The following is a 144,179-nucleotide window of genomic DNA, read 5'->3' as shown; positions in this document are numbered from 1 at the left end:
AGGTTCGAGTTGCCGAACGTCAGCCTCGAAACCTTAATGACTTGGAGAAGATCTGCAAAGAGGAGTGGGACAAAATCCCTCCTGAAATGTGTGCAAACCTGGTGGCCAACTACAAAAAATGTCTGACCTCTGTGATTGCCAACAATGGTTTTGCCACCAAGTACTAAGTCATGTTTTGCAGAGGGGTCAAATACTTATTTCCCTCGTTAAAATGCAAATCATGTTATAACATTTTTGACATGTGTTTTTCTGGATTTTGTTGTTGTTATTCTGTCTCTCACTGTTCAAATAAACCTACCATTAAAATGATAGACTGATCATTTCTTTGTCAGTGGGCAAACGTACAAAATCAGCAGGGGATCAAATACTTTTTTCCCTCACTGTAGTTGGCACATGTTCAATTATAAAGTAATTAATCTTCAACATGTTGTCCCCTGGGATTTGATGGTTCACAGCATTTAGATCTTCCTCTTACGCCAACATATGTGTCAGTTATTACTTAGTTTGACGATTCTCTCATCATTGATTTGATTGACGTTTCAACAACTTAAGGGCTTTCTGTATAGTTGTCTAATGTTGGTGGGGAATATTAACCTGTTTTAATGATACTCCTGAATCACTAATATCAATAAAAGTATTTCTTGAGTGTACTTTTAACAGAGCTGAGATTTACTTCAAAGTGCATTCACCCTATTGCTTACACATATCAAGTTGTTTCAGATCTACACAAGTGCCTAGAGAGGAGGGATTAGGGTTTATTCTGTACATGGACTAACTGTACTGGCCCATTAAGCACATGCCTTACAGATATCCCTTATAGGGGCTGTGGTTAGGGTGTTCGTCATTGGTGCTGGTGGCCTGGGTTTGAGACCTGCTAGGGTAATCTCACATTCTTAGCAATATAAGTTAATTTCCTTATTTGGCAACAGTTACAACACCCCAATTTCATCTAATTAAAATGTATTTCTCATTGAAACATGGAGATCAGTAGAATTCTAGATAGCTGAGCATCTCAAAGAGAACTCTATCATCTTCTTGAAATCGACACCACATACCATGTAGAACAAACGTGTCTTTGATAAGGAATCACATCAACTCCCGTCATTGGATTTCTATCTCTAACATTCCTAAGTTGTTTTCCCAGGTGGTAGTGTTACTTCTGATGGAGAGCATACCCAGAACATAGTTTCCAGATTCTCAGAATATCAGAAATGTGCATATTTACAGTAGCATGTCTGTACTTTCTCACATTTGCCATTTAAGCAATGATGATGCCAGTCATACCAAAACAATACACAACCAGGGGCGGACTTAGGGCCCGATTCCGACCCGATCACCTTTGGCAGCGATTACAGCTGTGAGACTTCCTGGGTAAGTCTTTAAGAGCTTTGTACACCTGGATTGTACAATATTTGCTCGTTATTCTTTTTTTCATTCTTCAAGCTCTGTCAAATTGGTTGTTGTTCATTGCTATGCAGCCATTTTCAAGTCTTAGACCTTCAAGCCGATTTAAGTCAAAACTGTAACTAGGCCACTCAGGAACATTCAATGTCATTCCGGTAAGCAACTCCAGTGTATATTTGGCCTTGTGTTTTAGCTTATTGTCCTGCTGAAAGGTGAATTTGTCTCCCAGTGTTGGAAAGCAGACCGAACCAGGTTTTCCAAAAGGGTTTTGCCTGTGCTTAGCTATATTTCATTTATTTCTGTGATGACCTTTGATCACTGTTTTACAGCGTGTGTTCGTAATGGCTGCTCAGTGAAACGACCTGTCCTGATTTTTCATAGACGCTTGCTAAAACACTTTCATGAGCAAGCCTTCCTTCATAACCTGGCCTCTGTAAAATGGTATAGAATCAACTTGATCCCCTTTGTCGAAGACGCTTGGACCTTCTTTTTTGATATTTTCAGTGGTATTGTTAACAAACACGCCCCCATAAAGAAAATGACAATTAAAAACAAGTTCAGCCCCTGGTTCGACCGTGATCTGGCAGAGGTACTCCACCTCAAGAATTCCATTTGGCGTAAGGCTCGGCACACGCATACTCAGGCTGACTGGCTCTCATGCACTCAGGCTATCCGGAAGGCCAAAGTTAGTTACTTTAAGGAGCAGTTCTCTCTCTCTGGGTCTAACCCCAAGAAGTTCTGGAAAATGGTTAAAGGCCTGGAGAATAATCTAGAGGTCGACCGATTATGATTTTTCAACGCCGATACCGATTATTGGAGGACCAAAAAACCGATACCGATTAAATCGGACATTTTTTATTTATATATATAAATATATATATATATATTTGTAATAACCCCAAGAAGTTCTGGAAAATGGTTAAAGACCTGGAGAATAATCTAGAGGTCGACCGATTATGATTTTTCAACGCCTGAATCTAGTTATATATATATATTTGTAATAATGACAATTACAACAATACTGAATGAACATTTATTTTAACTTAATATAATACATCAATAAAATCCATTTAGTCTCAAATAAATAATGAAACATGTTCAATTTGGTTTAAATAATGCAAAAACAAAGTGTTGGAGAAGAAAGTAAAAGTGCAATATAAGCTAACGTTTAAGTTCCTTGCTCAGAACATATGAAAGCTGGTGGTTCCTTTTAACATGAGTCTTCAATATTCCCAGGTAAGAAGTTTTAGGTTGACTATTGGATGTTCTAATAGGTACTTTAGTATTGCCAGCCTAATCTCGGGAGTTAATAGGCTTGAAGTCATAAACAGTGCAATGCTTGAAGCACAGCGAAGAGCTGCTGGCAAATGCTGGAAAGTGCTGTTTGAATGAATGCTTATGAGCCTGCTGCTGCCTACAACCACTCAGTCAGACTGCTCTATCAAATCATAGACTTAATTATAATATAATAAACACACAGAAATACGAGCCTTAGGTCATTAATATGGTCAAATCCGGAAACTATCATTTCGAAAACAAAACGTTTATTCTTTCAGTGAAATACAGAACCGTTCCGTATTTTATCTAACGGGTGGCATCCCTAAGTCTAAATATTGCTGTTACATTGCACAACCTTCAATGTTATGTCATAATTCTGTACAATTCTGGCAAATTAATTACGGTCTTTGTTAGGAAGAAATGGTCTTCACATAGTTCGCTACGAGCCATGTGGCCCAAACTGCTGCATATACCCTGACTCTGCTTGCACAGAACGCAAGAGAAGTGACACAATTTCCCTAGTTAAAAGAAATTCATGTTAGCAGGCAATATTAACTAAATATGCAGGTTTAAAAATATATACTTGTGTATTGATTTTAAGAAAGGCATTGATGTTTATGGTTAGGTACATTGGTGCAACGACAGTGCTTTTTTCGCGAATGCGCTTGTTAAATCACCCGTTTGGCGAAGTAAGCTGTGATTCAATGATAAATTAACAGGCACCGCATCGATTATATGCAACGCAGGACAAGCTAGATAAAGTAGTAATATCATCAACCATGTGTAGTTAACTACTGATTATGTTAAGATTGTATGTTTTTTATAAGATAAGTTTAATGCTAGCTAGCACCTTACCTTGGCTCCTTGCTGCACTCGCATAACAGGTAGTCAGCCTGCCACGCAGTCTCCTCGTGGAGTGCAATGTAATCGGCCATAATCGGTGTCCCAAAAATGCCGATTACCGATTGTTATGAAAACTTGAAATCGGCCCTAATTAATCAGCCATTCCAATTACTCGGTCGACCTCTAGAATAAACCCTCCTCCTCAAAGCTGCCCATGTCCCTTAATGTTGATGATGTGGTTGTTACTGACAAGGAGCACATGGCTGATCTCTTTAATCACCACTTCATTAAGTCAGGATTTCTATTTGTCTCAGCCATGCTATCAGACCTCAGGATAAGACCCAAATACAGACAGTTCGAAATAACAAATGTTTATTTACAAAACAGGGGGCAGGCAAACGACAGGTCAAGGGCATGCAGAGGTCAGTAATCCAGGGCAGAGTCCGTAAGGTACAGAATGGCAGGCAGGGTCAGGGCAGGCAGAATGGTCAAAAACCGTGAGAACTAGAAAACAGGAACTAACGAGAAACAGGAGTACAGGAAAAAACGCTGGTAGGCTTGAAGAGACAAGACAAACTGGCAACAGACAACCAGAAACCACAGGTATTAATGCACAGGGGGAAATGGGGGAAATGGGCGACACCTGGAGGGGGTGGAGATAAGCACAAGACAGGTGAAACAGATCAGGGTGTGACCCATGTGTCCTTGCCCGTCCAACATCTCCCACCCCTTATAATGCGACTAGCCATGATGATCCTCCCTCTTTTTCCCCTGCTGCGCTACAAAGTTTCTCCCTGCAGGCGGTCACTGAGTCTGAAGTTATAAAGGAGCTCCTTAAACTTGACCCCCAAAAAACATTTGTGTCAGATAGTTTAGACCCTTTCTTCTTTAAGGTTGCAGCCCCTATTAGTGCCAAGCCTATCGCTGACCTTTTTGACCTGTCTTTCCTCTCTGGGGGGGTTCCCATTGCTTAGAAGGCAGCCACAGTTCATCCTTTATTTAAAGGGGGAGATCAAGCTGATCCTAACTGTTATAGGCATATTTCTATTTTGCCCTGTTTATCAAAAGTGTTGGAAAAACTTGTCAATAATCAATTGACTGGCTTTCTTGATGTTTTTCGTATTATCTCTGGTATGCAATCTGGTTTCTGCTCAGGTTATGGATGTGTCACTGAACAAGGGCGGCAGGTAGCCTAGTGGTTAGAGCGTTGGGCCTGTAACTGAAAGGTTGCTGGATCGCATCCCAGAGCTGACAAGGTAAAAATCTGTTGTTCTGCCCCTGAACAATGACAGTAGACTGTCATTGTAAATAAGAATTTGTTCATAATTCACTTGCCTTGTTAAATAAACCTTAAAAGTCCTAAATTATGTCACCATTGCCCTTGATTCTAAGCAATGTTGTGATGCTATTTTTATTGACTTCTTGTGGGCAGGCTAAGGAGTTTTGGTGTCTCTTAGGGGTCTTTGGCCTGGTTTGCTAACTACCTCTCTCAAAGTGCAGTGTATAAAGTCAGAACATCTGAGTGAGAATACATTTTGAGTGAGAATAAAGACGACTTTCGAGTAGTAAGACATGTATAAAAGCAACAGATACCATTACTAAGAAGGGGCTAGAAGCGTCTTATAGGGTGAGCTACCGAAGCAAGCCCCATACTATTGTGGAGGACTTAATTCTTCCTGCTGCTGCGGATATGGCTAGGACAATGCTGTGGGAAAAGGACAAAAAAAACTATACAGACAATGACTTCATCAATCAACACTGTTTCACGATGCATCAGTGACATGGCAGGAGATGTTTTGAAACAATTACTGCCTTGCATACAAGCCAGTGAATTCTATGCGTTACAGCTGGATGAGTCAACAGACGTGGCGGGCCTGGCACAGCTCCTGGTATATGTCCGTTACATTTATGAGGGGTCAATTAAGGAAGACATCCTCTTCTGCAAACCACTGGAAACCAGGACAACTGGAGAGGATATTTTTAAAGTACTGGACAGCTTTGGACTTTGGTGGTCAAGATGTGTTGGTATCTATACTAATGGTGCAAAAGCCATGACAGGGAGACATAGTGGAGTGGTAACGCGCGTGCAAGCAGTTGCTCCCGACGCCACTTGGGTACACTACAGCATCCACCGAGAGGCTCTTGCTGCCAAGGGAATGCCTGACAGCTTGAAAGACGTTTGGACACTACAGTGAAAATGGTAGTGTCCAAAAATGCCCCTGAACTCTTGTGTATTTTCTGCATTATGCAATGATATGGGCAGCGACCATGTAACACTTTTACAACATACAGAAGTGGGATGGTTATCAAGGGGAAAATATTGAAACGTTTTTTTTAATTGAGAGACAAGCTTAAAGTTTTCTTTAATGACGATAATTTTCACTTCTCTGACCGCTTGCATGATGACGAGTTTCTCACACGACTGGCCTATCTGGGTGATGTTTTTTCTCACCTGAATGATCTAAATCTAGGATTACAGGGACCCTCCGCAACTATATTCAATTTGCGGGACAAAATTGAGGCTATGACTAAGAAGTCAGGGCTCTTTTCTGTCTGCATTAACAAGGACTACACACAGGTCTTTCCATCATTGTATGATTTTTTGTGTGCAAATTAACTCAAGCTTACGGTCAATGTCAAATGTGATATAGCGAAGCACCTGAGTGAGCTGGGTGCACAATTACGCAAGTACTTTCCCAAAACGAACGACACAAACCACTAGATTCGTTATCCCTTTCATGCACTGCCTCCAGTCCACTTATCGATATCTGAACAAGAGAGCCTCATCGAAATTGCAACAAGCGGTTCTGTGAAAATGGAATTTAATCAGAAGCCACTGCCAGATTTCAGGATAGGGCTGCGCTCAGAGTTTCTTGCCTTGGCAAATTGCTCTGTAAAGACACTGATGCCCTTTGCAACCACGTACCTATGTGAGAGTGGATTTTCGGCCCTCACTAGCATGAAAGCTAAATACAGGCACAGACTGTGTGGAAAAGGATTTAAGACTGACACGGAACCCAATCCGGCTGCGCGCGTGCGCCATCATGCGCTATCGTGCATAAATGTATTTTGTCTCCCTACACCAAAAGCAATCACGACACGCAGGTTAAAATATCAAAACAAACTCTGAAACAATGACATTAATTTGGGGACAGGTCGAAAAGCATTAAACATGTATGGCAATTTAGCTAGTTATCTTGCACTTGCTAGCTAATTTGTCCTATTTAGCTAGCTTGCTGTTGCTAGCTAATTTGTCCTGGGATATAAACATTGAGTTGTTATTTTACCTGAAATGCACAAGGTCCTCTACTCCGACAATTAATCCACACATAAAACGGCCAAACAGATCGTTTCCAGTCATCTCTCCTCCTTCTAGGCTTTTTCATCGTTGAACTTACATGGTGATCGGCATCTACACTTTCATAGTATTACCACGACAACCGGCAAAACAGTTCGTCTTTCAATCACCCACGAGGGTATAACCAATGAGGAGATGGCACGTGGGTACCTGCTTCTATAAACCAATAAGGAGATGGGAGAGGCAGGACTTTCAACGTGATCTGCGTCAGAAATAGGAAGGACTTCTATTTTAGCCCTTGGCATCGCAGACGCTCGTTGACGCGCGAGCTGTGTGGGTGCAATAATTAAATAACATTGATTTCTAAATGTATTTTGCGACGCTCGCGCACGCGACGTGTCCGGTCTGGTCAGCATGGGAGGCTCTCCAATACAACCCAACATTGCAGAGTTATGTGCATCCTTTCAAGTGCACCCTTCTCATTAACCTGTGGTCAGTTATTCACAATTTTTGATGAACAAATAAAGTTTTGTATGTATGATGGCTAAATAAAGAGCAAAATTATTGATTATTATTATTTGTACCCTGGTCCTATAAGAGCTCTTTGACACTTCCCACGAGCCTGGTTGTGACAAAAACTCACACTCATTCTTATGTTTAATAAATGTATTGTATAGTGTGTGTGGCAGGCTTACAATGATGGCAAAAAACAACATTTGAGAGTGCGCTGACCTTGGTGCTAGAGGTGGTACACAGCTGGAGGATGAATGTTTGAAGGGGTACGGGACCATAAAAAGTTTGGGAACCACTGTAACGATTGTCGTGTGTGGAGGACCAAGACGCAACAGGGAAGTGTATACTCATCTTCTTTTTTTTTTATATTGAAGAAGGTGAAACAAAATGAAACACGGATACAATTACGAAAACGACACTAACAGTTCTGTCAGGTGAAGAACACAAAACAGAATACAACTACCCACAATACAAACACACCCCTAATTATAGGACCTTCAATCAGAGGCAACGATAGACAGCTGCCTCCAACTGAAGGCCCCAACACCAATTAACTAAACATAGAAATACAAATGACTAGACAGAACATAGTTTATTTCTAACATAGAACAATAACCAAAACCCTGGTCTAATAAATCAAATACCCCTCTCTACATGGACACATACACACAACCACACTGAACCACATAAAACAAATATCCCCTGCCACGGCCTGACCAAACTAAACACTAACAAATAACACCTTTACAGGTCAGAACGTGACAACCACTGCTCTATCGTAATCGCTTTCTCCCAATCAAACAATGAACGTAACAGACTTCCATCTCAAAAAGTTATTTGAATAGCCTAAAAACGTAAGGTAGCCAAGAGGACTAATAATGAGAGAGAACAAACAATATCAATAGCTTATAGAAAACTCTAATGACAAGTTTAATCAAGTTTAAGCTTATTAAGAAATAAATGATCCATGCAGGCCGAAATGGCCAATAACCTATCCTCCTACTAGGCCTATCATAAAAGCTTTAAGACAAATTTAAAGTTATAAACAGCAGCTTATTTACCAAATATTTTAGCCTATGAAGGTGTTGTCCTAAAGTTGTGGCTTTCGAAAATAACAAGAATAGAAGTCTATAGTTTAAGCCTAAGCATAGACTATTCTCAATCATAGCTTTATGAGAGATGGAACGATATTATTTATTTTCTATTATTTTATAAGGCAAATAAAGCAATTATTATCCAGTTCTGAAGACAGTAGACTGCTTCTATCCAGCCCATGATGTAGGCCTATAAGCTCGCTTACTACTTTAAGATAGCCCATTCTTCATCAGACAATTAATTCTCCATCATGTGCACGCCACACAGACAGACACAGACGCACACACAAATCTGTTTTGTTTTTCCACCAGAAAGGAATATTAGAATAGATTTGCCATTGCCTGCACTTAGCCTTTGCGCGGCTTTTAACAACATTATCTGTCGTCATCATTCGTCCAATTGCATTTGATTATTGGGGTGGCCAATAGGGCGATAGCATGGTATATCTGCCCTTAACCTTGTTCTGAACATCTCCAAAACAAAGGTCATGTGGTTTGGTAAGAAGAATGCCCCTCTCCCCACAGGTGTGGTTACTACCTCTGATGGTTTAGAGCTTGGGGTAGTCACCTCATACAAGTACTTGGGAGTATGGTTAGACAGTACACTGTCCTTCTCTCAGCACATATCAAAGCTGCAGGCTAAAGTGAAATCTAGACTTGGTTTCCTCTATCGTAATCGCTCCTCTTTCACCCCAGCTGCCAAACTAACCCTGACTCAGATGACCATCCTACCCATGCTAGATTACGGAGACGTAATTTATAGATCGGCAGGTAAAGGTGCTCTCGAGCGGCTAGATGTTCTTTACCATTCGGCCATCAGATTTGCCACCAATGCTCCTTATAGGACACATCACTGCACTCTATACTCCTCTGTAAACTGGTCATCTCTGTATACCCGTCGCAAGACCCACACGTTGATGCTTATTTATAAAAACCCTCTTAGGCCTCACCTCCCCCCTATCTGAGATACCTACTGCAGCCCTCATCCTCCACATACCACACCCGTTCTGCCAGTCACGTTCTGTTAAAGGTCCCCAAAGCACACACATCCCTGGGTCGCTCCTCTTTTCAGTTCGCTGCAGCTAGCGACTAGAACGAGCTCCAAAAAACACTCAAACTGGACAGTGTTATCTCCATCTCTTCATTCAAAGACTTGATCATGAACACTCTAGCTGACAGCTGTGGCTGCTTCGCGTGATGTATTGTTGTCTCTACATTCTTGCCCTTTGTGCTGTTGTCTGTGCCAATAATGTTTGTACCATGTTTTGTGCTGCTACCATGTTGTGCTGCTGCCATGATGTGTTGCTAAAATGCTGTGTTGTCATGTGTCGCTGCAATGCTATGTTGTTGTCTTAGATCTCTCTTTATGTAGTGTTGTGGTGTCTATATTGTCGTGATGTGTGTTTTGTCCTATATATATATATATATATATATTTATATATATTTATATATATATATATATTTATATATATATATATATATATATTTATATATATATGTATATATATTAAAAATCCCAGCCCCCATCCCCGCAATGACGGCTTACCTTTTGGTAGGCTGTCATTGTAAATAATAATATGTTCTTTACTGACTTCCCTGGTTAAATAACGGTGAAATAAAATAAAAAAATTAAAAAGTCTGCCAACACAGAGTTCCATCTCCAAGTTTTAATGTGGAAAAATAGACAAATCACAACAGAATAACTTGGGAGCAGTGTTGGAGGTAATATATTACATACAGGCTCCCGAGTGGCGCAGTGGTCTAAGGCACTGCATCTCAGTGCTAGAGGAGTCACTACAGACCCTGGTTTAATTTCAGGCTGTATCACAACCGGCCGTGATTGGGAGTCCCATAGGACGGTGCACAATTGCCCCAGTGTCATCCGAGTTACGGTTTTGCCGGGGTAGGCTGCCATTGTAAATAAGAATTTGTTCTTAACTGACTTGCCTAGTTAAATAAAAACAGTAATATATTATTTGATGAGTAACAGAGTAATATATCTTTACTGTTTGCAAATATTGTAATATTATTACTGTTACTTTTTCAGGTAATCCATATATTACTTTCAAAAGCATATTAATACCGGCGTGTTATATATATTTTTTACAGCCTTGTATCATGTAACAGAATTTATGCTGTAGGTTAACTCGTTTCCAATAGGCTATCATAAAGTTGAAAATATAAGAACGATGGCAGCTGTGTTGTTACCCCGCTTAACCTTTTCCTTGTGGAAATGCTACTATTATTTTGAGTTAATCAAGAAGAAAGAGAACAACATTTTAGTCAACACATGAAACCTGAAAAAGCATCTCGAGGCATAGCCAAGTAGAGGTGCTGAGGGGTGCTGCAGGCCCCCTGAAAAATCTGAATTTAAATAATTTACAATTTGCTGATTTTTTTTTCTTCTCACAAAGTGGTGCACTGGGCCTTTACTAGTCCTGTGTTAGTGGACCAATATATCCAGCCGTCTGTAACCCAGGCAACCCCACCCCCAAACATCTCCCCGTGGTTATGGAGGTCGTGCACAAGGCACAAAGGTAGCCATAGTTCCAGAAATGTGTGAAAGAGGAGAAATCTATACACTTTATGATAATAAACAAAGATGCCTAAATAATTACATTTCCATATAAACAATCGAAATGTCTGATAAATGCAATTCAAAACAGCAATAATGACATTTACATACACTACTGGTCAAAAGTTTTAGAACACCTACTCATTCAAGGGTTTTTCTTTATTTTTACTATTTTCTACATTGTAGAATAATAGTGAAGACATCAAAACTATGAAATAGCACATATGGAATCATGTAGTAACCAAAAAAGCCACCCTTTGCCTTATGACAGCTTTGCACACTCTTGGCATTCTCTCAAATGCTTTTCCAACAGTCTTGAAGGAGTTCCCACATATACTGAGCACTTGTTGGCTGCTTTTTCTTCATTCTGCGGTCCGACTCATCCCAAACCATCTCAATTTGGTAGAGGTCGGGGGATTGTGGATGCCAGGTAATCTGATACAGCACTCCATCACTCTCCTTCTTGGTAAAATAGCCCTTACACAGCCTGGAGGTGTGTTGAGTCATTGTCCTGTTGAAAAACAAATTATAGTCCCGCTAAACCCAAACCAGATGGGATGGCGTATCGCTACAGAATGCTGTGATAGCCATGCTGTTTAAGTGTGCTTACCAGTGTCATGATAAGGGATAGCTTTAGGGCATGTGCTTATTGGGTTAGTATAGTTAGGCCCTGTCTAGAATAAACCCCAAACCCTCCTCCCTTGACACTGAAACAACTTGATTGGTATAAGCAATAGAGGCGGCAGGTAGCCTAGTGGTTAGAGCGTTGGGCCAGTAACCGAAAAGTTGCTGGATTGAATCCACAAACTGACAAAGTAAAAATCTGTCATTCTGCCCCTGAGCAAGGCAGTTAATCCACTGTTCCCCGGCCGCCGAAGATGTCGATGAAGGCAGCCCCCCGCACCTCTCTGATTCAGAGAGGTTGGGTTAAATGCGGAAGAAACATTTCAGGTGAAGGCATTCAGTAATTGCACTTTGAAGTAAATCTCAGCTCTGTTAAAAGTACACTCAAGAAAATATTTTATTGATCATAATGATTCAGGAGTAAATGCCCCACCAACCTTAAACAACTTTTCAGAAACCCCATTAATTGCTGAAATAAGTCAATAAAATCAATGATGAGAGAATAGTCAGATTATAATATAATAATTACTGTATAAATGAACATGCACAATGTGATCGTGTGTCAAATACAGTGCCTTCAGAAAGTATTCAAACCTCTTGGCTTCTTACACATGCCTTCTTACACAGCCTGAATTTAAAAAGTATTTTAAAAATGTGATTTTGTCACACACAATACCCCATAACGTCAAAGTGGAATTATGTTTTAATTTTTTTTTACAAATTAATAAAACATTGTGGTCTAAGGCACTGCATAGCATTGCAGTGCTAGCTGTGCCACTAGAAATTCTGTGTTTGAGTGGATACCAAATGGATACCACAAAATTGGGAAGAAAAGGGGTAAAAAGTTTTTAAAAAGAAAAGAAAAAAAGAACAAGACAAAAAAAATGAAAGGTTGAAATGTCTTGAGTCAATAAGTATTCAACTCCGTTGTTATGGCAAGCCTAAATACATTCAGGAGTAAAAATGTGCTTAACAAGTCACATCATAAGTTTCATGGACTCTCTGTGTGTAATAAGTGTTTTGATGATTTTTTAATGACTACCTCATGTCTGTAACCCACACACACAATTATCTGTAAGGTCCCTCAGTCAAGCAAGGTCCCACAAAGACCATGGAGGTTTTCCAATGCCTTGGAAAGAGGGGCACCTATTGGTAGATGGATAAAAAAGCAGACATTGGCTTTGATTCAAACTCATAAAAGACACACCCTCGTCCACTTACCCTCGCCTTATGCCCTTGGGGGAATCTCTGTCACCATCTTGGACGTCGGTCGAAACGATTAGCCAAACAAGGGAAGTTCGCAACATAAGTCCCTCAGCCCTCGAGTTTGCGAGTGTACAATTATGTTCACTTCAGGGCCAGAAACGCCCCATAATTCAATTTGCGATGATTGTACATCCGCTAAGAAGAGTCAGCCGAAACTTAAAACCTCAACATCAATATGGATAAGTCAATATACAAGTATAAGTAAAAACTCATGTAAAAAGGTTAGAAATTGTGCTACTAATGCACATGACAGCACAAACGCGTCTCGTAAAAGTAATGATGTTTTTGTTTGGTTAGCTTTTGGAAATTGTAGAAATAAAACAATTTCCTCCCTCAGAAGTTCCAGCTAGGCAGGCTAACATTTGTTAGCTAATTCATTTGCTAGCTATCATACAGTAGGCGTATATATTAATAATTATATAGTTAATATAAGTAGACATGCAATCATAATTGACTGTAGCGCATATAAAGCACCCACAAGCTACCGGTGGCTGAAAACACAATCATCGCGAGATGAACGAGTGACGAATTTCCAGGCAAAGGCGCTCCATTTAAAAATAATTTCTTCCTCCCTCACCCCTTGCCCTGCAAGTGAATACTCGTCAGACGTCATGATACGTCATCAGAAGTGTCCACTTAATTTGAGGGCTGAGGGGATAGGGTGTGTCTTTTAAGTGTTTGGAATGCAGCCCGTGAATATCCCTTCGAGCATGGTGAAGTTATTAATTACACTTTGGATGGTGTATCAATACACCCAGTCACTACAAAGATACAGGCATCCTTCCTAACTCAGTTGCCGGAGTGGAAGAAAACAGCTCAGTGATTTCACCATGAGACCAATGGTGACTTTAACATAGTTACAGAGTTTAATCGCTATGATAGGAGAAAACTGAGGATGGATCAACAACCTTGTAGTTACTCCACAATGCTAACCTAATTTGCAGAGTGTCATGTCTTCTTCCGCTCTTCCCCTCCGGTGTTTGACATGGCCAGTTTACTAACCACCGGTCCTGGCAACCATCATTACGTGCACCTGGCATCAATCATTACGCGCACCTGCTCTTCATGATTAGGCTCATCTGGACTCAATTTCCTCTCTCATTACCTCCCCTATATCTGCCACTCCCTTAGGTCTACTCCCCTGGCAGTATTGACTATGTGGTTCATGTCTGTATACTACTCATTCAGGCTGCTTTTCACCAGACACTGGGAGATAAATTCACCTTTCACCAGGACAATAACCTTAAACACAAGGCCAAATCTACACTGGAGTTGCTTACCAAGAAGACAGTGAATGTTCCTGGGTGGCCGATTTATGTTGACTTAAATCTACTTGACAATCTATATCGAGACCTGAAAATGGTTGTTTAGCAATGATTAACAACCTATTTGACAGAGCTTGAAGAATGTTGAAAAGAATAATGGGCAAATGTTGCACAAACCAGGTGTGGAAAGCTCTTAGACTTACCCAGAAGGACTAACAGCTGTAATCACTGCCTAAGGTATTTCTACAAAGTATTGACTTAGGGGTGTGAATACTTACAGTACCAGTCAAAAGTTTGGACACCTACTCATTCAAGGGTTTTACCTTATTTTTACTATTTTCTACATTGTAGTATAATAGTGAAGACATCAAAACTATGAAATAACACAAATAGAATCATGTAGGAATCAAGTAGCCACACTTTGCCTTGATGACAGCTTTCCACATGCTTGGCATTCTCTCAAGCAGCTTCACCTGGAATGCTTTTACAACAGTCTTGAAGGAGTTCCCACATATGCTGAGCACTTGTTGGCTGCTTTTCCTTTACTCTGTGGCCCAACTAATCCCAAACCTTGTCAATTGGGTTGAGGTCAGGTGATCTGATGCATCACTCTCCTTCTCGGTCAAATAGCCCTTACACAGCCTGGAGGTGTGTTGGGTCATTGCCCTGTTGATAAACAAATGATAGTCCCAAGCGCAAACCAGATGGGATGGTGTATCGCTGCAGAATACTGTGGTAGACATGCTGGTTAAGTGTGCCTTGAATTCTAAAGAAATATCTGACAGTGTCACCAGCAAAGCACCATCACACCTCCTCCTCCATGTTTCATGGTGGGAACCACACATGCGAAGATCATCTGTTCACCTATTCTCCATTCACCAAAAATCTCAAATTTTGACTCATCAGACCAAATGACAGATTTCCACCAGTCTAATGTCCATTGCTTGTGTTTCTCTGCCCAATAAAGTCTCTTGTTATTGGTGTCCTTTAGTGGTGGTTTCTTTGCAGCAATTCAACCAGGAAGGCCTGATTCATGCAGTCTCCTCTGAACAGTTGATGTTGAGATGTGTCTGTTACTTGAACTCTGAAGCATTTATTTGGCTGTAATTTCTGAGGCTGGTAACTCTAATGAACTTATCCTCTGCAGCAGAGGTAACTCCGGGTCTTCCTTTCTGTGGCGGTCCTCATGAGAGACAGTTTCATCATAGCCCTTGATGGTTTTTGCGACTGCACTTGAAGAAACTTGCAAAGTTCTTGAAAAATTCTGGATTGATTGACCTTCATGTGTTAAAGGAATGATGGACTGTTGTTTCTCTTTGCTTATTTGAGCTGTTCTTGCCATAATATGGACTTGGTCTTTTACCAAATAGGGCTATCTTCTGTATACCACTCCTACCTTGTCACAACACAACTGATTGGCTCAAATACATTAAATTAAAGGAATGATGGACTGTTGTTTCTCTTTGCTTATTTGAGCTGTTCTTGCCATAATATGGACTTGGTCTTTTACCAAATAGGGCTATCTTCTGTATACCACTCCTACCTTGTCACAACACAACTGATTGGCTCAAATACATTAAGAAGGAAAGAAATTCCACACCTGTTTATTGAAATGTATTCCAGGTGACTACCTCATGAAGCTGTTTGAGAGAATGCCAAGAGTGTGCAAAGCTGTCATCAAGGCAAAGGGTGGCTACATTGAAGAATCTCAAATATAAAATGTTTTGATTTCTTTAACACTTTTTTGGTTACTACATGATTCCATATATGTTACTTCATAGTTTGGATGTCTTCACTATTATTCTACAGTGTAGAAAAAAGTTAAAAATAAATAAAAACCCTTGAATGAGTAGGTGTGTCCAAACTTTTCACTGGTACTGTATGTAAATTAAATATTTCTTTATTTCATTTTCAAAAACATTTGGAACATTTCTAATAACATGTTTTCATTTTGTCATTATGGAGCATTATGTGTAGATGGGTGAGAGTATTTAATGTAATCCATTTTGAATTCAGGCTTTAACACAACAAAATGTGGAATAAGTTAAGGGGTATGAATACTTTCTGAAGGCATTGTATGTAGGTTGAAATCATTGTATGTTAAAAGCACTATGTGTGTGAGTATCCCTAACCTTGCCAACAGACAGAGCTATGAATGAATTAGTGGTTAACCAAATAGGGCCTTGATGGGCTCGGCAACATTACTGTGATGTGTAATACATTTTTTGGGGACACATAAATGTTTTTGCAACGTTCCATGAAATGTGTCTCGAAAATTCATATCTTATGTTACGAGAACATGCCAACCATGTTCTGTGACTTTTGGTGGGATGTTGATGGAACATTCTCCTAAACCGCAGATAACTAGGCACATTAATGTCTTTTGTGGTTGTGATGGTCAAACCCTACCTTTTAAAAGCGTTTTATATGCCCGTCACAGGCATGATGGAAGAGGGGGACAATAAATCTGAGGAGTCGCCTGCTGTTAAATTGCACTGGGGTCGCTTTGGGACATTCAGGCTCAATAAGGGAGGATGTGCTGGTAATTGTGAAATGTCCTTGTCCCCTTTAGGAAAGCAATGCCTCGACACAGGAGCCAAATTCAGAGCAGGCTTCAGCACGTGTCGTTTTCCTCAGATGACAATTTAATCAGACATTTCAGACAAGCATGAAAACCGGACTCTGCTATAAATGGATTCTGGGGAAATAAGTCACTCTCAAGGCAATGACTCTCCTTTTAAAAACTGGACGGAGGCAACTGAGCAAACACTGGTTGAATCAACGTTGTTTCCACATGACGCTGAACCAACGTGGAATGGACATTGAATTGACATCTGTGCCCAATATCTGGAAACATGCAAAATTCAGATGCCTTGATCTTCTTCTTCTCAGGGAGTGTGGGTTGATATAAAGAAGAAGTAAGTCTTTAACTTGTGCACTGAATGTTATTACAATAATGATTTTTAATGTGTTCAAAGGATGTCACTCACTCAGCTGTATGGTACAGCCACAGCAGTCAGCTTTCATTTCATTAGGTTCCTGACAGATCTTTGTAATTTCAACTGATTATTGCTTTTGGCAAAGGCACAGTGCAATTTGACTGACATTTTGGGGGACTTTTTTGAAAGACTTGCAATTTTACAAAGTTTGTCATTCCATGGGACATCATAAATGCATTTTAAAGTGCAGAAATAGAAAATGACAGAGATTGTATTGGAACCAAATTGACCGCAGCTCAGTAAGTCATTCTACTGTATATATCATAATGTACCCACAATGTTTCAATAGAGACATTTCATTTAAAAAGAGTGAGAATTTTAAGGAGAGAACATTTGCAATTGAGTTGTGGATATTGGGGTGTGAGCTTCATGAGCTCTCTGACAACCAAGCAATACATTTAATGATGCTTTTACAGTATATATGTCCCCTTATTTGAGTTCGAAGGTCATTGTAAGATCTTAAGATATACTTGAAACTGACAGTGAAACACAACGGAGGAGGCTAAAATCCTTTTCTGTCCTTCAAGAGTCAGACGGTTTCTGTATAAATACTGTGCAATGCATATTTAGTACTTTTCCTGGTTACTCCACTGTGTTAACGGTAGCATAGCTAGGACATCCCAGATGTCAACAGCAGCCCATTCAAATGATGGCAGTTTCAATTCATTCCCTGATGTTATGAGTGGCAATGCATTGAGGGAGCCTTTTGCTTGACTCATCCCTGACCAGCAGTCTGTCGGTGTCATCAATGCTGGTTGATTATGTGATAAGATTCCTGAGCAGGACCAGGCTGATGCGTCACTCTGAGTAAACACTTATCAAGACAGAAGGCTTTCAATTGGTTCACCCAGCGCTTGATTTAATTAAGGCCTCGCAACAGCAGAGCATGACCTAACATAATAATCTGTTATTGTCTGATGGCGGTTAAACCCCTGCAGGTTGGAGATATTCAATCCATTGGGGTGAAATGAGACAACCTTGTCTCCCCAGAGATTATTTTAAATTACAGGGCTTTGTTGGTTCCACCTCATCATATGACACAGGGTAATGGCTGACACAGTGCTAGAGAGGGCACATCTATTGCTACTCTGGCTGTTGTCAAGGGTGAAGCAAGCTACACCTCAGACGGGTGTACATCTAGCCAGTTACTAGTCATGATATGATGTCTACACTAAAACATAATCAGATCTAATATTATAGATCACATCAGGTTCAAGTGTAAGTTCCTTCAATGATGCTGTCGTGTGACTTGTTGTTTGGTTAAACCATCTCTTTCTGCCAAGAGAGAAACCATTGACTTTGTATTGCATTAGACATAATGTTGCCTCTTCAAAAGAGATTAGAATGTTCCGTCATTTCAACATCTGTAATATTTGCTTGAGAGGTTGATCACTGAGATTTCAACCTTTATTCACTTGTTCAAAATTATAGCCAGAAGTTTTTTGAATTCTCAATGTGTTATCACTATACTTTCAACCATCTAAAGGGCACAACCAAATTCCAATGGAAAAACAATGTCTGATGTTTGGTTTAGTTGTCTTCTAAATGTGTTTTCACTGATTTCAATCATTTAAAACCACAACAAGGTTAAATCGGGAATATGTCTGATATTCTGTATATACAACAATTTAAAGAGATTCTCCGGTACTTTTGTATACTTTTTAGCCAGTAGTTCTAAAGGTAGTACACCGAAAATTGCAGTACTATGTCAGATACATTATGTGCAGGTATGTGCACCACATCATTGCTCTCTCTCTCACTCTGCTGTGTGTGCATCTGGCTAGCTGTCACTCAAATGGCAAGGGGCTGAAGCTCATTGGCTAGAACTTGAATTGCTAGGGGCCAGCCCAGGTGGGGGGAAATGTAAGGAAAATGGCGCAGCACAGCTTTCAGAAAAACTGTTGCTTTCAAACTAGAGATTTCGTGGCAAGTTGAGGTAATACAGTAATTCTGCTCATAAAGTCAACAAAAAAAGAAACGTCCTCTCACTGTCAACTGCGTTTATTTTCAGCAAACTTAACATGTGTAAATATTTGTGTGAACATAACAAGATTCAACAACTGAGACATAAACTGAACACGTTCCACAGACATGTGACTAACAGAAATGGAATGTGTCCATGAACAAAGGGAGGGGTCAAAATCAAAAGTAACAGTCAGTATCTGGTGTGGCCACCAGCTGCATTAAATACTGCAGTGCATCTTCTCCTCATGGACTGCACCAGATTTGCCAGTTCTTGCTGTGAGATGTTACCCCACTCTTCCACCAAGGCACCTGCAAGTTCCTGGACATTTCTGGGGGGAATGGCCCTCACCCTCACCCTCCGATCCAACAGGTCCCAGATGTGCTCAATGGGATTGAGAACCGGGCTCTTCGCTGGCCATGGCAGAACAATGACATTCCTGTTTTGCAGGAAATCACACACAGAACGAGCAGTATGGCTGGTGGCATTGTCATTGTCATTGGGAGGGTCATGTCAGGATGAGCCTGCAGGAAGGGTACCACATGAGGGAGGAGGATGTCTTCCCTGTAGTAACGCACAGCGTTGAGATTGCCTGCAATGACAACATGATGCTGTGACACACCACCCCAGACCATGACGGACCCTCCACCTCCAAATCGATCCCGCTCCAGAGTACAGGCCTCGGTGTAACGGTCATTACTTCGACGATAAACGCAAATCCGACCATCACCCATGGTGAGACAAAACCGTGACTCGTCAGTAAAGAGCACTTTTTGCCAGTCCTGTCTGGTCCAGCGACGGTGGGTTTGTGCCCATAGGCGACGTTGTTGGCAGTGATGTCTGGTAAAGACCTGCCTTACAACAGGCCTACAAGCCCTCAGTCTAGCCTCTCTCAGCCTATTGCGGACAGTCTGAGCACTGATGGAGGGATTGTGCATTCCTGGTGTAACTCGGGCAGTTGTTGCCATCCTGTACCTGTCCCGCAGGTGTGATGTTCGGATGTACCGATCCTGTGCAGGTGTTGTTACACGTGGTCTGCCACTGCGAGGACGATCAGCTGTCCATCTTGTAGCGCTGTCTTAGGCGTCTCACAGTACGGACATTGCAATTTATTGCCCTGGCCACACCTTGCAGCATGCCTAAGGCACGTTCACGCAGATGAGCAGGGCATCTTTCTTTTGGTGAAGTTATTTGGATTTTTAGGAATTATCTTTGAAAGACAGGGTCCTGAAAATGGATGTTTCTTTTTTTGCTGAGTTTAGATTATGCATATATGAACTACACATTGACACATTCAGCTCAAAGCAGGAGGTTTAAAAAATATTAGTAGTCGCCAAAGTTCTGGAGCATTCTTTTTATGTGTTATTACTGTGCCTCAACTAATAGCACAACCAAATGACCTGAGTGGTATACTACGAAGCAAGCTAGATCTACTCAGGCTTTTAAAAGATAGCCGGCTTCAGTTAGCTTCACATGGTTCCAGATCAGACTTGATCTGTACTATTACGGTGGATATTGCTCGTCCGCCTGCCACTAACTTTAGCAGGATTGTAACTGTGTGTGCATGCCGCACATGGCTAGTTTAACACCAAACTCTTCATTCAGACAATGCTGAAACATCAATCCATGGGCAAGTCAGTGCCACATTTTCCTTTATGCTGAAATCAATATAAATAAAAAGTTGTCTTCCAAATTCAACAGGCTATGGCGTGAAATTGGCTTTTAGAAGTGCCGTCATTTATTTTATTAGGGTACTTATCATTTAAGCCGTCTTTTGGTGTGTTTTGTGATAATACACAAGCAGCTTCTCCCCCTCCTATCACTCCTTCTATCTGTGGAACAGCTGCATTGTAGACATAGACATATAATCCATAGAAGGGTTTTGAAACCCTGGCAATTTGACTGTTAAACTCATGGGTACACTAACAATGGCTGTCAGTCTTGACTAAAGTGTAAACTGCCATCTGTCAATTACCCTTTTGCAAATTTCAAAATACAATCGTGCAAAAAAACGTACAGTTTGGAAAGCAAATACTGTCATTACTAGATGTGTAACGTGATAGGTATTTTAACATTTTAAAACAATTACACAAAGAAAAACATTTGACTACTAAAATATTTAATCAGTGCTCTTCCTCAAATGATGGGGATGATGACACATTCTTTGCAAGAGGGGGCGGAAACTGATTTCATTGGTCCTCAACTCGTGGCTCAGACACTTAATTCAGTATAAATGGAGTTAGTAATGAGTTAGCCTGCCCCTGAGCAGGTTAGTTTTGAAGGATTCATTGCCTTAGAAATTGATCTGGCTAAAAGGTGAGCCACTTTCATAGTACCGGTTATCCTGAGTTGAACTCAGAGTTAACCAAAGTTACCTCGCTAACTCCTCAAACCTGATTCGTAGTCTAGGGCTCAGGATTGCAGTTGAGATTATATTAGAAGTACATACAGTGCAAGTGATCAATGCTGTTCGAGATTCTGCACAGATTATTATAGCAATTGTGAAGATCTCCACAGACCCAGGGCCGGATTAGGAAATCATAGGCTTTGGCGTTTTTAATAAGTCAAATTGCCAGGGTAAGAGGTTACAAAACCCTTCTATGAATTATGTCTATGGCCACAATGCAGCAAGCTGCAGCCAATATTTGTCACGCATGCTGCCAAAACTGCGGCCTTCCTGTAGGCATACCGGTAAATGCAAAAATAAAGGAAACACTTGAGTAAACAAGGAATACAAATGATATCTTACATTGTGGGGTGCATTTTCCTGGCATGGTTTAGGTCCACTTGTAGAATCTATGACAAGGCACATTGAAGCTGTTCTGTCAGCTTGTGGTGGTGCAAGCTGACATCCTTTGCAACATCCTTTGTGTTTCCTTAATTTAGGCAGATAACTGTATGTGCTTGTGATAAAACTTAATCCACAGTTATTTTTTATTAACTATTTATCCTCTGTGGCTAAATTATGCTCTCTGATGTATTTTGAACATTGAGAGCAGGCTCCTGTGTTGGGATAAAAGTTTTTTTTTTGGTGGTTCTTTTTGCCTATTGTGACCAGCCCCTAATTCACACAATTGACCAGTCACATTTATTTATTATGCAGTTTATTTATTTTTTTAATTAATCACTCACCCAATCATGGCAGGGCCCCCCAGTTAACCATGTGGGCCCCTTACCTCATCTCATCTGATGATTAGCAGAGCAGCAGCAGGCAGTCCACACTCATTGAGAGCGAGCTCCTGAGTCTTGCTGTGGTTGGCGGTTGCAGTGAAAACATATAAAATAATAATATTTTAATAAAAATATTTATTTATTGCTGCCTCTTGGGCCCCCCACGGGCCTGGGGCTTTAGCACCGGTAAGCCCCTGCATTAATCCGCTGTTGCACCTTCTTCACCACGCTGTCTGTGTGGGTGGACCATTTCAGTTTGTCCATGATGTGTATGCCGAGGAACTTAAATTTCCACCTTCTCCACTACTGTCCCATCAATGTGGATAGCGGGGTGCTCCCTCTGCTGTTTCCTGAAGTCCACGATCATCTCCTTTGTTTTGTTGGCGTTGAGTGTGAGGTTATTTTCCTGACACCACACTCCGAGGGCCCTCACCTCCTCCCTGTTGGCCGTCTCGTCTTGGTTGGTAATCAAGCCTACCACTGTAGTGTCGTCTGCAAACTTGATGATTGAGTTGGAGGCGTGCATGGTCACGCAGTCATGGGTGAACAGGGAGTACAGGAGAGGGCTGAGAACGCACCCTTGTGGGGCCCCAGTGGTGAGGATCAGCAGGGTGGAGATGTTGTTTCCTACCCTCACCACCAGGACCCAGTTGCACAGGGCGGGGTCGAGACCCAGGGTCTCGAGCTTAATGACGCGTTTGGAGGGTACTATGATGTTAAATGCTGAGCTGTAATCGATGAACAGCATTCTTACATAGGTATTCCTATGTGCAGATGGGTTAGGGCAGTGTGATTGCGATTGCTTCGTCTGTGGACCTATTGGGGCGATAAGAAAATTGGAGTCTAGGGTGTCAGGTAGGGTGGAGGTGATATGATCCTTGACTAGTCTCTCAAAGCACTTCATGATAACAGAAGTGAGTGCTACGGGGCGATAGTTGTTTAGCTCAGTTACCTTAGCTTTCTTGGGAACAGGAACAATGGTGGCCCTCTTGAAGCATGAGGGAACAATACATAAGATGTTTAGAGTTACAGTAACCTCAAAACATGGCCATGGAACTGTTACTAATTTTAAGGTTGAATAAATACTGTTACATTAGTTTGTAAAATAGCCTTAACTTTATGTTAGTACTGGTAGTTGTATTACAAAAGTAATATTTATTGTGTTTGCTTGACAATGCAACCAAATATCAACATTTACAGGAGATGTATCTAATGCTTGGATAGTTTCATCTGAGCCACTGGCTTAATCCAATACTTAAAAATCGATTTTTGGTTTAGTTGGAGACTAAACATAATTTGTTAACTTGTCAACAAGTTTATAGGCTATTTACTGTATTGCAAAAGTGATTTTGAATTGTGTTTGGTTGTCAACACAACCAAATATCAACATTTGAAAGAAATGTATCTTTTGTGCTACTGACTTAGTCTGACAACTCCAGTTTGTCTAGAAACTAATAATTGATATGTTGGATTCACATCTCCATATCAACCAAAAATCTAAGTTAAAGAATAGGACTAAATCTAATCAAACATTATTTAAAGTGCATTTCACATTTGATTTGATTTAGTCCTATTCTTTAACTTAGATTTTTGGTTGATATGGAGATGTGAATCCAACATATCAATTATTAGTTTGTAGACAAACTGGAGTTTTGTCAGACTAATTCAGTGACATAGATGGAACTATCCAAGCAGAATATACATTTCCTTCAAGTGTTGGAAATCAAACACAATTCAATATCCAGATTGTCTACAAATGACTAATTGATATGTTGGATTCACATCTCCATCTCAACCAAATATCTAAGTTAAAGACTAAATCAAACTTGAAATGCACTTTAAGTAGATTTTGATTTGATATAGTCCTATTCTTTAACTTTGACTTTTGGTTGAGATGGAGATGTGACTCCAACATAATAATGATTACCTTGTAGATTATATTTTAAATCAACCAAAGATTGAAACCCTAGGCGTATAGATGGATTGGTTGTTTAGCCACAAAAACTGACGTGTGTGCAACTACAGTGGGGGAAAAAAGTATTTGATCCCCTGCTGATTTTGTACGTTTGCCCACTGACAAAGAAATGATCAGTCTATAATATTTATGTTAGGTTTATTTGAACAGTGAGAGACAGAATAACAACAAAAATATCGAGAAAAACGCATGTCAAAAATGTTATAAATTGATTTGCATTTTAATGAGGGAAATTAGTATTTGACCCCTCTCAATCAGAAAGATTTCTGGCTCCCAGGTGTCTTTTATACAGGTAACGAGCTGAGATTAGGAGCACACTCTTAAAGGGAGTGCTCCTAATCTCATCTTCTTACCTGTATAAAAGACACCTGTCCACAGAAGCAATCAATCAATCAGATTCCAAACTCTCCACCATGGCCAAGACCAAAGAGCTCTCCAAGGATGTCAGGGACAAGATTGTAGACCTACACAAGGCTGGAATGGGCTACAAGACCATCGCCAAGCAGCTTGGTGAGAAGGTGACAACAGTTGGTGCGATTATTCGCAAATGGAAGAAACACAAAAGAACTGTCAATCTCCGTCGGCCTGGGGCTCCATGCAAGATCTCACCTCGTGGAGTTGCAATGATCATGAGAACGGTGAAAGGAATCAGCCAAGAACTACACGGGTCAATGATCTCAAGGCAGCTGGGACCATAGTCACCAAGAAAACAATTGGTAACACACTACGCCGTGAAGGACTGAAATCCTGCAGCGCCCGCAAGGTCCCCCTGCTCAAGAATACATATACATGCCCGTCTGAAGTTTGCCAATGAACATCTGAATGAGACCAAAATGGAGCTCTTTGGCATCAACTCAACTCGCCGTGTTTGGAGGAGGAGGAATGCTGCCTATGACCCCAAGAACACCATCTCCACCATCAAACATGGAGGTGGAAACATTATGCTTTGGGGGTGTTTTTCTGCTAAGGGGACAGGACAACTTCACCGCATCATTTGATGGGGCCATGTACTGTCAAATCTTGGGTGAGAACCTCCTTCCCTCAGCCAGGGCATTGAAAATGGGTCGTGGATGGGTATTCCAGCATGACAATGACCCAAAACACACGGCCAAGGCAACAAAGGAGTAGCTCAAGAAGAAGCACATTAAGGTCCTGGAGTGGCCTAGTCAGTCTCCAGACCTTAATCCCATGGGAAATCTGTGGAGGGAGCTGAAGGTTCGAGTTGCAAAACGTCAGCCTCGAAACCTTAATGACTTGGAGAAGATCTCCAAAGAGGAGTGGGACAAAATCCCTCCTGAGATGTGTGCAAACCTGGTGGCCAACTACAAGAAACGTCTGACCTCTGTGATTGCCAACAAGGGTTTTGCCACCAGGTACTAAGTCATGTTTTACAGAGGGGTCAAATACTTATTTCCCTCATTAAAATGAAAATCAATTTATACAATTTTTGACATGCGTTTTTCTGGATTTTGTTGTTGTTATTCTGTCTCTCACTGTTCATATAAACCTACCATTAAAATTATAGACTGATCATTTCTTTGTAAGTGGGAAAACGTACAAAATCAGCAGGGGATCAAATACTTTACCCCCCCCCCCCCCCCCCTCACTGTATGGGACAAAACAAACAAGGTTGGCTTAGACTGTTGACAATATGTGAACTATATTTTGTCTCCAAATGTTTATTAAAAACATAAATACATCGTTACAGTTGTTGGTTAGCTAGCTAGTGAACTGTTGCCATATTAGCATAGACATGACATCAGTCATGCCATTATTGAAAGAGATCGTGATATCTCACATCTTAAAATAGGGCTACTTAATGTTAGATCCCTCACTTCAAAGGCAGTTATAGTCAATGAACTAATCATTGATCATAATCTTGATGTGATTGGCCTGACTGAAACATGGCTTAAGCCTGATGAATTTACTGTGTTAAATGAGGCCTCACCTCCTGGTTACACTAGTGACCATATCCCCCGTGCATCCCGCAAAGGCGGAGGTGTTGCTCACATTTACGATAGCAAATTTCAATTTACCCAACAAAAAATATGTTTTCGTCTTTTGAGCTTCTAGTCATGAAATCTAAGCAGCCTACTCACTCACTTTTTATAGCTACTGTTTACAGGCCTCCTGGGCCATATACAGCGTTCCTCACTGAGTTCCCATTGGACATTGTAGTCATAGCAGATAATATTCAAATTTTTGGTGACTTTAATATTCACATGGAAAAGTCCACAGACCCACTCCAAAAGGCTTTCGGAGCCATCATCGACTCAGTGGGTTTTGTCCAACATGTCTCCGGACCTACTCACTGCCACAGTCGTACTCTGGACCTAGTTTTGTCCCATGGAATAAATGTTGTGGATCTTAATGTTTTTCCTCATAATCCTGGACTATCGGACCACCATTTTATTACGTTTGCAATTGCAAGAAATAATCTGTTCAGACACCAACCAAGGAGCATCAAAAGTCGTGCTATAAATTCTCAGACAACCCAAAGATTCCTTCATGCCCTTCCAGACTCCCTCTGCCTACCCAAGGACGTCAGAGGACAAAAATCAGTTAACCACCTAACTGAGGAATTCAATTTAACCTTGCGCAATACCCTAGATGCAGTTGCACCCCTAAAAACTAAAAACATTTGTCATAAGAAATTAGCTCCCTGGTATACAGAAAATACACGAGCTCTGAAGCAAGCGTCCAGAAAATTGGAACGTAAATGTCGCCACACCAAACTGGAAGTCTTCCGACTAGCTTGGAAAGACAGTACCATGCAGTATCGAAGAGCCCTCACTGCTGCTCGATCATCCTATTTTTCCAACTTAATTGAGGAAAATAAGAACAATCCAAAATGTCTTTTTGATACTGTCGCAAAGCTAACTAAAAAGCAGCATCCCCAAGAGAGGATGGCTTTCACTTCAGCAGTAATAAATTCATGAACTTCTTTGAGGAAAAGATCATGATCATTAGAAAGCAAATTACAGACTCCTCTTTAAATCTGCGTATTCCTCCAAAGCTCAGTTGTCCTGAGTCTGCACAACTCTGCCAGGACCTATATCTCTTGACACAAAGATGAAAATAATTATGGCCTCTAAACCTTCAAGCTGCATACTGGACCCTATTCCAACTAAACTACTGAAAGAGCTGCTTCCTGTGCTTGGCCCTCCTATGTTGAACATAATAAACGGCTTTCTATCCACCGGATGTGTACCAAACTCACTAAAAGTGGCAGTAATAAAGCCTCTCTTGAAAAAGCCAAACCTTGACCCAGAAAATATAAAAAACTATCGGCCTATATCGAATCTTCCATTCCTCTCCAAAAATTTAGAGATGTAAGGGCTGTCTGAAGAGAGAGTGGACCAAAACGCAGCGGAGTTAGTGTTCATCATATTTAATTATAAAATGGAACACTATACAAATACAAAATAAGAAACTGACAGCCAACAGTCCTGTCAGGTGAAACACTGAACAGAAACAATTACCCACGAAACCCCAACGGAAAAACATGCACTTATGTGTGACTCCCAATCAACCACAACGAACTTCAGCTGTGCCTGATTGGGAGCCACACACTGCCCAAAACAAAGAAATACAAAACATAGAAAAAGAACATAGAACGCCCACCCAATGTAACACCCTGGCCTAACCAAAATAAACAAAACAAAAAACCCCTCTCTATGTCCAGGGCGTTACACCTGAAGACAAACAATGTATATGAAACGCTTCAGTCTGGTTTTAGACCCCATCATAGCACTGAGACTGCACTTGTGAAGGTGGTAAATTACCTTTTAATGGCGTCAGACCGAGGCTCTGCATCTGTCCTCGTGCTCCTAGACCTTAGTGCTGCTTTTGATACCATCGATCACCACATTCTTTTGGAGAGATTGGAAACCAAAATTGGTCTACACAGGCAAGTTCTGGCCTGGTTTAGATCTTATCTGTCGGAAAGATATCAGTTTGTCTCTGTGAATGGTTTGTCCTATGACAAATCAACTGTACATTTCGGTGTTCCTCAAGGTTCCGTTTTAGGACCACTATTGTTTTCACTATATATTTTATCTCTTGGGGATGTCATTCGAAACATAATGTTACATTTCACTGCTATGCGGATGACACACAGCTGTACATTTCAATGAAACCTGGTGAAGCCCCAAAATTGCCCTCGCTAGAAGCCTGTGTTTCAGACATAAGGAAGTGGATGGCTGCAAACTTTCTACTTTTAAACTCGAACAAAACAGAGATGCTTGTTCTAGGTCCCAAGAAACAAAGAGATCTTCTGTTGAATCTGACAATTAATCTTGATGGTTGTACAGTCATCTCAAATAAAACTGTGAAGGACCTCGGCGTTACTCTGGACCCTGATCTCTCTTCTGAAGAACATATCAAGACTGTTTCAAGGACAGCTTTTTTCCATCTGCGTAACATTGCAAAAATCTGAAACTTTCTGTCCAAAAATGATGCAGAAAAATGTATCCATGCTTTTGTCACTTCTAGGTTGGACTACTGCAATGCTCTACTTTCCGGCTACCCGGATAAAGCACTAAATAAACTTCAGTTAGTGCTAAATACAGCTGCTAGAATCCTGACTAGAACCAAAAAATGTGATCATATTACTCCAGTGCTAGCCTCCCTACACTGGCTTCCTGTTAAGGCAAGGGCTGATTTCAAGGTTTTACTGCTAACCTACAAAGCATTACATGGACTTGCTCCTACCTATCTTTCCGATTTGGTCCTGCCGTACATACCTACACGTACGCTACGGTCACAAGACGCAGGCCTCCTAATTGTCCCTAGAATTTCTACGCAAACAGCTCCCATAGAGCTCCATTTTTATGGAATGGTCTGCCTACCCATGTGAGAGACGCAGACTCGGTCTCAACCTTTAAGTCTTTACTGAAGACTCATCTCTTCAGTAGGTCCTATGATTGAGTTTAGTCTGGCCCAGGAGTGTGAAGGTGAATGGAAAGGCTAGAGCAACGAACCGCCCTTGCTGTCTCTGCCTGGCCGCTTCCCCTCTCTCCACTGGGATTCTCTGCCTCTAACCCTATTACAGGGGCTGAGTCACTGGCTTACTGGTGCTCTTCCATGCCGTCCCAAGGAGGGGTGCGTCACTTGAGTGGTTTGAGTCACTGAAGTGGTCTTCCTGTCTGGGTTGGCGCCCCCCCTTGGGTTATGCCGTGGCGGAGATCTTTGTGGGCTATACTCGGCCTTGTCTCAGGATGGTAAGTTGGTGGTTGAAGGTATCCCTCTACTGGTGTGGGGGGTGTGCTTTGGCAAAGTGGGTGGGGATATATCCTGCCTGTTTGGCCCTGTCCGGGGGTATCATCGGATGGGGCCACAGTGTCTCCTGACCCCTCCTGTCTCAGCCTCCAGTATTTATGCTTCAGTAGTTTATGTGTCGGGGGGCTAGGGTCAGTCTGTTATATCTGGAGTATTTCTCTTGTCTTATCTGGTGTCCTGTGTGAATTTAAGGATGCTCCATCTAATTCTCTCTTTCTCTTTCTTTCTTTCTCTCGGAGGACCTGAGCCCTAGGACCATGCCTCAGGTCTACCTGGCATGGTGACTCCTTGCTGTCCCCAGTCCACCTGGCCGTGCTGCTGCTCCAGTTTCAATTGTTCTGCCTGCGGCTATGGAACCCTGACCTGTTCACCGGACGTGCTACCTGTCCCAGACCTGCTGTTTTCAACTCTCTAGAGACAGCAGGAGCGGTAGAGATACTCTCAATGATCGGCTATGAAAAGCCAACTGACATTTACTCCTGAGGTGCTGACCTGTTGCACCCTCGACAACTACTGTGATTATTATTATTTGACCATGCTGGTCATTTATGAACATTTGAACATCTTGGCCATGTTCTGTTATAATCTCCACCCGGCACAGCCAGAAGAGGACTGGCCACCCCTCATAGCCTGGTTCCTCTGTAGGTTTCTTCCTCGGTTTTGGCCTTTCTAGGGAGTTTTTCCTAGCCACCGTGCTTCTACACCTGCATTGCTTGCTGTTAGGGGTTTTAGGCTGGGTTTCTGTACAGCACTTTGAGATATCAGCTGATGTAAGAAGGGCTATATAAATACATTTGATTTGATTTGATCAGTCAAAACACCTCAAAACAAGACATGCTTTCTATAACAACAAGCTGAAATGAGCCACCTACGATTCCCCACTTGGCAGCTATCTTGTCATTGTTGCTAGCTATCTGACCATTCAGAATCATAACGCACACCTTCCATCCACATCGATGCACGCACATCATTTTCGTGACGTTGTTAGCCAACCGGTCTATATGTATTGTCTATTTTTAGTTGAACCCTGGGTTGAATTGAAACAATAGCTGTTGATGACTTTGCAAATGCGATATATGCCTAAATAATATCTTTGATTATACAGTATATGACTTATGGTTACATTATTTGCTCTGTTAAACCTACACTTTGGAATTACTTCGATAGCAAAAGTGAATCTGTTTAGTTATTAAGTGGAGATCTCTCAATAATCATTTTTACAATAGCACATTGGTAGTAATCAGTGACAAATATCAAAGCTAAGCTGGGCTTGGTGCTGCCCAGCCTATTGGATTTTTTTCTGATAGTGGATCTAACGTTGAAAATCTGACGTTCTTTCAAAGGTAAAAATTCCACATTTTACACAAGGATTGTCTGTTGAAAATGTGTCATCATGATGACATAATCCTGTGGTTAATGGCTTATTGCAAATCCAATGTATTTCCCACATAGATTCCATGTCACAATACGTTGACAAATGACTTGGAAACAAGTTGATGGGCCTTCAGTAGACTTAGCCAACTGCTCCTTTAACACTTTATTATCACAAGGTAATTTATTTTTAACCTTGAAATAAAATACAAAATATCATTGGCAGTATCTTTGCTGTTTCGTACGAAGACATGCTATTCCAATGGTAACTCTTTCCTACTTTTGCAGCAGGAGAAAGTCATGTGAAAGTTTCAGTTGGATGAATTTAATATTTCAGTGCTCATATGCATATTTCATCCATCAGCTGCGTCCTTCCAGGCGCTCATCTTGGTGAATGAGGTTTATGGTGGGGCTGTAAAGGTGAAGAAGTAATTTAGTGAACCATTGCATGAAAGACAAAGATCAAAGCTGCTGCCTCAAGGCACTATCTGTGGAATCCATCTGTTGGTGCTCTGATGTTATTTTAGCGCTCCAGCTCTCATACAGCAGGTCTGTATCAGGGAGATAGAAGGGTGATGGGGAGGCTCCTGTAACTTCTGTCTCTCATCAGCCATCATAGAAATGATTTGAACCGCTCCTCTCTCACCTGTCTCTGCTGTTGGCAAATGGTCTCAGCTAGCTGTATAGTGGTGGTAGGCTACTCGGGACAAGCCTGCATTATTCAGAATCATGTATGATCCTATGGATGTGTTTTACAATTATTGTTATAGAAATCATTTCAATATACATTTTAAATGTGTAACTTTACATGGGATTTGAAAGTCTCAATAATCGGTGAAGTCTTAAGCAATATGTGATGTTGGATCATGAATAACTGCTTGGGTAGCCTAACAATAAAGTCTATAAAAGGCGGCCCCCTGTGGGCTCATTGAGTACTGCATCATAATTTCCCATTTTATCGATAAGTAGATCCGGTTTCCTGATACCGATGGAATTTAGGCTTACGAGTGTTTTAACGATGCATCTTTCCTACAACTGCCAAAGATGTGACGTTAATTTCTCAAAACACTGCGTAGAGAACGTTCGTTAAGCTCGTCGTTGAGGCAGATAGGATCGAATGAAAGGCAGCGCTGCTCTCGGGTCAGCTTTCTCCATTCAAATCTTACCTTAACATTAGAATTATTCCACAATACTGACGACGGATCAGCTCCTATATAGCTACCTATGGCTGCAAATATTGAGGTATTTTATTCTAATGCTTAACCTATAACAATGCACTAAATCAAGATTAGGCACATCTGTCACACCCTGATCTGTTTCACCTGTCTTTGTGTTTGTCTCCACCCCCCTCCAGGTGTCGCCCATCTTCCCCATTATCCCCTGTGTATTTATACCTGTGTTCTCTGTTTGTCTGTTGCCAGTTCATTTTGTTTCATCAGGCCTACCAGCGGTTTTCCCCTCTGCTCCTGTCTCTCGATTTGTTCCTGTTTCCTAGTGTTCCCGGTGTTGACCATTCTGCCTGCCCTGACCCTGACCCTGAGCCTGCCTGCCATCCCCATCCTGTACCTTTGCCCCACTACTCTGGATTACTGACCTCTGCCTGACCTGACCCTGACCCCTGCCTGCCTTGACCTGTCGTTTGCCTGCCCCTGTTGTAATAAACATTGTTACTTCGACAGTCTGCATTTGGGTCTTACCTTAAACATGATAGTACGAACTGGCCATGACTGACCCAGCAGACTTGGACCAGCTCCGCAACGCCATCTCCTCCCAAGGAGCCACCATTGGTAGGCACGAGGAGTTGATTCGCAGCCTGATGGAAGGGTTCCAGGCCATGGCCGAACATCACAACCTAGCATTGGATACATTGCGGGAGCGATTGCATTGGTTGTCTACTAGGCAGCCTACCGTGACAGTAACCTCCCAGCCCCTCATTAACCGGGATGGTAGCAGTGCCGTCACCCCAGTTTCCCGGGAACCCCGCTTACCTCCCCCGGAGCGCTTTCGATGGAGAGTCGGGCACCTGTCGGGCACTTCTCGCTCAGTGCTCCCTGGTCATGGAGCTGCAGCCTTCCTCCTTCCCCTCGGAACGCTCTAAGATAGCGTACCTCATCACGCTGATGTCCGGGAGGGCCCTCGCCTGGGCTACAGACATTTGGGAACAACAATCGGCCGTATGCTTCAGTCTGGAGGGATTCGTGGTGGAGGTGAAATAAGTTTGAGGCTCCGGTGTCCGGGAGAGGGGCTGCCCGGAAGTTACTCCAGCTGCGGCAGGACTCCCTCAGTGTGGCAGACTACGCAGTGGAATTCCACACGCTAGCAGCGGAGGGTGCCTGGAACCCGGAAGCGCTGTTCGACACGTTCCTGCACGGATTATGGGAGGAAGTAAAGGACGAGCTAGCAGCCCGGGAACTACAGAGGGACCTCGACTCACTCATTGCTTTAACCATCCGGAGCCTATGTGAACGTAGGAGGGAGAAGAGGTCTGATTGTGGTTCCAATCGCTCACTCAAGGATCCCACCTTGCATCTGATGAACTCTGGAAGTCCCCGGTGTCTACGTCCCTGAGAGAATCCGAGTTCCTCCAACAGCCTACGAAGACTGCCGATTCACCTCTTCCCGAGCCGATGCAGCTCGGTGGATCTAGGCTGTCTCCAGCCGAACGCATACGCAGACTTGACACCTAGAGTTGTCTGTATTGCAGTACTGCCGGTCATTATGTGTCTACCTGTCCCTTCAAGAGACCTAGATCACTCGTTGGAGGGAGTACTCTGGTGGGTCTTAATGATAATGTTTCTTCTCCCCCTACTCGTCCTGCTGTGGGGCGACCAGTCCAAGTCTCTCCAGGTACTCATCGACTCGGGGATCGATGTGAGTCTTTTATGGATGTTACCCTGGCATCCGAGCTAGGCATCCCAACACAACCCTACTCCAATCCCATGGATATTAGAGCGCTGGACGTGCGCTCTATAGGCCAGGTCACCCACCATACCACCCCCATCAATCTATGAGTGTCAGGGAACCACAGCGAGATGATCCAATTCCTGCTAGTTGAGTCTCCACAGGTCCCCTTGGTATTGGGATTCTATTAACTGGGCTACTGGTGCCATCGTGGGCTGGAGCCTGTCCTGCCACACTCATTGCCTGAAGTCAGTTCTGCTAAAATGTAAATGGTTAAATGCCTGTCCCTGGACGTCTTCCTGGGGGCTTGGCAATTGCCCCGGACCTCCGCCAGCCCCGCGGAGTACCAGGACCTCCGGGAGGGGTTCAGTAAGACCCGGGTCACTTTGCTTCCGCAGCACCGACCGGTATCCAAGAAGGTCAAGCCAGATGTGCTGGCACGCCGCTATAGCCCTGCGGCTACACCGAAGATCATTTGCCCCTCTGCTGTTTGTCCTCTGTTGCCCCGTACCCTCCGTATACTTCCTACCTTTCCTGTGTCTAGAATTAAAACCTTGTCTCACAGCCCTTTGTCTCCTGTTTCCAGGAGTTACTTCGACTGTCTGCATTTGGGTCCTACCTTAAACGTGATAATATCATTGCTTACATGTTAAGCTACACATCATTAAATATATTGAGGGCAAAATTTTGACGACAGTAGCCAAATGGCTAAATAAAACTAAATTGAATGAACATGACATTTATTTGAATATTGTTTAAATATATAGGCCCATACTGTAGGTAGGCTATTTGAATGCAGAAATCTCCGTTTTCATTTGAAGGATTGTTTTATCCTTGGCTTGATTGTAACAATTGCAAAGAATTTAGTAACTTTGTATTTGTAGTCAACTTTGTTGTGAAGTTATTGGCGGTCACAGAGAGACTGAAAAACACTGTGATTCGATGTTTAGCGGAGTTCTTCTGTGTATAAAGTGACGCGGGATGGGGAAAAAAAAGCATAAACGATGCATTTAGCTGTTCTATGAGTGGTCTGAGGAAGGCGTTAGATTATTAGCGTTTTTAAGTGCACCGTTAATAACGATGGTTTTGGGAAACAGCTCGGAGATTTAATGATGGTTCTAACGATGAATTTAGCCTTATAGATGCTTTTGGGAAAATGAGGTTAAGGGTGGGAGAATGAGGTTAGGGTTAGCAAAATGCTCCCCTAACCAATGTGAAAATTCTGTCCCATTTGAAGGACGAGAGAATTGTGGAGAACACGCCTCCCATGCTACAATTGGATAGTGTAATGATCGGATATGCACTGTACATTTCCGGAGGATTTCATTGGCCGCCAGCTCTATGATTACTTTGTAGCAGCGGATTTCAGCTGGTGCCCGATACGGTATAGTATAGTGCATCTACGAATTTACGTTGCTGTCAATCTCAGCAGCTGGAAGGCTATAATCCTGGATTATCTGAAACTACGGTGTTGTGATTTAGTTTTGTGAGCTTTTTATATTGCGTTTGTATACGCATTGGACCGTATGGAGGGATGTCGCGATGATGGTCTGCTCTAGGAGAACCAAAACTTTGGTGTCGACATGCGTAATTTTGAGTGGCATGACCAATATTGTCTGTCTTCTCTACGTCGGCTGGATCACTAATTATGTGGCCAATGTGAACACAAAAGTCTCAGAGACAGAACCGGAGAGAAAGTTTGAAGATGACAACAAGGGAGAAACTCTGAAGATTATAGAGAGACTGGACCGACTGGAAAATGTGGTCAACCAACACATCCAAGGTAGGCTACATGCTAATTTACCGTTCTATGGATAATGCATAGGATATGTCCAGAGTTCTGTTTTAGCAAGTAACGTTACTTATTTAGAATATTATATTAAATAAATGCCAAGTAAATTGGAAAATAATGTAGGCCTAATGTAAAATAAAATGTAACCAAAACTCTTCCTTGTAATGTGGTTATCAATCTTAACCACATTGTGTAGTACAAGTACCGTAAGACGAACTAAGCAGTGGTTTAAACATCATGCTGATAGAGGCTTAATATTTTTTTCAATAATAGGTTACAACAGGGGTAGGTAACTAGATTCAGCCGCAGGCAGATTTTTGTCGGGGGGGATGGTTGGGGCCGGAACATAATTAAAATAATGTGTACACTGCAAATTGACAACAACGAAGCCTAAAAATAGATTGTTATTTTCCAATACAATCATTTCATACCTTGTATTTGTTGGAATACTTGGGAACATATTTCCTAAATTAAACTAATTTTAGATGAATTCTTTGTGGTTTTATTGTAAATATGTTGTATCAAAAACCAAAATCCTGTGGCAAAAAAAAATTAAAAAAAAATCACTTGCTACAATAAGATGGACAAATAGGAAATATGAATTAGTGCAGTGCACTTCACACTGGCGGTCAGAATGCAGAGTAGTGCCGATGCTGGAGTGAACTGATGAGTAAATTTAGCACTTGGAGCATGCATTTGGCCAAGTACTCAGTCTCACATAGATGCACTCCTGTAGCTGGTGCCATATTACATTACTGTGGATCTGTTTATGTTGTCAATGATATCTGTTAGCATGGAGGGAGCTGAGGAGATCACTTGACAAACTGTCAGACCTCAAAATACCTTTAACACCTAGCCTAATTCTTTCCAAAATGTCTGTCTGTCCAATTTAGCCCTTTATGATGAAATGAGGGATAGCATGGAGTTTCACATCTTTGCAGTGGATGATAGGGTGTCAGATTCTCATGTGTGAGTACTGCTTCTTGAAATATAGAATACATGGCAGCAGTTTGTGCTGTACAGTAGAAGACATGTCAGGTCATGTTTCCCACTAGTTACCACCCAGCCCTGCTACCATCAAATACAATTTTATTTGTCACATGCTTCGTGAATAACAGGTGTAGAATAACAGTGCATTTATTACTGACTGGCCTTTCCCAGAATTTCAGAGAGAAATGATAACACAATGAGTAATGATAACTTGTCTATATACACGGGTCACAGAACAGAGTCGATGTGCAGGGGTATGAGAATGGAGGTAGATACACTATATATATATATATATATATATATATATATATATATATATATATATATATATATATATATATATATACAATAGTATGTGGACACCCCTTCAAATTAGTGGATTTGGCTATTTCAGCCACACCCGTTGTTGACAGGTGTATAAAATTGAGCACACAGCCATGCAATCTCCATAGACAAACATTGCCAGGAGAATGGCCTTACTGAAGAGCTAAGTGACTTTCAAAGTGGCACTGTCATACGATGCCACCTTTCCAACAAGTCAGTTCGTCAAATATCTGCCCTGCTAGACCTGCCCCGGTCAACTGTAAGTGCTGTTATTTTGAAGTGCAAACGTCTAGGAGCAACAACGGCTCAGCCACAAGGTGGTATGCCACACAAGCTCACAGAACAGGACCGCTGAAGTGCATAACAAATGTCTGTCCTCAGTTGCAACACTCACTACCAAGTTCCAAACTGCCTCTGGAAGCAACATCAGCACAAGAACTGTTCATCGGGAGCTTTGTGAAATGGGTTTCCATAGCCGAGCACAAGCCTAAGGTCACCATGCGCAATGCCAAGCGTCGGCTGGAGTGGTGTAAAGCTTGCCGACATTGGACTCTGGAGCAGTGGAAACGCGTTCCCTGGAGTGATGAATCACGCTTCACCGTCTGGCAGTCCGACAGACGAATCTGGGTTTGGCGGATGCCAGGAGAACAGTACCTGCCCCAATGCGTAGTGACAACTGAAAAGTTTGGTGGAGGAGGAATAATGGTCTGTGGCTGTTTTTTCATGGTTCGGGATAGGCCCTTCAGTTCCAGTGAAGGGAAATCTTAATGCTATACCGTACAATGACATTCTAGACTATTCTGTGCATCCAACTTTGTGGCAACAGTTTGAGGAAGGCTGTTTCCTGTTTCAGCATGGCGACGCCCCCATGCACAAAGCGAGGTCCATACACAAATGCTTTGTCGAGATTGGTGTGGAAGAACTTGACTGGCCTGCATAGAGCCCTGACCTCAACCCCATTGAACACCTTTGGGATGAATTGTAATGCCGACTGCGAGCCAGGCGTAATCACCCAACATCCGTGCCCGACCTCACTAATGCTCTTGTGGCTGAATGGAAGCAAATCCCTGCAGCAATGTTCTAGCAACTAGTAGAAAGCCTTCCCAGAAGAGTGGAGGTTGTAATAGCAGCAAAGGTGGGACCAACTCCATATTAATCCCCATGATTTTGGAATGAGATGTTCGACGAGCACGTGTCCACATACTTTTGTTCATGTAGTGTATGTACATATAAGTAGGGGTATAGTGACTAGGCAATAGGCTAGATAATAAACAGAAGCAGCAGCATGTGATGAGTCAAAATGTTGCAAATAGAGTGAATGCAGATAGTCCAGGTAGATGTTTGGATAACTATTTAGCAGTCTTATAGCTTGGGGGTAGGAGCTGTTCAGGGTCCTGTTGGCTCCAGACTTGGTACATCGGTACCGCTTGCTGTGTGCGGTGGTAGCAGAGAGTCTATGACTTGGGTGACTGGAGTCTTTGACCATTTTTAGGGCCTTCCTCTGACACTGTCTGCTATAGAGGTCCTGAATGGCAGGGATCTCGGGCCCCATTGATATACTGGCCAATACGCACTACCCTCCATAGTGCCTTGAGTTGGATGCCAAGCAGTTGCCATACCAAGTGGTGATGCAACCAGTCAATATGCTCTCAATGGTGCAGCTGGAGAACTTTTTGAGGATCTGAAGGCCCATGCCAAACCTTTTCAGCCTCCTGAAGGGGAAGAGGCGTTGTCATGCCTTATTCACGACTATGTTGGTGTGTGTGGACCAGTGACAGTCAATGCCGTTTTAAGATGAGGGAGTACGATTATATTTTTTATGAGCATGGCCTTATTTTTATTACAGCATTGGATGACTGTCATTCATATTCCATTCAACCAGCTCAATGTAACATCAATAGGTTTAGGCTGATACATGATACTCAACATTTCCTCCCTCTGAGGTACCCCCCATCATGAGGTTACTAAAACCTAACCCTCATGAGGACTCCCCGAAGAGCTTACAACAGGTGCACAGGTCAATAATTATTTTTTTTTTTGTAATCAAGGTGACAGACATTGACACATTCAACACCACCTTGCACACTCTTGCCTGTATCTAGCTTATCTAGGGTGTACTCATTAGTCCAACAGTTGTAAACCAGTTTGTATTGAACAAATTCAGGTATTTTTATCCCTGTTCTGTTTGCTTCCGTTTTAAGAAATGTTTTTCAACAGAATCGGAGGAATGAATACACCCCTGATCACACACAAACACAGTTCATTTTCATAGCAGCCACATACAAACAGCATGATCCATTTGATTGTTGTATAATTACTTATTGCATCTATGCACTCTCCTCTCACGTTTTCCCATCGCTTGTGGACTTCAGTGCACAACACGTCAGCTTTCTGTGTCCTGGTAAAAAAAATGTATTCCAAGCCAAACCTTCATATCATGACTGCTAACCACTACACACAGAGGAGGATGGAAACTAGCTGTCCTCCGGCTACACCATGGTGCTACCCTACAGAGTGCTGCTGAGGTTACTGTAGACCTTTGTTGCAAAACAGTTGTTTTTAATCAATTAATTGGAGACATGACTATATTTAGTATCGTTTTATCTAAAAAGGATAACTTTTTTCTTTTAATGTTTGACTTTTTATTTTTATGAAATTCACTGAGGAGGATGTCCTCCCCTTCCTCTGAGGAGCCTCAACCTGTGTGGACCATGTTAATTCCTTAGTGATGTCGACACTAATGAACTTGAAGCTCTCGACCCGCTCCAATACAGCCCTGTGGATGGGGGCGTGCTCGGCCTTCCATTTTCTGTAGTCCACGATCAGCTCCTTTGTCTTGCTGACATTGAGGGAGAGGTTGTCCTGGCAGTCACTGACCACCTCTCTATAGGCGGTCTCGTCGTAGGTGATCAGGCCTACCACCGTTGTTGTCAGCAAACTTAATGATGGTGTTGGAGTCGTGCGCGGCCACACATTCGTGGGTGAACCGTTGGTACAGGAGGGGACTAAGCACGCACCACTGAGGGGCCCCCGTGTTGAGGGTCAGCGTGGCGGATGTATTGTTCTCACGTAGGGGGTCCTCTTGTCCAGGTGGGAGAGGGCAGTGTGGAGTGCAATATAGATTGCGTCATCTGTTGGGGCGGTATGAGAATTGGAGTGGGTCTGGGATGATGGCGTTGATGTGAGCCATGACCAGCCTTTCAAAGCATTTCATGGCTACAGATGTGAATGCTATAGTAATTTAGACCTGTTACCTTGGTGTTCTTGGGCACAGGGACTATGGTGGTCTGCTTGAAACATGAAGGTATTACAGACTGACAGTTAACACAAGCTGACACCCTCTCTCACACAATTAAAATGCAGAAGGGTGCTCTCTCAGCAGCTCGATCGGCCCTCGCTAGGCCTATAACGCTGATCTTTAATTAAACATAAGAGGGACTGCCACACTGCAGTCGATCCAAAACCCTCCTCGGGAGGTTCATAATGGACTTAACCTCTATAGGGGACAGTCAGGAGCAGTTTGGAGCTATGACCCGCTCCACACCCACCTCCTCTAGAGCAGGGGAAGGGGGGGGGGGGTAGTCATGCATAAAGTACACCTGTCTCACTCTTACCTAAGCAGTGTGTCACCAAGTTTGTCAAATAAAAAAATACACTTTGCCGTGATGGGTTGCTCTGAGGATCCGGTGACATTTCACACATGATCTGTTTGACTTGGAATCCAATACTGGATGACTCTGTCACTGTCATTCACTATCATTTGGGACTTTGTCACTACCCTTTTTGGTGCTCCCCATAGCAGCGGAGGAAAGGTGTCTGTGCTCCTGCCCTGCGGCTATTTATGTGACTGACAGCCCTTTGGCAAGATAAGAAAAATTATTCTTCCCACTTTCTCTCAGGTCATCCAACCTGCCTCACAGTTAACACGCTTTCTATCATACAGACTACTCTGTAGAATATACAGCTGTGCAGAGTGTACATATTTTTGTCTGGTGTTAGTATCTAACCACTAGTTGTTTTTTTGACAAAATTGCTAGTGAAATGAGATATACACCGCGGCCAGTTTATTAGGTACACCACCCCATTCACAAAAATGAAAAATGCTGATGTGTTTTGTGTCTTCAGGAAGAATAGTGCTGCATCGAGCAGAAATAAGATATTCATTTTCATGCCATATCCTCACTCTGACTCCTCGAAGGGATCAGCAGGGTGTCGAAATAGTGTAACAATTTTATCTGGGATTTTTACATTCACCACTTTCAAGTGCACAGCAGTGGCAGTAATTTATTTTTGGTCAGCTCATTATGTTTTTGCTTGACAATGAATTGCTCCCTATTTTGCCTGAGGAAGATTTGTGCTACTTTGCCCATGTTTTTGTACGGTTGCTTTATGATGACCCACAGCATCCTTTCACAAACATCACAAAGGAGATTTAATATGTCGAAAGAGAAAGCTGTGGGACTTTAAATAGTAGGCCGCCTTCGTTTGAATTGACAATGTTATTTTCTTCAATCAGATGTTTTGAAAGGTCTTTATTGGCTGTACAGAAGGTACTTCTTAAAGCTTTGAAAAAATCTCTATTTAGATCAATGCTGCAAAATCATAATTTGTCATTTTTCATCTGGCTAATCAAAACCCTTGTCTGATGTCGCGCTTCACACGTTTGCTGATGTCTGAATCAATATATCTGTAATCACTATTGAGCTAGGACTCTGACCTCATTCACAGCTGTTGATGAGGAAACGGGGTTTGTCAGAGTATCATCTTATCTTACATTCGATGATATAAAATAGATTATGATGTGAATGCATCCTTCCACAAGTTAGACCGACACCGATCCCACTGAAACCAGTGATTACAAACGGCTAGCTGAAATGTTTTTCAAGGTTATATTGGGAATGTTCATTTCCTCCATTGATGTGTACGTTACAGTACCTTTCTCCTTGAGGTCAGTGCTCAAACTAGGATTTCTCGCGTCTGGATATCCTGCTAAATATGCAGAATCAAAGGCTCTTAACACAAGTCTCCTTTTTGACTAGATGGTTTTCACAGTAGAGTATGTTGGTGTAATCTGGCCATACGATGTAGATGAGCACAGCAGGGGGGGCTTTGCTATAGTTGCCCCCAGCCTGTCAACGGTGAAGTTGTTGCTTGAATGAAAGAACACCGCACAGCTTTTGACAGAGCACGCCGTTGAACGTTTTTGAGGTTCAGAAGCCGATTTCAGTTTTTAGTGTAAATAACTCCCCAGTTTTATTATATACTAATTATAAATGGCAAATGAACCAGAATTTGGTTTTTATTGGGTGTTGTCTAGTTATGCTTCTGCTGTAAGCTCTCACAAGAATATTTTGGAGATAAATACACAATGGAGAGTTTGAAAGGATGAGAGTACTAAACTAAATATAGTGCTAATGGTCAATAGTGAATTGTAAAAAGGAGTTGGGTTTCAGTTCAACCGCTGTTTAGAATCTGTGGAATGTCACTCCTGAACTCTGACCTCTGAACTGCTACGTTCTGTACATTGAGTCGGGAGCAGGATACTTGTTATATGGCCAGTTGTACTGCAAGGACTTCTGATTGGTCAACCCCAGGCTAGTGTGGGGGGGTTTAATCAATGGCATCCTGTTCCTTTGTTCAGTGGAGAAAAGCTGAGGACAGGGGAGACTGAACATCTACCTACCAGCATAACCTCTTGATTTATTCCTTCTCAAATAAACCTATTTTTCTCCCCCTGATATGCTTTGGAGTTTGTGTTATTGAAGAATAACATCAATTGCTAACACTCTCTCTCTCTGTAGCTGCTGAGGCTTTTCTCTGCTGGGTAGTGGATAAATCTGCCCGTCCACCCATCTGTGCTGTAGTGTACTGATTATTGACCTTAATCTCCCCTGTAGAAAAGGAAAAACATTTCTGGGCCCCAGCCTTCACTTGATATTGATGTTTCACATCCAGAGACAGTAGGTGCTTGTTTTGTCCCAAGTTTCCAGTTCAACAGACCATGTTTATAGCGGTCTTTCTCTCCGCTTAATGAAATAGTTTGTCGTTTTCCATTGGCAATGAGGAAGTAATTGTCTCCGCCCACAAACTACCCAGGGACACCAGAGAGGAAGTATTCACTTACTTTGCAAGGCAACACATACAATGCAGAGCAAAGTTCTGTAACTTAGATTCTCTGACCTTTTTTTAACGAAAGCAGAGGATCGCTTATTTTTATACTGTACGCCAAATACATATTTAACAAGAAACTTGTTTATACAGAAAGGTAATGGCAGGTAAGCATTTACTGTCTAGAACTGGCGACGAGGTTGTCTCATTATCTATTGACCCATGACCGCTCCTTGACGATAACCTTGTTCTGAACCTCATCTCTGGGGTTCCGGTCCTCTCAGGCTGCTGTGGCTGACTGTGCTATGTGATAGTAACATTCCTGCCCTTTCACCACTTGTGGAATTAGAAGATTATGATGATGGTAGGACTGTACATCCAAAGATCTGCTACACAAACTGAAATGTGTATAGTTCATGGTTCCGTTGTATGTGTTTTAGGTGTGAATATACCTCTTTAAATATGTAACTTTTTATTGATCGTAGGTGGTCAGTTGTGCCTTCCATATGACACGAGCAATGTTGAATGGTGCTTGCCACTTATTCCTGTTTGTCAGGTCTCTACTGACCTGTGACAAACCAGCCTGTGACTGTCAGGCTGTGACGGTGACCACACAGGAGGTGGAGAGATCTGTTTTGGCTCACTCAGCATCCCACCATAAGTGAAGTTGTGTGTGGTAGGGGAAAAAAATGGATATTTCATGTCTGTGTAAGAAAAGAAAAAGCCAATTATTCTGAGACCGCCAGATGAATCATCTCACGAACAGACAGTTCTCCTCCTGCTGTCATGAGTACTACCACAGACTGAGGGTGATACTGCTCCAGATGAAGCCCAAGCGGCACAGGGCAATAATAATTACCATCTTCTCTCCTGGATTATGGGATGAATGTTGTAATTAGAGGAAATGGGATGTAACTCCAGATTAATTAGGCAAACAGAAAACCTGCGTAGAGTGCTGGGTAAACCAGAGCGAGCGAGAGTGTTCTCATCTCTAAAACTCATCAGAGATAAGTAGCAGCGTACAGACTGGGATAAAGTTAAGAGGATGAGAAACAAAGCAAACAACTACACCCACACACAGTCTCTCTCTCTCTCTCTCTCTCTCTCTCTCTCTCCAAACACTCGCACTCACACACTCTTGTAGGCCAAATCAAACGAACCGCGAACGAGCATTGCTTCGCGTAGATGTGAGAAATGGACTTGCTTTCTAATTTGAAGCGCATGACGCTTTTGACGGCCCGTCTGTTTTCAGTCATTCGCTACCGTGCATTCTAATTCCAGCGTGTACATGCCCTTTGCTCGTTCGCATTTCGTTTCGTTTGGCCGTGTCACACACACACACACCTCTCTCTCTCACACAAGCCTACCAACTCTCTCCCACCATCTTGCTTTGTGACTCCCAAGCATTGCCTGCATACATAAACATGCTCACAGTGCATCATGTCCTATGCTATTTTACCAGAAATGCATCACTATATGCTTGAACCCACTTACATTCTCTTTCCGCCATACTTACCTTTGTTCATGCCCACAATTACCATGGTAACCCATGATTGGCCGATTGCATGAGGCTGCCAGGACAGGAAGAAGACAGTTCAGTGCCACTCCTGCACAATTCCTTTTCAACCTCGAGTCGTGCAGAAATCCAGCTGCCTGTGTGTGGATAGTTCTTATTTTCCGAACCGAAATACAATCAATATATTATGAGGCAGCTTTTGAAACATGTAACAGTTTTTTAAGCATGTCGGCGAATGTTTCCGTAACAGATGGAAATGGACCCGGGTTAGTCGAGCAGTCGATCAATAGTCAGAGAGCTACTCTGTTCAACACAGGATATAGCACAGAGAGAGATGTCCTTGGTCAAGTAGGATGACCTGTACTATAGTCTAGATAGCCTGAGAAGTATTCTTTTGCTTTTTACCATTTCGATTTTCAGCAGTGCATCACAAGATTGTGCCGTTTGATTTGTGGAGCGTTGTGCTACAGAGAGAATCCCAAAGGGGAGAGATGTATAGAATAGTGATAGCACTTCATAGAAGCAACATGCAGAATACTGTATTCTATACTGCTCCCATGAAAGCATGCAGTGTATTGGAAGTCATTTGAGCTCAAAATAATTCATTGGAAGTTAATTTAGTTTGTCTTACTCAAATTCAAATCAAATTCCGGAGATGCCTTCAAGACACCCTAGTTGCCCAAATTTAAGAAATCATTTCCTTTTGACATGTTTTGAATTGCAATTTGTCCCCGGAGTGGCTTGAGTCTGCCTTTTACCATGTCAAGGAAAAGATCCCTTTAACCACAAGAAATTGAATGCTATCTAATTAGCTTTACATTATGCACATGCGAAATATGCTGTATCAACACGAGGTTTATTCTCATTTATGAGACTTTCGATTCAATGTGCATAAAAGCACTTGTGGCTTCTCTGTAAAGTGTTCAGTAGAAACATGTAGCACCTGCATCCTCCTCCGTCCTCCTCAGGGGTTTGTGAGCTGCCATCTGGCCAGCGCAGGCTGCTCTCCAGTGGGCTTATTATAACTCCGGGGCCCCTCCACGGAGCCATGCGATGGAGGTTAATTGGGCATCCGTTCTGCGAGCGCACTTCTCATCGTCATCTGAATGTCGCTGCTTTTTTATCCTGCCTCACTAACGCCGTTGTGTGAACGAAGCGGTGGATTAATCAACGTTATGAATTGCCTGTTTAAAGTGAGTACACTGCTTTGAAACAGCTGTTGTAGGCTAGAATGTAGCATAAATCAACCACAGACAACACCACCGTATACACCCTCCTATGTAAACCACCAGGGTTGTGATTGATTATATTCCAGTAACCTACTGATGCAGACATATGCACTAATCTGATGAATCACCCTAAACCCCCACGTTGACCTACTGATCCACCCACATACTGGCCTACCTGTGCCAACTGACCTGGGGCATGACTGTGCAATGGGCATAGGAGCAGCGGTGGGCATCTGAGTGTCTGTTTTTCTGAGAGGGTGTGTAGAGTTGGAGTGCCCTTGCCAGTTTTGCCAGATGACTCTCGCTGCGTGCTGGGTTTAGTGAGCTAATGGTTGCGATTTGGCGAGCGAGACCGTACATCTTTGACGCCAACAGATGATTGATGGAATGGGAGCTTTTGGGGATCTTACGCCTCTTGTTATTTTTCGGGTTGTCACTGAGAGGAGTGGAGCACGCTCACAAGTGTGAAGTTCAGATGCATATCCAGTCCTCTTTGACGTGTGGGGGCGTTGCATTTTGATTTCATCAGTGACTCGGTGACACCCGCAGATCAGATCTTCCTGGGTTTCAGGCACCTCTTGAATATTCCACTCTAGTTGATGGATCTCAAACAGCCTACAAAACAGTATGGAGGACTAAAGGCCAAGAAGTCCGCTGCACTATAGGCTTCTCTGCTCTGATCTTCACATGATGTCTATCTATAACCCTCACCTTACACAATGACTTACCTGCATTATTTATTGGCTTTTTTCTTGTATTTTCTTCCGAACACTTAAAGTTAAAGCGGGCCCTAAACAGTAGGTAATGGCGCAAGAGATTGCCACCAGCCTCTGTCAGCTGTCCCGACTCTCTCTTTAAATGAGGTGGCTGGGATGTGTTCTTGCCTGCTGCTGTGGGTGGCGCCACCCGGAGGTCAGGGACATCAGGCAGATACTTAACACCTCTGACTGAGCTGATTTGGATGTGGCTTTCTCTAATCTGTCAGATTTAGAATCCGACCCATCGAGCCAGGCTGATACTGAAGGCTGTGCATACACTCCAGGGTGACACGCATCTGTGACAGGGATGAGGAGGACACTCTGGGTGTATTAGCACATAAAGGCTTTAATAGTCGACTCGCGATGACATAGATGCTCGAAGTAAACAACAGTAGTGGGTCAATTTCCTCAACAACCTTTTTAAATAGGTTAATTACCTCTTGCTGTGTGTTTTTTGAAGTCCTGGGCTCCGTTTACATAAATGCATGGTAAACAGATTGGTTATTGTAGTGCTTAGAGGGGTACTCTGCCATGCCTCCCCTGGCTGGTCAGGCAGATGGTCAGCAAGAATCGCATTCAGCCCTACGTCTGAATCTCCCGCGCATAGTCCCCCCCCCCCCACCCAGCATACCACAGCACCGCCCCGCCCCGCCCTGTCCAACCCATCCCAGCATCTCAGTGAAAGCTTGTAAAAGCTTCAGTAGATTTGTGTCTGCAAGAAATTAATAAATGTATATTTCCCAGGATATGTGAGTGGGCTGTCTGTTCCTTTTAGCCTCTCTGGCGGGGACGTGGCAGGGCGTATACGTGCAAATGTTGTATTTAGTCTGTCAGGTCATGTTTTCCTCAATGGCCTCGGCAGAACACAGGTTGCCGCCGGCTGTCCGTTTGGCATATTATTGAATGATTTAATATCATTGCAGTTGTCTTGACCTTAGTGCCGTTACATTGCAAGGGTAACCGTGCACCCGAACTGTGCCGCACGTTCAAAACTCAACATGGAGCTTGTGTAGCCCTTGATTTCACTCACATTAGCTCTTACTATTCCCTCAGTCAACCACTGTCCCTGATGTGACGGGTAGGACTTGAGAGCGAGGCCTTTTTCTTCTTTCAAACCTTTTTCGTTTCCCTTCAGGCCCACGGGGCCTCGAGAGACCCTGTCTGTTTTAGTTTGAGGAAGCACACTTAGCATTTTGATCCATTTCATTCACACTTTCTGAGATGTGGGGATGTGGACCTGCAGAGGAGGGGAAATTATACGAACTCGACATCAACACAACCACTTTGTTGCAAAATGGGACAGGAAATTATTCAAAGCATATGCTAAATGTAATGCATATATAGTAATAATTACCTGCATTTCAAAATAGCCATTCAAAATGACTGTTACCTTGAAAGTAAGCTAAAACAGTAATTAGCTGTTATTTAGCTGTTTCTTTGATAAGCAGTCTCATTGGCATTTGCTAAGACACTCCACTGCCAGCAACAACAAATGAATTCAGATCACATATTAGGCCTTATCGATCATCGCAGTTCACTATCTGCTTTGTGCTTGTTGGAATAGTGCCGTACTCCGTACAGCAGTGGTGAATCACCTACTCGCAGCTAAAAGTACAAATCAGTTTCGCCAGTGTCCGTACAAATCCTGAAGGCAAGACTGCCACTGTTGGAAAAACTATTGGTTCCTTACATTTACAAGGCCATTTGCAAGCTCAGTGTGGCGGAGGGAAATCCGAGTTGGAGTGACGCAGTTATGAACTTTCATCACGTTAATTAGTGGGCTTTGAAAGCTATAATGAAGGAAAAGCTACAGGCTTAGCTATGGTTAGTTTGATCTTTTGAAAATCTGGAGGCTGCAATTTAAGTCTAAAGAAAAACATCTTCATTTAGGCATTCTGGTTGTGTTATGTAATGAATATTAATTTCATTTGAAAGAAAGAAATGTAGACGCTACCTTGCTTTCAAACTAAGTCCATGATTTTTATTATAGTAGATATTTTTTTGTGATTTGGTTTCTAGCTCATTTGGCTGTGTTAAATGCAGTGGTGGCAATTGTACAGTAGGAGATGCGATCAGGTGCAGATTTGACTGGGAGTGGTTTGAACAAAGGCGTCAGCATTGGCCTCCAGCTGTGGAGTAATTGGTCTTTTGAAGACTTAGTTTTCCTCTTACTCGGGGGACCGAATGCTTCCTAAACTTGGGCCCTGTTTTCCTGATTGGGAGCATAAGTCTAGCATATTGTGGGTAGGAGTGTGGTGCAACTGTCTTGTTCTCAGGAAAACATTTTAAAATCTGTATCACTGAATATTTAAACTCCACATCACTAAGATGAATGTTTCATTTTGAAGGATATAGGTTTGATCCTGACAAGTGAATACCATTTCCATAGACGCTGCATTTCTATCAGAATGACTTTTTTCGGAACTTTTCGCAATTCTCCATGCTCCCGTCTGGCAGGCGGCACCAGTGCATCAATGCTCAGACCGACATTCTCCTAAACAGCTTCTATCCCCTGGCCATAAGACTGTTAAATGGCTAACAACTACTGCTCTCCCACAGACTATCCTCGGTCACGCTTACACACACACACACACACACACACACACACACTCATTACTGATGCCACACACTTACACCCCCTCACACCTATGCTGCTGCTAAATGATTATTGATTAGATTCATTACTACCACTATGCTGCTGCTAAATGATTATTGATTAGATTTGACTACCACTATGCTGCTGCTAAATGATTATTGATTAGATTCATTACTACCACTATGCTGCTGTTAAATGATTATTGATTAGATTTGACTACCACTATGCTGCTGCTAAATGATTATTGATTAGATTTGACTACCACTATGCTGCTGCTAAATGATTATTGATTAGATTTATGACTACCACTATGCTGCTGCTAAATTATTATTGATTCCCATTACCATTAGTATCTATTTATCCTGCTTCTGGTCACTTACTGCTGTTTACATGTTTAGTGCCTTCAGAAAGTATTCACACACCTTGACTTTTTCACATTTTGTTGTTAGAGCCTGAATTGAAAATGTATTAAATATAGATTTTTGTCACTGGCCTACACACAATACCCCATAATGTAAAATGGGAATTAAAATTGGTCCAAGTGTAAAATATAAAATGTCTTTAGTAAATAAGTATTCAACCCCTTTTTGTTATGGCAAGCTTAAAAACATTCAGGAATAAAAGTGTGCCACATTTAAGTTGAATGGACTCACTCTGTGCAATAATAGTTTAAATGACTACCTCATCTCTGTACCCAACACATACAATTATCTGGAAGGTCTCTCAGTCAAGCAGTGAATTTCAAACAGATTCAAGTATTCAGACCCTTTGCTATGAGACTTGAAATTGAGCATCCTGTTTCCATTGATCATCTTTGAGCTGTTTCTACTTGATTGTAGTCCACCTGTGGTAAATTCAATTCATTGGACATGATTTGAAAAGGTACACACCTGTCTATATAAGGTCCCACAGTTTACAGTGCATGTAGGAGTAAAAACCAAATCTGGGGAAAGGTACCAAAATATTCTGCAGCATTCAAGGTCCGAAAGAACACATTGGCCTCCATCATTCTTAAATGAAAGAAGTTTGGAACCACCAAGACTCTTCCTAGAGCTGGCCGCCTGACCCAACTTAGCAATCGGGGGAGAAGGGCCTTGGTCAGGGAGGTGACCAAGAACCCGATGGTCACTCTGACAGAGTTCCTCTGTGGAGATGGGAGAACCTCCCAGGAGGACAACCATCTCTGCAGCACTCCACCCATCAGGCCTTTGTGGTAGAGTGGCCAGATGGAAGCCACTCCTCAGTAAAAGGCACATGACCGCCCACTTGGAGTTTGCCAAAGGCTCCTAAGAGTCTCAGACCACGAGAAACAAGATTCTCTGGACTGATGAAACCAAGATTGAACTCTTTGGCCTGAATGCTAAGCGTAACGTCTGGAGGAAACCTGGCACTATCCCTACGGTAAAGCATGGTGGTGGCAGCATGCAGTGGGGATGTTTTTCAGTGGCAAGGACTGGGAGACTAGTCAGAATCGAGGGAAGATGAACGGAGCAAAGTACAGAGAGGTCTGTGATGAAAACCTGCTGCAGAGCGCTCAGAACCTCATACTGGTGCGAAGGTTCACCTCCCAACAGGACAACGACCCTAAGCACGCCGCAAAGGTAATGCAGGAAAGTAAATGTCCTTGAGTGGCCCAGAAAGAGCCCAGACTTGAACCCGATCGAACATCTCTGGAGAGGACTGAAAATGGCTGTGCAGCGACACTTCCCATCCAACCTGACAGAGCTTTAGAGAATCTGCGGAGAAGAATGGGAGAAACTCCCCAAATACAGGTGTGCCAAGCTTGTAGCGTCATACCCAAGAAGACTCGAGGCTGTAATCGCTGCCAAAGGTGCTTCAACAAAGTACTGAGTAAAGGTTCTGAAATATGAATTGACATGTAATTTTTATTTTTATACATTTTTTTTTTTTACATTGGATAAAAGTAGAGAGATCTACAAAATGGTCTATCATACAACTGCATTTGAGGAACAATGGGAAAGTAATTTTGCTTTGACAGTTGAAAATCACCTTTTGAATGTTTTGGTATCTAGTGAAAGAGCTCTTTGTCCACACCCATTCAGCATCGTTCACACCCTCTTAAGCTTTAGCCCCACCCATCTCGTTTCGCTCTCGGAGCGCACACTTGACGTTCTGACCGATTAGTTTACCTCTGGATAACATGAAAACAGCCTAACCAGCCCTGCTGGCAAAGATTTATTATGCTTTTTTGCAGACACCGGCCATATTTAACGGGTGTTGTACACACGTCACGTAATGTTAGCTAATGAGCCAGCCAGCTAACGTTAGCTAGTTAAACAACAATAAACAAAGTCAACAATGCCACAGTGCTGGGAGATAACCAACCAGGCTCTATTTAGAAAAGAAAATGGATTTGGGAAACAATAACGTTAGCTAGCTAGCTAACAGTACAGTTGAGCTTGAAATGAAACCACTTTGTCAAAATTAAAAACATGTAATATCTAAAAATGTAGTTAACTAATGTTACTCTCTGAGCAATTACATTCTCCTGATATCTTGTGTAGGAGAAATTAAATGCTAAGTTACAATGCTGTAACTTGAAACTTTATTTATTTAGAAGTTTTTGTTATACATTTGAATATTTGTAGCCACTTAAGGTAACACCTGCAGTCAACTTGTACAATATGTTAGGAGATAAAGAAGAGCTCGGTCTTCATTTCACCTGTCACACAATTTCACTTGTCACATAAATGACGACAGACCGGAGCCTTGTGAGCAATGTTCCCTCCAAAAAAATTCTGGCACTGAGCAAATTTCAGGACTGCTGAGTTCAAACTTGAATGTTGTGAAAATTCTGTGCAACTTCCCACATGCGTTTACTGTGAACACTGAGGCTGTACCCACTTTAAGTTACCATTTTAACAATGGCCAAGAAGGCTACTGTGGCTATTTTATCATAATGTAGGCCTACCAGAGTGGTCTATATCAAAAACAATGGAGAAAATGTGTCCCATAACATTTTAACATGGGAATAGCTGTTCTGCCATTCAGTCTACAGTAGCAGCCTGTGTGTGGTGATCAATGTAGGCCTAAATTCCATGAGACGTTTGAAAAAAAAATTAACCATTAACCTGTTTATCCACTTGTCCTTCAGACAAGGAGGTGACTGAAAATGTGTTGTTTGATGCAAGAAACCACTTTACACATTTTTAAATGCATTATTATTCCCATACCATTATTACAGAGACTCAAACAAAATTATGGTACCCTCTACATATTGGCTACTTAGCTTATTCAAGCCGGTCTCAAAATACAACACTGCCCCTTTTTAAGACAAAAAAAGCTCTTTACCTGATTTGCTTTTCAAAGATGTCTAGAAATGTACACGTCTTGTATGAAGTAATCACTCCCCTATTAAGTGCAAATGATCTATAACTGGGCTAATAACTCACTAACTAGCAATGGATATTAACAAAATGTGCACACGTGGCTACATGCAGCTCTTGTTTTGATCTCAAACCAAGTGCATCTACTCATGACCACTCGTGCTGTAAACAGTCCAGTTCAAAGTAAATGGCACATCCATATATGGCAATGTTTTATTTGCATATAGGCCTACTATAGGCCTACTGCAGCTCTGATTAGTTATGCCGCACCGGTCTGTGTAGAGTACTGGCTGAGTAGTGCTATTCCTACACCGATGTGTTCTACCCAGGGGCGGAAATCCCGGGGGGGACGGGGGGGACACTGATTTGTCCCCCCCAATATATCACTGAAACATAACTATGTAATTTAAATAATATTAATAATACGCAATGAAAGCAATTGTGCTGCTTATAGACACTTAATAGCGCGTTTTTAAGTTTCAAAAGATTGCAACCCCCCCCACCCTTTGCCTCACAATGGTTTGATCCACTGCCAGTTCCTTAGCTTGCTAGGTAACAGAGAGGTCGTATCTACTGTCTGAAAGGCACTCAATACACGTAACTGACGTGAGGTTAATCCAGTCAATCGCGCACACACACTAGCTGAATATGCAGAGCTAGCGCGCAAATATTAACTATTAAGCTAGCTAGTACCTATTCCATTTATGTGGCGTCGTCAAAGATGGAATCAGCATGCAGATGATGTGAGTTAGTGCTTCAAAGTCCCTGTGATAAGGTTAGCGATAAACTGAAATCCAAACTGAACAGAACTACACTCTCTTCTACCATTGTCTTAAATATATTTAATGGTCTTGTTGCAAAAGCTAAATTGTCACAAGTGAACCTTTATTTATTTATTTTAGTTCACCTTTATTTAACCCGGGTAGCAAACACCACTGAAGATGAATTGGTGCTCGCTAGCTTTGCAAATTCAGCTATTGTTGGAAGCCAGCCAATATGAAACAAACTATTAAAATTACAAAAGGTTGCAGCATATGTTGTGTAAATGGTGAACTCATACAGCTGTCAACTCTTGTCATTTTAATCCGTTTCACATTTGCTAGCTACCTTTTAGATCGAAGCCCAAATAGAATGATTGAAGATGATAGAAGCCCATCTCCTACTGTAAATAACCTACACACTGTGTGTGTAGCCAGCCAGCCAGCCAGGTAGAAAAATGGCAGAAAAAAAAAAGACGGACATCAGAGTATTTTTCAATACACCAAAACGCATAGTAAGAACCCTAGTAGCCTAATATCTCAAAGACTAGTTGATAAAATGTTCATAAGAAAGAAATGAAATTCTAATGGAAATGTTTCACAATGATGTCATTAGGCAGAGCAGGCAACAGATGGCACACAGACAGCAGAGTTGGGGACAGATATGCAGGGACAGACTGGCAGAGACAGGGAGTCTCAGGTAACTTTGTTGAGTCTTTGTTTGGCAACATTATGAAAGGTTCTCAATTTTTTTTTACTTGTAAAATAGGAACATAATTGGAAAATGCCACGGATACCCCCACTCTCAACTTAAACTGGTGACTGAACTAAGATTTGTTAAAGGCAATGGTATTGCTGTTGTGATTAGTTGTGTAGTTTTGGGTACCGGTAGTTAGGAGTACGGCAAACACCTTATTTCTTTGGTTCCTCAATATACATTTACCATATTACAATGTAGGCTATGTTTTACAGCACTACTTTTGGTGTCCCCCTCAGGAATTGCTCTTGAGAAAATGTCATGTAATTGTCCCCTCCAAAGTTGATATCAGATTTTCGCCAATGATTCTACCTACAACAAAATCTCTTGCTTAGTTAGTTTTGCATACTAAATTATGCATAGTTCGTTTTGTTTCGGTATGTTGCATTGAAAGTGGCTAATATTGCATTGATTCGATCACAAATGCCACAGTAAAAAGGAAACATTGATAGGGTTAACTAACAGGGAAAACTCTAGAATGTTGAGTGAAGTTCAATCTCGTGCTTCTCGCAGTGGGCTGATACTGTATTTCTTCCGTGCCGGAGTCCAGGGGTAGCTGCGTGACGTTTAGAGGGAAAATTGCTTGTGAGTCACTCACTGTTGTGCAGCACATGCCAGGTGATCTAGTTACAGTATGGAATTCACAACTTCATGTTTGCCAGCTTATAACATCTTATAACCTATTAAGACAACTGTCTAAAATGTGCTAAATGCTCTGCGGTTGTGCATTTACTAACTAGTTAGCTAAGTGGTTAGCTTTTTGCAAAATCAAGTTTTGTTTGGTAACAGCAGAGAATCCCCTCCTGGATCAAGAGCGTTGCTGTTTAATATTTTGTTTTGTGTGTGTGCAGCAAACTGTGATTACCATTTTTTTGTTGTTTTTTTTGTTACTACTATAACTTTTGAGTTGGGATGTCTGTCCTGCAAATGCTTTAGGTCAGACTGTGTAAAATGTTCAATGAGCTTGTTGGCATTTTAGTTACATTTTCTATGGGATTTTACATGAACTTGTTAGCATTGCTAACCTTGGATTTACAAAGGCTCAGTGGAGTTTAAAAATGGCGCCCCTTATGTTCAGTTCCGGTATTACCGAATATTCCAGTATGGCACAATGTCATACCTTCGTCTCGACCATCTGGATACCGCCCAAGCCTAGTGTGCGCACGTGCAAGCGATGTGTGTGCATGTAAGAGCCTCCCGACAGGCCTTGTGGGTAATCCTCAGACATGATGGATACTGATAGTGCCCTGACTGCAGAGGGAGGTGATCCAAAGCCCACAGAGAGGGATTTAGGACAGATGAACAGAGTGAAATACGATGCCCATTTGGACAGATTCAGTAGGCCGTCACACTATGTAAGCACATCAGGATGTGCTACAAATGTTGACTGATAGTTGAAAAGAACAGTTTGGCAAACAAAACTAAAGCTCTTGAAAGAGATGCATTGCAAATGGCTGATCATTATTCACGGTTGAGGAAATAGGTGGGAAGACCATCTGTTTAAATGATGATGAAATTAATCATTTTAGAGTTGAGGCACAGCGCTGCAGGCACAGCAGCACTTCAGCACCACTGTTCCACAAGCCTTAGTGTAAAAGGGGGAACTTTCTCTGTGTGATTTATTCAAGTTCTGTAAACAAACAGATAAAACAAAGGCTTTGGCAAGAGAGAATTTCAATAGCTTTGAGAGCAAATGAGATTCTCTTTCAAAACCAAATTCCATTATTTTAGGTGGAGTGTGTTTGCTTTAGTGCAAAGCCTGCTGGGATACGCTCTACGAAGCCTTAAAGCCACAATCAGTAGTTAAAACAATAACAAAGCGTTTTCACCGCCACTTTCGTTAAAAAGCTGAGGAATGGCGTGGTACTTTCTTTTCTTTTTTTTACCACTTTCAAATTCATAGATGGAGCTATTGACCATCCATGATATCAAAATTATAGTTTTTACAGTTTTTGGAGGCTATAGTGTTTACTTTTTAGAAACATTGGCGTAAAATAAGCTTATATTTTGGGTTCTGTTGCTATACGACAGTTGAATTAAGGCCATGAGGCATTTGTAAGTTATATTTTTCAAGGATCAATGGGTACCAAAAATGGATGTAGCAACTGCAGATTGTCCCTTTAACAGCAGGAGGCTGTTGAACTGATGTTGTCAAGGGGAATGTAACTTTACCTCTTAGCCAGTAGGATCTCCCGTTACAATGTTGGAGAGAAGTACAAATCAGGAAAATAACTGCAACAGGAAATGGTCATGTACAGTGCATTCGGAAAGTATTCAGACCCCTTGACTTTTTCCACATTTTGTTTCGTTACAGCATTAATTCATTTTAAAATGTTTTTTCCCCTCATCAATCTACACACAATACCCCATAATGACAAAGCAAATTTATAACAAAATAATACCAGGAAGTAACACATTTACATAAGTATTCAGACCCTTTAATCAGTAATTTGTTGAAGCACCTTTGGCAGTGATTACAGCATCAAGTCTTCTTGGGTATGACGCTACAAGCTTGGCACACCTGTATTTGGGGAGTTTCTCCCATTCTTCTCTGCAGATCCTCTCGAGCTCTGTCTGGTTGGATGGAGAGTGTCACTGCACAGCTATTTGTAGGTCTCTCCAGAGATGTTCAAGTCTGGCTGGGTCACTCATGGACATTCAGAGACTTGTCCCGAAGCCACTCCTGCGTTGTCTTGTCTGTGTGCTTAGGGTCGTTGTCCTGTTGGAAGGTGGGCACCCCAGTATGAGGTCCTGAGCAGGTTACAAGTATCTCGCTGTACTTTGCTCTGTTCATCTTTCCCTCGATCCTGACTAGTCTTCCCGTCCCTGCCGCTGAAAAACATCCCCACAACATGATACTTCACCGTAGGGATGGTGCCAGGTTTCCTTCAGAAGTGACACTTGGCATTCAGGCCAAAGCGTTTGATCTTGGTTTCATCAGACCAGAGAATCTTGTTTCTCATGCTCTGAGAGTCTTTAGGTGCCTTTTGGCAAACTCCAGGCGGGCTGTTATGTGCCTTTTTACTGAGGAGTGGCTTCAATCTGCCCACTCTACTAGAAAGGCCTGATTGGTGTAGTGCTGCAGAGATGGTTGTTCTTCTGGAAGGTTCTCCCATCTCAACAGAGGAGCTCTGTCAGTGATCATCGGGTTCTTGGTCACCTCCCTGACCAAAGCACTTCTCCCCCGATTGCTCAGTTTGGCCAGGCGGACAGCTCTAGGAAGAGTCTTGGTGGTTCCAAACTTCTTTCATTTAAGAATGATGGAGGCCAATGTGTTCTTTGGGACCTTAAATGCTGCAGAAATGTTTTGGTACTCTTTCCCCAGATTTTGTGTCTCGACACAATCCTGTCTCGGAGCTCTACGGACAATTCCTTCAACCTCATGGCTTGGGTTTTTGCTCTGACATGCACTGTCAGCTGTGGGACCTTTTTTATAGAGACGGGTATGTGCCTTTCCAAATCATGTGCAATCAATTGAATTTACCACAGGTAGACTCCAATGAAGTTTAGAAACAAATCCAAGGATGATCAATGGAAACAGGATGCACCTGAGCTCAATTTCCAGTCTCAGCAGAAAGGGTTTGAATAGTTATGTAAATAAGTATTTTGTTTAGAATGTTTTGCAAATTTATAAAAAACCAGTTTTCACTTTGTCATTATGGGGTGTGTAGATTGATTCATTTTAGAATAAGGCTGTTACAAAATGTGGAAAAAGTCAAGGGGTTTGAATACTTTCCGAATGCACTGCAGATGATTGCAGGGTGCATTTCCATAGAAAAGGACCCATGAGCACCAACGTGTGAGGTTCATAGGCGCTTATCAAATTAAAGGTACGACTCTATATTTTTTGGAAATGAAGGCATAGGTAAAACATTTGAACCATTTTCATCTTAAAACTGAGGCATAAGTAAAGGCTTTGATTTCTGGATAAACAGATGGAAAAGGAGTCTTAGAAAACATCTACCAGAAAAAGTCTTAAGGTATCAGAAATGCATCAAAACACAGTGTTGACATAAAGACCCCTGCCAACTAATATCAACACTTACAGTACACACTGTGTACAAAACATTAGGAACACCAGCACTTTCCATGAGACTGACCAGGTGAACGCCATGATCACTTATTGATGTCACTTGTTAAATCCACTTCAATCAGTGTAGCTGAAGGGCAGAAGACGGGTTAAAGAAGGATTGTTAAGCCTTGAGACAATTGAGACATGGATTGTGTATGTGTGCCATTCAGAGGGTGAATGGGCAAGACAAAAGATTTGTCTTTGAACGGGGGATGGTAGTAGGTGTCAGGCGCGCCTGTTTCAGTGTGTCTCGAACTGCAACCCTGCTGGGTTTTGCACGCTCAACAGTTTCCCTTGTGTATCAAGAATGGTCCACCACCCAAAGGACAACCAGGCAAAGAGAAGGGGGAGGGGAATGCAACTCATTATTAGGAAGGTGTTTTTAATGTTTTGTACACAGTGTATTTACATACAGTACACTTATTACTGCAACTGAATTGGCTACAATAGGAAATCATAGTAGTCACAAACCACAGTTGGGTCACCTGCTACAATCCTCCATTCCACTGGTATACTGTTATGTTCAGTACTACAGTCCTCCATTCCACTGGTATACTGTTATGTTCACTACTATAGTCCTCCATTCCACTGGTATAATGTTATGTTCAGTACTACAGTCCTCCATTCCACTGGTATACTGTTATGTTCAGTACTACAGTCCTCCATTCCACTGGTATACTGTTATGTTCAGTACTACAGTCCTCCATTCCACTGGTATACTGTTATGTTCAGTACTACAGTCCTCCATTCCACTGGTATAATGTTATGTTCAGTACTACAGTCCTCCATTCCACTGGTATACTGTTATGTTCAGCTCATAACTGATTTCTTTCTCTTTTTGAGTTCTGGACAACCCCTGCCTCTCTCTCCCAGCTCTTACTGACACTTACCCATAAGCCCCCGTTCTTTCCATTTACTGTAACCAGCATCCTCACCCACTGAACACCTGTGGAATTGCCCTAGGCCCATTGACTTGGAAACATATAGTTATCCCCCCCAAAATTTGACTTTTTAAAAAAATCATTAAACTCAAATCTGACAGTGTAAGCCTCCAATAAACGTTAACATAAAAGTTGTACTACAATCTGTAACTTTCATCAAACCCAGAAGTGATGTATTTGCTCTGATGTAATGCAGCATGAATACAACTGTTTTTAATTCATAGGGGTCATGTAGATTCATACACACACACACACACACACACACACACACAAAGACAGACAGACAGACATGCCCTCCAGACTGCTCTGTCGGTCTGTCAGCCAGTGTTTGTGTTCTAATGAGAGAGTGACCTCGTAAAATGACCAACCTGGAACTCGCCTCCTACATTTCTCTGGCAACTCAGTTGTCCAAGACCATCTGCATAATGTAGTTCTTGTGCTGGATCAAGACATTGCCATTTGGTTATGGTAACAAAAGGATGGTAAAAATACTCCCTCCCTGCTTGCCATTGCAAGCGGCACAAAGTTTGATCTGATGATAACCTAAGTCCTTGTGACATGCTGTGTTCTCATGAATAGATAAAAACATAAATGCTTTTAAATTTTTTCCGAGTTTCATCATGATGTAGCTATAAATTCTACCTACACTGATAATATTCATGTTCATCCTCGCTGCTCTCTGTGGGAGGAAGCTCTACAGACTGAGTGTTTTCTATATTGTGTTACTCCAGCTGAGTAAACCATTGAAAACAAGCCAGTGTTTTCTCAGCAAGGTCACTTCAGCCTGCTGTTTGCCATGATGACATCAGTGTGGCAGTAGCTCGTTGGGCTGTACCCCGGAGCTCACAAACCCCCACCACCTCCCAACCCTAAACAAATGGCACTATATATGAAAGACTCTAGCCTCTGTGATCTAAAGGGGTAAGGGTACTGTACAAGGTTCAGAGGAAGGATACATACCCCCAAAACTTTAAGGCAGTACGGTAATCCGACTCCTACATAGTAGGCCTCCGAGACAAGCTATAATCCCATTACTGTATTTGTACTTCATTACTAAATTACTTAAGACTCACGCAAAGTGGCTACTTTTCCCAGTCCAAAACGTTCCTGTCTATTGAAACCTTCACACGTGCCTAGACGGCTCCTCTTTTCCACATGATTAACCAGAGGTCCACTATGGCCCAGAGGTGTGTTGTGTTGTGGGGGCCTAGGCCAGGCCAGAGCACAGGGTAAATATTTACCCTGCTATTATGGCTGCTAATGAATTTGAGGTGAAAAAAGACACTGAACTGTGTTTAGTTTTTTTTTCCTTCCAAGTACACAGTGAATGCCATTACCAAAGTGGAGAGGCAATTACTTTTTCTGAGATTTACATTATTACACGAATTTACTGGAAATAGGATTGCGTCAAATTATTTCATCTCGTAGATTGAGAAGATTGTATATTTTAATACTGAAACTCATCATGCGGAAATCACACATCTCCTTTACCTTCATTAAGCATTGAAAAGCTACGGAATCTAGTCCATTTCCAATAGACGTACTGCTGTTGACAGTATGGAGAAAAAGATTTGAATGCATGCCATAGAAATATTCAGTTTTTTGATTTCTTGTGGTATTTGTGTTATACACAAGACTAGATGCACAAACTATTTCACAAAACTACAATCATGTTTTCTGTTGTGGGCAAACATTGTTCTCTGTGCCGCAAGGACTTTACTACACTCATCAGTTTTCTGTTTTCAAGATTCCGGGGGAAACTGCTTATTGCACAAATGGAAAGTAGGAAATAATTACTATAGGTGCCTAAAGATTTTATTTTACCTCAGCTTAAATGTTATAGTGTAATTTCCACAGCATGCTATCGGTAATAATAGGCTGAAAAATGTTCTCAATTTGAGACTATGTCCCAATCTTTTACTGACAATATTCAATAAAAAATATGGAGGATTGGAAATGATGCAGACGACAATTACATTGATGGAAGCAACAATCCAGCTGCGGTATTAAAGCTGATCTACCCCCTAAAATGTGTGTGTGTGTGTGCGCACACCTATATATCTGTACACTACCTTTCAAAAGTTTGGGGTCACTTAGAAATGTCCTTGTTTTTGAAAGAAAAGCATTTTTTTATGTCCATTAAAATAACATCAAATCGATCAGAATTACAGTGTAGACATTGTTGTAAATGACTATTGTAGCTGGAAACAGCAGATTTCTTTTTTTTTATGATACAGTGGGGGGGGAAAGTATTTGATCCCCTGCTGATTTTGTACGTTTGCCCACTGACAAAGAAATTATCAGTCTATAATTTTAATGGTAGGTTTATTTGAACAGTTAGAGACAGAATAACAACAAAAAAATCCAGAAAAACGCATGTCAAAAATGTTATAAAATGATTAGCATTTTAATGAGGGAAATAAGTATTTGACCCCCTCTGCAAAACATGACTTAGTACTTGGTGGCAAAACCCTTGTTGGCAATCACAGAGGTCAGACGTTTCTTGTAGTTGGCCACCAGGTTTGCACACATCTCAGGAGGGATTTTGTCCCACTCCTCTTTGGAGATCTTCTCCAAGTCATTAAGGTTTCGAGGCTGACGTTTGGCAACTCGAACCTTCAGCTCCCTCCACAGATTTTCTATGGGATTAAGGTCTGGAGACTGGCTAGGTCACTCCAGGACCTTATTGTCCTTCTTCTTGAGCCACTCCTCTGTTGCCTTGGCTGTGTGTTTTGGGTCATTGTCATGCTGGAATACCCATCCACGACCCATTTTCAATGCCCTGGCTGAGGGAAGGAGGTTCTCACCCAAGATTTGACGGTATATGGCCCCGTCCATCGTCCCTTTGATGCGTTGAAGTTGTCCTGTCCCCTTAGCAGAAAAACACCCCCAAAGCATAATGTTTCCACCTCCATGTTTGACGGTGGGGATGGTGTTCTTGGGGTCATAGGCAGCATTCCTCCTCCTCCAAACACGGCGAGTTGAGTTGATGCCAAAGAGCTCCATTTTGGTCTCATCTGACCACAACACTTTCACTAGTTGTCCTCTGAATCATTCAGATGTTCATTGGCAAACTTCAGACGGGCATGTATATGTGCTTTCTTGAGCAGGGGGACCTTGCGGGCACTGCAGGATTTCAGTCCTTCACGGCGTAGTGTGTTACCAATTGTTTTCTTGGTGACTATGGTCCCAGCTGCCTTGAGATCATTGACAAGATCCTCCCGTGTAGTTCTGGGCTGATTCCTCACCGTTCTCATGATCATTGCAACTCCACGAAGTGAGATCTTGCATGGAGCCCCAGGCCGAGGGAGATTGACAGTTCTTTTGTGTTTTTTCCATTTGCGAATAATCGCACCAACTGTTGTCACCTTCTCACCAAGCTGCTTGGCGATGGTCTTGTAGCCCATTCCAGCCTTGTGTAGGTCTACAATCTTGTCCCTGACATCCTTGGAGAGCACTTTGTTCTTGGCCATGGTGGAGAGTTTGGAATCTGATTGCTTCTGTGGACAGGTGTCTTTTTATACAGGTAACAAGCTGAGATTAGGAGCACTCCCTTTAAGAGTGCGCTCCTAATCTCAGCTCGTTACCTGTATAAAAGACACCTGGGAGCCAGAAATCTTTCTGATTGAGAGGGGGTCAAATACTTATTTTCCTCACTGTATATCTACAGTTGAAGTCAGAAGTTTACATACACTTAGGTTGGAGTCATTAAAACTCAATTTTCAACCACTCCGCAAATTTCTTGTTAACAAACTATAGTTTTGGCAAATCGGTTAGGACATCTACTTCGTGCATGACACAAGTAATTTTTCCAACAATTGTTTACCGACAGATTATTTCACTGTATCACAATTCCAGTGGGTCAGAAGTTTACATACGCAAAATACAGCTTGGAAAATTCCAGAAAATGAGGTCATGGCTTTAGAAGCTTCTGATTGGCTAATTAACATCATTTGAGTCAATTGGAGGTGTACCTGTGGATGTATTTCAAGGCCTACCTTCAAACTCAGTGCCTCTTTGCTTGACATCAAGACGAAATCAGCCAAGACTTCACAAAAAAATGATAGACTTCCAGAAGTCTGGTTCATCCTTGGGCACAATTTCCAAACGCCTGAAGGTACCACGTTCATCTGTACAAACAATAGTACGCAAGAATAAACACCATGGGACCACGCAGCCATCATATCGCTCAGGAAGGAGACGCGTTCTGTCTCTTAGAGATGAACATACTTTGCGAAAAGTGAAAATCCATCCCAGAAGAACAGCAAAGGAGCTTGTGAAGATGCTGGAGGAAACGGGTACAAAAGTATCTATATCCACAGTATATCAACATAACCTGAGAGGCCGCTCAGCAAGGAAGAAGCCACTGCTCAAAAACCGCCATAAAAAAAGCCAGACTATGGTTTGCAACTGCACATGGGGACAAATATCGTACTTTTTGGAGAAATGTCTTCTGGTCTGATGAAACAAAAATAGAACTGTTTGGCCATAATGACCATTGTTATGTTTGGAGGAAAAAGGGGGAGGCTTGCAAGCCAAAGAACACCATCCCAACCGTGAAGCACGGGGGTGGCAGCATCATGTTGTGGGGGTTCGTTGCTACAGGAGGGACTGGTGCACTTTACAAAATAGATAGCACCATGAGGATGGAAAAGTGTGGATATATTGAAGCAACATCTCAAGACGTCAGTCAGGAAGTTAAAACTTGGTCGCAAATGGGCCTTCCAAATGGACAATGACCCCAAGCATGCTTCCAAAGTTGTGGCAAAATGGCTTAAGGACAAAGTCAAGTAATTGGAGTGGCCATCACAAAGCCCTGACCTCAATCCTATAGAAAATGTGTGGGCAGAACTGAGAAAGCGTGTGCGAGCAAGGAGGCCCACGAACCTGACTCAGTTACACCAGCTCTGTCGGAAGGAATGGGCCAAAATTCACCCAACTTATTGTGGGAAGTTTGTGGAAGGCTACCTAAAACATTTGACCCAAGTTAAACAATTTAAAGGCAATGCTACCAAATACTAATTGAGTGCATGTAAACTTCCGACCCACTGGGAATGTGATAAAATAAATAAAAGCTGAAATAAATCATTCTCTCTACTATTATTCTGACATTTCACATTCTTAAAATAAAGTGGTGATCCTAACTGACCTAAAACAGGGAATGTTTACCAGGATTAAATGTCAGGAATTGTGAAACTGAGTTTAAATGTATTTGGCTAAGGTGTATGTAAACTTCCGACTTTAACTGTACATTGGCGTACAGAGTCCCATTATCAGCAACCATCACTCCTGTGTTCCAATGACACGTTGTTAGCCCTTTAAAATGATACACTTGGCTTAGCTAATTGATTATTAGAAAACCCTTTTACAATTATGTTAGCACAGCACAAATTGTGCTGATTTTAAAGAAGCAATACAACTGGCCTTCTTTAGACTAGTTGAGTATCTGGAGCATCAACATTTGTGGGTTCAATTACAGGCTCAAAATGGCCAGAAACAAAGAACTTTCTTCTGAAACTCATCAGTCTGTTCTTGTTCTCAGAAATGAAGGCTATTCCATGCGAGAAATGGCCAAGAAACTGAAGATCTCGTACAACGCTGTGTACTACTCCCTTCACAGAACGGCGCAAACTAGCTCGAACCAGAATAGAATGAGGAGTGGGTGGCCCCGGTGCACAACCTGAGCAAAAGGACAAGTACATTAGTGTCTAGTTTTGAGAAACAGAAGCCCCACAAGTCCTCAACTGGCAGCTTCATTAAATAGTACCCGCAAAACACCAGTCTCAACAGTAAAGAGGCGACTCCAGGACGCTGGCCTTCTAGGGAGAGTTCCTCTGTCCAGTGTATGTGTTCTTTTTTGTCCATCTTTTTCTTTTTTTTTGGCCAGTCTGATATATGGCTTTTTCTTTGCAACTCTTGATTTTATGTTATCCGTAAAGCCTCTATGTAAATATTGATTATCTGACTCCATTTAAATTAATTTAACACTGTGTGCAAAAGATTGTTGATTCAGGCTCCAATTCTATCAAAGAGACATTGTCATTGGATATTAACCCAAAACCACACCTATCCATAGAAATATACATTTGATCAGGATCTGAGTGTTATGGTGCTGTGAGGAGCCCCTGTGTGGCCGAGCCCTCATGTCAACATCCTCCTCAGATGAAGTTGTAGCAAATGTTGGGATCCCAGTCGTGGCCGAGATAGTTAGTGCTGAGAGAGAGTGCAATGCAGGGGTTATAATTAAATAACCTTGGCTGACAATTAGCATTCAGTAATTACCTGCACCGAGTCCTTCATCACTCGCTGTGGTTTGTGAGGACATTTCCCGGCATCATAAATAACTTAGGAACATTCCGTTGCGTTCTTTCAAGCTCGCAATACTGGTGTTGAGTGAAGAAGAATTGATTGTCTTGTCCAGACAATGTGATCTTGTAGGACTAACCTGTTTTTGTTTTGCTGCTTTCACTAAACCACAGGAAAAGTAGGAATATGCAAGACTGGTATCAGTAGTCCAAGGCTGCAGTAACACATTGCAGCGTTTTAGATGGATCAATTCAAATGCTAATGCATTCCAGGAAGTGTGCCTGCTACAGTATGTGATCATGCTGAATACAGTGACTTTTTCCCCACTGGTATAAATCTTTTTCATGTAAGCTGCAGTATGCGGCATGAATGTAAACATTATTATTTCTATAGCCCAGGCACACACCATTTCACCACTCTCCTTTCTTTCACTCTCGCCTACAGAGGTGCCCCAGAAGGGTAGTGATGAAAAAGTAGGGGAGTCCCTCTCAGACTCCTCCCTGTTTGTCCGCTGGGGTCATGACCTAGGTCCTGAGAGTCGTCGTGTGGCGCTGAAGAAGTTCCAGTACTATGGCTACAACGGTTACCTCAGTGACCGCCTCTCTCTGGCCAGACCCATCCCAGACCTCAGACCTGATGGGTACATGACCTTTGACTCTTTTGTTGGTTCCTTTTCATTGTCCATAAAAAAACAAAAGTTTCTTGTTCATATCTTCTCTGTTTGCTGTTTCTCCTCAGGTGCAGAAACATGTCGTACCCCACCAATCTCCCACAAGTAAGTATCATATTTATCTTTGTGAATGAGGCCCTGTCGGTCATCCTGCGCTCCATCCACACAGCCATGAACAGGACTCCCTCCCACCTCCTCAAGGAGATCATCCTGGTCGACGACAACAGCAATAATGGTAACTCCTATATTTTTTTTATTTAACCTTTATTTAACTAGGCAAGTCAGCTAACTCCTATATTCCTACTAAATGTAGCCTACAAAGTATACACACTGCATTGTATACAGGAATCCATTCAGACTGCTTACTATCTTAAATTAAATCACTTCTAAATCCAGGAAGTAACACAAAATGTGGAAAAAGTCAAGGGGTGTGAATACTTTCTGAAAGCACTGTATATCCATTCACACTTGACATTCTTGAGGACCGACAGTGCATCAGGAGTTTCTCTATAATCTTATTACTGGTAATAAACTCATGAAATGTATCTTACTCCATACACATTCACAATATCTTTAAAAAATGCGCTGGTGTTGCCTGCCAATTTAATGGATTACTTTCACACGGCTCCGAATTAAGTTATTTGTTAGCCTAGTTATTTCAGCATGACAGACCTGCATGTTGATCAGCTATAGAGCCAGAGGGAAGTGAGAAGATTTTAAAGGCTCTATTTTACCTAGACTGATCATTTCATATGAAGGTGTTTTTAGCTGCATACTTTACTAAACATATCTGTTGATGACAAATGGTCAAAAGAGTCCGGCAGAGGGATTTAAAAAAAAGACTGCTTCTTTTGAATGTATATTTTTATTGAGGACTCCTATTTCAGGATGTAAATGTTGAATCATTACATTAAAAAGAGAGGCGCTTCTGTAATGTAAATTGTCTGAATACGGAGCTGAATAGCTGAGATGCAGGGTATTGTCGAGAGTGGAAATGAAGCTGTAAAAGTTTCCTTTGTGGCCATTGGTATTCTAATTAATTCCTTGGCAGTTGGCTCACTTTGAATAATGTGACTCTTCCCGTTCTGTACAGTTTCAGGAGTCTGGCTAACGGCTCTCCATCCTGTGTGGGGTGTCTCATAGTGTCAGCTGGGATTACTTCCCATGACAATCCCAGTAACCAAATCGACCTTAGTCCTTTTATTTGTCCTTTTCATTTCTTAAGAAGTTAAATGACTGTGGGCCTCCCGAGTGGCGCAGTGGTCTAAGGTACTGCATCGCAGTGCTAGCTGTGCCACTAGACATTCTGGGTTCGAGTCCAGGTTCTGTTGCAGCCGGCCCAGCGTCGTCCGGGTTAGGGGAGGGTTCGGCTGGCAGGGATGTCCTTGTCCCATCGTGCACTAGCGACTCCTGTGGCGGGCCGGGCACAGTGCACGCTGACACGGTTGTGGTTGCGGCTGGCTTCTGGGTTAAGTGGGCATTGTCAAGAAGCAGTGCGGCTTGGTTGGGTTGTGTTTCGGAGGACGCACGGCTCTTGACCTTCGCCTCTCCCGAGTCTCATTGCTGCTACTCCCGTACGGACAAGACTGTAACTACCAATTGGATACCACGAAATTGGGGAGAACCTTTTCTTCTTCCTTAACATGTCTCAAAGCCATTTTCCCATGAACTCCAACACCACTGTAATGAAAACAGACATTGATGTCCGGTCCTCGCCCTTCATGTCCCAATCACTCCATCTGGTTGCCATGGTGAGACACTGCCACGACCACCTAGCAAATGAAAACAAACAGGTGGCAGATGGAGCTTGTGGGAAAGCAGAATTGACTTCCTTCAACCAGGCGATGCTGATAGACATCAATAATCCCAACCGCAATATTATTTGAAATCCCCTTTACAAATAGAATTTGGGACCGTAAAGCACTTTTCAATTGTGTGGTTAAAGTCGATAGTCCAAGGTACATGCCTTCAGCAGATTTCACTGGTGCAGGATATTATAAGACATTCTATTCTACTGTATCTTTGTCTGACTCTCTGACATTGCTCATCCAAATATTTATATATTCTTAATTCCATTCCTTTACTTAGATTTGTGTGTATTGTGTTTATTGTTGTGAAATTGTTAGATATTACTGCACTGTTGGAGCTAGAAACACAAGCATTTCGCTACACTCGCAATAACATCTGCTAAACACATGTATGTGACCAATAAAATTTGATTTGACATAATGAGAAATACCTGCACGCTGTTTCAAGGCTCCCTTTGTTGTATTCAACAATGTTTCAGCCACTGTGGTTCTTTGTTAAGGTCAGACAGACAGACTCTATAAAATGTCTCTCCATTTTCTCTTTCTGTACTGTCTATGAATGTTTCTATAGCTGAGCTGAAGGAGAACCTGCAGAACTTTGTGAAGGAAACCAACTCCCAGCGGCCAGACTTCATCAAGGTGGTCCGCCACGACAAGCAGGAGGGGCTGATCCGCTCCAGAGTCAGTGGGTGGAGGGCCGCCAGCGCCCCCATCGTTGCCCTGTTCGATGCCCACGTGGAGTTTAACATTGGATGGTAAGGGACTGGAATTCCACGTGTATGTTCCAATCTATCCAACAGCTTAAAACATTTCATGTCTAGTTATGATCTTTGCTGTATGTGCGGTATAATTGATATGTGCTGCATTTTCTCAGTAATTACTTAATAGAGCTATTACATAACTGTGATTAGATGAGAGGGTTGTCAGAATAATATATGTGACTGCCCTCAGTGCTGGAGTGCTCAAAGGGTTGACGTACTGCTGACTGGAGTCGAGATGTGTTGTTCATGGCAATGTAGTGAAACGGGGCTTTCTGTCATCTGACAGAGTGTATGTGTCTGTTAATCATTCTCTCCACAGCTTGACAGGTCGACCGACCGACACGTATATCTCTGAAGAGCCTGGGCTCAATCCCAAAAAACTCCTGAGGTGCTTTGGCACAGCTCTCAGAACAGACATTTCAGAGGCCTTCTCAGTCTTCTGAGCTACCAGATTTTTGTGTCTTCGACTAATGAAATAATTTGGCTCAATGTGGCGGCAGTGCCTGAAAAGGAGAGCTCATGAGGCTCTCAGCCTGTCTTTTATGCACACAAACATGTTGGCTATTCATTTTAACATTGATCTGAGGCCTTTTATATAGAACAAGGCTGACGCTATTTGTGATGACTGCTGATGACCTGTCATTCCATACAATTTTGTGGAGCTCTAACGTTTTTATTTTGAATGATTGATTGAAAAATGGCTGTTGTTAAACAAGAGGGTGACTGACTGCTATATTTATTTATCACATCACTCTATTCTACATTAAATTATCAGAAACGATGCACATTTTGTCTAATACCAGTTAAGTGCCAGTCAGCAACAGATTTTCTGTCTATCTAGTCTATAATGGAAAACTCAAAACACCCATGTAGAAGACTTCAAATGACTTTTTAGTGAGTAGAACGACACTGAACAAAAATATAAACGCAACAATTTCCAAGATTTTACAGAGTTACAGTTCATATAAGGAAATCAGTCAAATTAATGAAATAAATTAGGCCCGACACTATTGATTTCACATGACTGGGAATAGATATATGCATCTGTTGTTCACAGATTAAATTAGATTTTCAAACTAATAAACATTTTATAGAACATTTTACAAATGAATAAAAAACCAAATATGTATTGATTGCATTTGTCGTAACATCCTAGAGTCTCCAGAGTTAATTGGTGAAGCATCTTTGGCAGCCATGACCACAACTGTGAATCATTTTGAATACAATTTTACCAACCTTGCACAACTCTTATTAGGGTAACATATATCCATAAATTTTTATTAACATTGCTCAAGCTCAGTAAATTTGATTGGGAATCATTGATTGGTTCCGTGTGGCTCAGTTGGTTGATTATATTGTGCTTGCAACGCCAGGGTTGTGTGTTTTGATTCCCATTTCATATTTCTTTTGATCCTGACAAACTCCCCAGTCCCTCCCGGTGACAAGCATACCCATAACATGATGCTGCCACCACAATAGATTCCCAACCAAATTTACTGAGCTTGAGCAATTTTGCCAAAAACTATGGATAATACAGTATGTTGCCATAAGTGTTGTGCAAAGTTGGTAGAATCTTATATACTGAACAAAAATATAAACTCAATGTAAAGTGTTGGTTTCCTGAGCTGAAATAAGATCCCAGAAATATTCTTAATGCACAAAAAGCTTATTTCTCTCAAATTTAGTTCACAAATATGTTTACATCCCTGTTAGTGAGCATTTCTCCTTTGCCAAGATAATCCATCCACCTGACAGTTGTGGAATATCAAGGAACTGATTAAACAGCATGATCATTACACAGGTGCATCTTGTGCTGGGGACAATGAAAGGCCACTGAAATGTGCAGTTTTGTAAGACAACACAATGCCACAGTTGTCTCAAGTTTTGAGGGAGCGTGCAATTGGCATGCTGACTGCAGGAATGTCCACCAGAGCTGTTTTTCAGAACTTGAATGTTCCTTTCTCTACCATAAGCCGTTTGTCGTTTTAGAGAATTTGGCAGTACGTCCAAACGGCCTCACACACAGACCATGTGTAACCATGCCAGCCCAGGACCTCCACTTCCGGCTTCTTTACCGGCGGGATTGTCTGAAGCCAGCCACCCAGACAGCTGATGAAACTGAGGAGTATTTCTGTCTTTAATAAAGGCTTTTGTGTAGAAAAACTTATTATGATTAGCTGGGCCTGGCTCCCCAGTGGGTGGGCCTATGCCCTCCCAGGCCCACCCATGGCTGTGCCCCTGCCCAGTCATGTGAAATCCATAGATTATGTCCTAATGAATTTATTTCAATTGACTGATTTCCTTTATATGAACTGTAACTCAGTAAAATCGTTGAAATTGTTGCATGTGGCGTTTTATTTTTATTCAGTATAAATTATTCACAGCTGTAATGGCTGCCAAAAGTGCCAAAAGACATATGCAATCAGGACATGGTGGGGTGTTGTACAATTTTCTTTCACTTTGAAAATATGGAGTAGGTTGTGTGGATCTGTAGGGATAAAATCTAATTGAATCCCTTTTTTCTTTATTTTTTTTATTTTTTATTAAAGGCAGCCCAAACTTTCACCAGGCACTCAATGTTGTGTTAAGAAGTGTATTTCCTTAGCTGTGGCTTTTACTCATGTCTGGATTGTGATCTGACATACAATACATGGCCATATTTATCCAACCTCATTTGTTTCCCTCACCAAATCAACGCATCTCAAACTCCGAATCGGCTTAGTATTCTGGGTGTGGCCCGGGATACTGGACCGGGATACTGGACGCTATAGCCATAGGCCGAGATTCCGTAATGAGCCATTAACAATTAGTGGTCAGGATGAAAGACCCTCATTCCCACTGTTTCCCCATATCTTCTGTGATGTTAAGGAAGTGCTTGTGTTCCCCCTCCATATTGTTTTCATTGAAAAAGACACAAATTTATCTCACAGCAACACAATGTCCCACTATGCCTTGTCTTCCCTACAGGGCCGAGCCCATTCTTCTCAGGATCAAGGAAGACAGAACGCGCATCGTCTCGCCGTCGTTTGACAACATCAAGTATGACACGTTTGAGATCGAGGAGTATCCGCTGTCTGCTCAGGGCTTCGACTGGGAGCTGTGGTGTCGCTACCTGAACCCGCCCAAAGCCTGGTGGACCCAGTACAACCACACCGCCCCTATCAGGTCACTGTCAGCAAAGACTTAGGAATCAACAGTTGTCTTGTGCTATTTCACAGGCACTGTGTTGCATTGAGAAATCCACACAATGTTGTGTCTGTGGCTTATTTTATTTTAATAACAGAAAAGCTCTGACGAAGGCCGTGAGGCCCATACGTAAAGCTTATTAAAGAGCATTGATACTATCGAGCAGTATGCGGGTACCTTCTTTTTTCTCATTTTCATAACAGAACCAGTAAGAACGTGTGCAATCCTGTTGCATCAGTTTGATGTAGATCAAAGCTCTTGTTTTCTTTCTCCTGGTTGTTTTTAGACAGCCGTTAATCCTCATTCTTGACGACAAAAAAAATAGGCAAACAACCTTGCAGGTTTATTATTGAAAACATATCAAGAAATCAAATGTGGAAAGTCTCCAGCTGAGCTCAGAGGTGTTACAAATACGCTAGAAAGTACTAGGAAGTAGTTCATACAACCACAGTGCATAATTGACTGTTTCTCTCTTTTGACTTCTTTGTACCAGGAGCCCAGCTCTTATTGGCTGTTTTGTGGTGGACAGGAAGTACTTTGAGGAGATTGGCCTATTGGATGAGGGAATGGAGGTCTATGGTGGAGAGAATGTGGAGCTTGGCATCAGGGTGAGTGGAGTGCAAAATAATTATAATCAGCTCAGTAATATGCCAAGTCCTAACTTGAGATCGGTCCCCCATTGACATCTATGCTAAGAGTCAATAACAGCAACCAAAACTTAAAAACAGGAAGCAAACCAAAAAGTTGAGCAAAACAAAAACGGGGAAGAAAATATAAATGATTGTTTTTTTTAGAAATCAAAATAGAGCGAGCCAATTAAAGGTGTTAACCCTCTACATCTCTCAAGCCAACTGGAGCCATGTGCTCTTAAATATCCCCTGTGCCAGCACAGGTGAAATGCCTTCTGACTAACGAGATGACAAGCCCGCACAGGTGTAACACATACTAATGAGGTGACGCCAATCGGTGCACCCAACGTCCTGAGGTCCAACCTCGAAATATAAATGGAAAAACCAAAACCTGTAACAATAATTTACACAAAAACCTGAGTTGCGTACAAACCCGGAATATCAATTTAGGATTTGGCCTATATTGAGGACTCTTGGACTCATTAGTGTGTGTAACGATCCACTGCTGCTGCTGTGTGAGTCCCTGCTGCACTGCTGTCTGTTGCTGGATGATACAGCCAGTCAGCTCAGCCCTCCTCCAGATGGGCCATGAGAGGAGCTGCAGTGTGCTAGGGAACCCCCCCCCCCATAGCAAGCTTGAAACTCAACCAGCTCAGCAACTTGCACACTTCCAAAGAGCTAAAAGTACATCAAACGAACCCTTAGAGTTTACTATGGGACATACATGCACACTCCACATTAGTGAGACCTACACAGTGTGTCTTGTGTGGGTATTTGTGCCTCCTTCCCCTTGCAGCTTTGTGGTCCTGTGGCATCAGGAGGGAAGGGAGCAGCCTACTCTTTGGTAGGTGTCAAAAATCCCTTCAAGACTGGGTGTTAATATACTGATAATGGGTCAGATCAGACTGTATCTTCCAGTAGCTTTTCTGATTGGCTAACTTCATCTTGCCAGAGGGAGAAATGTGCTCTCTAGCAACTGTATTGCATTAGGGACCTGGCTGAATGGGAAATACTTATTGTGTGGAAATATGGCAAAGGTTTGAGGACTGTCTATATAATCCTATTGACTGAAATGATGGTATAGAAATCCATTGAATCGGTGGAGCATAAAGATAAGTATGCTGGAGTGACTTTTCAATACAGTACGGCAAAAGTTCAGGGACCGACGATTTTAGTGTTGAGTTGAGTGTGTGGCCAACTTGAAATCCTCTGGAATGGCTTATCTGCGCTCTCTTAACAGGACCTATGTGCGCGAGCGCTTTCGTAATCACCTCTGTTGCAGTTAACAGACATCCAGTCATGGATCATCAGTGTTGTTGTCAGTCATTATGTAAATTAGGCATTTTCTTGACAGAATCAGGAACTGTGATCTCTCCACTGGGCATTACATCCCCCTTAATGAATAGTTGTATTTAGGCCCGCCAAAACAAGGGATGGGCTTTTTCTGTTTTTCTACAGATTCTTCCTCCCTGGTACCCAATAACCACATGCTGTGCTTTTAATAAATACTTTATTTATAGATCTATCTTCATTATGTTTGTGTTTTATTTACTACCACTTGATTATTTTAGCATTTTATCTCAGCAGGCAGACTTTTTGCAATTTACAACGCATTTGTTAGTTAGCCCCCACTCAACATCTCAATTAGCACATTTTTCCTTTGAGCTCCTGACCAAGTTGTGTGTTTAGTTTGACAATGAACGTCCGTTAAAAACTATTCAGCACTCAGAACTGATATATTTCTAGTCTCAGCCACTATTCGTCATACCTTCCACAGCCAGGTGTAATGTTGTCTGCAGATAGTTGTCTCCAGTCCAAAATAGTAGGCATGTGCCCCATTTATAATCCCCATAAGATGGATTTTCCTCTGAGAGAAGAAAAAGGAGAGTTCTTGAGGGCTCTAGTCAGCAAGAGTACAGTGGGTGGGTGAAATAAACATACAAACACACAAAGGCTGATATTACACAGTATACATTGTATGCTAAATAAAAGCTCCTCATAACTCTGTACAGTAAGTCGCTTTACAAAATATGGTGATTTTGTAAAAGCCATTTGGAGACTGTTGTGCACTTAAAAGCGTTCATACTATGAGTGTGGTAGCACTACAGTTGTTTGATTTGAGTGAGACGTGGCAGACAATATGTCACAGGTAATTTACTGACACTAGCTAGGTTTCTATCCATTTGGCGACAAATTTTCAAGTGAATATTCTGAAATCCGCATGAAAACAATATGCGCATTTTCCCACCCTGTGAAGTTTATCATAACGTATTTCATCTGTAGCCTAATGAACTGCATGCTTTCCCGAGTCGTAGTGGGAGGACCACACAACATATCATCGCGTAACTCCAAGTTTACTTTGCTATGATGGTTATTATATCAATATTTGTGCATAAAGGCATTTACATAGTACATTTTAATGACACAAAAAATTTACCGACAGATTTGCTGTTTCCTTCAGGCCTGTCGTAACATATTTTTATCCGACATGTACTTTACTTGCATAAAAAGGATGGAAATCTGGTTACTGACTTCCTCCTTGTATCTAACCCTATGTGTACTACTGAGCTCTGAACACTTCCAGGGCTAGAACTCGGCTTCCTACCTATTTTTTGTAAATATTTTATTTGGACCATTTTTGTGTGTGTAACTTCAGGTATGGCAGTGTGGGGGCAGTGTGGAGGTCCTGCCCTGTTCTCGGATAGCCCATATCGAGCGTGCTCACAAGCCCTACACTCAAGATCTGACTGCTCATGTGCGGCGGAATGCGCTGAGGGTGGCCGAGGTGTGGATGGACGAATACAAGAACCACGTTTATATGGCATGGAACATTCCGCCACAGGTAAAGACCATAGCCTCCTGAGTTATTCCTGAAAATGCGACCCGACCAGGAAAACTCCAGGCCCGAGTCATTTCAGTCTAAATGTGTATTCCATAAATGTTCTATGTTTAAAAAAAACATTTTTTTTTAAATGGTCATGTGGGTATCCATGTGTCTCTTTCTAGGACTCAGGGATTGACATAGGGGACCTCACAGAGAGGAAGGCTTTGAGGAACAGACTGCAGTGTAAATCTTTCAGGTGGTTCTTGGCCAACATCTACTCTGAGATGAGAACCTACAGTGACACTGTTGCTTATGGAGTGGTGAGTGTGTTATATCTATGCTCAGCGTTGGTTCATGGATTAAAGTCCCTTTTCGTCTTGCGAAATCTCGAGGCGTTTTTGTAATAAAAAATTTAAAAAGTCATCTGAGGACTAGTTTATCATCAGTACACTGACAATGTCAGTCATAAAACGTAATGCTATAGTGTGCATGTAATGTGAGGCGTGCATACTGTACATGCTGAAACAGTCTTTTGCAATATCTTAACGAGAACATAAAACATGACTATCCTAGGAGTCCATTTCAAGCCACAGCTTGTGGACAATACCTCCACTGAAGCAAAGAAAGTTTGAAGATGCCTGAAATAAAAAATAAAAAAAATAGGTCCGTTTTATTGAAATATGAGTAATGACACGGTCCAAAAATAAGCTGTCCGCCCTTCTAACGCTTTGCTTGGTCGTTTGATGAGCACTTCACATCACAACTGTGTTTGAATTATTTGATGCCAAATCATGACACTACTGAGCGTGTATGGGAGTCAAGCTGTGCATGTGATTATGTTGGCAGCTATCAAAACAACTTGGTGAAATGCATATGAATACATATTTGACAAGGATGTGATCACTAAATCTCACATGATTGTTTTCTGAAAAGTGAACATGATAATCTGAAGTGCACTGTTGAGAATGATATTAACATAACAAGGACATTATTCCACAATAATTTATTGAAAAATGACAGAATATAGAAACATAAATAAGGCGGAGTTGGAAAAGTGCATTTGTTATTTCTTTTTGTAGCTGGAGCTCTAAACCCTGCTGCAAACTGCAAATTTCTCCTGACTCAATTTGTGGTCAAACAGATGCTGCACGACTATTTTTGTCACAATTATTTAATGGAAAAACATATTTCTTCTCCTTTGTTGATGTGAGGATAATGGAAACCAATTGTTTACACTATTGTGTTTTGTCTTTCGAGGCAAACAGTAATTAGCCTAAAGTGCTTCCATTTGTCAAACTGTTCGTCACACAAACCAGTTTTGTGCTGTATCATTCTATTGTTAAAGGACTAATTATCCATTGTCGTTTGCCAGATGGAAGAAGGCCGAGCTTGACGTCTTTTCCAGAAACAGATTGTCCATTAACGAGCTTCTGCCTTCTTAATCCGTCTCAGTCCCTCCTTCCTGGTTATTGCATTATTTTCCTCCTCTCTGTCTGTCTCTTCCAGTTAAAGAACATGCTGAGGAATGACCTGTGTCTAGACCAGGGGCCTGACTCAGACAACATCCCCATCCTGTACCTCTGTCATGGGATGACACCACAGGTGAGTGCCCTCTAACCCCTCTATCTGTAAGGTCACTCCCAACTCTGTCCTGGTCCTAACGCAAACCCCACAGCAATTATTACTGTCTTTTCCCCACTTACAAAATAAGATCCTTGCTCTAACTATGACTCAAGCTATTCATCCTTGTTTCCTTGTCTGTGGAATGTAAAAGCTCTTGGAAAAGGTATTAGTGTTTCTCAATGCCTTGTGCTTTTATACTACTTGTCCCTTTTACCTCTTGGTAATGTGCTGGATTTTAACGCATCATAAACAATGAACGTCTGACCGTCTACATGTTCACATTGCATAATTCATAATTGCAACAAGACAGTCTAGTACTGCATCTTGAATTTTTTTGAGGACGCTATGTTCCACTATTGTCAGAGATGTCAATATAATCGACTGGTGCCTGAAATGTTAAACCATGGATGGAAATCAATCTACTCAGCTACTGTAGCTCTCCAAACTGCTGCACTTTCACTATTCTGTCTCTCTGTCGTTATACATTTTCATTTTTCCCTGCGACGTACATTTGGCTCATGATAGATAATTGAATTATTATGCATAACACTTTCACATTATTTTTTGTTGCTGAAACCCAAGATATGAGATTAGTCCAAAATGCAGTTTAGTTCTAGACAGTAACTCTACAGGAATGACTGTAGAATACAAACAGAGATGTTTTACATTGGGTATTCAGGTTGAATCCTGCCTCTGTACTATGATGGAGTGTTAGGGGTTAGGATAAGATACCGTTGCACTCCATCAGTGTGTAAGCCTATACAAACTCTATCAGAGCATTATCTGGGTATTTGATGGAGGTGAAAGGTGGTGTTGTAGCGTTGACTATCATTAAATGTGAAGACTGTTCAATTATCAAACCAATTCTCTGTGTAATTATTCCGTAATTAAACAAATCACCAAATAGTAATTAACTAGGAAGTTGTGGCACCTTGGGAAAATGTTTGTCTAAATTTCCCGACTATAACTTTTCAGATATTTTATCTTATCGATTACAGTCTTCTATTAATGTATTATTACGTCATCATTCTCATTCCTGAACGTCGCAAACCCTTTATCTGCAATAACCATAGCATCAAATCAGGAATCAGCGATATACAAATTGGCTTAGTTACAAGCTAACTAATCAATCGCAGAATGACATACATACACACACAATAGGTCATACATTGGTTACTAACATGACACAAATTCAAGTCCCTAGTGGACGAAACCGATATGACGGCTTGGTAGAAAAAGGAAAGGGGTGGGGACAGCTCAAGAGCGGGAAACTCGGAGTGGACCCACTGTAATACAGTTGATAGCTACACTCATGAAATGCTAATACTTTTAACATGAACAGCCACTCATTCAAAAAGATATTACAATTTACATATTTAAAAGTGTATGCCTTTGTTGTCCGTCTCTGTGATTGCCAAGCTGTCTGCTGGATAGTCAGTCGACAGAAAACCTCTGGTTTGTCCACCAGAGATCAAAGTCTGTCATAGTTGTTGGTTGTTATAATGGGTACTTCAGAGTATCATTCGGAAATGTTCTTAGGACAGATGCGTTTACCAGAATAAACAGCTGAAGCCTGAATAATTGGTTTTTAGTTTGTAGATTTCTTCACCATTTCAGCGTGGGGATAATCTCCACCTTTTCTGGTCTTGTCCTTTGGTAGAGTTGCCAACCATTTCAACATGTAGCGACAGCTTCCATGTTTTCTGGTCTCTAGAGTAGTTTGAACCACTTCACACACCAGCGTCACCGGGCACAGTAGTTAGAGCGTTGGGCCAGTAACCGAAAGGTTGCTGGATCGAATCCCCGAGCTGACAAGGTAAAAATCTGTCATTCTGCCCCTGAACAAGGCTGTTAACCCACTGTTCCCCAGTAGGCCATCATTGAAAGTAAGAATTTGTTCTTAACTGACTTGCGTAGTTACATACATTTTTGTACCTTTATTTATGTGTCTCCAGAGAGTGGTAGCCATTTCAACGTGGGGACCTCGTCCCGGCGTTATCTTGACTAAATGTACATTTTGTCGCACGTCCTTTTATTCTGGAGTAGAAAAGGGGGCGTTCCATGACACCGATGTAAATGTCTGTGGTCACTGACTAGTTAACTTTATATGAAAACCCATACTCTCATTTAGATGTGAATGTCTGTGGTCACTGACTAGTTCAAACTTTATATGAAAACCCATACTCTCATTTAGAAGGTTAACATCACATTTCATCTTTTCAAAAGTATTCCTATACTCAATCATTTATTTTATACAACATCCAGATGCAAACCCCATAATTGAGAAGTGTATACAAACAACGGAACAGTAATGTGTGTCTCCTGTCCTCATGAGGTCACCAAATGAAACAAACTCAACATGATTGTCCCTTAAGTGTCCACGGACCACTCCGACTGCTTGGAATACAGAAATACTGTTCAATCATTCAACCTTTTGACGTCCAAGTGTCTCTCTGTGTTCCACAGTTACATTCCAATCTTCAATACTACTGAGCCCAGAGGCAGTGTATTTTACGACCGCCATAAAGCGGGAGAGAGAGAGAGGGCACTGTAGAGCGGACCCACTGCAACCTGATCCTTCAGATCTTCACAGGAGAGTTATGACGGTGGTGAATGTCATTGACCATGAACCAGCAACCAATCAGAGTGATGGCGTGTCTACTATGGAGGAGGTAGAAGAGTATTTCCTGTGGGAACGGATGGTCTGCCATGCCACCAGGAAATTCCTCGCCTCCAGTAGCGATGTGTGGGTAAAATCTCTGGGGAAGCCAAGCCAGAAAAAAAGCCATATTACAACCTATGTGTTGTGAAAATTGCGTTGTTTGCTCTGTAACCTGTTAGTTCATATGCCTTGCCACCGTGATATAGGCCTAAGGCCCAGACAATAAGACGACACAGTGGCAGAATAAATTCGACCACACCTTTTTGTTTCATCACAAAACCAGAGGGCAACCTATGTTCGGTGAAGTCCACAAGCAATTAGCTTTTAACAAAGTTACTTGACCTTCTGCATGGTCAAGCAAGTTAATGTTACCCCCTAAAATACACCTTTTGATTTTGTTCATTTTAAGACCTATTGTTTGGAACAACGTACTCTACAAGTACATTACATTTCCAGAATGGGCTCTGTGCTAATTCTGAAGTTCTGATGCATTTTATTAGCACTACCAACACAGTGAATGGTAAATATATTCAAAGGGAAGTCTCTCTGCTGGTGATTTGCTGAATGTGCAATCCCAAAGGAGGCTTGTGATTGGTTAATTACCTATTATGTACATTTCTATGTATAAAATGGCTTATATCAATAAAAGTACCAGAGAGCTCCCCCAGGAAATGTGGTGTTTGAAGAGTATATTGTTCCAAATATAATTTCTTTGTAAGAAATATCAAAAAGGGTCATTTTATATTGAATATATTAATGTGAATGTTTTTATTTCAGAATCTAGACATAATCCATATTTGAGAGAACATTATAAGGAGTATAATGACACCAAGATGTCTGTATAATATACGGTTCACAGATCATAGGGTCTTATAGGAGGCATGTAAATAGGAGGCGTGTATATAGGAGGTCTAAAAAATACCTAAAATGGCCACTTAAAAAAAAATCTAATAATGTATGGTTTGGGATGCAAATGTAAAAAGCATGTCTAACATCCTTCCACCCAATTAAGTTTCTATGTGAGAATTGCTAAAACTACATTCTAAGATACCAAAAATATTTTTCGCATGGAATCACCCCATTAGAACTGGTGTTACCTAGGAGACCAGACCCTAGACTGTGTGGAGATATGGAGAAAATCCCAATTGGCACTGCACTGGGTAGGAGAAACCTTTTAGAGATCCATATTTCTTATCAAAGGATCTTATCAAAGAGCACTCTACAGGTTACTGCAGAGTGAAGGGGAGACCTAACTACAGAAAAAACACTGAAAGAAATGTGTAATTCTGTCTTGACTGGTTTGATCTATACTGTGGTACTACCAAAGGTGGTATCAAGGCACAAGGCGAGACCCAAATGCAGACACAGGAGGCAGATGGTTGGAGTCTTACAATGTTTATTAATCCAAAGGGGTGGTTGTTTTCAGTCGTCTGTTACACTTGTTGAAAGTTACTTTGGCATCTTTGCTAATTAACGTTAGATGCATTGATATGATATATCTGTGTGAAATTAGTTCCATAATGAAGGATTGAGAGTTGGCTTGGATAATTGACAGCACCATCTCTTCCTTGCCTAGCATATGCACAGAAAAGTGACTGTCAGGAGTTTATTTATTTGCAATGAAGTCCTTGCTGAGTTAATTGAAGAGGGATTAGTACATGTTGGCTGTGTAATGTACAAATCCTGACAGTTACTGGAGTGCTACAAACACATGTTTTGTTCTTCTATCCTTGTGGGGACCTAAAATTGATTTCCATTCAAAATAATTTTTTTCTTTACCCTAACCTTAACCTGAACCATACTTTGGGGTTTTGGCAATTGGACCCTTTGATCTACTTTCCCAGAGTCAGATGAACTCGTGGATACCATTTTTATGTCTCTGTGTCCAGTAAGAAGGAAGTTAAAGATAGTAGTGGCTGGCAAACTAACTAGCGTTAGCATAATGACTTCCAGTCATTGAGCTTACGCTAGTTAGCAATTGCGCTAGCAACTTCCTTCAAACTGCACGCAGAGACATACAAATGGTATCCACGAGTTCATCTGACTCTGAGGAAGTAGATTTCCAAAATCCCTTTAACCCAAACCGTAAACCTAACCCCTAAGTTTAAAATAGCCTTTGTCCTTATTGGGATGTGGGAAATGTCCCCATGAGGAATAATTTTACTTGTTTTACTATCCTTATGGGGACGTTTGGGGGATTTTCGGTCCCCACAAGGATATAAGAACCGACACACACACAATTCTTGACATTTAACCTAATGAAGCATCATATGTACAGTAGCTCAGTAATAGAAAGCAGGAGCTCCTATGTCATCAACTTCAGCCTGCTGAAAAACAAAGAGGAACATTAATAAAGAGCTCTCTGCTAACACAAGGGCCTTTTGTTCTAGCCCATCGCTCTGAATTACTTTCTGTCTGTTATTTCACAATTGTTACATTTAACAGAAATGTTCCATTGGGATTGAGGCTTTTCTCGCAATGAATACGCTATGAGATTTTTATATGTTAGGGATTGACACGCTCCCTTTGTATTCTTCGTACAGAGAGGCCATTGTTCCACACGGCTCAGTATAAAAAACGTTATTAAGTTATTTTCAATGAATCTTAGAGACTGAAATGCTGTGGAATCGGTAACAATATGAGTGTTGGCCAGAATAAGTGTATTGAAATCTTAAAGATAATGGATATCATATATGCTTCTGTAATAGTGTCGTCTCCGTAATATTGTGCAGTGCATTCGGAAAATATATTCAGAGCCCTTCACTTTTTCCAAAAATGTTTACGTTACAGCCTTATTCTAAAATGGATGACATTTTTTTTTAAATCCTAATCAATCTACACACAATACCCCATCATGACAAAGTGAAAAGGGAGAAAGAAAATCTCTAATTTGGACTCATCAGACCAAAGGACAGATTTCCACCAGTCTAATGTCCATTGCTCGTGTTTCTTGGCACAAGCAAGTCTCTTCTTATTGGTGTCCTTTAGTAGTGGTTTCTTTGCAGCAATTTGACCATGAAGGCCTGATTCACACAGTCTCCTCTGAACAGTTGATGTTGAGATTTCTCTGTTAATTGAACTCTCTGAAGCATTTATTTGGGCTGCAATTTCTGAGGCTGGTAACTCTAATGAACTTATCCTCTGCAGCAGGGGTAACTCAGTCTTCCTTTTCTGTGGCGGTCGTCATGAGAGCCAGTTATAGAACTTGATGGTTTTTGCGACTGCACTTGAAGAAACTTTCAAAGTTCTTGAAATGTTCTGTATTGATTGACCTTCATGTCTTAAAGTAATGATGGACTGTTGTTTCTCTTTGCTTATTTGAGCTGTTCTTGCCATAATATGGACTTGGTCTTTTACCAAATAGCCCTATCTTCTGTATACCACTCCTACCTTGTCACAACACAACTGATTGGCTCAAGCGCATTAAGAAGGAAAGAAATTCCACAAATTACCTTTTAACAAGGCACACCTGCTAATTGAAATGACTACCTCATGAAGCTGGTTGAGAGAATGCCAAGAGTTGGCAAAGCTATCATCAAGGCAAAGGGTGGCTACTTTGAAGAATCTCAAATAAATATATATTTTTTTTAAAAACTTTTTGGTTACTACATGATTCCATATGTGTTATTTCATAGTTTTGATGTCTTCACCATAATTATACAATGTAGAAAATAGTAAAAATAAAGAAAAACCCTGGAATAAGTAGGTGTGACCAAACTTTTGACTTGTACAGTATGTCAACCATCTGATTGAAAAACAGTCCGTCTTTGGAGACAGAAAATATTTATTTAAGCAGCCCTTATACTTTAGAAAAACCTCGCTTTAAAGCACTGAAGACAATGATTTATGTTTTCGTCTGACTTTGGAATATAAATGATTAAAACAAAAATCTGAGTTATTTTGCATATAAAAAAAAACGTTATTCTTCCAGAACGACTTCGCACGTATTCGAAAAGCAAATAATTTATCACAACTGGGATCAAAATATGAACTTTCTTATTGAAAAATGTCACATCAATCCTAGTGCTCTTTTTTTCAGAGACAATAAATTGTATCCCCAAGCAATTTTCCTTTAACTTGTTTTCTGCTCAGAAGGAGAGATGGTGCATCATATCAGAACGTGTGAAAATAACTCCCTTTTTAGTATTCTGAGGTATTGTGAAAGGGGAATGTGAAATTAAGACATGAAAATGGTTGTCATTTCATTAAGTCAAGCTCATTTCAAAGACAACTCCATTGAGGCCCATTAAGACAGGGTGTAATCTTATCAACAACAGATTAACATAATCACATGGTCCCCTGAAGCTTGCATCGAGATATGGACTTACTGTATTTCTCCTGCGCTCTCCCTAGGAAAATCCATTGAAACCAGTGAATGTTTACAGCACATATCTTACAATCATGGGATGCAGCTGTACATAATATTCCCATTATTGTGAAAAACGAGATGCAGAGCTTGATCTCATTTATGGCCTACAGAGTTTAGTTGAAAGGAGAGAAAAATATGCACATCCAACTAAATGCACAGCAAGAGGACTTTTGATATCATTATAATGATCAAATAAATGCATTTTGTTATGACCCAGAGACTGACAGAGCTAGCAAAGGCCAAATATCCTGCAACACCACAAATGTCATTTATTTGATCAAGTGTCCATGCAGATTGTCGTATGTGGGAAAGACGCGTAGAGTGCTTAAAACAAGAATCACGGAACACAGGAGTTGCGTTAGACATAATGATATCAAAAGTCCTCTTGCTCTGCATTTTTCCCAGGCAAAGCACAACTTGTCCTTTCTCCCCTATCTGGGCAGTGAAAATGCCATGTGGGGTGAGGGGGGGGGGGGGGGTGTAATTGACAATTTCCTTTTGGATTCATTTCCTCAACACTCTGTCTCCAAGAGGTCTAAATGAAGAACGAGACATAAAATATTTTCTATAAAATGTGTTCTGCTCATAGGGGGTGCTGTTTTCCCATTTTCCCTGTATATCATATTGTATACAAAATGATTGACACATTTTGTCTTTTACCTATCTATATTAGCCTACTTGACATGGATAAAAAAAGTACATGTAATTGTTTTTCCATAATGTCTGTGTAATATTTTATTGTGAGGTTAATGTACTATATGTATTCAAGTGACTGGATGTTCATGCATCTAGAGGTTATTTAGGTAGGTGTGTTTCACAGTGGTGTATGACCTGACGAAGATCCAACTCGGATCGGAAGGTTGTCTTTATTGTGCATCTGATTAAATCACCATGGGAGCATACCAGAGTTGCAGACACAGAGTTTAGTTACCTTGATGACTTTCCATTCTTTCTCATCACCTGTATGGTTAGTGCTATCTGGAATCCTTGATGTCCCTACCCTAACCTTAATCCCTACCCTTACCTTAATCCTTACCTAACCATAACCCCCTTAACCGTTTGAAATGTCAACATCAATGGGGTGATGTCAGAGTTGGGACGTCCCAAGGAATCCATTTAGACGTCCTCTCCTGTATGACTTCTGTATGACTTCTGTATGAGTGTTGGGGGTGTGGGATGTGTGTTTGGGATGATATTTAAGGCATGTGTTACAAGATGGGTCAATGTTCATGCGTGTGTGTGTGTATGCCACAAACATATAAACGCAACATGTAAACGCTTACTGAAAAAACAGGCTTCTGACAAACAGTTGTGGCAAACCTTTGGCAAATTTGCGACAAGCTCATTTTTACATGCAAATTAGTTTTGTGGCAAACTTGCTGTAAATTTTCGTCAACTTGTGAACTTCTGGCAAACAATTCTGGGAAACTTGTGGCGAACATTCTGTTTGTTGTAAAACTCAGTATGAATATGCAAATTAGATCTCATTTTTGGTTACTGTGTGTTAAACAACATTGGAATGTATCTACAGTGCATTCGGAAAGTATTCAGACCACGTTACTTTTTCCACATTTTGTTACGTTACAGCCTTATTCTAAAATAGATTTTTAAAAATCTACACACAATACCCCATAAAGTAAAAGCAAAAATAGATTTTTCGAAATTCTTTTAAAATGGATAAAGAATTCTAAACTTAAACCATATTTACAGAAGTTGTCAGACCCTTTAGTAAGTCATTTGTTGAAGCATCTTTGGCGGCAACTACAGCCTCGAGTCTCCTTGGGTATTGTGATGCTACAAGCTTGGCACACCTGTATTTGGGGAGTTTCTCCAATTCTTCTCTGCAGATCCTCTCAAGCTCTGTCAGGTTGGATGGGGAGCGTCGCTGCACAGCTATTTTCAGGTCTCTCCAGAGATGTTCGATCTGGTTCAAGTCCGGGCTCTGGCTGGGCCACTCATGGACATTCAGAGACTTGTCCCGAGGCCACTTCTGCGTTGTCTTGGCTGTGTGCTTAGGGTAATTGTCCTGTTGGAAGGTGAACCTTCACTCCAGTCTGAGGTCCTGAGTGCTCTGGAGCACGTTTTCATCAAGGATCTCTCTGTACTTTGCTCTGTTCATCTTTCCCTCGATCCTGACTAGTATAAACATCTCCACAGCATAATGCTGCCACCACCATGCTTCACCGTAGGGATGGTGCTAAGTTTCCTCCAGATGTGATGCTTGGAATTCAGGCCAAAGACTTCAATCTTGGTGTCATCAGACCAGAGAATCATGTTTCTCATGGTCTGAGTCTTTAGGTGCCTTTTGGCAAGCTCCAAGTGGGCTGTCATGTGCCTTTTACTGAGGAGTGGCTTCAGTCTAGCCACTCTACCATAAAGGCCTGATTGGTGGAGTGCTACAGAGATGGTTGTCGTTCTGGAAGGTTCTCCCATCTCCACAGAGGAACTCTGGAGCTCGATCAGAGTGAACATCAAGTTCTTGGTCACCTCCCTGATCAAGGCCCTTCTCCGCCGATTGCTCAGTTTGGCTGGGCGGCCAGCTCTAGGAAGAGTGTTGGTGGTTCCAAACTTCTTCTATTTAATTATGATGGAGGCCACTGTGTTCTTGGATCGTCAGTGCTGCAGACATTTTTTGGTACCCTTCCCCAGATTTGTATCTCGACACAGTCCTGTCTCAGAGCTTTACGGACACTTCCTTCAAACTCATGGATTTTGCTCTGACATGCACTGTCAACTGTGGGACTTTAAATAGACAGGTGTGTGCCTTTCGAAATCATGTCCAATCAATTGAATTTACCACAAGTGAACTCCAATGAAGTTGTAGAAACATCAAGGATGATCAATGGAAACAGGATACACCTGAGCTCAATTTTGTGTCTCATAGGAAAGGGTCTGAATACTTCTGTAAGTAAGGTATGTCCTTTTGTTTACAATTTTAAAGATTTATAAAAAACTTTTTTTCTTTGTCATTCTGGGATATTGTGTGTAGATTGACGGGAAATGTATTTAATCAATTTTAGAATAAGGCTGTAATGTAACAAAAAGTAAAGGGGTCTGAATAATTACTGAATGCACTGTACGTAAACCAAAGAATTACTTTATATGAACTTGCTTCACAGAGAGAGAAACCGAAATGTAGTAAATGTACTAAACAACATGTATTCAATGTCTCAAATAAATCCAATACAACTTGAAATCATCAGCATGGTAATGAAGAAAATAGCAAAGAATTAATATTTTTTTACATGGGAGAATTGTGAACAATATGGGGATGTTGACCTTAAGCTGTTTTAAAGGGACAACTACATAATTATTTACATGAGCCAGGTGATAACTGAGCAATAGATTAAGCAATGGAAGTTTAAAAGATAATTAACAACATTTGAATAATTAAAACAACAAAAACTAAATCAGAACTATTGCCTTTTGAGTGAACTTTGGAGATGGCTGCCCTATGGAAGTCCTTTGTCCAAAGCTTGTTGAATGCATGCACTGAAACTATCAGAAAACAAAACAAAATTAGGATACTGAAAACAATTTCTATTTTGGCATCTTAAAAGGTAGAAATTCAGTTATGCCTAATATGGCAATTCATATTTGACAACCCAGTGCTGGGTCAATATTGGGCTAACACAGCATTGGGTTAATTCAACCCAGCGGGTTTGGGTAGTGCTTCTAACCCAGTCCCTTGGGTTGAGCGCTTAACCCAACTTTTGGGTAAATTAGTCTATATTGCTGGGTTGTGACAAACCCAGCACATTGGGTTGGGAGATTGACCCAGCAGCTGGGTAATTTATGTAATCCTAATTTCAATTTTGCTTGAATATTTTTGCCTACTCTACCATCCCACCCCCTCACAATCAATATACAATGTTGAATTTCAGATAATGAATTTCTATTGCCTGCATTTCAGAACATACATTGAAACAAAGCCCTATTGTCTATTTTTACACTGAACAAAAATATAAACGCAACATGCAACAATTTCAATGATTTTACTGAATTACAGTTCATATAAGGAAATCAGTCAATTTAAATAATTTCATTAGGCCTTAATCTATGGATTTCACATGACTGGGAATACAGATATGCATCTGTTGGTCACCGATACCTTTTAAAAAAAGGTAGGGGCGTGGATCGGGAAAACCAGTCAGTATCTGGTGTGACCACCTCAGGATCTCGTCACGGTACTGTATCTCTGCATTCAAATTGCCATTGATAAAATGCAATTGTGTTCATTGTCCGTAGCTTATGCTTGCCCATATCATAACCTCACCACCACCATGGGACACTCTTCACAACATTGACATCAGCAAACCGCTCGTCCACACGACACCATATACGCTGTCTGCCATTTGCCGGTACAGTTGAAACCGGAATTAATCTGTGAATAGCACACTTCTCCAGCGTGCCAGTGGCCATTGAAGGTCAGCATTTGCCCACTGAAGTCAGTTACGACGCCAAACTACAGTCAGGTCAAGACCCTGGTGAGGACGACAAGCACACAGTTGAGCTTCCCTGAGATGGTTTCTGACAGATTGTGCAGAAATTATTTGGTTGTGCAAACCCACAGTTTCATCAGCTGTCCGGGTGGCTGTTCTCAGACCTTCCCGCAGTTGAAGAAGCCAGATGTGGAGGTCCTGAGCTGGCGCGGTTACACTTGGTCTGCGGTTGGGAGGTCAGTTGGACGTACTGCCAAATTCTCTAAAACGAAGATTGTAGGTGACACACACCTGTCAGGTGGAAGGATTATCTTGGCAAAGGAGAAATGCTCACTAACAGGGATGTTAACAAATTTGTTCACAGAATTTGAGACAAATAAGCTTTTTGTGCCTATGGAACATTTCTGGGATCTTTTATTTCAACTCGTGAAACATGGGACCAGTACTTTACATTTATGCGTTTCATATTTATGTTAAGTATATTTCACAAGATAATATTTCATAAGCTAGGAATGCTTATTAGAATTGACTCATATTATTTAATGTCCAACATCAGACTACCGCCTCAGTTGAACTTGGTGTGCACACTCCGATTGCAATCGGAGAAAAACAAAGCATGTGCGTGTGTGTGTGACATTGTCTGTCTTAAGTGGTATTAACACAGATCTGTCTATCAGACCAGAGCTATCAGTGCCAGAGCTAATCAATAGATAATCACATTCATTGGCACATCTTAGGTGACAGCACACACACACACACACACACACACACACACCATGCTGTTTTGCCATACAATAATAGTCTTCATTTGGATAGCGTTAAAACATTGTTACACAGAACAAGTCTAAAATATTACATTTGAATGTCACTCCACTAAGGACATGGACTAATGACTCATTACTTAATAAGTGTATTTCATTCATAAAGCACTTTTCACAATCTCCAAAATGTACCATTTGTATTAAAAGTAAGTTGGTGTGAAAGAATGAAAGCATACCAGAATGTGCTTCAGTAATCGAACTAAAGGAAAACGAGCCACATACCGTACTATAGGCAAAAAGCAGGAACAAAGGCATAAAATAGATAACTATAAATCAAACACATAATAGGACACATCCAGTGCCCCAAGCAGTGTATCTTGCTCCAATGCCAGTCCACTAATGACTGTAAACACCTGTGAGCAGTTCCCAAGAGCCAACACAAATGGGTAGGGTCTGGTCACCTCCACCTTAGTGAAATTATGTGATTTTATAACATTAGGACTTGTGCAAACCATGGAGGCACACTGACAATGCCATCACACACAATTCATTTTGTATATTTTATAGCCATTTACATCAACAACCAATCCCTGTTTGATGCCTACATCTTCCATTCATTTGAGGCTGGGGCTCAAAGGTTAATTTACACAACACGAACCACGTTTCCAGTCAACCATTTCATGCAGATGAATTCTGACGCATGAAAAAAGTCACGACCGGGCTGATGGAAACATGAAATCCAGGTACAATTCTATAAATGCCTGAAGACAATTATTTTTTTTTTACATGGTGCGATATTTCTGTGTCATTTTAAATTAATTGTGCGAGAAATGGCGGTGGAAACTCACGCGATGATATGTTGTGTGGTCCTCCCACTACGACTCGGGAAGCATGCAGTTTATTAGGCTACAGATTAAATAAATAGTAACTGGATCGCGGTCTTCAAGGACAAAATACCGTTGCTTCGCCAGCCCAGGCTGGTTAATCCCAAAAAACAGAATCAAATTAGTCTGTTTTTGTATTAAAAAATAAAATAAAATGACCCAACATGCCTGGAGTATCCAGCAGACACGGAAACTCTGACTATCTCGACTGTCTTGGCCCCATTCTGTCTGGTCCGCTGAGCCCTCTGGATCACGGTCTCCTTCATGTACTCTGCAACCTGGTTTGCCGGCCAGATGTTCAGCCACTTGGTCATCTGGGCTACCCTCTCACCTTTGACTCTGTTGTGAGCACAAAGTATTCAATGAATTATAAATTCCTTTTAACAATCAGTTTTCAAAATACATAAATCTTTCAACATGTACCTGGCAAGACCCAGCTACTGCTCAAGCTTGGTGTGTCCACAGTCCTAAGTATTCATGTCTGTGTCTCGAGGACTTCCCCTCGTGTATAAAAAAAGCGTTTCCTGGTCCGTCTCTTCCTTTCCAAATGAGAGGGTTAAAGGGAAAGCGGGTACTTAATCAGTTGCACAACTGAATGTAGTAAACCGAAATGTGTCTTCCGCATTTAACCCAACCCCTCTGAATCAGAGAGGTGCGGGGGGCTACCTTAATTGACCGCCACGTCTTTGGCACCCGGGAAGCAGTTGTTGTTGTTGTTGTTGGGGGTTAACTGCCTTGCTCGAGCAGAACGGCAGATTTGTCCACCTTGTTAGCTCTGGGATTCGAACCAGCTACCTATCCGTTACTGGCCCAACGCTCTTAACCGCTAGGCTTAACCGCTAGGGGGGTGATTTTTAAGGGAACGTTTCACCCACATTTCTAAATTAAATACTTTGAGGGAAGGGTTGATAAGCCATATCAAATAGTTGTACAAAGGCAAGGGAGTGAGGAAAGCACAAAATTAATAGAGGCGTTAGTAGTTTTGAGTTTAGAAAGGCAGGCCGAAATTCGAACCCCGAGCTGCCTGCAGGGAAATTGGCAGGGAGTGATCCATCAGCTCAAGGTTTACCAGCTACAATATCTCTGGATACTAGCTACTCCCGTTGTGCCTTTTAAGCAAGGCGCTTTGTCCCTAAGTGCCCATGAGCTGCACCCAGCCTGTGATATGTGTGTGTTTGTGTGTCAGGTTGGTCACTGTGACGGAATATCTGTGAAATTACCAATAAAGCAAGTATGGTGAAATGAATGCCAGACAATCTATGGTAGCTGTGCATGTAATGTAACTTGTCCCAAAGTGGCTGCATGGTTGTAAGAGGCTCTGGTGAAGTTAAATCTTTCATGTTTCCATTAAGGTTGTACTATTGGTTATCAATGACAATGTGGAAGACGTAGATGCTGTTTTTCCACAGGGTCAATGAAAATCAGTGTTTCTTTCCTCCCCAAAGCTCTGTCCCCACTCTCAAAAAGAAATGTCTCACTTTTAGTTACTTTGGAATCAAAGAGGCCAGGTTCCACTCATTCAGCGTATTTTTACATTGTTGTCCATTCATTGGCCTTGACTGCATTTAAGTACAGAAATATTAGAACCATATCTAGCTAGCTAAACAAAAATTGAAGGTAAACTCTAATGTTTGCTAGCTAATAGAATTTGCATCCATCTTCCTCAACTTCACAAGTTCGACTAATACTCCCACTGTCAGAAACCATTGAAAACCAGTACAGTAACACTAGCTAACTTAATCAATCACAATGCAAGCATGAGACAAGCCAGCATGTATCTTGGGTAAATTAACCCAGATGGAGAATAAGTCAAATCTAACCATGTTAACTTAACTAGCTAGCCAGCTGACTTAGCTAACGTTAGCTAACATGTGAAACAATGTCTGAGACAGTCCAGAAGAAGTGTCAGCTATTAGCACAGAAAATGGATAGCTAGTTAACGCTACCTACCTGATTATGATAGGACAACCTATAACCTGAAATACCATCAAATGTATAATTCGTAACATTTTGTTGCATACCGTTTTCACAGATTTCATTCAGCCAAAACACCCTTAGTCTGTTGAAATAACTATTGCCGGTTTCCACTCGTCAGTCACTGAATCGCATTAGAACTAGAATACTAAGTATTCTGGTGGACTTCATGCCCTTGTGGCAGGAGAATTAACCCACTGGCTGGGTCAAATATCCATAGCCCAACCTTAATAACCCAGCACCAACAACCCAACCTTGATGTATTTACAGAAAACAACACAACTATTGACCCAATGCCTGCAACCCAGCAATTGGTTCATCCAAACAACCCAACTTACATCTCAAAGCCATGCATGCAAGAAGCCTTGACCTGGAATGGCGCGCAAGATGGCGGTCAGTGCAGATAATTTGTTTTGGTAGCTGAAGGAATTATTGGATTTCCTTACCCAATTATGACCATTGGATTATTTCTACGGTCATAAAACCCTGTATGAATATGGTTTAGTTTATTTACCAAAGTAATTGATTACTTTCTGCAAGTTATTCACCTCTAAAATAAAGTTTGCGACAACACTAGATAGCCTGATAAGCTAGCTAGCTCATAAACTACCTTGTCGAACGTACATGGAAACTGCCACGACCAGAACCAAAAGGAAAGAAATGGAGAGATCGTCAGATGGACAATTAACCACAAAAGATAGTATGATTTTGGGTACTCCTCTTCAGAATGTAACTGTGGGGGGAAATACTGCAATGGGTGACAAATGCGGTGAGCACGGACAACAATGCTCACATCTTGCGCCCCTCCAGTCCCCAGCTCAGGCCTTTACCTTACGACCCCGGAACTCCAGTCAAGCCCCAGGGGGAAAGATGAGAGGCCAAGAGGGTATGTCACTTCTTGAGATGCAAAACAATATTGTAATGCTTTTGACAGCAAAGATAGATGAAAGGGCAAATGGCTTGGAGGTCATGGTTATGGAGAATACGATGAATATTGAGGCCATTAAAAATCTGTTGACTTTATCTTTGGAGAAGTGAAAACTCTCAACTTCCACTTTCTTCATGTCACTTTTATCTGCCAGGAAAATGAAAAGGTGGCTGAACTCGAGCAAAAGGAGAATGAGGCAGAGATACCAGCGCAGGTAGAACCTGAGGTTCCATGGAATTCCAGAACAAGCAGGTGAGGACATCAAATGCAGAGTTGTTGACATTTGTAGAGCTGTCATTCCCAAATCAAAAGCCAAACTTCAGGAAAATATAGACATCGTCCATCGTTTGGGAAGACTTAAGGATCAAGACAAGAGACCGAGGACAACCATCATCTGGTTCACCAACAGATCTACACGGGATCTTCTTTGGAGGCGAGCAAAGAATTGTGAATTCCTCATCAAACAAGAATTGAGGTTCACGGAGGATCTGACCTCAGCAGACAAAGTGACAAGAGAGAAACTGTGGCCGATAGTGGCTGCAGCTCGAAAGGCAGGGAAAACTGCATTTTTTTGTCGGTGCAAGAGTGATCATCGATGGGAAAGAAATGCGGCCAAATCAGTCTAACTCGGACAGAACTGTCAGGCCAAAAAACTGATTACCAGGTGAAAAGCAGCCTTTTATTATAAAAATGTACACAAACACTTGAATGACAAAAGGCTGACCTGAGAACTGGTAAACTAAACACTAACTATAGGTGAATAACTGCTTATTGTAAAGTATACACAATGTCTCCCCTTGTGGGAATAACAATACTTTGGCAATTTTATGACCAATATTTTTTGTTGTTGGAGGGGTTAATTATGGGATGGGAATCCTTTTGAGTTACATATCCTTAGGAAAAGCTTATATTAGCATAACAAGGTTGTTGATTGAAGTTTGTCTTTATCTCTTTGTTCAATTAATGTCAGGGGTATTCGTAATTTACTCAAGCGTAAGGCTATTTTCCTGTATTGCAAACTGTTTAATGCAGACTTTTACTTTTTACAAGAGACTCATGCTTGTTCTTCCGATCTATCTTTTTGGAAAAATCAATGGGGTAACGATATCTGGTTATCATATGGCAACAACCACTCTGCAGGTGTAGCAGTTTTAAGAGGTGCATTTAAAGGGAAGGTCATCAGTAGTAAGACTCACCACTCTGCAGGTGTAGCAGTTTTAAGAGCTGCATTTAAAGGGAAGGTCATCAGTAGTAAGACTCACCACTCTGGACGTTGGTTAATTTTAACAGTGAATTTAAACAGTGAAATGTTTTTATTAGGGAATATTTATGCATTCAACAACAAACCAAACAACAGGATATTATTTCAAGAATTTGAAGAAGAAATTAATAGAGTTATAGGTGTATTTCAGGATATCAAAATTATATTAGGTGGAGATTTTAATTCTGTATCTAATGTGATGATTGACAGATATCCCCCTCCTAACAGATCCTGCATAGTTAATCCTGAGTTTAATAACCTATGTCTTGGTCTTGGATTAGTCGATATTTGGAGATCTAAATATCCTGATAAAAAGGAATTCACTTGGAATAACAAGGACATGTCCAGACAGTCAAGAATTGACTTCTGGTTGATTTCTAATTCATTAGATAATTCTGTAGTCAAGATATCAATTGAACCATCAATTCTTACTGATCATAAAGTTATATTCTTAACTTTAAATATGAATGGATCTGAAGTTAAACCGAATCAGAGTTATTGGAAGATGATAATTTCAAGATGGAAGCCAAAGATATTATACAAGACAATTGGAGGAAAGCCCAACTATTTAAGTCTTATAGGAAATATTGGCAATTAATGAAGTATGAAATAAGACAAACAGCCATGAAGAGAGGTAAAGACTTGCTGAACTTGTTAAGGAAATACTTTCTCTAATCTCTATGGAGGACCTTGATGAAGAAGGAAAGGGTCAGTTATTCTCTTTACAACTAGAAATGGACCGAATGTATGAAGAGAGAGCAAAAGGGGCATTTGTAAGATCAAGAAGGAGATGGTTGGAGGAAGGTGGAAAAAAATACAAAATACTTTTACAATTTAGAAAGAAAGAATTCTGAATTTACATCTATTCATAAGCTCAATATAGATGGCAAAGAAAATGAAAACCCCAAAGATATTTCAAAATATGTTTTGGAATTCTATGGTAACCTTTTATACCAATAATGCCTGTCCTACTAGTGAAATATCTGCCTTTCTAGACTCTGTCAAGGACTGTGCAAAATTCATAGATGAAGACTTCCAAAAGTCTTGTGATTAAATTATTTCTATTAATGAAATAAAAAAATGTTTCAGCAAGTTAAAAGAGAACAAATCTCCAGGGAATGATGGCATTATCAGTGAATTCTATGAATATTTTCAGGAGGATATTATTGAATTTATACTTAATGTTTTTAAGGAGGCAATTGATTTAGGGGTCCTGCCTGTTTCTATGACACAGGGCCTAATTTCTGTAATACCTAAGCCAAACAAAGATTCTATGGTGTTAGAAAATTGGAGACCAATCACATTAATGAACAATAATGGAAAGATACTTGCATCCATCTTTGCAGAAAGACTTAAAAAAGGTCTTGACCAAATCATTGACGATACCCAGTCTGGTTTAAGTTAGGGATAGGGGGCAGTATTTTCACGGCCGGATAAAAAACGTACCCGATTTAATCTGGTTACTACTCCTGCCCAGAAACTAGAATATGCATATAATTAGTAGATTTGGATAGAAAACAATACAGTTTCTAAAACTGTTTGAATGGTGTCTGTGAGTATAACAGAACTCATATGGCAGGCCAAAACCTGAGAAGATTCTATACAGGAAGTGCCCTGTCTGACCATTTCTTGTCCTTCTGTAGCCTCTCTATCAAAAATACAGCATCTCTGCTGTAACGTGACATTTTCTAAGGCTTCCATTGGCTCTAGGAAGGCGCCAGAAAGTTGAATGATAGCTCTGCAGTCTCTGGGCGAAAAACAGCAGGGGTTTTTGTGAGTGGTCCTTCTGAGGACAATGGCACTCCATTTTTTTCTTTCACTGTTTGAACGAATACAACGTCTCCCGGTTGGAATATTATCGCTATTTTACGAGAAAAATCGCATAAAATTTTATTTTAAACAGCATTTGACATGCTTCGAAGTACGGTAATGGAATATTTTGACATTTTTTGTCACGAAACGCGCCAGCGCGTCACCCTTCGGATAGTTACCTGAACACACGAACAAAACGGAGCTATTTCAATATAACTATGGATTATTTCGAACCAAAACAACATTTGTTATTGAAGTAGAAGTCCTGGGAGTGCATTCTGACGAAGAACAGCAAAGGTAATCCAATTTTTCTTATAGTAAATCTGAGTTTGGTGAGTGCCAAACTTGGTGGGTGTCTAAATAGCTAGCCGTGATGGCCGGGCTATGTACTCAGAATATTGCAAAATGTGCTTTCACCGAAAAGCTATTTTAAAATCGGACACCGCGATTGCATAAAGGAGTTCTGTATCTATAATTCTTAAAATAATTTATGTTTTTTGTCAACGTTTATCGTGAGTAATTTCGTAAATTCACCGGAACTTTGCGGTGGGTATGCTAGTTCTGAGCATCACATGCTAATGTAAAAAGCTGTTTTTTGATATAAATATGAACTTGATTGAACAAAACATGCTTGTATTGTATAACATAATGTCTTAGGAGTGTCATCTGATGAAGATCATCAAAGGTTAGTGCTGCATGTAGCTGTGGTTTTTGTTTTTGTGACATATATGCTTGCTTTGAAAATGGCTGTGTGATTATTTTTGGGAGGGTACTCTCCTGACAATCTAATGTTTTGCTTTCGCTGTGAAGCCTTTTTGAAATCGGACAGTGTGGTTAGATTAACGAGAGTCTTATCTTTAAAATTGTGTAAAATAGTCATATGTTTGAGAAATTGAAGTTATAGCATTTTTTAGGTGTTTGTATTTCGCGCCACGCTATACTATACTAATACCTAGGATAGGATAAAGTAATCCTTCTAACCCCCCCCCCCCCCCCCTTAAAAGATTTAGATGCACTATTGTAAAGTGGTTGTTCCACTGGATATCATAAGGTGAATGCACCAATTTGTAAGTCGCTCTGGATAAGAGTGTCTGCTAAATGACTTAAATGTAATGTAATGTACTATTGGATATTGGTGAGGCGTTCCGCTAGCGGAACGTCTGTCCCTAACAGGTTTGATGAAGGGCAGACATATATGTAATAATATTCGACTAGTATTGGACTTGATAGACTACAATGAGCACATTATGGAATATAGCTTTATTTTATTTGTAGACTTTTACTAGGCATTTGATACAGTTGAACATTATTTTCTTTTTGAGACGCTTCGATTTTTTTGGGGGTTTTGGTCAATATTTTCCAAATGTAATTAAGACACTTTACAATAATAGTAACAGCTCTGTTAAATTATCCCATGGAACTTCACAAAGATTTGACGTGGAATTAAACAAGGATGCCCAATTTCTCCTTTCTTATTTTTATTGGTCACACAAGTTATGGCACTTCATATAAATAAGGATAGTTTTAGGCGTATTCAGATACAAGACAAAGAGATAAAATGTTCACAATTGGCAAACGACACCACAATTTTTTTGAAAGATCATAATGAAGTCAAGAAAATTATTGAGTGTATTAATGCCTTCACACATGTATCAGGTTTATCTCTGAATATTAGGAAATGTGAATTATTTGCGTTGAAAAGATGTGACTTAAACTCAGTATGTAATATCCCTGTAAAAGATGTGATCACATATCTTGGTATTACAGTTAGCAAAGATCAGAAAGAAAGGGCCAACTTAAATTTCTCTCCTATTGTAGAGAACATTGGAAAGAGATTTAACTCCTGGTTATTAAGAGATCTTTATCTGGACGTGTACTTTTATCAAAATCTGAAGGTCTGTCCTGATTAGTTTATACCTCCCTTGCCTTGGATGTTCCTCTGTCAGTAACTAAAATGGTTGATACGAAATTGTTTAACTTCATATGGAGGAATAAACCACATTATTTAAGAAAAGCGGTAATATGTAGCACCCAAAGTGAGGGAGGGTTGAATGCTCTGGATTTTAAAACCTCTAATATAATATTTAAAATTAAATGGATGCAAAACTATTTAAGAAATAAGGATTGCATCTGGAATATCATCCCTAATTTAATATTCCAACAAATTGGTGGTCTAGAATTCTTACTCAAATGCAACTTTGATATGGGTAAAATCCCTATTATGCTTGCTAACTTTCATAAACAATTACTTCTAACTTGGAACCTCATGTACAAACACAATTTTTCCCCTCATAGGTATACAATCTGGAATAATGAAGACATAAAATACAAAAACAAGTCTTTGTTTTTCCAGAACTGGTTTGACAACAACATTATTTGGGTTAAACAATTACCGAACAATGATGGACAACTATATGATTATTCAGAATTTATTAGAACACACAATGTTACATTCACTCCTGAGGAGTATCACATTGTTGTTAGAGCTGTCCCTAAAGGTGCTATTCTTCTTTTAGGAGAATATAACAATACTCCCAAGTGCAACTGTTGAGGATTTTGTAGCCTCAATACAATTAGAAGGAATTGACATTTTAAACTATAAATGTAATAACATGTATATAAGGAAACTATGCCAATATGTTACTATTCCCTCTGCTAAAATGTACTGGAATACAGCCCTAGGACAAGTGAACTGGAACAAAGTTTCATTGTTATCTGGTAAATATTGTATATCTAATAAGGTGAAAGAAGTATCATACAAACTCATTAATGGAATCTACCCTGTTATTATACCCTCTACCTTTATTATACACAGATTTAAAATAGCTATTGATAACAAATGTGTATTTTGTGATTGTGACCCAGAGACTCTTGACCATTTATTTTGGGACTGCTCTTATGTCAGAAGATTTTGGTGTGAGTTAGAAGATTTTATTTTAAAAAGAAACAACTATTAATGTTAATTTGAAAGACGCTGATATTATGTTTTATTTTGAACCAAATGATATGGACCCTGATTTAACTTTCAATGTTAATTTGTTTATCTTTCATGGAAGATTCTTTGTCCATAAAATGAAGTGGGCAGAGAACAAACCCCTTTTCACATGATTTAAGATGGAATTGAAATATTATTTTGAAATGATCAGTAAATGTAAAAGCAATACGCACCATAAAAGTATTTAACAAATTGAAAATGAATCTTGATATGTAATACCCCTGTCTGTTAGGTTTTGTACTCTTGTTTGTATATTTCTGTTTTTTTTTTGTATTTGTTGTGTTCATAATAAAAAAAAATTAAAAAATAAGCCTTGACCTGTCTGGTCCACATATATTTCTCTGTCCTCAGTTTGATTGATGTCCTCAATCTGTATTTTTGCCTTGTAACTGATTGCTTCTAGAAAGAGAGAAGGAACAACACATGATGAAGATAAGCTGGCTACTACTTTAAAGGTCTCTGTGACAAACAGATGCATATCTGTATTTCTGAGCCATGTTGCTAACTATAGTGATGTCCTCTCTCTCGCTTCACTCCCCATCCCAGCTGCTAGAGTTAACCTCATTGCTCAGCCCACACTGAGAAACCTCTTCATCACATATGCAGACAACATGGCTATTTTATTCAGCACAGCTGTTGTCTCTGTCCTGCCACCTCCTCTTCACTGTTAGAACAGGTGGTGCTGCCAAACACCAGCAATTAGGATGTCCCACTACAATTAAGCCTCTGTAAATAATCACTCCACTAGATTCCTCTTTCTTATCGGAAAGCGTTTTAATGTGGCTGGCTGTGTGAAAGAGATGGCTACTGTCATGGTCAGCGACGATTTTGAATGGTATTTATCATTTTTGTGCATTAGATTGCACAGCAAACTATATTTAATTGTGGCTAAACCTCCTCTCACCCAGTATATCATAATTATGAATGAATTTGTAAATCCTTGAATGAGTGCATGCCACAAACCGTTGTACAGAAATAACAGGTTTGCTATGTACCAACATGTACAGTACCTACATTGTAATTTTACTGTACTGATGTAATTAGATAATATTAGGGACACTTATTGTATAGTGAAACCACTATTTGTATAGGAAAAATGTTCATCATTGAATGTATGTATTTTTATGAGTTCCTTATTACTACTTGCTGTTTTGAATTACAATGGTTTTTGTAAAGTGTGTAAACACTTCAAGCTGTGGCTTTATTACAATAAACACCATTAGGACCTATCAAAGGACCTGGCAGGTAACGCAGGACAGAGTCCTCTCTTCACAGGGATTCAGACTAATGAGATTCTGTCACCAGCTCTGAATGGTGAGGAAACACCATTTAAGCCTTCTGTTGGAATGGAATGTCTATCTATAGACAGACTCCTGTTTAATAACCACTTATCACCATATCCCACGTCAGCTATACGCTTCCAGGATACGAGATCACAGATTAAAGGCTCAAACATTGCTTTACATTTGGATAATTGCTTCTCTAAATGTCTTGTTTGTGATAGACAAACATAATCCCACCCAATTACCTCCCTGATGCTTGGCTTCAGTGCCTCCATTCAGATGCCATTTCTGTTCCTTGTTCCATTCTGTTTGCTTGACACTCATCTGGTACTTGTCCTTTTTGTATTTTCCTTCTCCAGAACGTGTACTACACAAACTCACATCAGCTTCACCTGGGGGTCCTGAGCCCCACCATCGATGACGATGACAACAAGTGCCTGGTGGATGTGAACAACCGGCCGCGGCTCCTGGAGTGCAGCTATGCCACAGCCAAGCGCATGAAGCTCGCCTGGCTGTTTACTCAGGTAAAGGCTACTCCTGTCTTCTCCTACCATTCCTATCCTAAATGGATTAAACTAATGGACAATGTACTTATGCTTCTACTTCGTTTATACACTGCCTTCGGAAAGTATTCACAAGTATTTCCACATTTTGTTACTTTACAGCCTTATTGTAAAATTTATGAAATAGTTTTTTCCCCCTCATCAATCTACACACAATACCTCATAATGACAAAGCAAAACAGGTTTTAAGAATTTATTGCAAATTGATTAAAATTCAAATGGAAATATCACATTTACATAAGTATTCAGACCCTTTACTCATTACTTTGTTGAAGCACCTATGGCAGCGATTACAGCATCAAGTCTTCTTGGGTATGACGCTACAAGCTTGGCACACCTGTATTTGGAGTTTCTCCCATTCTTCTCTGCAGATCCTCTTAAGCTCTGTCAGGTTGGATGGGGAGTGTCACTGAGCAGCTTTTTTCAGGTCTCTCCAGAGATGTTCGATCGGGTTCAAGTCCGAGCTCTGGCTGGGCCGCTCAAGGATATTCAGAGACATGTCCCGAAGCCACTCCTGCGTTGTCTTGTCTGTGTGCTTATGGTCGATGTCCTGTTGGAAGGTGAACCTTCACCCCCAGTCTGAGGTCCTGAGCGCTCTGGAGCAGGTTTTCATCACGTATCTCTCTGTACTTAGCTCTATTCATCTTTCCCTCGATTCTGACTAGTCTCCCAGTCCTTGCCACTGAAAAACATCCCACAGCATGATGCTGCCACCACCATGCTTCCCTGTAGGGATGGTGCTAGGTTTCCTCCAGACGTGACGCTTGGCATTCAGGCCAGAGTTCAATCTTGGTTTCATCAGACCAGAGAATCTTGTTTCTCATGGTCTGAGTCTTTAGGTGCCTTTTGGCAAACTCCAAGCTGGCTGTCATGTGCCTTTTTACTGAGGAGTGGCTTCTGTCTGGCCACTACCATAAGGGCCTGATTGGTGGAGTGCTGCAGAGATGGTTGTCCATCTGGAAGGTTCTCCACTCTCCACAGAGGAACTTTAGAGCTCTGTCAGAGTGGCCAGCGGATTCTTGGTCACCTCGCTGACCAAGGCCCTTCTCCTATTGCTCAGTTTGGCCAGGCGACCAGTTCTAAGAAAAATGTTGGTGGTTCCAAACTTCTTCCATTTTTGAAGAATGATGGAGGCCACTGTGTTCTTTGGGACCTTCAATGCTGCAGAAATGTTTTGGTACCCTTCCCCAGATCTGTGCCTTGACACAATCCTGTCTCGTAGCACTACAGACAATTCCAAAGACCTCATGGCTTGGTTTTTGCTCTGACATGCACTGTTAAGTGAGGGACCTTATATAGACAGGTGCTTGCCTTTCCAAATAATGTCAATTGAATTTACCACAGGTGGATTCCAATCAAGTTGTAGAAACATGTCAAGGATGATCAATAAGAAACTGACTGTTAGAACTGTTAAGGCTCCGTGGATTGAGGAATTGAAAAACTGTATGGTTGAAAAAGATGGTGCAAAAAGAGTGGCTAATAAGTCTGGCTGCACATCTGACTGGCTTACTTACTGCAAATTGAGAAGGTATGTGACTAAACTCAACAAAAAGAGGAAGAAACTTTATTATGAAGCCAAGATCAATGATATTAAGAATGATGGAAAAAATACTTTGGAATACTTTAAATTAAATTATGGGCAGAAAGACATTCAACTCCATCTTTCATTGAAATCGATGGCTTATTCATCACAAAACCATTTCTTTTTGGCAATTATTTGTATGATTATTTCATTGGCAAAGTGGGCAAACTTAGGCAGGAAATGCCCACGACAAACACTGAGCAATTATGTTAATGTGTAAAAAAACAAATAATGAAAGAAAAGCAGTGCAAGTTTGAATTTTGTAAAGTTAGTGTGGGAGAGAGGCAAAAATTATTGTTAATGATCAATAATAACAAACTTCCTGGCATTGATAACTTAGATGGAAAGCTACTGAGGATGGTAGCTGACTCTCTAGCCACTCCTATCTGTCATATTTTAAATCTGAGCACAGAGGAAAGTCTTTGTCCTCAGGCCTGGAGGGAAGCCAAAGTAATTCTGCTACCCAAGAGTGGTAAGCAGCCTTTAATGGTTCTAACAGCAGACTGCCAGCTCTTAGGAAACTGTTGTAAAAAATTGTGTTTGACCAAATACAATGCTATTTTTCTGTAAACAAATTAACAACAGACTTTCAGCATGCTTATAGAGAAGGGCACTCAACACTGACACAAATTACTGATGATTGGTTGAAAGAAATTGATAATAAGAAGATTGGGGGAGCTGTACTATTAGATTTCAGTGCAGCCTTTGATATTATTGACCATAACCTGTTGTTGAGAAAACATGTGTTATGGCTTTTCAACCTATGCCATATCGTGGATTCAGAGCTATCTACAGTATCTAATAGAACTCAAAGGGTTTTCTTTAATGGAAGCATCTCTAATGTCACACATGTAAAGTGTAGTGTACCGCATGGCAGCTCACTAGGCCCTCTACTCTTTTCTATTTTTACCAATGACCTGCCACTGGCGTTAAACAAAGCATGTGTGTCCATATATGCTGATGATTCAACCATATACGCATCAGCAACCACAGCCAATGAAGTCACTGAAACCCTTAACAAAGAGTTGCAGTCTCAGTTTCTGAGAATTTGTATTTATTTAATCCATTTTAGAATAAGGCATGTACATGCTATATAAATTTCACGGACACCGTATATTTTACCATGGTAATCTTTTTATTTTATTTGTGTTTATTTGTTTTTAGTACCACCCTTCAGCTACCGTCAACCCAGCACAAATATTTATTTGGATCAATAACTTTAGTTAGATTAGGAAGGGAATGAAAACAAAAGTAATTAAATAATGACGACATATCTTTGATCAGTAACTGTAATACTATTACTCAAATTGGAACAGTACTCTATTATATTACTTGTTAGAGCAAAAAGTAATACTACTGTAAAGCGTTACTTTGTAACGTGTTACCTCCAACACTCGTCACTAGCAAAGTTACAAATGTGGTAGATGAACCAGGCTAATAAGACACTGCATTGGGCTGTTGAGCATTTCAAGAGGAGCAGATGTGAAGAGATTGGCCTGTTAATGGGTTAAAAGTGTGGTTCACCGGCCTGCATTCAAGTGGCCTTGATTCTCATTACGGAGTGTTGCCAAAAAGCGTCAGCGCCATATGAAAAGCCATCGTAGGTCATTGAACCCGGTCTCATTTAAACACGTTAGGCGGAGAAAAATGAACATCGCCTAACGATTCTTCCTGTTCTCCACTGCATACGCTGGCATTACATCTCACTCTAATTAGGCCTAATGTCACCCTCATGATCACACTGAAAATGTACTTCTTTGGCCTTTTGTAATGTTGAGAGCATCACCATTAGGTGTACTTCAAGGTTCAAATAAGGGCCCCTCATTTTTAATAGTGAGAGGAAAGTTTACATTCAAAGACAGTCAAATGAGTAACGCGTTATCGTGGTAGGAACATCTGGATAAATGATTAATACAGTAGGAGGACTTGAAAAGAAAAAAGCGTCATTAAACTTTATAGAAATATTTGAAGGTGCAATATTTAACTTTGAGCAACCTGACAGACACATCAGGGATGCAACTGCGTGCGTCCTTAGCCAATTCCAAGGTGCATATTGAAGCTGTTAGAAGAACTGTAATTTACTTTTCCTCAGCCAACAAAATGAGTAGGCCTAACGAACAGCAAAAGCACTAGCCTATGTCAATCTACTATCCGCCATAGTACAAAAGTTGATATATTCTATGTGATAAAATAAATATTCCAAACATAGACTGGGACAGTTGTGGGATGCGAAAGATCTCAAAATAATGCAACCACTAGCATCCCCCCCAAAAATGTACGCGATGTAGATGACACAACAGATGAGAACGTTTAGCTTTAAATGTTGATCATCTAGTAGGCTATTTCTTCACATAAGTGCAGCAATGCGCACATGGCAGTAGGCTGTAAGCTCGAATGTTCCATTAGCGGAAAACACCATTATCAAAAGTGATGACAAATGCGATTATGCATGTAATGCTTTTATTATAACGGTGCATTTTTATGGTGAAAATGATCTTCCCCAAACTTAAAACTCACGGGATGCTCATGTATGCCAGTTAGGATCTACACCCTTGTAAAGCGGATTCTGCTTAATTTTAGGAAGATATTTGGCCACTTTAGTTGTGATACAAAACTTATTAAAACATATAGACCTTATGGGCTAGGCTACATGAGGTGTGCAACTATGATTAGAAAAAGTCTTATGCTGGGCATAATTTTTTATTTTTTTTTACCTTTATTTAACTAGGCAAGTCAGTTAAGAACAAATTCTTATTTTCAATGACGGGCCTAGGAACAGTGGGTTAACTGGCTTGTTCAGGGGCAGAAAGACAGATATTTTTATTTTTTTTACCTTGTCAGCTCGGGGATTCCAACCTTTCGGTTACTAGTCCAGCGCTCTAACCACTAGGTCTGCAGCCAGACTTATTTGCCATTCCTTTTGCCTCATCCCTCTCAACCATACAACCCTGTGGATTGATGAGGAATTTACATATGGTAAGTTTTTACAGTCATTTTGTTAATGGGTGCATGTTTATTAGTAACTGGAATAAGCAATTTCATAAGTACATCAACAACATGCTGTAGGAATCACTACAGAACTTCTTGTATGACCTCTTATACATGATAAAAGGCCCAGCCTTTGGAACTTTGGTTTCCTAGATAAGTCTACTACACTGCTCAAAAAAATAAAAGGAACACTTAAACAACACAATGTAACTCCAAGTCAATCACACTTCTGTGAAATCAAACTGTCAACCATACCATATTTAAATTCCTCATCAATCCACAGGGTTGTAAGTTTTTAGTCATTTTATTTTTTTACAGTCATTCACTCAACCTACCCTGGGTTTCTCCTAATGCAAGACAATGCTAGACCTCATGTGGCTGGAGTGTGTCAGCAGTTCCTGCAAGAGGAAGGCATTGATGCCATGGACTGGCCCGCCCGTTCCCCAGACCTGAATCCAATTGAGCACATCTGGGACATCATGACTCGCTCCATCCACCAACGCCACGTTGCACCACAGACTGTCCAGGAGTTGGCGGGTGCTTTAGTCCAGGTCTGGGAGGAGATCCCTCAGGAGACCATCCGCCACCTCATCAGGAGCATGCCCAGGGGTTGTAGGGAGGTCATACAGGCATGTGGAGGCCACACACACTACTGAGCCTCATTTTGACTTGTTTTAATGACATTACATCAAAGTTGGATCAGCCTGTAGTGTGGTTTTCCACTTTAATTTTGAGTGTGACTCCAAATCGAGACCTCCATGGGTTGATAAATTGGATTTCCATTGATTTATTTTTGTGTGATTTTGTTGTCAGCACATTCAACTATGTAAAGAAAAAAGTATTTATTAAGATTATTTCATTCATTCAGATCTAGGATGTGTTATTTTAGTGTTCCCTTTATTTTTTTGAGCAGTGTATATCCGATGGATTTGGATACTGCTTTCAACCAAATTTCTGCAGCATTAATACATATATATGGTTTCATTCCTGTGCTCTTTGTAAATACCCTGGTAGGTTGAGTGATAACCTGAGCCAGGTTGCAGGCACTGGTTACATTTTGAAGCATTTTCTTGAGTGGGCAGCTTGATGAAAGCCAGTCAATATCTAAATCGCCCAGAAAATATACCGGTCTGTTGATATCACATACATTATCAAGCATTTCACACATGTTGTCCAGATACTGACTGTTAGCACTTGGTGGTCTATAGCAGCTTCTGTCAATAATGGGCTTTAGATGAGGCAGATAAAGCTGTAGCCATCTCTAAGCTTTACAGGAACACCTCCACCATTGGCATTTATGTCTTTTCTGTTATAACCATGTACATTGGTTGGTCCTTTTAAAAGTTGCAGCGTACTGCGGCGCAGCTTGCATGGTGCCGCAGAATTCTATGACATGTTATTTAAGTGTGAACCACTGGTGCCATTAATGCTAGTTTGACCACCAGGGGCATCTTTGAGAAGCATTTAATAGCCTTCAATAGTGGCTGTACAAGAGAATACAAAAAATAAAAATGTAAGAACATATTATATTGGACGGATTTTAAGAAATTTTGCTTAATTAATTTGATTAATATTATGGTGTTTCTATTCCAAGAAAAATGAAAAACCCTCTGGGTTTCTGTTAGGATGGAAAGGAAAATATGGCACTGTGCAATGTGAGGGTCGGGGGTAGGCTACAGTACTTGGCAATTTAGCTAAAGAATCCCCGTGGCACGCGGGAGACCAGGGTTCAATTCCTAGGTGGGGAGGAAGGAGTAGGCTGTCCTTGTAAATAAGAATTTGTTCTTAACTGACTTGCCTAGTTAAATAAAGGTTACACTAAGAGCATAACATTTCAACATCCTAATTGTATAATTGTAGTCTAACCAATAGCCAAACAGAGATTTAGTCAAAATAAAAATCTAATTGATTTATCAAGACCAGTCCCCATGCTTGACTCAGAGCAGCACGAAACAGTGCTAAAATAGTTGTAGGCTAATGCGTCTAACTTCAGTATGCTCTTTAAATTAATAAGACCTACACCACTTTTAGCAGCACATTACTCAACACTAGTGAGACTCATGTCGCCTACGGTAGGCCTACAGTATATCAAAAACTATGTTGTTACTCTCCGCCAATAATTACATATAGAGGAATGGAGGATTCTAAATTAAAACCAAAAGCCGCCTCATGGGTCTCCGGGTGACGGCCGGCATGGGTATCTGTAGCAACGCATTTTGCATTGCGATGCGGTGACTTAGACAGCTGCGCCACTGAGGAGGCCCCATCCACAAAGTATCAAAATATAGAGAGGTGTTGGTAAAGGTATATTGTCCTGCTAATAGCTCATAATGGGCTATTATAATACTGTACATAGTGTCCAGGTCAGGATAACCAAAACATTTTATTAAAGACTATCAGAAGAAATGTTGGTACTTATTTATTTTGATCCAAAGCCAGGAATGAGTGAGTCACTTTATATAGGTGCCAGGCTATATGACTGTGCCATCAACTTGATAATATACAATTATATTTTGGAGGTCATTTTGTTTATAAAAAAAAACGATTTGTAGTCTGAATAAAGGCCAAAACATTTATTTCTGTTTTTAGAGGGAGAGAAATACTGGGCCAATTGTGCGCCGCCCTATGGGACTCCCAATCACGTCGGATGTGGTCTATCCCCCCCTCCCCCATGGGCTAGGTCGGTCTTCTGTGCGCGGTTCCACTGTATTGCTACCACTTTACCACCAAAGGTATTATCTAAGTGAGTTTCAGAGATCGTACAAATATGAATGTCATCGGTTACTAGCAAATTATTGATTTCATGAAGCTTGTTTCTTAACTACAGAATCGGTGTTCCCCCCCCCCCCCCCCCCCCGAGACAGTTAAGGTAACGTAGGCTAATGTGATTAGCATGAGGTTGTAAGTAACATGAACATTTCCCAGGACATAAACATATCTGATATGGGCAGAAAGCTTAAATTCTTCTTATTCTAACTGCACTGTCCAATTTACAGTAGCTATTACAGTGAAGAATATGATGCTATTGTTTGAGGAAAGTGCACAATTATTAAATGTATTAATAAACCAATTAGGAACATTTTGTGTAGTCTTGATACAATATTTTGAACAGATATTTAATGGTTCATTGGATCAGTCTAAAACTTTGCACATACACTACTGCCAACTAGTGGCCAAAATCTAAATTGCGCCTGGGCTGGAATAATGCGTTATGGCCTTTCTCTTGCATTTCAAAGATGATGGTACAAAAAAATACAAAAACGCATGTTTTATCTTTTTATCATATCTAATGTGTTATATTCGCCTACATTAATTTCACATTTCCACAAACCTACACGTGTTTATTGTCAACTGCATATCCTTGCTTCAGGTCCTGAGCTACAGGCAGTTAGATTTGGGTATGTCATTTTAGGCAAGAATTTAAAAAAGGGGCGGATCCTTAAGAGGTTTTAAGCTACATATGTTAACGTGGGCTATTTTTAGCACTTTTCTGGGATGCTTGATTATTTCAATTTCTTTACTGGGAAGCTTAGCAGAAGTAGACATGCTCTTGTTATTTATGTTAGTGCAGGGTGAGCTGCACACAGTGGACTTCCTACTAGGGCACACCGCCTCAGTGCTAACAGTATAACTCTTGCTCATATGCTAATGATTACTGCATACAATAGCTGTAGGATCAGCAGAGGCATTCAGGGCAGTTAGAGGGACATAAATTAGGTTACTTACATTGTGTCTACCAACGCCCCTGGGATAATGTGCATTTGTTGACGCATCATGACAACTCAGGGACATAATGGTAAGGATTAACTGAGCTGGGCTTGGATCATTGATAAGTCATTGTCTCAACGCAGCCTTATAATGCTGTGAAAGGATCCAGGAACCCAAATAATTATCTACCAAGCTTTGTTTCCAGAAGGCAACTGAAGAACAGAGAGTGGTTAGTTAGTATTCAACCTATAATCCCATGAATAACTGTCACTGTGGAGTAGTGGACCACCATTCTAAAGTAATGCTGTCGGTGGCTGTTTGATCAAAAGTTGTGGGACTGCCTCTTGGGAGGGCACAAGGACTCCTGCTTTAACATCCAGTGGAAAGCTTAGTGTGTGTTTTTGAAGCCAGAGGTCCTTTATGATGAGAGAGAAGGAGAGAGAGAGATTTTAATCTGAAACGGACAGTCAGGAGCTGAGAATTATTTATAAGGGATCTTTTTGAAATATTGAACTGTGTTTGACCCCGAGGGAAGTGTTGCGTCGTAAATCTATGAGAACCCACATCGATTTTTATCAGCTTCTTATTTTATTGGTCCATTTGATTTGCCCCTTTACAAACACCACTTCAAATCCGGAATAAAACGTGAATTACAGAAATGTTAGGCACAATAACCGAGGCGTGACGCGCACTTGCTGTAAACACATGTTTAATTCAGTTGGGAGGGTGGAGTGAATATTACCAGGAAGATGCCCCTAGGGAGGTGGGACAGGCAACGCGGAGTGTGAGCTCTTCTGTCAGGTTAGAGTGCTTGTCCATACTACAGCACACTGAGCCAGGCCTCACATGCCAGAGCAGCTTAGCTGGAGACAAGTCAGCAAGGATACTCAGCTATACATAATAATTTATTACCACAGCTGCTCCAGCCTCCGTCTACCCTACACAGACGGTTCAAAAACAGATGTTTTTAGAAGAATGTGTTGTTGTTACCTATATTCATATCCAATGCTTTCTGCTGAGAACTCATACTGATATAATACTGCCAAATAAATACCCATTAAATGTCTAACACATCCACCATTTCCATTTTTGAACATTGGGTACCTTCTGTGACTGATCCAGTGCATGGAATTGAAAATGATCAATCCTATCTAAAAAGTTTCCCACTTTCTGTTGTAATGTAAAATAAATCGCTATTTCATTAAAAACAGTGTGTGGACAATATTGACACTTGTGACTTTGGGGAAGTTTTGATTCTACTTTCAAACCAGCAGCAGGTAATACACAGTGTGAACGCTCCCTGATGTGCCTTTACAGAATCAGAGCACGGGTCACATAGGCCTCACAGCCAGCTCTCCCCTGGTACCAGGGGAAGAGCACACTCCTAAGCACACTGCACAAAGGTAAAAATATGTGTGCAGGGTAAACAGTCTGCAATAAATCATTCCTATCTGAGTGAAGAGATTAATTATCAAATTAAATTAATTATTTAAGGGCCCTCTGGTATTGGAGTTCAATAGTTCCTGTCTGGGCACAATGGTTTGTAGTGGCATAAATTACGAGATGCACTGCTTAGAGATGAAAATCTAATGTAATTTGTTTGATACTTACAGCAATATGCAATCATTGGACTGTTTTGCATTTGATCAATTGTTAAAAGGGGCTAACCCAGTGTTTCCCAAACTCGGTCCCCGGGGACCCCAAGGGGTGCACATTTTTGCCCTAGCACTACACAGCTGATTCAGATGAATCAACTAATCATCAAGATTGAATTATTTGAATCAGCTGTGTAGTGCTAGGACAAAAAACAAAATATGCACCCCTTGGGGTCCCGAGGACCGAGTTTGGGAAACTGTGGGTTAACCGTTGTGAACTTGCCTTATGTTTTGCAGATGACAACTTGATCATCATTGGGTTATTTATAGAAACCCTACCAAAACACATTGAAAAAAGACAAAGAAACAGTATACTATAGTATTCTAGTAAGATGATCACAACAAAACTCTACTTTCAATGCTAAAATCTGTTTTATTTGGTATCTCATTAAGAAACCTTTAGCGGATCAATCTTTTCACATTCAAGTTGAAAACACTTAGCCAACGTTAGCATCGCTACTAGTGAAACAATGGGAGTGGTAGGGTCCATGGCAGGATGCTTCAATAATCATGCCCAATGTCACTTCAAACCAAATGTTATAGCAACCAAAACACCATCATAAGTTGCACATACAGAATATTAGAGGGTATTATACGAATTCTGGTATTTATATAACATTTTCCGTAGAATAACCATTTTTGGGAGAATACACACCAATACAATCTTTGACGAGCTATATCTCTGCAGATGATCTGATAAACACAGCTCAAGAACAGTTTTAAAGCTAGGGATAACCAACCAAGACGATGTCATAGTAGGTGGAATCAACCAAGTAGCAAACTAGCCTGATTGCCTTGGACAGAAATGAAGCACAGAGCAGGATGGATGAAGCTAAGAGGGGTTACTTTGCTGAGAAAATAATTGAGAACAAAAATGACCCTAAAAAGCTTTGGAAATCATTTAAGGAACTAGGCTGTGGTAGTACTACCAAAAACAAACTAAACAGTATTGGACTGAACATCAGGGGGGAGATGGTATATGAAAAAGTAGAGGTTGTCAATGAATTCAACTCTTTTATTTTTATTTTGTTATGTTGCCAGCAAGCTGGTTAGCAAGCTGCCCACCGGTTCTGGTTTGTATGGAAGCAACCAAGTCCAGAAGTATTATGTAGTGTTAGGGGTTCAGCCAAACTCTCTTTCTTTTGCAAAGGTAGCAACAGTCAAACTAGTCAGTATGCTGGCAGAGCTTAAATGCTCCAAAGCCACAGGTTTCTTATAGATTCTGCTGAGCAAATTGGCCCTTGTATTACACATATCGTTAATCTCTCTCTTGAACAAGGTACCTTTCCCAGGGACATGAAACAAGCTAAGGGGATAACGTTTGACCCTGGGAATTATAGGCCTGTATCTATCCTCTGTGTAATATCAAAGATCCTGGAGAGAGTTGTACATGAGAAAATGCATGAATATGTTAACAAACAGGGTCTGATGTATGATTTTCAGTCGGGTTTTAGAAAAACTACTACACTGATTCATGTCTACTTTACTTGACTGACTTCATCAGGAAAAGATTGATGAGGGAAATCTCTGTGGAATGGTACTGCTTGACCTACAGAAGGCCTTTGATACAGTTAACCACTGTCTCCTAATCTCCAAACTGGAGGCACTGGGGTTAAGCAGTATCCCTCTAGGCTGGGTAAAGTCCTATTTATCAGGAAGGGAGCAAGTAGTAGAGGTTAATGGTTCACTGTCTCAGGCAGAACCAATGAGTTGTGGCGTTCCGCAGGGGACCGTGCTTGGGCCTCTGCTGTTTTTATTGTATATTAACCATATGAAAGATGCTTGTTCTTGCCGTCTTTGTCTTTATGCGGATGACTCTACACTTCTGGTGTCTCACAAAAGTAAAACTATGTTGGGGAGCATACTTAGCACAGAGCTTACTAACATTAGCAAATGGCTTGGAGATAATAAGTTATCTCTGCACTTAGGGAAAACTGAAGCAATTATTTTTGGATCCAGACCTAAATTGAGTAGGTCCTCTGAAATCAGTGTGGAGTTAAGGGGAGAGGTGCTGACTACTAAAACTTCTGTTACCTACTTGGGATGTATCCTTGATGGAAGCTTGGGAGGTGTGAGCATAGCCAATAAAGTGCTAGGGAAGGTTAATGTCAGGACTACGTTTTTGGCTAGAAAGTCCAAACTGCTTGATAAGGACCCCATGAATGTGCTAGCTACTGCCCTCATTCAATGCCATTTTGACTATGCTAGTACTTTCTGGTTTGGGGGCTTATCTAAACGTATGAAGGGGAAGGTCCAGATATCCCAGAATAAGCTGATCAGGGTAGTATTGAAGGTGAGTTCACGTACTCACATAGGCAGGAGCTTGTTTCAGAAACTAAACTGGCTGCCTGTTGAGGCTTGGGTGTCCCAGATTAGACTAGGTTTGGTTTACAGGAGTATTTATGGTCCTGCGCCCGATATCTAACAGATTACTTTCCTCGTGTTAGGGATGCACACAATCATAGCACCAGATCAGGTGTTGCTGATGTGTGCTTATACAGGTTCTGGAGTAATGCTGGGAAAGGTACTTTCTTGTATACTGGAGCCTCAGAATGGAATGAGTTGCCTCTGCCCATAAAAACAACGTCCTCTCTGGGCAGCTTTAAAAATAAAGTAAAAATATGTTTGATGTCCTCTGTGCCCATATGAATAAACCCTATGATGTAACTGGAATGATGAGATGTTTTTCTTCTCTGTTTTTGTTTTTATTATTTCACTGCAATACTGTGTTCGATCTTGTCTAGCCATCTTGTCTCAAGAGGACCACAATGGAAATAATTCCCAGACTTTATTCTATGTTATCCTCAATGATTTTACTCATGTGCATGTATGGCTTTCTCAAGTTTTATGTGTGCTTGTTTTTTTTTAAATGGTCGAATTAATAAACTAAACTTGAATAGCCACAGGAATATGGGATATTAGACAACTAGCGTTACCTCGTACCTACTGCCGGTTAATAATTGGAAACAAATCATTTGATCAATGCAGTTTCCCCTCCTGCAAATAAAATGTTTTGTTTCTGTTCAGCTGTCACTTGGGGCTAATCAACATCTGAAGACAGTGGAAACTCAAAACCTTGCTAGATCAATAGGGTCTAGTTAGCAGTGTAGGCCTAATTTATTATTCTAATAGTACATTTAATGTCTTAAACATTTCAACATAGGCCTACTACCAATGATGCCGCCTTTATGTACAGTGCCTTCATAAAGTATTCATACCCCTTGACTTATTTCACATTTTGTTGTGTTACAGCCTGAATTCAACATGTTTTTTTCTCACCCATCCACAATACCCAATAATGACAAAGTGAAAACATGTCTAGAAATGTTTGCACATTTATTGAAAATTAAATCCAGAAATATCTCATGTACATAAGTATTTACACCTGTGTCCATACATGTTAGAAACACCTTTTGACAGTGATTACAGCTTTGAGTCTTTCTGGGTAAGTTCTTTAAGAGCTTTCCATACCTGGATTGTACAATATTTGCCAATTTAAAAAAATATATTTTTCAAAATTCTTCAAGCTCTGTCAAATTGGTTGTTGATCATTGCTAGACAAGCATTTTGTCTTGTCATAGATTTTAAAACCTTTTAAGGATCTGACCCTTTTTTAAACTTTCGCCTAAAATGACATACCCAAATCTAACTGCCTGTAGCTCAGGACCTGAAGCAAGGATATGCATATTCTTGATACTATTTGAAAGGAAACACTTTGACGTTTGTGGAAATTAATGTAGGAGAATATACACATTAGATCTGGTAAAAGATAATACAAACAAAAAAACCTGCATTTTCTCAAAAAAATTGTTCCATCATCTTTGAAACGCAAGAGAAAGGCCATAATATAATATTGCAGTTTAGGCGCAATTTAGATTTTGCCCACTGGATGGCAGCAGTGTGTGCAAAGTTTCAGATTGTTCCAGTGAAACATTGCAATACTGCAATTGATACATTTTCAAGTACATAACTATAAAGAACATACAGAAATTATATGATAATACAAAATTTTTGTTTACACACTCCCAGGAATGTCATACATGATGGATCATTAGCTTATACACTAACTTTCACACATCTAGATGGCTGGGCGAGGTGGGTGTGGAGCCAGAGGCAGCAGGAGTTCAAACTGTATAACCCAGTTCCTACATTTGAATATAAAAATGGATTTTATCAAACAAAACTGTCACATTTTATCTCTGGGACCCTCAGGATGACAAATCAGAGCAAGATTACTGAATGTAAGTACATTATTTAACTTCAGAGGTGAATGTATCAAACCAGTTGCCGTGATACGTTTTTGTTGTTGTGCACTCTCCTCAAACAATAGCATGGTATGTTTTCACTGTAATAGCTACTGTAAATTGGACAGTGCAGTTAGATTAACAAGAATTTAAACTTTCTGCCCATATAAGACATGTCTATGTCCTGGAAAGTTTGCTGTTACTTACGTCATTCTAGTCACACTAGCGCACGTTAGCATCAACCATCCTGGTATAGGTACACCGATCTCGTTGCAGTTAAAGAAGCTTTAAGTAAAAATTGTCCTTGAGTTTTAGGTCATTGAAAGGTGCATTCTTTTCCCAGTGTCTGGTGGAAAGCAGACTGAACCAGGTTTTCCTCTAGGATTTTGCCTGTGCTTAGCTCCATTCACATTTTACTCCCCAGTCTGTAACGCATACCCATAACACGATGCAGCCACCACCATGCTTGAAATTTGGAGAGTGGTACTCAGTAATGTGTTGTATTGGATTTGACATACTCATAACACTTTGTGTTCAGGACAAAAAGTGAATTGCTTTGGCACATTTTTTGCAGTGTTACTTTAATGCCTTGTTGCAAACAGGATGCATGTTTTGGAATATTTGTATTTTGTACACGCTTTTTACTCTGTCAATTAGGTTAGTACTGTGGAGCAACTACAATACACTGTTTTTGATCCATCGTCAGGTTTCTCCTGTTACAGCCATTAAACTCTAACTGTTTTAAAGTCACCATTGGCCTTATGGTGAAATCCCTGAGCGATATCCTTCCTCTCTGGCAACTGAGTTAGGAAGGATACTTTTATCTTTGTAGTGACCGGTGTCTGTATATAACCTTGCTACTCTTATTTTCAAATGTCTTTTTACTGTTGTTTTATTTCTTTAATTACCTACACACACACACACACACCTTTTTTTCGCACTATTGGTTAGAGCCTGTAAGTAAGCATTTTACTGTAAGGTCTACACCTGTTGTATTTGGCACACGTGACAAATAAACTTTGATTGATTGACTGGGTGTATTGATACACCATCCAAAGTGTAATTATTAAGTTCACCATGATCAAAGGGATACTCAATGTCTGCTTTAAAATAAAAAAATCTACCAATAGGCACCCTTCTTTGCGAAGGATTGGAAAACCTACCTGGTCTTTTGTGGTTGAATCTGTTTGAAATTCACTGCGTGACCTTACAGAGAATTGTATGTGTGGGGTACAGAGATAAACACCTATTATTGCACAAAGAGTGAGTCCATGCAACTCATTATGTGACTTGTTAAGCACATTTTTACTCCTGAACTTATTTAGGCTAGCCGTAACAAAGGGGTTTAATTTTTATTTTACCTTTTATTTAACTAGGCAAGTCGGTTAAGAACAAAATCTTATTTTCAATGACAGCCTAAGAACAGTGGGTTAACTGCCTTGTTCAGGGGCAGAACGACAGATTTGTACCTTGTGAGCTCGGGGATTCAAACTTGCAACCTTTTGTTTACTAGTCCAACGCTCTAACCACTAGGCTACGCTGCCACTAATACTTAGTGACTCAAGACATTTCAGCTTTTCATTTTTAATAAATTTGTAAAAACGCTGAAAAACATAATTCCACTTTGACATCACATCAAAACTGATTTGTCACATACATGTGTTTAGCAGATGTTATTGCGGGTGTAGTGAAATGCTTGTGTTTCTAGGTCTAACAGTGCAGTAATATCTAACAGTAATATCTAACAATTTCACAGCAAAACACACGTAATGTAAAGTAAAGGAATGGAATTAAGAATATATAAATATTTGGGCGAGCAATGTCAGAGTGACATAGTCTAAGAGACCGTAGAATAGGATATAATACAGTTTATACATATGAGATGAGTAATGGAAAATATGTAAACATTATTAAAGCGACTAGTGTTCCATTATTAAAGTGGCCAGTGATTCCAAGTCTATGTATATAGGGCAGCAGCCTCTAATGTGCTAGTGATGGCTATTTTAACAGTATTTAACAATCTGATGGCCTTGAGATAGAAGCTGTTTTTCAGTCTTTCAGTCCCATCTTTGATGCACCTGTACTGACCTCGCCTTCTGGATGATAGCGGGGTGAACAGGCAGTGGCTCGGGTGGTTGTTGTCCTTGATGAGCTTTTTGGCCTTCCTGTGACATCGGGTGCTGTAAGTGTCCTGGAGGGCAGGTAGTTTGCCCCTGGTGATGCGTTGGGCAGACAGCACCACCCTCTGGAGAGCCCTGCTGTTGCGGGCGGTGCAGTTGCCGTACCAGGCGGTGATACAGCCCGACAGGATGCTCTCAATTGTGGACCTGTAAAAGTGTGTGAGGGTTTTAGGTGCCAAGCCAAATTTCTTCAGCCTCCTGAGGTTGAAGAGGTGCTGTTGCACCTTCTTCATCACACTGTATGTGTGGGTGGAGCATTTCAGTTTGTCAGTGATCTATACGCTGAGGAACTTGAAGCTTTCCACCTTCTCCTCTGCGGTCCCATCGATGTGGATAGGGGGGGTGCTCCCTCTGCTGTTTTCTGAAGTCCACGATCAGCTCCTTTGTTTTGTTGACGTTGGGTGAGGGGTTATTTTCCTGGAACCATACTCCCAGGGCCCTCACCTCCTCCCTGTATGCTGTCTTGTCATTGTTGGTAATCAGGCCTACTACTGTTGTGTCGTCTGCAAACTTGTTGATTGAGTTGGAGGCGTGTATGGCCACGCAGTCATGGGTGAACAGGGAGTACAGGAGGGGGCTGAGCACTCATCCTTGTGGGGCCCCAGTGTTGAGTATCAGTGAAGTGGAGGTGTTTTTTCCTACCTTCACCACCTGGGGGCAGCCCGTCAGGAAGTCCAGGACTAACTTGCACAGGGCAGGGTTCAGACCCAGGGCCTCCAGCTTAATGATGGGGTATTGTGTGTGTAGGCCATTGAGACAAAAATCTCTATTTATTACATGTTAAATTCATGTTGTAACACAACAAAATGTGGATGAAGTCAAGGGGTGTGAATAGGTCTGTGGCGGTCATGACATTTTGTGAGCCAGTGATTGTCAAGCAAATAACTGCCGGTCTCACAGTAATTGACCGTTAATTAACATAAACACATTTAGCATCTCCTGGCTTCTTACAAGCCACTGATGCAGACCTTTTGGAACATCTACATTTTAAAAAGTCTAATAAATCCATGTAATATAGCCTACACCTTCACAATAAATCCATGATTTATTTTAGACAGGTCTAAAGAAACATGATATGTAGAACAGAATAGCATACTCTGAGTTGTCCTTATGTTAGTCCCTGATCTGGCTTTGCCATATGGCTGTGGGATACACTTGTTCATTTAGCAGACAAGATTTGCTTAGAATTCCGTGACATTATTTCATAGTATGAAGAATACAATTGAACATAGCTGAATAAAATGGACAATATATTTTCTCCAAACAATTTGAGTGTGCACATGACGCTATTCTGTGTTGTGCAGTGAACAAAGAAACATGTACTCCTATATGCTTCATTTAGAGTTATTTATGTAACTTTGTGATTCAAATGTTGGGCTATATGTTTTGATTTTTAATGCATTCTAAGGCTGCATGATGCGACTAATGATGATTTGGAAAAAGTTGCATGAAAGCCATGAGCTCTGCTTAGTTTAATGCGAAGGTGGTAAACACTTCATCAGTCGCTCTCATTCACAATTTGAAAAGCATTTGATAATGCCTCGATTTTCCCAGCTGCATCCCCTTTGTGTGGCTGTAATGCCCCTTAAAAAAAAAAAACATGCCTTTTACGGCCAAAGGCAGTTGTGCCCTTGGACTGAATATAACAATTATAATTCCCTTCTCCTGGCTGCGTGCCAAAGCACCTCTCGCACAGGTCTTTCTCACAGGCTACAAGTGAAGATGGACACATCAGGGACACAACTGTGCGCTTCCTTATCCAATTCCGAGACGAATATTGAAGATATAGGAAGAACTGTCATTTATTTTTTGTCAGCCAAAAAGATGAATAGGCCTAACAAACAGAAAAATCACTAGCCTTTTGTCAATATACTATCCCCCATAGTACAAAAGTTTACCTATTATATTAAAAGCTAGAAATAAACACTTTAGTTGTGATACAAACCTTTTCAAAACATATAGGCCTATGGGCTAGGATTTGAAAAAGTTGCAAAAAAAATGCTTGCCTGTTTCTTGCCTTAAGCTGGGCATCATTCACAAGTGTTAGGCTAATATTGTCACCCATCAGACTATATTTGATTTAATCTTGTCTTTACATATACCAAATAATATGTGTGTGAAATTTGTTTAGATTTTGGAAAGGACCATTATCATGCACCTGTCTTGAAATGGGGGGGAAATAATACATGTAATATATGCACTTAAATAGCGAATGGAGGACGCTTTTCCCACGGTTCATTTTCATGCCAGCCAAGTAGGCTATAGGCCTGTTGTAAAGATAAGCAATGTGCTTAATATTAGGAAAGTTGAGAAATATATGTAGTAAGCCTAGCCTATAGAAATCTGATGGGATCCTCTTTTTAATAGAGACCATGACTGTTTTTTCGCAATTGCATAGCCTATAGAAATGTTGCGCAACATAAGCTCATGGGCTCTCATGAAGTGTTTGACTAGATTTTCCATTACATTTGCATTGATGTCAGGGTGATTATCAAATACAATTTTATTTGTCACATACACATGGTTAGTAGATGTTAATGCGAGTTTAGCAAAATGCTTGTGCTTCTAGTTCCGACCATGCAGTAATATCTAACAAGTAATCTAACCTAAGAATTTCACAACAACTACCTTATACACACAAGTGTAAAGGAATGAATATGTACATAAAAATATATGAATGAGCGATGGCCGAACAGCATAGGCAAGATGCAGTAGCTGGTATAGAGTACAGTATATACATATGAGATGAGTAATGTAGGGTATGTAAACATTATATAAAGTTGCATTGTTTAAAGTGGCTAGTGATACATTTATTACATACATTTCTTCATTATTAAACTGGCTAGAGATGAGTCAGTATGTTGGCAGCAGCCACTCAATGTTAGTGATGGCCGTTTAACAGTCCATACAGTGCTTAGTAACAGGCAGTTAGCAAGTTTGGTAGACTACTAATGAACTTCAGCCGCATCAGAGCTTGGAGAAGCCCAATTACCATGACTAAACGGTCACATGGAATTTGACTGCCGTCATGACCCGTGACCGTAGGTGTGGTTTTGTGGTAACCGTAACAGCCCTAGATGTGAATACTTTCTGAAGGCACTGTCGGCCTATACAATCACCTCAAATGGTAGTTGTGCGCTTCCCGTGCTTTGTAGCCTATAGGGGCTATATATCAAAGATTAATTTGGTTAAAAATAAAAGCAGCGCTACAACGGTCAATATTGAGAGTTGGGAAATAAATGCAATACCTACAGAAAGCTGAGACCCTATTGCCAGCTGTCACAACAAAGGGTAGTGAAATATGACTAAATGGTTGTGGTATTGTAGGCTAGGGCTGTCCCTACATGTCCGTTGTGCATGGCGCACATCCAAGCTTGGAGTTACATTTCCACCTCGCCTGGCTGACTAATCTACCAGCTCGCATTTGTTTTAGATCTAGTACTTATTTGACTCATGTACTTTATTTTACAGCATTATTTGAAAGGATTTTGATTTAGTGTAGAGTTAGGAAAAACAGGGCAGAAAGACTTTACTCATGAGATATGCAGTTGAAGTTTTACGCACAGCCCATAGGTTATAAGCGCAGCAGTGCAGTTGATAGAATACCTTACTAACGGAAAATAGAAGTATTTCATTCTGATCAGTGCAGTTTGTATTTGAGGACACTGAAGCACTGCTCGCAAATCTGAACTGTGAACATACAGTACTTACGTTTTTTTTTGCCTATTGACCTAAGTCATACGATTAAATAGAAATTAGTGAGTGTGGAGTGCAGAGAATCCTAGAAGTTAGGCTATTGTTTGTTAAATCGAGAATAATCTATGCCTACATGTATATTAAATCTATATTTGGAGGCTAAATATATAGCCAAATTATTAAGACTTTTGCCCAGTGAGCTTTGCAGCCCAAAGGACAGTTAGTGCATTCAGAAAATGTTCAGATCGCTTAACTTTTTCCACATTTTGTTACGTTTACAGCCTTATTCTGAAATGGATTTAAAAAATAATCTACATCAATCTACACACACAACACCCCATTACGACAAAGCAAAAACAGGTTTTTAGACATTTTTGCAAATGTATTAAAAATAAATAAAAAATACCTTATTTACATAAGTATTCAGACCCTTTGCTATGAAACTCAAAATTGAGCTCAGGTGCATCCTGTTTCCATTGATCATCATTGAGATGTTTCTACAACTTGATTGGAGGCCACCTGTGGTAAATTCAATTGATTGGATATGATTTGGAAAGGCACACACCTGTCTATATAAGGTCACACAGTTGACAGTGCGTGTCAGAGCACAAACCAAGCCATGAGGTTGAAGGAATTGTCCGTAGAGCTCCGAGACAGGATTGTGTCAAGGCACAGATCTGAGGGAGGGTAACAAAAAATGTCTGCAGCATTGAAGGTCCCCAAGATCACAGTGGCCTCCATCATTCTTAAATGGAAGAAGTTTGGAACCACCAAGGCTCTTCCTAGAGCTGGCCGCCTGGCTAAACTGAGCAATCGGGAGAGAAGGGCCTTTTTCAGGGAGGTGACCAAGAGCCTGATGGTCACTCTGACAGAGCCCCAGAGTTCCTCTGTGGAGATGGGAGAACCTTCTAGAAGGACAACCATATCTTCAGCACTCCACCAATCAGGCCTTAATGGTAGAGTGGCTAGACAACTCACTCCTCAGTAAAAGGCACATGACAGCCTGCTTGGAGTTTGCCAAAGGGTACCTAAATGACTCCGACCATGAGAAACAAGATTCTCTGGTCTGATGAAAACAAGATTGAACTCTTTGGACTGAATGCCAAGAGTCAAGTCTGGAGGAAACCTGGTACCATCCATATGGTGAAGCATGGTGGTGGCAGCCTCATGCTGTGGGGATGTACAGAGATCCTTGATAAAAACCTGCTCCAGAGTGCTCAGGACCTCAGACTGGGGCGACGGTTCACCTTTAAACAGGGCAATGACCCTAAGCATACAGCCAAGACCATGCAGGAGTGGCTTCGGGACAAGTCTCAAAGTACTTGAGTGGCCCAGCCAAAGCCCAGACTTCAACCCGATCAAACATCTCTGGAGAGACCTGAAAATAGCTGTGCAACGACTCTCCCCATCCAACCTGAAAGAGCTTGAACGGATCTGCAGAAAAGAATGGGAGAAACTCCCCAAATACAGGTGTGCCAAGCTTGTAGCGCCATACCCAAGAATACTTAAGGTGCTTCAACAAGTCCTGATTAAAGGGTCTGATTACTTGTGTAAATGTGATATTTCCGGGGTTTTTTTTATTAAAAGAATTAGCAAAAGATTCTAAACAGCTGTTTTTGCTTTGTCATTATGGGGTATTGTGTGTAGATTGACGATGGGGGAAAAGCTATTTAATCCATTTTAGAATAATGCTGTAACGTAACAAAATGTGGAAGAAGTCAAAGGGTCTGAAAACTCTCCGAATGCACTGTACCTAACAGGGAGCTGATGATTATTAAGGGACCTAACGTCTCCTCCTGCCAAATCTCCTCTTGCGCCTCACGGTCCAAGGTGCTCTACGCCTCCTGCGGACTGGGCAGTGGATAATCTGCATCTGGGTATGATTATTGTTATACCCACTGAGTGGCTGGACTCACATTTTAAATGCTTTGCCTTGGGAGTGAAATTATGTCATAATGGCATTGACATGACGCAATAGTGATATTTTTACATAATTTGGATTATAACAGTTGAATCTCCCGTCATAACCACGGTGTGGGATTTATTTAAGATAATCTTTAGAGGCAGGGTTTCAGATGTTTTCAGAAGATGGGCAGGGACTCCACTGTCCTGATGTTAGGGGGAAGCTCATTCTACCATTAGGGTGCAAGGACAGAGAAGCTATTTGACTGGGCTGAGCAGGAGCTGCCCTCAGGGTACTCGATTTGGGGTGTAAGCTTTGAGCATAGCCTGAAGGTAGGTAGTGGCAGTTCCCTTGCTGCTCCAAAGGCAAACACCAGGGTCTTGAAGATGATGCGAGCTTCGACTGGAAGCCAGTGTAGTGTGGAGCGGGGTGGGGTGGAGGAGCGGGGTGATATGGGAGAACTTGGGAAGGTTGAACACCAGGTGGGCTGCGGCGTTCTGGACAAGTTGCAGGGGTTTGATGGCACAAACGGCGGCCCAGACAACAGAGAGTTGCAGTAGTCTAGACGGGAGATGACAAGTGTCTGGATTAAAACCTGTGCCGTTTCCTGTGTGAGAAAAGGTTGTACTCTACGGATGTTGTAGAGCATGAACCTGCAGGAGCGAGTCACTGTTTTGATGTTTGCAGAGAACAACAGGGTGTTGTCCAAGGTCATGCCGAGGTTCTTTGCACTCTAGGAGCAGGGGACTGTGGAGTTGTGAAACGTGATGGAGGGGTCTTGGAGGGGGCAGGCTTTCCATTCGAGGAAGAGTAGCTCGGTCTTGTTGAGATTAAGCTTGATGTTGGTGGGCCAACATCCAAGCTGAGATGTCTGCCAGGCATGCATAGATGCATGTCACCAGCTGGATGTCAGAAGGGGGGGGGAAGAGAAAAGTAGTTGAATGTCATCCACATTGTCTCTCCCATCATTGCTATGTGAGGATATGACTGAGCTTAGTGACTTGGCGAAAAGAGGATGGCCTAGAACCGAGCCCTGGGGGACACCAGTGATGAGAGCACGTGGTGCAGACAGAGATTCTCTGTCCCCTTTGTTGCATAAATGTTTAGAGATCACAACTAGGATTGGGCAATGTCAACCTTTGTCCTATCATGATTATGCACCCATAAAACATTGTTATTAAAAAAATAAACGTTATTTAACTAGGCAAGTCAAGAACAAATTATTATTTACAATGACGGCCTACCAAAAGGCAAAAGGCCTCCTGCGGGGACGGGGGCTGGAATTAAAAATAAATGTAATAAAAATATAGAACAAAACACACATCACAACAACATTACATAAAAAGAGACCTAAGATGACAACACAGCAAGGTAGCAACACAACATGACAACAACATGGCAGCAGCACAACATTGCAGCAGCACAACATGGTAGTAGCACAACATGGTACAAACATTATTGGGCAAAGACAACAGCACAAAGGGCAAGAAGGTAGAGACAACGATGCATGACGCAAAGCAGCCACAACTGTCAGTAAGAGTGTCCATGATTGAGTCTTTGAATGAAGAGATTGAGATAAAACTGTCCAGTTTGAGTGTTTGTTGCAGCTCGTTCCAGTCGCTAGCTGCAGCGAACTGAAAAGAGGAGCAACCCAGGGATATGTGTGCTTTGGTGACCTTTAACAGAATGTCACTGGCAGAACGGGTGTTGTATGTGGAGGATGAGGGCTGCAGTAGATATCTCAGATAGGGGGGAGTGAGGCCTAAGAGGGTTTAATAAATATTCATCAACCAGTGGGTCTTGCGACTGGTATACAGAGATGAGCAGTTTACAGATTAGTATAGACTGCAGTGATGTGTCCTATAAGGAGCATTGGTGGCAAATCTGATGGCCGAATGGTAAAGAACATCTAGCCGCTCGAGTACACCCTTACCTGCCGATCTATAAATTACGTCTCCGTAATCTAGCATGGGTAGGATGGTCATCTGAATCAGCGTTAGTTTGGCAGCTGGGGTGAAAGAAGAGCGATTACGATAAATCTAGACCTGGTTTCCTCTAACTTTAGCCTGCCACTTTGATATGTGCTGAGAGAAGGACAGTGTACTGTCTAACCATACTCCCAAGTACTTGTATGAGGTGACTACCTCAAGCTCTAAACCATCAAAGGTAGTAACCACACCTGTTGGGAGAAGGGCATTCTTCTTACCAAACCACATGACCTTTGTTTTGGAGATGTTCAGAACAAGGTTAAGGGCAGATATACCATGCTATCGCCCTATTGGCCACCCCAATAATCAAATGCAATTGGACGAATGATGACGACAGATAATGTTGTTAAAAGCCGTGCAAAGGCTAAGTGCAGGCAATGGCAAATCTATTCTAATATTCCTTTCTGGTGGAGAAACAAAACAGGTTTGTGTGTGCGTCTGTGTCTGTCTGTGTGGCGTGCACATGATGGAGAATTAATTGTCTGATGAAGAATGGGCTATCTTAAAGTAGTAAGCGAGCTTATAGGCCTACATCATGGGCTGGATAGAAGCAGTCTACTGTCTTCAGAACTGGATAATAATTGCTTTATTTGCCTTATAAAATAATAGAAAAATAAATAATATCGTTCCATCTCTCATAAAGCTATGATTGAGAATAGTCTATGTTTAGGCTTAAACTATAGACTTTTATTCTTGTTATTTTTGAAAGCCACAACTTTAGGACAACACCTTCATAGGCTAAAATATTTGTGAAATAAGCTACTGTTTATAACTTTAAATTTGTCTTAAAGCTTTTATGATAGGCCTAGTAGGAGGATAGGTTATTGGCCATTTCGGCCTGCATGGATCATTTATTTCTTAATAAGCTTAAACTTGATTAAACTTGTCATTAGAGTTTTCTATAAGCTATTGATATTGTTTGTTCTCCCTCATTATTAGTCCTCTTGGCTACCTTACGTTTTTAGGCTATTCAAATAACTTTTTGAGATGGAAGTCTGTTACGTTCATTGTTTGATTGGGAGAAAGCCATGCATAAAATGACGAAGCATACCCTTCAGTCATGTATTCATAGCCTATCGAATGGAGAGAGAAGGGAATATAGGCTATAATATTGATTAATATGTATAGCTTTGTAAGACTATATATGACTAACCACCCAGCTTTGGAGTAGTTAGGTCTATTTACCTATTTTGAGAGGAGCGATCTACTCTACCTGGAGATTTCCAGCAATTGTGCTAAGCTAATTATATGCTAACTTCAATCATCTCCAAACTGCACGCAGAGACATAAAAATGGTATCCATGTGTTCGTCTGACAGGGTAAGTAGAAAAACGACCTAAATCTCAATCTCGCCGTATCCCTTTAAGTTAATTAATGGACTGCTGAATTCATTAATGGACTGTTGAAAGTGGATTTTTTTCTCTTGCTTTGTTTGTTCTTTTCCATATTATTTCCATCTCTGAGAAGTACCCAGGAAAGGGCTGAAAATAGTCCATATTAATATATGTAGCCTTAGAAATAAGGTTCATGAAATCAATAACTTGCTAACATTCATATATTAGCCATTTCTGAGACTCACTTAAAAAATTAATATACAGTGGTTCCTTAATTAATCTCATGATACAGCAGTAGCAATGCAAGTATATAACATCTATAGAAGAGACAGAAATGGGGGAGGTGTTGCTGTATATATTCAGAGCCATATCCCTGTAATGCTTAGAGAAGATCTTATGTCAAGTGTTATTGAAGTGTTGTGGTTGCATGTTCACTTGGCAGTTGTAAAGCCTTTTCTTTTGGGGTGATGCTATAGGCCACCAAGTGCTAACAGTCATTATCTAAATAATATGTGTGAATTGCTTGATAGTGTATGTGATGTAAACAGAGAGGTCTACTTTCTTGGGCACCTGAATATTGCTGGTTTTCATCAAGCGGTCCGCTCAAGAAGAAGGTTCTACTGTAACCGGTGCTTATGATCTGGTTCAGATTATTGATCAACCTACCAGGGTGTTTACAAACACTACGGGAACAAGATAATCCACATGTATCGATCACATTTTTACTAATACTGTAGAACTTTGTTCTAAAGCTGTATACGTACCGATTGGATCACAGTACAGGGGCAATATCCAGGAAAGTAAAAGTTCCAAAAGCTGGGCCTAAAATAGTGTATAAGAGATCATAAAAAAGATTTTGCTCTGACTCTTATGTGGATGATGTAAAAAGTATTTGTTGGTGTGATGTGATTAATAAGGAGCATTCAGACGCTGAACTTGATAAATTTATGAAATTGCTTCTTCCAGTTATTGATAAACATGCACCTGTTAAGAAACTGACTGTTAGAACTGTTAAGGCTCCATGGATTGATGAGGAATTGAAAAACTGTATGGTTGAAAGAGATGGGGCCAAAGGAGTGGCTAATAGAGTCTAGCTGCACATCTGACTGGCTTACTTACTGCAAATTGAGAAATGATGTGACTAAACTCAACAAAAAGAAGAAGAAACGGTATTATGAAGCCAAGATTAATGATATTAAGAATGATGGAAAAAATACTTTGGAGTACTTTAAATGAAATTATGGGCAGAAAGACACATTCAATTCCATCTTTCATTGAAATCAATGGCTTATTCATCACAAAACCATTTCATGTTGGCAATTATTTTTTATGATTATTTAATTGGCAAAGTGGGCAGACTTAGGCAGCAAATGCCCACGACAAACAATGAGCAATTATGTTAATGTATAAAAATAATGAAAAAAACATTTCCAATTTGTAAAGTTAGTATTGGAGAGGTGGAAAAATTGTTATTGGTTAATAAGGACAAACCTTCTGGCATTGACAACTTAGCCACTCCTATCTGTAATCTGAGTTTAGAGGAAAGTCTTTATCCTCAGGCCTGGAGAGAAGCTAAAGTAATTCCGCTAGCCAAGAGTGTTAAAGCAGCCTTTAATGGTTCTAACAGAAGACTTATCAGCTTGCTGCCAGCTCTTAGCAAACTGTTGGACAAAATTGTGTTTGACCAAATACAATGCTATTTATCTGTAAATAAAATAACAACAGATTTTCAGCATGCTTATAGAGAAGGGCACTCAACATGTACTGCACTGACACAAATGACTGATGATTGGTTGAAATAAATTGATAATAAGAAGATTGTGGGAGCTGTACTGTTAGATTTCAGTGCAGCCTTTGATATTATTGACCATAACCTGTTGTTGAGAAAACATGTGTTATGGCTTTTCAACCTCTGCCATATCGTGGATTCAGAGCAATCTACAGTATCTAATAGAACTCAAAGGGTTTTCTTCAATGGAAGCTTCTTGAATGTCAAACATGTAAAGTGTGGTGTACTGCATGCAGGGCAGCTCTCTAGGCCCTCTACTCTTTTCTATTTTTACCAATGACCTGCCACTGGCATTAAACAAAGCATGTGTGTCCATGTATGCTGATGATTCAACCATATACAGTGGTTCCTTAATTAAAACTTTTGAGATTATGCCGCGGGACTTAGAGGCAATTTGTGATTTACTACGTTACCCTGCGCCACTGCTTCATTGCTCCAGACCACCACAAGGGGGAGTTAGAGCAATGATTATGCTTTTTGGCGCTAATATGTCTCTACCTGAATGAATGCTGTCAATGAATGGGCGATATAAACCAAATAGAAACTGATAATTGTTCAAAATTGAATTTCAATAAACAGAATGATGAGGATGAAGGTGATTTGAATTTAGAACAATAGTGTAAGAATTGCTATTCCTCTGTCCTGCACGCACACCCGAAAAAAGACACTTGTTTTTTTGTGTTTACTTGGTCAGAAGAAGTTGTAACTAGACTGTAGCATATTACTTACTAAAACTGTTGTTACACTAAGGTTTTTATTCTAAGAGAAACAAAAATTTTCAATTATATTCCATGAAATTCTTAAGATATATGTGTTGACTGAATATAATCAGCAAGCGATGTCTGATGAAGAATCAAGTTGATGGTGCAGTCATTTTTGTATTTATTATGGATCCCCATTAGCTGCCAAGCAAAATGAAGGCAGTTTGTACAGTTTTAAAAACATTACAATACATTCACAACACACTGTGTGCCCTCAGGCCCCTACTCCACCACTACCACATATCTACAGTACTAAATCTGTGTGTGTGTGTGTGTGTGTGTATGCATGTGTCTGTGCCTATGATTGTGTTGCTTCACAGTCTCCGCTGTGCTTTTTTAATATGTTTTTTTTTTTTAATGAAATTGTACTGTTACTTGATGTGGAATAGAGTTCCATGTAGTCATGCTCTATGTAGCCTCGGCACCTACACATACAAACGACAACTACATCACACCTACCCAGACCCACCTGCTCACATCTCCAGCGCCCGCATCACTCTCCGCCTCATGGCCTCAAACTGCACCATTCTGTTTCTCTCCGTCGCCCACACGCACTTCAAACATTTGGATAATAATGCATTTAAAGGCTGACATTGGTTGATTTGAATACTTCTGACAGCCAAAATTCCACCCATAACCTTTGGACTTTTTAACATTCCCAACATGTATTATTATAACCTACTGCAGGCTTAAAACCTGTGGGTTTAACCTTCTGAATTAATGTTTATATTGAAGATAGGCTCTCGGAGCTCATTAAGAGGCAGCTTCTGTCTGTTATCCAACGATTTTTATTATTATTATTTATTATTATTAAACTTGCATTATAATTATATAATGTTCTGTAAGGTTTTACATTTCTAAATCAATATCACAGACCAGATTTGCCCTAGCGAAAATGCATCAACCCCTACAAATATATACATTTATTATTAACCCTGCATTATAATTGTATAAAAGCCTCTTAGATATTAATTTAGAATCCTCCAATCCTCTAAATTGAATTAGATCTACAGGGACCTTTTATTGATCTGCAAGTATTTTCATTTAGAAGCCGCCTCCTTAATGAGTTCCGAGAGCCGTGTCATACCAATAATTATTGGATTATTCAACATGGCAACCAACATGGCAACCACTTGTTAGTACAAAATTGAAAATGATGTGCGTTTAAATTTGATCGAATTCAAGAATATATTTGTACCACTGTAAATGCTGTTTTTATTTACAGTAGTTATGTACAGTGATAGTCAGTCTCTCCTCAACTCTTAGCTAAGAGAGACTGGCATGCATAGTATTTATATTAGCCCTCTGATTACAATGAAGAGCAAGACGTGCTGCTCTGTTCTGGTCCAGCTGCAGCTTATCTAGGTCTTTCCTTCCAGCACTCGACCACACGACTGGACAATGATCAAGATTAGACAAAACTAGAGCCTGCAGGACTTTCTTTTTGGAGTGTGGTGTCAAAAAAGCAGAGCATCTCTTTATTATGGACAGACCTCTCCCCATCTTTACAACTGTTGAATCTGTATGTTTTGACCATGCCATTTTACAATCAAAAGGTAACACCAAGTAATTTAGTCTCCTCAACTTGATCAACAGCCACGCCATTCATTACCAGATTCAGCTGAGGTCTAGAACTGAGGGAATGATTTGTACCAAAGAAAATTCTCTTCGTTTTAGAGATGTTCAGGACCAGTTTATTACTGGCCACCCATTCCAAAACAGACCATCTCTTTGTTAAGGGTTTCAGTGACTTCATTAGCTGTGGTTGCTGATGCGTACAGTGGTTCTTCCTTTAAAAGTTGTCATACTGCAGCCAAATTCTATGGCACGTTATTTAAGTGTCAGCCATTGTTGCCATTAATTGTAGTTAGTGCTAGTTTGCCCACCAGAGGGCATCTTTGAGAAGCTAAGTTATTGAAATGACATAGAGCTGTAGGCCTAAGAGTCAAAGGGAGTCTTGAATAGAACAGACTATATGGGATAGATTTTTTAGAAAAGTAGCTTAATTAATTTGATGAATATTGTTTTTTCTATTCCAAGAAAAACGAAAAAGCATTTCTTACTCTAGCTGTTTTAGGATAACTTACTTATTGGCATTAAGTCCTGCTTCAATATACAGTACATCAATCAATCACTCATTAATTTGTGCACGTCATCACACAGCATACAAGTCATCCATGTCTTTAAATACAGTCAACCATTTTAGTTATAAAATTAAATAACGAAAGGAGCCTTGATTCATTTTGCAATCACGGCTAAAGCGATTTAATTCATTCAGAAAATGTTCTAATTCGTGCAAGACCGCGCAAATATCTGTGTACTTCATCTACGCAAACACCGGCTCGTAAAGCCTCAAACATAAATTGTCTGCAGCGCTGAAATTGGCTACTTCTATGTGAAATTATGAGGCGGAACACGCCTCAATTCAAACTGTTGTTAGAAAATACAACGTGTTAGAAATGAATTTGAAATTGACAAGTTGAAACAGCCTATAGATAATTAGCAGGAAGTGCTTGTTAACGGTCCTGCTGCGTAATAACCACATTTCTGGAACAGTGAGTGCATTCTGACATCACGACATATGAAAAGGTTGTCAGGACTGGGAATGGACCTTTTCAGGAACACTCAACACCTATTGGAAAGTCATTATGGTGTGTCTTTGGCATTCAAATTTGTGTAGTTGCCCCACAAAAAAATACACCTCTATCCCAGGGTTAGGCATTCAGAAGACTTAGGCAGGTTTTTTTTACCTGGTCTTTGCTCTTTTCATATTTACTTTGGATGCTGACAAACTCCTCATTCTCTGCAGGTGACCAGTGTACCATACAATTATGCTGCCACCACATTTACTATACATTTTAATTTGAAGGCAGCAAAATGTGAGAATTGTGAAAGGGGTGTGTAGACTTTCACTAGGCACTGTATCTGTCTTTGAGTGGCATGACACGGTAGATGCTATCCAAGTATCTAATAACATGCAGTTCAAGTGGTTTCTTTATCATCTGGTGGTTGCCATTTAACATCCTCAATTAACTTAATCAGAGATCTTCAGTTTTCCTGCAGACACAATCGAGCCATTTTGTTTTTTTACATTGGACAAATCCTCCTCCACATCCACTGGCACCTGCAGAAGTCTAAATTTGTTACAGTAATGTGTGTATATATATATATATATATTTGTATTTATTTCACCTTTATTTAACCAGGTAGGCCATTTGAGAACAAGTTCACATTTATAACTGCGACCAGGCCAAGATAAAGCAAAGCCTTGCAACAAAAACAACACAGAGTTACACATAAACAAACGTACAGTCAATAGCACAATATAAAAATCTATGTACAGTGTGTGCAAATGTAGAAGATTAGGGAGGTAAGGAAATAAATAGGCCATAGAGGCAAAATAATTACAATTTAGCATTAACACTGGAGTGATAGATGTGCAGATGATGATGTACAAGTAGAGATACTGGGGTGCAAGAGGGAGAGGAAAAGATGATGATGTACAAGTAGAGATACTGGGGTGCAAGAGGGAGAGGAAAAGATGATGATGTACAAGTAGAGATACTGGGGTGCAAGAGGGAGAGGAAAAGCAGGACCTAACAGAGACATTAACCTGGGGTTGAAAGCGTTTAGATCGTTATCCTTAGTGATTGTAGACTAGCCTCAGTTATATAGATTCTCGTTATTCCCCAGGTGACATTATCAAATGGCCTCTCTTATGGCTGTTGGTAGCGAAAGTCTACACACCCCTTTCACAATTGTCATGTTTTGCTACGTTCAAATTTCAATTTCAAGTAATGTGGTGGCAGCATCATTTTATGGGTATGTTTTTGTCACCTGCAGGAACTGAATAGTTTGGCACATGCAAACTCCAGGGTTGTGGGTTCGATTCCCACGGAGGGCCAGAACAAAGAAGTATGAAAATCTATGCACTCACTACTGAAGTTGCTCTAGATAAAAGCGTCTGCTAAATTACTAAAATGTAAAAGATCCATCTGCATTAATTTTCTCTCTGTGATTACAGATGTACACCTTAATATCATGTTGATTTTAAATGGCCTCATTGGCCTGCCATTACAAGTTGGAGCTCCTGATGGACACAATGCATTTCATCACAGTGAAATGACTGGACACAATGCATTTCAGCACAGTGAAATGACTGGACACAATGCATTTCATCACAGTGAAATGACTGGACACAATGTATTTCATCACAGTGAAATGACTGGACACAATGTATATGCGCAAAGTGAAATGACTGCATGACTCAACATTTGGTATTTGCTCTGTGTCCTAAAGGGAGGCTCCATAGAAAACATGAATTCCAAACGTTGCCTGGAGCTGGTAGAGAACGGTGAAACGGAGTTTGGCTACCAGCTGGCCATACAGAAGTGCTCTGGTCAGAAATGGACAATCACCAACCTACTGTCAACCTACACTCTCCAATGAGGGGATCCTGCGTCCTGCAGGGGAAAGAGCTGCCCATGGTGAACACTGGATCTGTAACTGACAGACATAGAAGCTTTGCTTCTTTAAAGATATATATTTATTGAGGCAATAATTGAATTATAAATATGCTGACACTTTTAGTACCTTGATGTCTCTTAGACTCAAAGACATAATTTGATAAATGTAAACAATGTCCTTTGTTAATATATGAGATTGAACCGGCAGACTTGGGTCTATAATGAGACTTAAATGTTTCAATGTATTTTGAGCAGATTGTCTTTTGTCACACTGAATTCAGGCTTGCATTGGCTCTAATGTACATTGTAATTGATGCTACTGTGTAGCATGTTTTTGAAAAACCTTTGTTATTCTTGTTTTGTTTGTTTCTCAGGTTTGTAGATTGAATGTTATTATGAAATCAAGTCGGTGGTATCAAAGAACTGTTGCCAATATGTTGGGAGAATATACAAGCTATTTTATAAGTGTATACTGGATATTTATAAAAACCTACAGTAAAAATGCTGATGACAAATAATATTTTGTGTGGGTGGTTTTCCATCTCCTGAATCATTCCTCATACTTTTATTTAAAGTCAATCAAGATTGTCCATCTCAGTTATGTTTTTTGTGAAGACACCTTAATATAAAATCATACTGTAGGTGATGAAGTCAAATAGTTTATTTGATACCACGTATATTTTTCACAACACATAGAAATAGTGATGCTTTTTCTGCAAGGAATGCAATTATTTCCCCCATACAGTGCATTCGGAAAGTATTCAGACCCCTTGACCTTTTGCTATTTTTTTTTTTACGTTACAGCCTTATAAAATTGATTAAATTGTTTTTTTCCCCCTCATCAATCTACACACAATAACCCATAATGACAAAGCAAAAACGTTTTTCTCCATTTTGGCAAATTTATGAAAACAAAAAATATGAAATGTCATTTTTACATAAGTATGCAGACCCTTTACTCATTACTTTGTTGAAGCACCTTTGGCAGAGATTTAAAGCCTTGAGTGTAGGGTATGACAGGTGGCAGGTAGCCTAGTGGTTAGAGCGTTGGGCCAGTAACTGAAAGGTTGCTGGATCAAATCCCTGAGCTGACAAGGTTAAAAAAATATATAAACATATGTCGTTCTGCCCCTGAACAAGGCAGTTAACCCACTGTTCCCTGTTAGGCCTGTCATTGTAAATAAGAATTTGTTCTTAACTGGCTTTCCTAGTTAAATAAAGGTTAAATAAATGATACTACAAGCTTGGCACAGATCCTGCAGATCCCGTCAAGCTCTGTCAGGTTGGATGGGGAGTGTTGCTTCACAGCTATTTTCAGGTCTCTCCAGAGATGTTTGATTGGGTTCTGGCTGGGCCACTCAAGGACATTCAGAGACTTGTCCCAAAGCCACTCCTGCATTGTCTTGGCTGTTTGCTTAGGGTCATCCTGTTGGAAGGGGAACCTTCGCCCAAGTCTGAGGTCCTGAGCGCTTTGGAGCAGGTTTTGTACTTTGCTCCGCTCATCTTTCCCTCAATCCTGACAAGTCTCCCAGTCCCTGCCACTGAAAAACATCCCCACATCATGATGCGGGCTCCACCATGCTTCACCGTAGGGATGGTGCCAGGTTTCCTCCAGACGTGACACTTGGCATTCAGGCCAAAGAGTTCAATCTTGATTTCATCAGACCAGAGAATCTTATTTCTCATGGTCTGAGAGTCCTTTAGGTGCCTTTTGGCAAACTCTAAGTGGGCTGTCATGTGCCTTTTACTGAGAAGTGCCTTCCTTCTGGCCACTACCATAAAGGCCTGACTGGTGGAGTGCTGCAGAGATGGTTGTTCTTCTGGAAGGTTCTCCAATCTCCACAGAGGAACTCTGGAGCTCTGTCAGAGAGACCATCGGATTCTTGGTCATCACAAGGCCCTTCTCCGCCGATCTCTCAGTTTGTTTGGGAAGAGTCTTGGTGGTTCCAAAATTGTTCCATTTAAGAATGATGGAGGCCACTGTGTTATTGGGGACCTTCAATGCTGCAGAAATGTGTTGGTACCCTTCCTCAGATCTTTGCCTTGACACAATCCTGTCTCGGAGCTCTACAGACAATTCCAATGACCTCATTGCTTGGTTCTTTGCTCTGACATGAAATGTGAAAATGAAAGGTGTGTGCCTTTCCAAATCATATCCAATCAATTGAATTTACCACAGGTGGACTCCAATCAAGTTATAGAAACATCTCAAGGATGATCAATGGAAAAAAGGATGCGCCTGAGCTCAATTTTGAGTCTCGTAGCAAAGGATCTGAATGCTTATGTAAATAAGGTATTTCTGTTTTTTTGTTTTATAAATTCGCACAATTTTCTAAAAACGTGTTTTTGCTTTGTCATTATGGGGTATTGTGTGTAGCTTGATCAGGATTTTTAAAAATCCATTTTAGAATAAGGCTGTAACGTAACAAAATGTGGAAAAAGTCAAGGGGTCTGAATACTTTCCTAATGCACTGTATAAGCTGAGAGAAATAAATGACTTGTTTATAGCAGCAGCTGGGAAATGGAGCATGATTAAAAGGTCCAGTAATAGTAGCCTCTGTATGATAGATTGTTTTTCCTTCTATTGTGTTCTCACTGAAATATCCACTTTTGAGCTACTCTAATTAAATTGACTCAAATGCACGGATGTTTGAGCCTTCATGTCCTGAATATTTCAAGTGGAGAAGCGATGTTGTTCTCAACCAGACACTTTCTGTGGAAGCCTCCTAGTTGTCATTTGTTGTTAATTCAACCACACCACCCAGCAAGCACATTTGGTTCCTTGTTTTTGGTTTCACATTGGTTGTGGGAATAAAGCCATAAGTTTCCTGACTGTTAAGTTCCGTTTTTTCTTTTAAGTACTGAGAACGGAAGTGAAAATGCTGCCTGTTCTGGGAACGTAAATGTTTAGGTTGCAGGGAGGTTCTGACAAAATGTTATTCTGGTTCCCTAAAAGTATTTTTTTGTTTTTTAATAACTTCCGTAGCCCTTTACACTCGTACCTGTATACAGGTTGAAAATGGCAGATTTGGGCACTGATAAGCAGCTAAATTGGAATGCAGTGGCTGTACAGTAACATCCCAACTAGCACATAATGTTCTGAGAACCATATGTTTCTTAGAACTTGGTGAGAGTGTGGTTGTCCTATGGTTATTTTGCGTACAACCTTTCCACAACTTTCTGGGAATGGTGCAGGATAGTTACTTGACTTTGAAACATAGAGACACATACCAGGTAGAGTACTGCTATCTTCACTGTGGTGTCCAAAACGTCTTTCAAGCTGGCAGACATTCCATTGGCAGCAAGAGCTTCTCAATGGATGCTGCAGTGTACCCAAGTTGCTCCACTATGTCTCCCTGTCATGGCTTTTGAGCCATTAGTATAGATACCAACACATCTTGACCACCAAAGTCCATTTGATGTCACAAAGCTGTCCAGTAATATCCTGTTGTCCTGGTTTCCAGTGGTTTGCAGAAGAGGATGTCTTCCTTAATTAACCCCCCATAAATGTAACGGACCAGTAGCTGTGCCAGGCCCGCCAAGTCTGTTGACTCATCCAGCTGTAACGTATAGAATTCACTGGCTTGTATGCGAAGCAGTAATTGTTTAAAAACCTCTCCTGCAATGTCACTGATGCATCGTGAAACAGTGTTATTTGATGAAGGCATTGTCTATATAGTTTGGTTGGCCTTTTCCCCCAGCATTGTCCCAACCATATCCGCGGCAGCAGGAAGAATTAAGTCCTCCACAATAGTATGGGGCTTGCCTGTCCTAGCCACTCGGTTGCTCACCATATTAGATGCTTCTAGCCTCTTCTTATTAATGGTATCTGTTGCTTTTATATATGTCAAACTCCCGTGGCTTATTTTTCAAATTGTTTTGTTTCTAAATGTCTGCTCAAGAGTGAAGGTTTCATCGAGTTGTGAGATAATACTTTTGCACATATAACACACTGTGGCTGAAGAAAGGCACTACTCCCAATATAAGTCAAACCCAAATCAATGTAGTTCTCATCATATTTGTGCCTCTTCAAAGGTCCAACGTCCCTGTCTGTTGTTCGGTGCTTTCCCGGGTAAGGGGCCAGTAGCTCTTTGGCTGCATCAGATTCACAACTGTGTCCATGCTAGCTGGGCTAACAACATGTAGAATTACTGATGCTAGCGTTGTATGTGCTCGTGGAAGCAGAACAACTTGTGTCGTCAATGGTTAACTTTGTTAAAGCAAGGCTCCTGAACTCTCGTGTATTTTCTGCACTTTGCAATGATATGGGCAGCGACCATGTAACGCTTTTACAACATACAGAAGTGCGATGGTTGTCAAGGGGCAAAGTATTGACACGTTTTTTTTTTATTGAGAGACGAGCTTAAAATGTTCTTTACTGACCATCATTTTCACTAGTCTGACCTCTTGCATGATGATGAGTTTCTCACATGACTGGCCTATCTGGGTGATGTTTTTTCTCGCCTGAATGATCTGAATCTAGGATAACAGGGACTCTCCACAACTATATTCAATGTGCGGGACAAAATTGAGGCTATGATTAAGAAGTTGGAGCTCTTCTGCATTAACAAGGACAACATACAAGTCTTTTCATCATTGTATGATTTTTTTGTGTGCAAATGAACTCAAGTTTACGGACAATGTCAAATGTGATATAAAGAAGCACCTGAGTGAGTTGGGTGCGCAATTACGCAGGTACTTTCCTGAAACGGATGACACAAACAACTGGATTCGTTATCCCTTTCATGCCATGCCTGAACCGATATCTGAACAAGAGAGCCTCATCGAAATTGCAACAAGTGGTTCTGTGAAAATTTTATTTAATCAGAAGCCACTGCCAGATTTCTGGATTGGGCTGTGCTCAGAGTATCCTTCTTTGGCAAATCACGCTGTTAAGACACTGATTCCCTTTGCAACCACGTACTGTACCTGTGTGAGAGTGGATTCTCGGCCCTCACTAGCATGAAAACTAAATACAGGTACAGACTGTGTGTGGAAAAGGATTTAAGACTGAGACTCTCTCCAATACAACCCAACAATGCACAGCTATGTGCATCCTTTCAAGCACACCCTTCTCATGAACCTGTGGTGAGTTATTCACAATTTTCGATGAACGAATAGGGTTCTATATGTAAGATGGTTAAATAATGAGCAAAATTATTGATTATTATTATTATAATAATCTTATAAGAGCTCTTTGTCACTTCTCATGAACCGGGTTGTGACAAAAATTCACACTCATTCTTATGTTTAATAAATGTATCATAAAGTGTGTGTGTGGCAGGCTTACAATGATGGCAAAAAACAACATTTGAGAGTGCGCTGACCCTGGTGCTAGAGGGGGTACGCAGCTGGAGGTTGAATGTTCGAAGGGGTACAGGACTATAAAAAGTTTGGGAACCACTACTCTAACCAATGTGAAACCAAAAACAGACACTGCCACAACTTCCAAGGAAGCAAATGTGCTAGCTGGGATGTTATTGCAATCTGGTTCCCAACTGCACAGTTGATGACGTGGCACACAACCATTAGTAGATGCGTGCAATGTCTGAGCAGGGGAATACGACCAAGTACTACTGGATGAAAGGATGTCAGTTAAAATGATTGAAGCAAGAGAGAGGCTAATTGGACTTGATTGGAGAGAAAAAAACACTATCTGTTTTTTTTATGTGGACATGTGAACATACTTTAAAAGAGAACTACTTTAAAGACCCTTGATCTATATTTTGAGAGAGATATCAAATAATCTTGATAGCCTGCTAGCTGAGAGATGGATAATTTTCTCCACTATCTGCACACAATGAACTCTAGGCTACGGTATGCACGTATTCACCAGAAGTAGGATATCAGACTCCACTGGGTAGCAGATTTTTCTTTACAGAGTTTAATCATAGAGGAGCCTCAACCTCATCAAGTTATGTGTTCCTGCCTGAATCAGACGCTTGTCCTCTTGTTACTCAAGCTTCAAGTTCCTCGGCGTTCACATCACTGATGACCTGAAATGCTCCCTTCACACAGACAGTGTTGAAGAACGTGCAACAGCGTGTCTTCAACCTCAGGAGAGTATAGAAATTTGGCTTGGCCCCTAAGACCTTCACAAACGTCTACAGATGCACCATTGAGAGCATCCTGTCTGGCTGTATCACCGCATGGTATGGCAATTGCACCGTCCACAAACGCATGGCTCTCCAAAGGGTGGTGCGGTCTGCCCAACTCATCATCGGGGGCACACTGCCCGGTGTCACAGGAATGCCAAGTAGATAATCAAGGGCCTCAGCCAACCGAGATACGGGCTATGCACCCCGCTACCATCTAGGAGGATACAGTAAAGGTGCATCAAAGTAGCTGTCACGGCTCACTAGAATGATGGGGTAAAGTCAGGCGCAGGAGACCACAGATACGGAGTAGGGTGTTTATTTTCCTAATTCCAACAAATCCACAATAGGAAATGAACAAGGAAAAAAATGAACCAGACAAAAATAACAATGTCCACCTCAACAGGGTTGGAAAACAGTCCAGCAACAAAATAAACATCTTCATCAAAAAGACAGTAGAAAACAAAAACACCCCACATAAACCCCACGACCAGCAAACAATGAACGATCCCGCACAAAAACCTAAACCCAGACAGCAAGACTAAATACCCCACTAATTACCTAACTCAAAACAGGTGTAACACAAAACCAGACAAAATCAAACGAAAAGGAAAAGAGGATCGGTCGCAGCTAGTAGGCCGGCGACGACGACCGCCGAGCGCCGCCCGAACAGGGAGAGGAGCCACCTTCGATAGACTTCGTGACAGTAGCCACCCTTTGCCTTGACTGATAAACAGTTGATTGATAAAAAGTTTCTAACTTTGCCCAATACTCTGCCCTAAACCTTAGTCACTGTTACTAGCCGGCTACCACCCGGTACTCTACCCTGTACCTTGCAGAATGCATTACCCTATGTACATGAAGTCATTGAACACTGGTCACTTTAAGAATGTTTACATATACTGTCCATACGCACCACTATATACAGTACCAGTCAAAAGTTTGGACACACCTACTTATTCAAGGGTTTTTCTTTATTTGACTATTTTCTACATTGTAGAATAATAGTGAAGACATCAAACCTATGAAATAACACATATGGAATCATGTAGTAACCAAAAATGTGTTAAACCAATTAAAATATATTTTATATTTGAGATTCTTCAAAGTAGCCACCCTTTGCCTTGATGATAGCTTTGCACACTCTTGGCATTCTCTCAACCAGCTTCATGAGGTAGTCACCGGGAATGCGTTTCAATTAACAGGTGTGCCTTCTTAAAAGTTAATTTGTGGAATTTCTTTCCTCCTTAATGCGTTTCAGCCAATCGGTTGTGTTGTGACAAGGTAGGGTTGGTATACAGAAGATAGCCTATTTGGTAAAAAAACAAGTCCATATTATGGCAAGAACAGCTCAAATAAGCGAAAAGAGAGAGAAACAACAGTCCATTATCACTTTAAGACATGAAGGTCAGTCAATCCGGAAAATGTCAAGAACTTTGAAAGTGCAGTCGCAAAAACCGCTATGGTGAAACTGGCTTTCATGAGGACCGCCACCGGAAAGGAAGACCCAGAGTTACCTCTGCTACATAAGTTCATTAGAGTTAACTGCACCTCAGATTGCAGCCCAAATAAATTATTCACAGAGTTCAAGTAACAGGCACATCTCAACATCAACTGTTCAGAGGAGACTGTGTGAATCAGGCCTTCATGGTTGAATTTCTGCAAAGAAACCACTACTAAAGGACACCAATAAGAAGCAGAGACTTTCTTGGGCCAAGAAACACGAGCAATGGACATTAGACCAGTGGAAATCTGTCCTTTGGTCTGATGAGTCCAAATGTGAGATTTTTTGTTACAACCGCCGTGACTTTTTGAGACGCAGAGTAGGTGAATGGATGATCTCTGCAGGTGTGGTTCCCACCGTGAAGCATGGAGGAGGTGTGATGGTGTGGGGGTGCTTTGCCGGTGACACTGTCAGTGTTTTATTTAGAATTCAAGACACACTTAACCAGCATGACTACCACAGCATTCTGCAGCGATACGCCATCCCATCTGGTTTGTGCTTAGTGGGACTATCATTTGTTTTTCAACAGGACAATGACCCAACACACCTCAAGGCTGTGTAAGGGCTATTTGACCAAGAAGGAGAGTGATGGAGTGCTGCATCAGATGACCTGGCCTCCACAATCACCCGAACTCAACCCAATTGACATGGTTTGGGATGAGTTGGACCACAGCGTGAAGGAAAAGCAGCCAAGAGTGTGCAAAGCTGTCATCAAGGCAAAGGGTGGCTACTTTGAAGAATCTAAAATTGACTTTGATTTGTTTAAAAAAAAAAAGTTACTACATGATTCCATGTTTATTATTTCATAGTTTTGATGTCTTCACTATTATTATACAATGTAGAAAATAGTAAAAAATAAAGAAAAACCCTTGAATGAGTAGGTGTGTCCAAACATTTGTCTGGTTCTGTATATATATCTATATCTATATATATAGATATATATATTCCGGACGCTGACATTGCTCATTCTGATAATTCTTCATTTCTTTATTTGAACTTTTTGGAGTATGTGCGTGTTGTTTTGTCAAATTAAAATTGCTAGGTATTATTACTGCACTGTTGGAGCTAGAAACACAAGCATGTCGCTGCACCTGCAATAACATCTGCAAATCTGTGTACACGACCAATAAACTTTTATTTGATTTTACCCACTGGACACAAACAGGTTAAATCAATGTTGTTTTCACATCATTTCAATGAAATTACATTGAACCAACGTGGAATAGACATTGAATTGACATCTGTGCCCAGTGGGCAGGGTCTACATAGTGTAGTGGTGGTAAAAGTGACCTGGACACTAAAAGGTTTCAGTTTAATTACACTGCTGAAGTTTAGAGTCTGGAGGCATTATTTTTATGTTAGCATTTTTTATGTATTTTATTTTACCTTTATTTTACCAGGTTAGTCTCATTGAGAATAAACATCAATTTTGTTAGAGACCTGGCCAAAAAAGCAGCAGTCAAAGTTTCAAAAATGTACAACATAAAACACAAAGCACTACAGTTTAAAAACATGTTTACACATTGATAAGGCACATTGAGTGTTTCAACTAGGGGTCAAAACATTGACAGAACCCTAAATGATTTTCCACCATTATTCTTACCCTAGATTTCAAATAATTGATACGAGCTCCTGTAGTTTTAAGTCATTGTGTAGCTCATTCCAAGTAGAGGGGGCAGAGTACTGGAATGCTATTTTTACCTAGCTCTGTACAGGCCTAGGGTACCGTCAAGGAGATATAGTCCTGTGAGTGTAGGCAATAATTGTCATTAGTCTGTTGGACAATGTAGGTACACAGTTAATACTGTATGGGAGCAGTCTTAGTATGGCCTTTTTGCTTAGTGGATGCTTCCACTAATTTACTAAAGAGATTGAGACACGATTTCAGTGGAATATCTATCTGGCCTTTAGTTTCTCTCTGTTTATTTTTTTATTTTTTATTTCACCTTTATGTAACCAGGTAGGCCAGTTGAGAACAAGTTCTCATCTACAACTGCGACCTGGCCAAGATAAAGCAAAGCAGTGCGACAAAAACAACAACACAGAGTTACACATGGGATAAACAAATGTACAGTGAATAACACAATAGAAAAATATATGTACACTGTGGGCAAATGTAGTAAGATTAGGGATGTAAGGCAATAAAAATGCCATGGAGGCGAAATAATTACAATTTAGCATTAACACTGGAGTGATAGATGTGCAGATGATGATGTGCAAGTAGAGATACTGGGGTGCAAAAGAGCAAAACAGTTTTAATAAATAACAATATGGGGATGAGGTAGTTGGGTGTGCTATTTACAGATGGGCTGTGTACAGCTGATGCTTAAAGTTAGAGAGGGAGATATAAGTCTCAAGCTTCAGTGATTTTTGCAATTCGTTCCAGTCATTGGCAGCAGATAACTGGAAGGAAAGGTGGCCAAAGTAGGTGTTGGCTTTGGAGATGACCAGTGAAATATACCTGCTGGAGCGCGTGCTACTGGTGGGTGTTGCTATGGTGACCAGTGAGCTGAGATAAGGCGGGGCTTTACCTAGCAAAGACTTATAGATGACCTGGAGCCAGTGGGTTTGGCGACGAATATGTAGCGAGGGCCAGCCAACGAGAGCATACAGGTTGCAGTGGTGGGTATTATATGGGGCTTTGGTGACAAAACGGATGGCACTGCGATAGACTACATCCAATTTGCTGAGTAGAGTGTTGGAGGCTATTTTGTAAATGACATCGCCGAAGTCAAGGATCGGTAGGATAGTCAGTTTTACAAGGGTATGTTTGGCAGCATGAGTGAAGGAGGCTTTGTTGCAAAATAGGAAGCCGATTCTAGATTTCATTTTGGATTGGAGATGCTTAATGTGAGTCTGGAAGGAGAGTTTACAGTCTACCCAGACACCTAGGTATTTGTAGTTGTGCACATATTCTAAGTCAGAACCGTCCAGAGTAGTGATGCTAGTCGGGGGGTAGGTGCGGGCAGCAATCGGTTGAAGAGCATGCATTTAGTTTTACTAGCATTTAAAAGCAGTTGGAAGGCACGGAAAGAGTGTTGTATTGCATTGAAGCTTGTTTGGAGGTTTATTAACACAGTGCCCAAAGAAGGGCCAGATGTATACAGAATGGGGTCATCTGCATAGAGGTGGATCAGAGAATCACCAGCAGCAAGAGTGACATCATTGATATATACATAGAAAAGAGTCGGCCTGAGAATTGAACCCTGTGGCACCCCCATAGAGACTGCCAGAGGTCCAGACAACAGGCCCTCCGATTTGACACACTGAACTCTATCTGAGAAGTAGTTGGTGAACCAGGCGAGGCAGTCATTTGAGAAACCAAGGCTATTGAGTCTGCCGATAAGAATGCGGTGGTTGACAGAGTCGAAAGCCTTGGCCAGGTCGATGAAGACGGCTGCACAGTACTGTATTTTATCGACGGCGGTTATGATATCATTTAGGACCTTGAGCGTGGCTGAGGTGCACCCATGACCAGCTCGGAAACCAGATTGCATAGTGGAGAAGGTACGGTGGGATTCGAAATGTTCGGTGATC

The 144,179-nt window shown here is 40.9% G+C and overlaps 1 protein-coding gene across 1 annotated transcript; it reads left to right on the top strand.

Annotated features, from left to right (window-relative positions):
• The first annotated feature begins 35,146 nt into the window (after window positions 1-35,146).
• Window positions 35,147-135,877, top strand: LOC106573212 (polypeptide N-acetylgalactosaminyltransferase 18). Its single transcript, XM_014148041.2, has 11 exons — window positions 35,147-35,603; window positions 65,759-65,954; window positions 66,053-66,219; window positions 68,364-68,547; window positions 71,521-71,718; window positions 72,233-72,347; window positions 75,025-75,210; window positions 75,375-75,512; window positions 76,699-76,794; window positions 100,546-100,710; window positions 132,877-135,877. The coding sequence occupies exons 1-11, from the start codon at window positions 35,363-35,365 to the stop codon at window positions 133,024-133,026; spliced, it is 1,836 nt and encodes a 611-aa protein (XP_014003516.1). The 5' UTR covers window positions 35,147-35,362; the 3' UTR covers window positions 133,027-135,877.
• The last annotated feature ends 8,302 nt before the right edge of the window (window positions 135,878-144,179 follow it).

The sequence above is a fragment of the Salmo salar genome, chromosome 16, assembly GCF_965601325.2.
Source record: "Salmo salar chromosome 16, fSalSal1, whole genome shotgun sequence".
In the NCBI taxonomy this organism is placed as follows: Eukaryota; Metazoa; Chordata; class Actinopteri; order Salmoniformes; family Salmonidae; genus Salmo; species Salmo salar.
Note: the sequence above shows the minus strand (reverse complement) of the source record. Positions and strands in the feature narration are given on the sequence as shown.

Excerpts from the sequence above, each read along its gene's own strand:
- LOC106573212 (XM_014148041.2), top strand. The coding sequence starts at position 35,363 with ATGATGGTCTGCTCTAGGAGAACCAAAACTTTGGTGTCGACATGCGTA. Across the intron at positions 72,348-75,024 it reads ATGTGGAGCTTGGCATCAGG|GTATGGCAGTGTGGGGGCAG; the intron begins GTGAGTGGAGTG and ends GTGTAACTTCAG. Across the intron at positions 75,211-75,374 it reads CATGGAACATTCCGCCACAG|GACTCAGGGATTGACATAGG; the intron begins GTAAAGACCATA and ends GTCTCTTTCTAG.